Source organism: Haemaphysalis longicornis, unplaced genomic scaffold (genome assembly GCF_048455015.1).
Source record: "Haemaphysalis longicornis isolate Haplotype H1 unplaced genomic scaffold, Haemaphysalis longicornis Haplotype H1 scaffold_8, whole genome shotgun sequence".
NCBI lineage: Eukaryota > Metazoa > Arthropoda > Arachnida > Ixodida > Ixodidae > Haemaphysalis > Haemaphysalis longicornis.
In genome coordinates this window covers 190,663,072-190,806,738 of record NW_027526445.1, presented here as the reverse complement: position 1 = coordinate 190,806,738, position 143,667 = coordinate 190,663,072, and the positions used below count along the sequence as shown (strand labels likewise).

Here is a 143,667-nt window from a genome sequence, read left to right as displayed (position 1 = left end):
CCCCATGAAGACTGATGTGTGCACCCTCTCTAATGAAGTTATATTATGTTATTTTATGGCGAAAGCCTCAAAGGGACCCACGGCCCGTGCTGTACTGACTAGTGATTGCAAAGGCATGAATTTCTTGGTTAAGCAGGAAAACTCGCTGTTGTGGTCTTCGTTGTTGTGGTGGTCACAATGCATCGGAAACATAGGAATCTTGCCAGGCCATGTGGCGTGCTTTGTCGTACAGGCTATTTTGTAGTTGAAGGGTTCGTTGTAGCGGCTATTGACTGTAAAAAATATATATAAAAAAACTACCTTTTGCTGTGTAAATGAAGCGCAACAAATCGTATTGATGTTAAAGTGAGGTACGCCAGCTCTGAACAGACTGATTACGATGAAGAAACAATCACTATTAGCGCCTTCTTGTCTACGTAATGTATTAAACCGTGCTGTACTTACTGCAAACAGAAATTCCGTTCTCTGATAGCGAAGCATTTTATGCTAACATGTTGGCCAAGCACCAAGCAACAACGCTCGTCGCTTCCTTCGGCTTCTCATGATTATCATTGCGCACTGACCGCAACACGCAGGCATTGTACACTGCGGATACAGTAACTGGAGGCTCCTGGATGCTGAGAAAACGCAGAGCCGGATAACGGTGGATCGATAGATCGCACCCAGAAGAGCGAAGCCGAAAAACAGGTCTCGGCTCCGAGATTTAATAACCTCTCGGTGGTTAATTAAATCTGCAGGGCGAAAGAGAAACATTGAAAGCAAACAGCATAGAACCATCTGAAAGGAGTCTTTGCGAGCGTGAGTTAATATTGTATCACACCGCCGAACACAAAGGCCTCCCTGCGGACGCAGGGAAATGAAGAGGAACCACGTCCGTTTTATTTAGGAAGGCGCGGCTGTAAGCTTTTTCAAAAGAGCGAAACGGTATTCTCATTCTTCGCGTCGCAGTGGTACTACCCAATAACTAATGTGATTTATTGTTGCCGGATGCATAGAAAAGATAATTGTCGAGACTTTCCTGGGATCGTTACCGCCTAACATTACCGTGTTAACAACTCGGCCTAATTACTTTATTCGAGTTACGCTGAAGCATAAATTATAGTGAACGTGTTTGGATAATGTAAGATACATTTTGCCCGAAAAAGAACAAGAAGTAAACTAAGGCTGCCGTTGATACAACACTCGACGCTTGGTGTTATTGAGCTAGTACTTTCATCATTGTGTATGATCGTCCCGTGAGTGTGGGCGCCAAGTCTTCGGCGCGATTCTACAGTCTTCTCCAACGAGTAATTAGTGACTTGAATGGGCAGTGTTTGTAACAAGTGTCTAGGTCGTGCCGAAATTTTAAAGCCCACAACGAAATTAAACTACATATTTACGTCTCGAGGGAGACAAAAAGGTTTTATACTAGGAATTTCACTAAACAACCTTTATTTCTTACTTTCATAAAAGAAGGCATGCAATCACTCTTGAAAGTTAATACTATGCATTAATTTTTTTCAGACCCGTAAACTTTTGCCGTAGCCGAGAAAATTTTGACAGCCTCTAAAGCGCACAACTTTGGCAACATTTAGGAGCATGTCAAGCCAATGCCGGACACGGGATTTCTGTGTAAATGGCCACATATTGCTTTCGCATTGCTGGCGCTTTTTCAATTTTTCCCGCTTACGTGCGCATTCATTTTTGCGTCGTGATTTTCGGGGCCGTTGAAATCTCGTACTGCAAGGGGCCTTTGTTTAACCCGAGGTGAATCGATATCTGGATATCGAGAACGATAACAATAAACAGAACCAAGCAGTACCAAACAATCATACACAAAACTACCAAACCGAACACCACGACGGTTGCTTACTGCTCTGTCAACAATGCGCTGCGCCTAGCTCAGTAGGAGCATGCTCGGAAATACTGCTACTTATGATATGAATCAAAACCATTGGTATCCGATGCAGCAGTGGAACCTCAGGCGACATCGCGCAGTTCTGATGTACACACAAAGTTTTTATTCACTGCTCGACGTCCGGGGTGATGGAGAAAAGGGGTTAGCCGCAGTATATATGTCCCCACAAGCAGGGTGAAGGGCTTACACACGGGACCAAGTCGAAAGCTTCACATGCCACCCGGTTCTCCAGCAGCGGACTTGTCCGGTAGCAAGGCAAACTGACGCGGGCACGGGTGTGGCGTATCCGCGCGCTTCTTGGCCGCCCCAGATTTCTTGGGAGGAGTAGTGGCGCCTTTCTGGAGCTTCCACTTCACAGTCCGCCGGCCCGCTTTGCCTTCCTTAGCTGGGGCTTCGTTCTCCTCCTTGTTTTCCTCATCTTCCTTTTTACGCACTTTTTCCTCCTTTTCATCATTTGCCTTCTTCAGGATTCCTTTGGTCCTGGATCTGGTGTTGAAACACGGCCCGTCGCCCTCGGGTGCTGTCTTGGTCGAAGGGGCCATGTCGCCGTCCCCCGATGATGATGGCCCAACCGCCGCGTCGGAATCGGACGGGATCGGAACCGGCGCCGCGCCGTCACTCTTCGTTGGTGCTGTGGTCTCCGCGCGTTTCTTGCCTGTTTTCTTCATGTCGACGCTGGTCGCGCTGACTGCTAAGTCGGCAGCGCGCGAACGCTTCACACCCGCCGAAGTTGCCCGATCATGACGGCAGGCTCCGTTCCCAGTAGATTCTTCGGGGTTCACCAAACGTAGCTGCAGAGCCGAAATGGTAATGGCGATCGCTGGCTGAGGATGATGATGATGATGATGTCCTCAAATATTTTGGAACGTACCCACAAGGGGGGATTGGCCAGGGCTAATCCGGTTAAAAACGTGGGGACTTCAAAATACTTGTTTCCGGAAAGAGGCTGTAAAAGGAAACTTAGATGTGAATGAAACCCGAATTACCCATTAATCAGCACCGTTTAGCAATTCAAACGACCTGAGGCAGAAAGAAAATTTTGAATGCAATTATATATATCCCTTTTTGCAAACCCCAGCTTTGATGCGCCAATAGATAATATAAGTGTTATCGATAAAGTCAACCCGGATCGCGCTTCTCTACGCTCCGTTTTCTTTGTTATTGGTTTTCTTCGCGCTTGTGCACACCATGGCAACTGTGGGGGAATTTCCGCGACCGCTTCGACCTCAGCTTCAGTCGGTGTGCATTGCTGTTATTTCATTTTCTCACTGTAATGATTATTATTTTTTGGAGGGCTGTCTTTCTGGCTAGTGCTGTGCCGACTATGGAAAGTATGCAGCAGACGCAGGCAGCTCATACGGTGATTCGGCACTGACATCGGTTTCTATCTACAGCATTATCAAGGAAAATAAAGGGCTTGATACGAACGCCGACTTCTTAGGAATAATTGTGACTGCGTAAGCAAGAAAGCTGGTTCAGTGCTTTCTTTTTCTTTGTCTGCGCACTTTTTAAGAACTGCCATGATGTATGTTTTATTACCATGATGATTTGGAGAATGCTACAACACAAACAATGCACTCACAACAAATGGTTATGGACGCGTGGGTACTCTTTTTACCAAACATGCACCGTGAATGCAACCTTCGGTCAATGATGGATAAAAAAAAAAAAAAAAAAAACGTCGTAACGCAGGCAACAGAAAACTCAATCAAGACGATTACGCCAACGCGTGTCGCTCGAGAGGATCTCAAGTCGATCTCAAGTTTCACACTAATGTACACTAGAGGGAAATCTGGCGCCACTGTCTGGGGGAGCCGCGCTTCAGCGAGCGTTCCGTCATGCACCGGCCAGGCACGTTCCACTTGTCCTTGGCATGGCTCATGAACAGGCTGGAAAGTTGCTTCTGGCTGCAAAAAAGCTACAGTATTACTGTAAGAAATTATAGAAATTTGTTTCGTTATTACAAAATTTAATTTCCAGAAAGATTTACGTCAGTCATTATTTAGAACCTTTATGCACGATTCAGAAGAAAAAATGTTACCTTTCTGGCTCCCAGAAAAAAAAGAAGGCATATGGCCAGCTAAGCCAAGTAGGCGAGGAACGTCGCTAGCTGCAATGGCGCCACCCACGGCGGCTTGTGATTGCAGCTCCAGACTTCCCTCTAGTATATATTAGTATGAAACTCTATGGTTGCAGCGATGAGCGATTTCCGGTCTGTAGCAGACGTCTCCAACTGCTCTACTAACCTTTGATTGATTTCCCATGTGGGCAGAAAACCCGCACTTCCTGCGGGAATCATCCGCCATCTATTAGTTTGAATCGAGCACTGCTTATGTTGTTTTGAGCAACTGCTAAAGCAGCCAAATGGGTAGAAGCTTGGGTTCTGACGGCGAATGGCCTGGGTTCGAACCCGAGCATCCTAAATAAATCTGGTTCGGTATTTTTCAGGTCTGGATAAGGGCATCAACGTTAAATTATCACGTTTTATAGACGTTCCGCATCGCACCAGAAATGGCCTGATTGTACATATCTCGGAACGAAATACTGCTCCACCGACCAACCGGGACGCATAACGTGACACCAGTAAAAACAAACGGGAACTTTCTTTTCCAGGTAATGTTGTTGTTTCTCTGACAAACAATTAGGGCACCTCCTGAAACACGAATTGTTAGGTTCTAGAATAGTCGCATTTGTAATTTGGGGTGTTTGAGCGGTATTTAGCTAAACAGTTCAGCACTCAAGAGCTTTCATTTCTTCAGGGCCAAGCCCAAAACTGTCACCATCATGATACAGCGCCCGTCCTCGCTTTTTTTTTTTTTTGCTTGTTTCGCCTACTTTATCGCAGCCTATTCTTTGAAAATAAATAGGTATATCTACAATACCACTGGTTGGGGCCCTTGCTTTATTTACGGAAAAACTCCGTGCTGCACATGAGGCGTTTTTTTCGAAACGAGCCAGATCTAGAAAGCGAAACTTTGTCGGATAAAACTTCAGTGAAAAGCAAAACTCAGCCAATTTTGCCTAAAAAATAGGTGGCAAGAAAATAGTTGACCTAACGCCCTGAAAACGGGTGCGCAGATCGTAGTTCGTATAAAAAATGAGCTAGATCCTGCTGTTTCACCAATCAAAATTAACCAAGTCCATTTGCCCAATGGGATTTTGCTTTTGACTTGACTGTTCAGACGGTTTCGCGGGTGTTTTCGGGAGATTTTTTTATGCTTTTCAGAGCTGGCGTTTTATGAATTTAGAACGCAATTAGGAGATGCGCAAATGATCTGTCCCAGGTGTCAACAACGAAGTGAACTGAAGAAGTTAACGGAATGAAACTGAGTAAAACAATGATTTCATTTCGTCTCACCCGTCCCTACGAAACATCTCTGCTTATATTTCTTTTTTACTCCCATATTTACGATTTTTCAACGTAATAAAAACCGCAGCTTTTAAGCCCCTCGCTAATCCCCCCCCGCCCCACACACACACATTTAAGAGTACGAAACACTTGATTAAAGTGAAGGAAGAAGATATGAGAAGCGTTTAGAAAATTCATGACAAAGCAATAAACCGCTTGCTTACTCAGCGAGTGCCTTCAGGCGTGCAGAAGAAAATTATCCTAAGGAAGAATTCAGAAAGAGGTGCTAATGTTACCAAGAGGATGCATCTGCTCTCCATGTATAGTGCTACTCTGCTTGACGCACTGCCGCATATTTTTTTAATGCCTGTCCCACCAAAACTCAGTCTTACCATGCTTATAAATCAATTTATATAAAGTTTTCTTAAGAAAGCCGCATCAAATTGAGTGTTTCAATTCAATATGACCCAAATCCAAACTTATATCCCCAATATTGCTCAAATTTTCAGCATAATTTTTAATTACTTGTGGCCATAAACTTCCCCTACTTGATATGTAAAATATATCATTTATTGCTATGAGGGCGTTGCATTTAGGTACGGTAACAAACTTCTGCTTGTTTCTCAAATTCGCGTTAGGTGAATCTGGCTCATTTTGAAAAGAAAGAAGAAAAGAAAGAAAATAAAAAATTCGGCCTCTTACCGGTACTCGCCTACGGGGCAGAAACTTGGAGACTCACTAAGAGGTTTCAACTTAAACTGAGGACGACTCAGCGCGCAATGGAACGGAAGATGATAGGTGTAACATTAAGGGAAAATAAGAGAGTGGAGTGGGTCAGGGAACAAACGAGTGTTAAGGACACATTAGTAGAAATTAAGGAGAAGAAATGGACGTTGGAAGGGCATGTAATGCGAAGGCAAGATAACCGTTGGTCATTAAGGGGAACAGAGTAGATCCCTAGAGAAAACAAGCGTAGCATGCATACCTCGGCAAAGTTGGTGCGGCTCACGCAAACTCACTCACAAATTTTTTTTTCGAATCACCACTCACTCAAACTCAAACTCACAGTGAGTGCAAAACTCAGAACTCACGCGGACTCAAAACGTACTCAGAACTCAAAATGCACTCGAACTCAAAATGTACTCAGTACTCAAAATATACTCAGAGCTCAAAATGTACTCAAACTCAAAATGTACTCAGAACTCAAAATGTACTCAAACTCAATATGTACTCAGTACTCAAAATGTACTCAAACTAAAAATGTACTCAAACTCAAAACGTACTCAAACTCAAAATGTACTCAGTACTCATAACGTACTGAGTACTCAAAATGTACTCAGTACTCAAAATGTACTCAAACTCAAACGTACTCAAACTCAAAATAGACTCAAAACTCGAAATGAACTTAGAACTCAAAATGGACTGAAACCTCAAAATGAATTCAGAACGCAAATGGGCTCGCAACTCTCTCGTGCTAGGAATTTACTCGGGCTCAGATGCACTCTGATTTCATTAGCATTCAGAGTTTGAGAATTCACGAGTAGTCAAAATAATACGGGTGCAAATTCATGTGCTCAAACTCTTGCATTTGGTACGACATAACACCGTAACTCCTGTGAGGTCGGAAACAATTTTTGTTGCAGATTTAATGCAGCAGTTTACGGAATGAAAGGCAGTTTACGGAAGGCGGAAGCGGAAATATTGTCAATTTGTTGATTCCAAGATAAATTACTTGTGAGTGTTACTCTTCAATATTTGAATTCAGAAACTTGCTGTACAGGTGACCCATTTAGTGTATAAGTATAAGTGGATTTTTCTTCCGGGTTATACGCATACATACAGTTTTATCTAAGTTCAAAGCCATTCCCCAGCGATTGCACCATTGGAAAACATTAAACAAACTGTCATTAAGGTCATGTTGATTTTCAGGGGAAGTAATTTCATTATACAAAACACAATCGTCTGCGACCAGACGAATTTGCACAGATGAACATACTACGTACACTTACAATGTCATTTATATACAGCAGGAACAGCAGGGGTCCCAAGACACTCCCTTGCTGTAGTTATCGTGAGTCATAATAAAGGTTAGACTTCATAATTATGGCCCATAGGCGTATGGGGTCTCAAATTAAATGTTTCGATTAGGGAAATAACATTGTGACAAATGTACTCATCAAAGAAATACATCTTTGTCGTAATAATGACACAGTCACGGTGAATCATACAATGATTTAAAATTCATTGGGATGTCGCAGTGTGTCCCCCCCCCCCCCCCCACCGAATTGAAGATCTCGGTGCGGGGATTCGCGTAAGACAAAAAAAAAATGCTTCCTGGTTATAATCATGACATAGTCATGGTTAGTCTTAGATATGGTTAAAATTCAAAGTGATGTGCGCTAGGGCGTGTTAAGTGTCAAATTGAAGGTCTCAATGAGGAAAATCACGTTAGAGAAATAAAAATTTCTACTGGTCATAATCATGACATAGTCATGGTGGGTCATCGATTCGGTTAAAAATCAAAGTGGTGCCGCCGCGAGGTATGGGGTATCAAATTGAAAGTTTTACTGAGGGGAATCACTTGGAACAAATAAGAGATGTGTCCTCGTTATCCTCATGCCATAGTCATGGTAAGTCATAAATTAGGCTAAAATTCAAAGACATTCTGGCAGAATGTGTGGGGTATCAAATTAAAGGTTTTGAATAAAGGTTTTGAATAAAGGTTTTGATTCAAAATAAAGGTTTTGAATAGTGAAACCTGAGAGAAGCGAAATGCACTTAACCACTCGGAACATTGCTGGCGCTAGGCGGGACAAGAACGACGAATTACACACAAATGAAGCGCACCTTCATTTGTCTTCAAATCTTCAGATCTTCAAATCTTCAGAAACGATCACCCGCGAGATATGGGAAGCCTACGCCATCCGAAAAGAAAAAGACTGTATCAGTTCGCCCTCGATTGCACTGTCGACAACTGAGATGGCACTACTTGGCAGTTCGTAGGCAAGCGCATGCGCATGACAAATATTGTATACATTTTCAGCGAGATTGATTAACTCCACCTTTCACATCATCTGAATTTTTCCTTTATAAGTTGTGTTTGTTGTGATTAATAAATCAGTTGGTGGTGTGCGCTTCATTTGTGTGTAATTCGTCGTCCTTGTCCCGCCTAGCGCCAGCAATTTTCCGAGTAAAAAACCAACTAGCCCCATTTCAAGCTATGGCACTTAACCACACCCTTTATTACTTCAAAGAGGTATTCTGGGTGAGGTTAAATCAATGCATGATGCATGGACGGTGGTTGGTTGAGTTGCATTGGTGTAGCACATCATTGGAAACTGTTTTTTTATAAAATAAAAGGAAGCTCAAACCCGGTGTTTGGAAATCTCACTTCCCCGTTTCTGCCGCCGCTGACGGAGGCGACGAGATCGGCTGCAGAGACGGAGGAGGAGAAGTAGGAGGACTAAGAGACGAAGGAGGAAAAACAATAGGAGGAGGAGGAAATGCTTCTATTCAGGTTTCTGAACGGCCCAGAGTAAAGCCCAGGGGAGTGGTTCCTTCTTCACTAGAGCCCATACGCTGTCCGCGCCGCCTGGGCTCTGTCCACTTGCTGAAGCAGGGTAGGCCGAGAGGGGCTGGACAGCAGCATCTTCCATTGCTCTTGTTGGTTAGTGGACGGAAAGGGAGGAGGGTGCTCAGCGCTAAAGTCGCACACCCCGATTATGAGGTGAGTGTTCCTACTTCTGAGCGAAATTTACGTTCAGCGTCGTAGCGATTCGGGTGCAGTAAGATAAGAACTCGTAGGGTGTGGGAAGGAGCCGTAGAGTAGTTTGTTGTTCTCTGGAAAGGTTAAGGCGAAGGTAGGGCCTGTCTCTGAAGGTGATAATGCTGGGTTATGTCCCTGAACGTGACAAGCGGGGGACTGTCCTCGTGCCGCTCCATAGCACAGGAGGTGAAAGCCTAGGCTTGTTGGTGGGCGTATTCGTTGCCCTGCATGGAAGCGTAGCGGGCGACCAGATGAGCTGCAGGATGGACCCGATTAGTGAGTGACCTTTGAGTGACCTTTTAAAACACGCAGGGCAGCTTGGGACACCGAGCCCGGCTGGCAATTACGGTAGATTATTTGGGAATCGGTGACTGCGTTTGAAACCCTTGGTTGAGTTAGACCCAAGGCGATGGCCGCCTCTTGTGCTGCCGTCGTGTCTTGTGTCTTGAGAGAGGCATACGCAATGAGGTTGGTTTTGGTGGTAGCCACGATGATAGCGTACTGCTGTAATCGGTGTTGAAAGGTGTCTGTAGATAACTGCGTGTTCCCCACCGAGAGTGGTGTTGCGTGCTTGATCCCGTGCTTGTCGGAGACCCTCGTCATGTGAGGGATTGATATTTCTAAGCAAAGGGAGCATCTTTAATTTTTGTCACCAAGAGTCCTGGAGTACATCAAGCGGAGTTACATTCTGTGCTGCCCGGCCAATATTGTGAAGCATGCGGAGACCCGCCGCAGTTCTGCTCAACTGGAGCTTCTGGTTAGAAAGATGGCCCTCTTTCAGCTCTTCCACCGTGTTGTGAATCCCCGTGCCAATCAGCCTATGCGTGGACGCACTCATGGGAAGACCAATGGCCTGCTCAACCGCCTTTCTAATCATTATATAAAGCATCTTTATATCCTCCTTCCCGAGAAGAGAGGGGATCGACGTAAGTTATTCTTGAGAGGGCAAAAACTTGAATTAATCGAAAGGTATCGGATTCCTTGAGGCCTTGCTTCTTGGATGCAACTCGCCTTATCGTGTGTATAATTTGATTGATGCTGTGTTTGAGGCGCTGCAATGATACATCACTCTTGGTGTTGGCCTGAAGATGTAGGGTCAGGATCTCGATGTCGGGGCTTGGAGTGATGGCCTCGCTATAAATGAGTATTTGAATGTGTTCCTTGATGTTTCATTTGGCGTGAGGGCGAACGACAAGGAGCTGTGATTTCTCACGTGAACGCAGGAGGCCACTGGAGCTTCCTTTAATTTTTGTAACTCTTAGCACATGCGCAAGGCCCGCACAGGGCCGCTAGACATGCTGTGGGTGGAGCGCACAGCGGCGCAAGAGGTCGCGTGGCGCTATCGCCTGGCATTCAGCGAGAAAGCGGGGGGTAAACCCGTAGAAGCGCTTGGTGAGTGCACCAGCTGTCTTTCCCATCTCCGCCTGGGCTCGTAGCTAAATCGGTAGGACGACGGGCTCTCGCCTTGTTATTCTATTAGTTCCAGATTCGATTCCTGGCGGTGCCAGGAAATTCTTTTATTTCTTCGCGGGAGTTTTCTGTTGACACCAACGGTCGCGAAAGAACCCCTGGGTAGGGGTAGAGGGGGTAGGGGTAAAAAGCTTTGCTTTAAAAACAATAAAAAAGTTCGTTATCTTGCGTGGTAAGGCTTCAGGCGAACCACGCGGATGACTTCAGGCCACGTGCGTCATCGTGATGTGCCGGAATCACCATCGTGGATCGCTTCGTAGGTAAGTTGGCCAACACGTCGTAGAATCTAGTAGGGTCCGAAATACCGTCGCAGTAGCTTCTCACGGAGTCCACGTCGTCGGATAGGTGTCCAAACTCACACATGATCATCTGGACGGTACTCGGCGTCTCGGCGTCGGAGGTTGTAGCGTCCGGCATCCACCAGCTGCTGGTCGTTTGTGTGAACTCGAGCTAGCTCGCGGGCCGCCTCCGCACTCTGAAGGTATCCTTGAACGTCGGCGCTGAGGTCGTCGTCTTCTACGTGTGGAAGCATGGCGTAAAGCATCCTAGTCGGCCGTCTTCCATAGACAAGCTCGAATGGTGTCATCTGTCTATAGTTTCCTGTATAGCCATGTTGTACGCAAGCGTGACATACGGAAGGACTTCGTCCCACGTCTTATGTTCAACGTCGACGTACATAGCATATCCGCGATCGTATTGTTCAGACGTTCCGTTAGTCTGCTCGTTTGGGGGTGGTGAGCCGTCCTCCTTCGGTAATCCGTGTTTCTGTAGCGCAAGATTTCTTGCATAAGCTCCGCAGTGAAGGCCGTTCCGCGGTCTGTGATTAGGACTTCAGAGGCTCCATGTTGCAGCACAACTTGTTTAGGTTTATGAAGAACTTGCCGACTTCTTGAGCAGTCCCCCTCGGAAGAGTGGCGGTCACTGCGTAACGCGTCATGTAGTCTGTTGCTTAGACAATCCCCTTGTTCTAGGATCGTGACGTAGGGAACAGGCCCAAAAGGTCCATTCCAATCTGTTGAAAGGGCTTTGGTGGTTTTTCCGTCGCTGGCAGTCACGGTAGCTCCGGACGTAGTGGGACACATCGGTTGTAAGGCTGGGCCAGTAGTACTTCGCCTTGATTTTTCCTATAGTGTGCGATGTGCCGAGATGCGTGGACGACAGGTCGTCGTTGCACGCTTCCAAAATTTCGTCACGAAGGTCTGCAGGGATTACAAGAAGATAATTCGTTCTCATTCTGGGGTTGAAATTTTTCTTCACGAGGACGGAGTTTTTGAGGATGAATGCTGGGAAGTTGCGTTTGAAGGCCCTAGGCACGGCGACGTTGCGTCCTTGGAGGTAGTCGATCATGACGTGTAACTCGGGGTCGGCACGCTGCTGGACGGCGAGGTCGCTTTCCGTCAAGGCTCCGAAGAACGCGCTACCTTCATCGAAGTCTTTCGCTGGTGGGTCGACGGGGGCGCGGGACAGGCAGTCGGCGTCGGAGTGCTTCCTGCCGGATTTATAAACGACTGTAACGTCGAACTCCTGCAGGCGCAAGCTCCACCGCCCAAAACGGCTAGAGGGGTCCTTCAAATTGGCGAGCCAACACAGCGCATGGTGGTCTGTTACAACCTTGAATGGCCTTCCATACACGTATGGGCGAAATTTTGAAATCGCCCATATAATAGCCAGGCACTCTTTCTCAGAGGCAGAATAGTTTTTCTCCTCCTTCGACAGACCACGGCTGGTATAGGCGATTACTTTTTCGAGACCGCTTTATTTTTGCATGAGGGCGGCGCCCAAGCGTATATCACTATCGTACGTGTGCATTTCCGCTTCGGCTTTTTCGTCGAAATGAGCGAGCACGGGCGGGCTTTGCAGGCGTTGTTGCAGCTCGCAGAATTCTTCCTCTTGGGCGCTTTCCCAGCTGAAAGCGGTGCTATCTTCCGTCAAGCGCGTGAGCGGCTCTGCAATGCGTGCGAAGTGTGCGACGATATATTGGACAGACGGGGCGGTGTATCAATAAGCGCGTGCGGGAACATCGCAACACGTTAAAGAGCACACCCACGTCCCACCTTTCGGCACATTGCTCTAAGCATGGTTGTTTCCCAAGTTTACCCATACAAGTACTTTGTTTGCACACAATGACACGCTCACGAGGGAAATTTCAGAAGCCTTCTTGATAAAATTCTGACACGTGCATTAGCTCAGCTTCAGTGTCACTGCTGTATATATATCTCAACAGTACTTGAGCTTCAGTTTTCTGTGTCGTGGAAATTGTGTTTGCCGCGTGTTCTACGTTACGGCTGTGGTTAGTGCGCAGGCTCAACTCTATACGTTTTCCTTCTTTTCAATAAAACTTGTTTTTAGTAGCGCTCATGTTGCCTATCGCTCTCTCATCCCGTTTAGTTTGCTCTGGTTAATCCTTATCATTCTATCATCCATCCATACGTCCGTCCGTCCGTCCGTCCAGCCGTCCATCCATTCATCCATACACCCATCCATCCATCCATACGAAGTGCTCCAGCGCGAGGCGTAAACGAGTGTTCCGGTGTTTTTTTAGCACGAGTTACGTTCCAGCGCAAGGCGTAAACGATTTTCCCAGTATTTTAGTACCGTGCCTATACATACGACAAACGACTGCGACGATTGCGACTACGACGATAGGAGGCGCCAACAGCTAATGAAGATTACTCAGGCTTTTTGCTATTACCACTGTATTACCCAACCAAAGCTCTCGGTGACGGTTCTTCAAGAAGCATTCAAGAACTTCCAGTAGCTTTATGCATGGGCAGAATACGCTCCCGACAGTCATTTTATATTTAGTGAATAAATACTTTCATTCCGCATCTATATAGCATAGGACGCATACGTAACTGAAAAACCCCCGAAAACAATATTCGGGCGCCATCTTCAGCGTCACATTGGCAGTTTGATACATTTACCACAGGCGCGAAACAACTGACGCTCCTTTAATTCGCAATCCGTGTGGATTTTCTTGAGTTTGCAGGATAGGCTCAGAGTGTAAAACCATTCCGAGGAGGACTACTACGGTTGAAATGCGGAACATCAACATCCTTTTATTCAACGCATTGCCAGACATAGTGACAGAGCAGGACAACACCTTGTCTCCCAGCGCGCACGCTTGGCGAGAGGTTCTCATCTCGCGTTTTGGAGGCAAATGTCACGTGGGACGCCCTTCAAATGTTTTACCAAAAAGAGCAGCGACCACTCGGATTCATGGGCGACCCCTCGGGGCAGCTGAAGGCTCGTGCAAAGGCCTCCATGTTCTTCAGGGGCACGTTGCAGCGCTCCCGGAAAGGCGCGTACCGACTGACTAGCTCCACCTTGCTCGTGGCGCACCACTTGATGCACGAGGCAATGAAGAAGAGCTGCTCCGCATCGAAGTCGAACCCTTCCACCTTCTCCTGCTTTGCGAGGCTTGAGTAGGCATTGTAGGCGGACGCGAGGCCGGCGAAGTCAGCTGTGTTCTCACCATCCTGCTCGTCCTGCACGTTTGTGGCGACACAGCCAGAGTTTGTACAATAAGAAAAAAATAAGAAAATGTCCCCAGGCTCAAAGGTATGGCACAAGCACGATATGGTGACACGCGCGTACCGCGTACTTGTTCACTCTTTTCCTCGCTGAGAAAACCCACTGAAAACTAAACAGCCAATCAGTTCCATGTCCCTTCATGTAACCTCCTCAAAGAAAGCCAGTGTTTTAACGGCCAAGAAAGCATAATTCCCACCTTATCCAAAAAAGTGTCAATTTTAGGGTAGCTGCACCTACCCTCTTACCTATCTTTCTGCCCACCTCCCCACACGCCTGACTGACCAATCACCCACCCGCCTACCTGCCTGCCTAAAACCACTCGCCAGACCTACCTCACGTCCATTTCCTACCTAATATGCCTTACCTTCCTACGTACCTACCTGCCTACCTACCTCCCTGCCTGCCTGCCTGCAGGTAGGTAGACAGGTAGGCAGGTAGGTGTCATCTACCGACCGACTGACTGACCGACCGACCGGCGCCTGCCTGCCTGCCTGCCTGCGTACCTACGTGCGTACCTGCCTACCTGCCTACCTATGTACCTGCCTATCTGCCTACCTACCTACATGCCTACCTGCCTGCCTGCCTACGTGCCTACCTACCTACCTACCTACCTACGTGTCTACCTACCCACTTACCTACGTACCTACGTACCTACGTACCTACCTTCCTTCCCACCTACCTGTCTTCATATCTGCCTGCCTGCCTGCCTACATGCATATCTACGTACCTACTTCATCATCATCATCATCATCATCATCACCAGCCTATCTACGCCCACTGCAGGGCAAAGGCCTCTCCCATTATTCTCCAATTACCTCGGTCCTGTGCCAACTGTGACCAATTTATCCCTGCAAACTTCTTGATCTCATCTGCCCATCTAACTTTCTGCCGCCCCCTGCAACGCTTGCCTTCTCTAGGGATCCACTGTGTTACCCTTAATGACCAGCGGTTATCTTGCCTTCGCATTACATGCCCTGCCCACGTCCATTTCTTGTTCTTAATTTCTACTAATATGTCTTTAACACCAGTTTGCTCTCTGACCCACTCCGCTCTCTTCTTGTCCCTTAATGTTACACCTATCATTTTCCGCTCCATTTCCTGCTGAGTCGTTCTCAATTTAAGTTGAACCCTCTTAGTGAGCCTCCAAGTTTCTGCCCCGTAGGTGAGTACCGGTAATATGCAGCTGTCATACACTTTCTTCTTCAGCGGCAATGGTAGGCTGCTATTCATTATCTGAGAATGTCTGCCATATGCACCCCACCCCATTCTGATCCTTCTAATTATCTCTGCCTCATGGTTGGGATCTGGGGTCACAACTTGGCCTAAGTGGATATATTCGCTTACCACTTCCACTGCCTCGCCACCTATCTCAAACTGCTGTGCTGTCCCGAGGTTATTGATCATTACTTTAGTTTTCTGCATATTAATTTTCAGGCCCACGGTTCTACTCTGTTTGCCCAGTGCGGAAAGCATGCTTTGCAATTCGTCCCCCGAGTTACTTAGCAACGCAACGTCATCAGCAAATCTGAGGTTACTGAGGTATTCTCCATTAGCCCTTACTCCCACCTGTTCCCAATCCAACGTTCTGAATACTTCTTGTAAGCATGCTGTGAATAACATTGGAGAGATTGTGTCTCCTTGTCTGACACCCTTCCTTATAGGTATTTTACTGCTCTCCCTATGGAGGATGATGGTAGCTGTAGACCCACTGTAGATATCCTCTAGTATTCTTACATAATGCTCATCTACCCCCTGGTTCCGTAATGCCTGAATGACTGCTAGGGTTTCGACCGAGTCAAATGCTTTCTCATAATCTATGAAGGCTATATATAGGGGTTCAGTATACTCAGCGCACTTCTCTATCACCTGATTGATCGTGTGAATATGGTCCATTGTTGAATAACCTTTACGGAACCCTGCTTGTTCTTTAGGTTGACTGAAATCTAAGGTTGCAGCGATTCGGTTAGCGATTACCTTGGTAAATACCTTGTAGACGACTGACAGTAAGCTGATCGGCCTGTAATTTTTCAAGTCCTTCATGTCGCCTTTCTTATGGATTAGGATGATGTTCGCGTTCTTCCAAGATTCCGGTACCATTGCGGTCATTAGGCATTGCGTATACAGGTTTGCCAGTTTTTCAAGTACAATTTCTCCGCCATCCTTCAAGAGGTCTGCTGTTATCTGATCCTCACCAGGTGCTTTGCCCCCTTTCATTTCTTTCAAAGCCTTCCTTACTTCTTCGGTCGTTGCTGGTGGGATGTCTATCTCCTCTGAACTACTGTCTCGTTCGGCATTATCCTGTATGTCCCGGCTACTGTACAGATCCCTATAGAACTCCTCGCGCGTTAAACGTTGCCAGGTTCAGATTCCATTGGCGGCCTGTCCGGATCCAGGGATTCTTAGCACCCTCTGCTGCGTCACAGGTCTGACCACCGCTGTGGTCAGTTGCTTCGCAGCCGCTGGGGACTGAGGGCCGAGGGTTAGTTGGCGTATTCATGGGAGGTTGTGGCCGTTACTATACCAGGGTGGCCAATCCTGCTCTGGTGAGGGAGTGCATTACCGGCAATGGTCGCCGGGGTCAGGCCGCACCCCAAACCCCTCTGTGCAATTCCATCAATACGCGGATTTTTTTTTCTTTTTTTAATCCGGTGGGCATTGTCCGGCACCGGGATTCGAACCACGGTCCTTCTGCACGCGAGGCGGGTGTTCTACCTCTACGCCATCGCTGCTTACGTACCTAATTACCCACCTGTAAATATTTGTCATTAAATATAATATGGCTTGTCATCGAACACCACCTGAAAGAGTTACATTAATGTCTGACACCTCGCTCAAAAGAAATTTCACATAAGCAGCTCCCTAGAGTGAAGCAGCTTCGTTGCATTCAGCGGTACCAATAATGTTGAAGTATGTCGGTTTAGAAAACTTTACATTCTGCAGAAGGGCCGCTAGCTGGCATTGGTTACGCGCTGTTAAAAAAAAAAAGAAATCGCCACACCTGAATCTTTCTGATCCCTTCGTTTGCAACCACCAAGCCTAAACAGCAAAGGAGCTCCATACCTTTTCCAACCCATGCGACTGGCGCAGACATTCCATCCGCTGCATGTACTCCACCCGTGATTGTAGCGTCCACCAGTCACGTGCATTTCCCTGTCCGTCCCAATGGCTGCCCTCCACATCAAAGGCGTGACTCAATTCGTGACCCACGATGGAGCCCAGACCACCGTAGCTCAGGGCCGTCGAGTTCCCTGACACGAACAATGGCGGCAGAAGAACCATGGCAGGAATCACGATCTTGTTCGTGTAGAGGTGGTAATAGGCATTGGCCACAACCACCGAGAACCTGTGAAGACCAAGACCCCGTCAATGCACTTGAATGCTGCAGTGAAAAAGATTTGAAGGGACACGGAAGTGAATTTGTCGAGCTTCTGTTTTTGTTTACATCGCATAGACTGACTCAAATAAGTGCGCTTTTTATAGTTTATCATGTCGATGAAGCCGCATTAAATATATAAGTGGTGAAAGATGAAAAAATACTAAACTACATTTGCGGCGCCTTCAAGAACCAACAGAACAGCAGTGACGCGTGTTAGAGTTGCGATGTGATTGGACGATGTCCAAGATTGCAATATATACCAGTTTCGGTTTCGATTCAGTGCAACAACATGCTTGGCATTCGACGTTATCGTTGGTTGGCCATTCTCTATATACCTTAGGAATCAGCATAGCACGCTTCTCCCATGTTGATTTTGCCCATTGATATTTATACTTAATAAAGTAGCAGTAAACGCACCCATAGTTGGACAAAAAGCGCCTGCAGTCCAACTTTCCCAAGTAGTTTCACAGGTTACTACACTTTCCAACATGACCTCATTTCTTTTAAGATGCTTTAAGCAATGATGGTTATTTGACTTTACACGTGAAACTTGTGGTGTCACTACGCTCACTTTCGATTTCTCCACCGCTTGCTCTTAGAAAGTAATACATTTATATAGATTAAATGGCATGCTTGCCTTAGCGCGTAACCAGTTCTTATATCTCTGAGCGTAACTACTAAGTACTAAGTAATGGTATTTTTGAAGACATTCTTTGAGCGAGCTCGCGAAAGCGTTCTGAAAACCTGAGTAGGTCACGCATACTTGAAGACGACTCCGAAGCAGCAAGTAAATACGGTATCGATGATACCAAACAGTACATGCCTCTGAGAATAGCCTCTAGACGCAATGCGACACCAAGCGAAAAGTACCCAAGACTCACATAGCAACGTGACGGCACCAAGCTACAAGTAAAGGCGCTATCAGCACGCTGTAAAGCGAACGGAAGAAAAGCTCTGAAACTCTTGATGGACAGAAACAACCGCCGCCGACGTGTCTACTGGGGATATCCGAAAGCCTTCTCCCCGCATTTCTAGCCCATCCGCCTTGTAGCAAAATGTCGCAGTACCGACATGCACCAGCAATACCAGAGCTAATATATGAGGAGCATTTTTCCCCAAAAATTGTGGCTATAAAACATATCCGTAAAAGATTCATCCACTAGATTTCATTTTCCAATGTGAAATTAAATTTGAACTGAGATTTAATTAGGCTCCAACCAATACAATGCAAAAAAGGCAAAAACCCGACGTTTCGAAGCCGGCTCGGCTTCTTCTTCAGGGGTGACAGTGGCCACGCTGCAGCTGCGTCTTATAGTCTCACATTTGCTGGCCTCGCACAAAGCCCCTCGCTGCGGCACGTAATCCGTGTGCGTACACCGTGGGGAGAGTGCCAAGCGAGCGATTAACATTCCCAGGTGTGCGTTGAATATGCCACGATTCGAGGAAAAGCCGCTTCCTCCAGTTCGTTTCCCTTTCGAGGATGGCCGTTCCGGGGAAGTCAATTTTGTGGTCGGCCACTTCGCAGTGTTCGGCGACTGCACTGCGGACTCTATTTAAATTTCCATGTTTATAAACGTTACTGGCGCATCAAAGTATATTCCACAGTCTTATCTGACGATGTACCTATACTGCTGCTCATATATTACTCCTTTCAGTAAAACTGCTCTGCTCTTGGCCATTTATCAGCAACGAAAAGGATACTCGTCCAGAAATTCACGCTGACGAGAAGTCATCACCTGAAGCTGGTGTGGTTGTTGATCTGCCACTCAATGGTTTTTCCTATCGCGGTGAGCCACGGCGCCAGGAAGCTGCTGCCGACGTCTGGGTAGGAGCTGTACACGTCGTCGATCTCCCTGTGCGACTCGAAGTACTTGGGGTAGCCGACGTGCAGCCCCATGGTGTTGACCTTATCCATAGCTGTCGACTTCGTGCCGCCGTCCAGCCAGTCGGAATCCTCGATTTCGTTTAGTATGGTAGCCTTGATGCGCTGTGTCATGGCCCGCGAAGCATCTACAATGTTCTGGGGCACCTCATTGAAAAGGTGCCACGAGAGAAGAGGAACTTCCATGGCCTGCACGGACGCCCACAGGCACTTTGCCAAGATGTCTTGAACAGTGTAAAAGCTCCGAGGCATTTTTGCGTTAGTCAGGGGCACTATGACAAGGAGCAGCTCCCACGCTGTGAGGAGGCTTAAGTCTTCTTCTCCGAGATCCCCGTGCAGCCGGTCAAAGTACCTGAGGGCGGCAGGGATGACCTGCGGTTGAAACACGACACTATTAGAAATACCGCTTCCAGATGAAGTGGTTGGTGTTCAAAGTCAGGACGCTATATCTAAATACTCTTTCTGTAAAAAAACGCGCGAGCGTGCCGGCACCACCGAAAAAAAAAATGCTGTCACGCTCATTTAGGCTCACATCGCAAGTGAAGCATTTTACCTTATTAGTGTCTCTAAGCAGGCCTTTTTCATACTGCGTGCCCCACTTATTCAGGTATACAACGCTGTCACAGCAAATCTGCACTACCCTAAACGCCACTCTGGAGATGTACTGATTACCACATCGCAGCGCGTTTAGAAAGTGAGCGGTTGAAAAAAACAACAATATTTGCAATTACCACAGAAGTCAAGGTTTATGGCTGCTTGATAAGTAGCAGGACTTCTTTTTAAAAAAATTAAAAGTAAAAGGTTATATAGTAGCAAAAAAAGTGCAGCGAACTCAACTCACTTAAGATGAAAAATGCTGTGCAAATTTGCTCCTACCATCAAGTTTCGCAAGACGAAAGGAGCCATGAAACATAACAGCTTGACGAAAGGAGCCAGGAAACATTATAACTTGATAAAGCAGCAAATGTAAACTGTGCCCTTACAGGTAACTTAAGACTGGCTCGCAGTTTCGCCTGCATTGTGCTTTGGTTAGTTGAATTGACACGCGCCCAAAATTTAACCGGTTGGCTGAACAGTGTTGCCATAAGGATGCACTCATAGTTACCTGTACTAGGTCATCTTCACCATAGACACCGCCGGAGTGGCTGGAGACCAGGATGCTCCAGCGACTCGCTGGGAGGCTAGGTGTCAGTCCATCCAAATCCCGCACCGTCATGAAAGTAAAACCGCCAAGCCCCTTCTCGATACTTTCTAAAACAAGTACCAGGGCCTTCATTTCAGCATTGACGACCCGTTTCAGTAAATCGATTATTTCCTGCTCGTCTGGAGGAAGCCCGAACGCTTCGAGGTGCGCCCGGTAGAAGTTTTGCGTTACGTTTCCTCTCTTCTGGAACCACTTCAGTTTCTGTAGGTTCACGTTTATCGAAATCAGACGCTTCATCGAGACCACCCGTGCTTCGGCGAGACTCAACCCGAGCAACGTGTTTATGCCGTACTTGAAGAATAGCAGCAGGATCTTGTCGAGGGCGTCTGCTTCCTTGTAGAAACTCGCTGTGAGTCCGACGGAGGTGAGGAAGTCCGTCAACGCGTCCGTGTCCTCGATGCCGCGGACACAAGTCTTGAAGAGCGCGGCGGCCTTCTGCGCGGCGCTCTGGTGGCCGGCTGGAACGTCGACGGTGAGCAGCGTCACGATCAGTTTGCCGTACACGTCATCCTGTATTTGCCTGAGCGTCTGGCCCAATGAATGGTTGTATCTGCCACACGCGAAGCTGTAGAAATTCTCACATGGATTCGCGTCGGGGTTCATAAAGGCCCTGAGCATCTCGGGAACACTGGGGACCATGTCAGTACCCACAATTGGAACTTCCTCTACCATATCATTCTGTAACAGAAGACATGTCCCTGCGATGGCTAGAACTGTAAACCACACCACAGAGACCACGAAAGTCTCAACCCTATTTCGTCGCCTGGAAGCTGCAGCTTTGCCTCTTTCCACGTTTCCTTCGTCCATGGCCCAAGCCGTGTAAACCGTAGGGGCATCCACCGCCTGCAACATGAAAAGTAAACGTGGCGTTGCCCCCCTTGAACGCGTCCCAATATAAGCCGTTAGGAATAAACACACCTAAGGTTCTTTGGATGGTGCAGGATAAAATATCTGTTTAATTTTCTATAAATCGTATGAAAACTATTTTGGGCATTACAGATCGGCTGGTATTGGCGTGCAAATGTAAACAGACGTACCAACCATATTTGCTCCGATAAAATTATCTTATGTAAAGATTTGAATAGTCGTAGTGTTCAAATTCTAGGCCTTTTAAAGGCCTCTACAGAGAACAGTGTGACGCTATTGGCACAAAAATCCCATTGCATCCTGCTGACGTAATCCCGTGATTGCAGAAAAATTGCCGAGATGTCCTGAAATACCGCATGGCAGACACTGTAACGCGTTAAAGTACAGCGTTCACCACGTGCTAAACTTGGCGTGCTTCTCTTTTATGATTCCAGGCACAAGTTGAATGGGACTAGTACTGGCAAGACCCCAGTATTTCCAAGTAAAGATTATTACTTCAGAATTAGCCGCAATGCGCTCTCGACATTTGTGTTCAGCAAGCCGACTTTATTAATAATAATGACAGAAATGCTTGAGGCAAAAGGATACTCCCGAGGAAAGTAAGCGAAAGAGAATTTTCTTCTGGCATTTGGGCGGATGAACACCCTTGGGTTAAGGCAACATCGCCCGCCCCTGTGTACTCCGCCTGTCAACTTGGCAAGAAATCAGGCGACCCATTCAACGGCTCTGCTTTCTTGAAGCCAACCCTTAGAATTCTTGGCGGGTGGGAGAGTGCGCGTGTGTGTGCGCGTGCGCGTGCGTGTGTGTGTGTGGGGGGGGGAGTGAGTGAGAGAGAGAGAGAGGGAGAGAGAGGGAGAGAGAGAGATGCTTAGTCGCTCGCGTTGCAGGGCATTCGCAAAAGGGAACGCGTCGGCAAAAGGGCGTTTCGTATATTTACGTGCAAAGGCACGACTAAACCACTTCGGCTAATGTCGTGGATGTAGAAGACCGGCCGCTCACTGAAGCCTCCCGTATTTTCGACTTTATTACTCTAATTTGCTGACCGTGATACGCTGCATGTAAGGGGAGGGGCGAAGCAGGGGCTCGACGACCCGCTACTCGGGGATCAGGCCTAAAACTTCTTTGTCGTCAGTACACATCGGTTTTCACAACTCGAATAGCAATGAGGATGACGTTGCTGATCAAGTCCTAGTGCTTTACATGAAGGTTAAAGTATACCTGTTTTAAAAACGTCTCAACCGCATTGATGTCACGATAGCTCAAACTTGCCCTATTAACATTCACCTGAAAGAAGCTGAGCCGTTTCAGTCACACGACACAGCCCACCAGAACTATGACTACTGGAATCTTTACGTTGCTGTCTCAAGAAACTGTAGCATGACGCAATGAAGAGGGGTCAGGCATGCGAAACAAAAGATATCGAACGTCCGCGGGAACATCCACTCTTTACCACTAAAACCCTCACAAAGCGACGAAAGTAATGTGCAGTCAGTCTAAAGAAAACGCACCTGACCGTAGGGGTAACCAGGCTGAAAATCAGTCATCGGAACTTTCCGACCGGATGGGGTAGCGGGCCGGCTTACTCGCGTGCTATCGTCGTCGTCGCCGCCTTGGAGCACAGGAAAGGCAGGCCTCACAGCTTGAATCTTGTCGTTCTTGGTTTGTGTGTTGGTTGGTTGGTTGGTTGGTTGGTGCCAAAAGAATGGCTCATACCCACTCAGGGGGATTGGCCAGGAAATGGGCGCTAACTGAGAGAAAAAGAGGGAAAATGTGTGTACAAACGGGAATAAAAAAATTACACCATCTTCCCGTGGGGAACCATGAGGAGGATGCGAAGCATCATGGGGGTTCCGTGTAGGTTCCATTGTGTTACCGTTATGTTGCTTCATGTATCGGAGCACGAATGGGAACGTAGTGTGAACCCCCATGTAGAGACAGAGAAATGTAGAGAAATGTAGAGACAGCGAAGAGACCGACACCTGCGTTACCTGATGGAACACCAGGCAATTAAACAACTGTTTGTTTCGGGGCAACGACGCGACCGACCATATGCGAGCCCACTGCCGAAGCAATGACGATGATCGCACGCACCCGTGGGACGAGATGACGATAGTGGGCGATGCGTAGGTAAAGACGACGCAAGCATTGGCAGTTTTCCTGGCTGCGGCAGGGCATGGTGAGATTGGCCTGTGCAGGAAATGATATCAAGACAGTGTGCACACTATTTTTCCCCACGGTCAAGGAAATAGAAATAGAAATATAAAAAAAATTTCCCCGCATTTCCCCGAGGGGAAGAATGTGAAAGTGCGAATGCAGGAGTTGAATTTGCGCGGTTCGGTAATGTTCGCGAAAGAGAGATCACACACACACACACACAACTACAAAGAAAAAAAGATGCATTTATTCACAGACACCTATTTGTGTTGTCGTTGTACTTGATTGCTAGAGCGGATCTCAGCTTTGAAATTTCGTGTCAGTACTCCTTCAAGCGGGTGCATTAACCCTTCTCACGCCCGATTCCTGGCCAATCCCCCACCTGGGTATGTGCCATGCACATACACCTATTTGTGTTGTCGTTGTACTTGATTGCTAGAGCGGATCTCAGCTTTGAAATTTCGTGTCAGTTCTCCTTTAAGCGGGTGCATTAGCCCCTCTCACGCCCGATTCCTGGCCAATCCCCCACGTGGGTATGTGCCATGTCAGCGGCCAGGCAGCGCGCGCCCATCTCCCCCCGTTGCCAAGGAAGACGAGGAGATTCCTGGCCAATCCCCCACGTGGGTATGTGCCATGTCAGCGGCCAGGCAGCGCGCGCCCATCTCCCCCCGTCGCCAAGGAAGACGAGGAGCCCGCGCATCCGCAGCTGTTGCTATGTGGACGGACGGCGGTCAACAGAATTCAGGGTCGCTTATAAAGTGCATTCGCACTTAAAAGTCAAGGAAATAGAAATCGGCAGGCAAACGGCTTCAGGCGTGACTCCTGCGCACGGTGTTAGAACCGTGCTCCTGCGCAATCTCAACGCCGCGGCACCAACGGTTGATGACACCACATGTAGGAGCTACTAAAAAGTTCACTGGGGAGGTTCGCTAAAGAAATTTGTATGAGCCAGTGGAGCGGGGCCGGTGATAGACAGATGATAGGCAGGATATTGTTGTTGATGATGATGTTGACGATGATTATGATGATTACCAACTCAAACGTATTTCTCACTCTGCTCGGACACTTATCAAGCCTTTTTTCAAGACCGTTGTGCGCGGTCAGTTGGAGTACGCAACATCAACACAAAACGTACCACGTATCACTCTTACTTTGCTGCCAATGCCGTAGAAAGACGAGAGTCTTCTGCCCCCCTGCTACGTAACTCCTTACCATCCGGGTATATTGAAAAAATTCACGTAATAGTAACAGGACCTTTCTCCAGTTTTTTGTTCCGATTCACTTTGTGCGACCTCATCACCATTAGCCCAACCGACAAAACGCTATCCTTTTTTAGGTGGGCGCATCACAGCGCCATAAAGAAACAACAGGTCCGGGCAGCATAACTTATAGCTTGATGTTTGGGTAGGGTTCCGCATGACATTGTTTGGGGATAATACACTTAGTTTCATTTGAATATCAGTGGGAAGTTGATTTTCGTTGAGGAGAAATGACAAAGGTGATAGACCCGCGCCCTGAAGAACAATACAGATGTTACACTGGTGAGAGGTGGGTATTGGCAAATTTGAGGAAGCACCGTCTCATTGCGCAGCGAATGTTAGTTTTGGGTGAACGTAAATAAAAACACATAATGCAGTAGCCGACTTATTTTTCGAACCTGGAGGGGAACGAAAGATAGTCAGAATAAAAGAGCAATCCGCAAAATCCGCGAGTCGCAAAAACAAATTTTGTCAAATCAACTGAATTTTATTTTCAACATTACAATGTTGGTCACCCTGGCATAAAAAAAATGCTAGACGCAGCTTGGCGGAGCCAGGGGGCCCAATATTTATTTCGAATACTGTTAGCCCTTCTCGGGCTGGTACAGGGTGGGAGGATATACACATTTTGCCAACACATCAAGCAATGAAACGAAATAAACACATCACGAGAGGTACATTTCCAACTTTCGTTAAAATGATTGTACAGTCATTGAGTCATCAAAAATCTGTGCATCGAGCGCATTCCAATCTTCTATTGTCCTAACAAGGGGAGAATATTTAAAAACATCAATTATGGCATTATAAGGCGTAAAAACATACGGGTGATTCACACGGGGAGAGACTCTGCCAGGGCGGGACAAATAGCGTGACTGATCTAAATTGAATTTATTAGTAGAGAGCTGGTATAAAAACTTGAGTCGTGCGATTTTTCTGCGTGTTGACAGTGTTGATAAATTTGCCCTAGCGAGCAAGGTGGTCACGGACTGTGTTTTGCGATACTCTGAAAATATAAACCGCACTGCAAGTCTCTGTATTCGTTCAAGTTGGTTAATCTGATATTGCTGGTGAGCGTCCCATATAACACTAGCGTATTCCAAAAAAGGACGTACGACGGCTGTGTACGCCTCAAGTTTAACTGCAGATGTTGCATGCTCCAATTTTCGTTTCAAAAATCCAAGTTTTCGCTGAGCAGTTCCACATATGTTAGTTACATGATCCTTCCAATTGAGGGTACTCGAAATAGTGACACCAAGGTATTTGAGCTTTGTAGTGCGAGCTATTTGCTTATTGCCTACAGAGTAATTAAACCTAAGTGGCATCTTCTTGTTCGACACAGTCATACACTTGGTCTTTTCAAAATTAATTTCCATATTCCATTTGGAGCACCAATTATGAATTACATCCAAGGATTTATTAAGTAATTCTTGATCATCTATTGATTTCACTGGGCAGTACAATATACAATCGTCCGCAAATGAACGAACTTCAACACTGGTATCTACACGCTCGGCTATATCATTAATATAAATGAAGAATAATATTGGCCCCAACACAGACCCTTGCGGTACACCAGAAAACACCGGTAAGCTTTGGGAGTGTTGACCATGAATTTCAACAAATTGCAGCCTATTTGACAAGTACGCTTGAATCCAATTAATAATTTGTTGGTTGACCCCAAGGTCGTAAAGCTTGCTTACGAGTTTCCTGTGGCAGACCTTATCAAAAGCATTTGACATATCAATTGAAATTACGTCAATTTGCACTTTCGAGTTGACAGCTTCAGCGAAGCTGTGGACAGTTTCAAACAATTGAGTCACAGTTGATAGACTTCTGCGAAAGCCATGTTGCTTACTGTAGAAAAGATTATTATTTTCTATGTACTGTATTAACTCCTTAGCGATTATATGTTCCAGGACCTTACATATTGTGCACGTAATAGAAATCGGGCGATAATTTCCAATAGCAAGCTTGCTTCCAGATTTGAAAACTGGTTTTACTCTTGCCATCAGCCAGTCAGTAGGTATAATACCACTATGAAGCGATAACGAAAAAATCTTTTCGAGAAAGCACGCTACCCACTCAGAATAACGTTTCAGAAAAACGTTTGGAATCTTGTCCGGGCACGGTGACTTCTTGTGGTCTAGATTTAGCAAGGCAGCAATTATGCCTTCTTTCGTGATAACAATATAATTGCCGGAAAGATTCATGTCTGAGTGATTTACAACAGTGCTGTCATCCTTTGGAGTGAATACAGAGCAGAAGTATTTGTTAAATGCTTCCGCCATAAGGGATGGCTCAGAACACGGCATACCATCTACAAGAACGGCTTCGATTGTGTCTCTACTCCTTGACATGTACCTCCAAAACTTCTGCGGCGATTCTTGCATATATTTAGTCAACGTATTAGAAAAGAAAAAGCTTTTCGCTTTTTTCAACTCGCTACGCACTTGCGCACTGAGGTTACTGATAGCCGCCACATCTCTGAATTTTCTTACGTGGGCGGCGCAGTCGTCGTTTTAGATGAATAATATCTCGTGTTATCCATGGGTTTGGCCTATCACTTCTTTTTCTTTTTTGGGGAACATATTTGAACAAGCAATCATTTACCACTCCCAGAAAGTGGCGCCAGAGCACATTTACGTCTGCATGGTGTGGCATTTCATCGACACCGATTTCCATGAGGTCGAGAATTGATGTGTCGTCGGCTCGTAAGAACTTCGACGACATGTATGCATACAGTGATAGTTAAAAACGACAAAATTTATACAATCACGTGATTTATCAAGTCTACTTTAAAAAAACTTCTAGGTAACAGCAGCATTGCATTTGCAACAAAAGGGGAGCATGCAATGGCAGACAAAACTTTTCCCGCACTTTACACTTACTAAAAGCATTCAACACAACAGAACGACGAAGTGTGCAAATAAAACACTGTACACAACATTTACTTATTGACATAAGCATGACGAAGGGCATGTCACGTAAACCTCCACCCGGAAAATTCTACGCTGTTTCTGTTTAATATGGACGGAATGTTATGTGCCAATTCTTGGAAAAAGTAACTCGTTCGGGGAAATGGCACTAACCACTGGTCAGGTTCGCGAGTTGAGTAATTCTGGGTCCGCATTGTTACGCAAGATAAGCATTTCAGGAACTGCTGATAGAGAGCATCAGAAAAGTGGAATTGGAAGAGCAGGCGGTAATCATATAGATTATCGATTCTTATTAATTTATGATGTGCAAAAAGTGCTCGAGTGGGATGAAGGTAGTGTACGTTGTTAATCCAGCGAACGGCCTTCTTCTCTAATAACAATAGGGTGGTAATATTCTTTTTGTTGTAGTGCCACAAACCAACGTGTAATAGTTTAAACGTCATCTAAAAATACAGTGGAGAATTTGAAGTTTGATACTAAGTGGGAAGAAGTCCCGACACCGATACAGTACACCCACAACAGACGATAATTGTTTGGTCAACAGTTGAATGTGTGCATCCCAGCTCGTGTGGTGTGAAAGCACCACCCCCAAAACTTTGTGTTGCTCTACTAGATCGATCTTACAATTACCTAGCTAAAGCTCTTCCGTAACGGATACACGTTTATTTTTTGGTGTGAACAAGTTAGCTTTTGACTTTTTTGTGTTAATTTTTAAACAGTTTGCTTCAGACCACTCGCGCAGTTTATCTAGAGCAGCATTTGCAGCAGAGAACAACTCGGTAACGTTTTCCGAGGACAGAAACAAGCTTGTGTCGTCAGCATATAAGATAAACTGTGAACGGTTATCGATACAAATGAGGTCGTTCACGTATACATTAACTAAAAAAAGGGCCTAAGACACTTGTTGCGGAATTATGAAGGAAGAGGAAGAGGACAAAGGCGGCTAACCGCCTACTATCATTACTATCGGCTGGAGGAGAAAGAAGTGAATAAACCTCGGTCCGGCTCAGCCATGGCCTCGCGTCTGCGTCCCGTTCCATAACATTTTCTGGTGCCGTGAAACCCGGGAACGACGGACCAGCGGACTTCACGGCGCAGCGCCTTCAAGGTAGTGCGTGGCCTCAGGTTCGTCGTATTTTCTCATTTCGGAGGCCTCACCCTTGAACGTTGCCTGCCATGGCTGCGTGCTGGACGCAGACCCCCCGCCTAGAACCCGGAGATGAGCCCCACCCATCGGACAATCCCGACCCTTGCTTCGCTGCGCTCCCTGGTTCTGATGACTGGCAGGTCGTAGAAAGACTTCGAATTTCGCGGCTCATCCTCCGGGCGGACATAACTGAATTAGCCAGTACGACTGTGCGTGCCTTGCAATCGTCAACACCGAATATGAGTATGCTTATGGATTTGTGCCGGGAGGCAGAACAAAAACAGGATCAACTTCGAAAGCTTGACGGGCTCATTCAGAACCTTCTCGACTTTGACACCTTCGTAAAGGACTTAGAAGAGGCCGACGAGTACTCATACACGGTCAGTCGCGCTAAGGTTTCGCTAAAGGAGCGAATCTCTGAGCAAACTTTGAGAAAGGCGGGAACCGTGACGAAGACTTTGTCGCCACCTCAAAAGAAGCAGGGGCCTCTAAGAGGAGGCACCTCCCAGAAAAAAGACGCGGCCAGCGCAGTCCTCCCCTTCGCAACAAGGGCTGCCTTCGAAACCGTGGCTTCGTCGTCGTCTGTGGAAGAGAGGATGGACCAGCACAGCGACCCTACATTTCCAACATCGTCGGTAAACCAGGCCGCGGGATGTACCAGCAAGACCAAGTTCGACCGAGCAGCCGGGGCCGTGACATTCCGCCGAAGCGATGAAAATACCATCTCGGACTCGGATGCGCCCGTGGCCAAGCACAGGAAGCCATCGCACATAGACAACAAGAAGATTAAGTCAACGGATGGAAGTGGTTCTTCGTGTCACGACAGGAAGAGATTCACTCGTGCACTGCCGTCACGGAACGAGTGGCTTACTAGCAGACCCCGGAACAAGCGAATTCAAGCACGTGAAATTGAAGCCTCCGTTCTACCACTAGAAGAAAGGAAAACCAGGTTAATGGCAATGACGCAGACGAAAGTGGGAAATACTCAGCCAGTGCGCAAAAGGAACATCGAAAGCGAACAGAAAAGGGAAAGGGGACCGCTGACCAGAAGATTGAGGCTGCATCCAGAATACGATTTATCCATGTTCGTTAGGCACTCCGGTTCGAGCAAAACAGCGTGCCCCGTCGTAGCCAAGAAGGTAGCAAGAAGAAGGCATCGTATCGCGAAGCATAGATGGAGGATAAAGAAGGATGTATCTGCCACCTCTCGTGTACAAAGGAATTGACATCGGAGTACCCATGCATATACGGCGAAACCTAGACTAACCTGTTCTGCATTTCCCCACCACTAGCGTCATCGTCGGGGGTGGGAGTATGTTGCGGAATTATGAAGGAAGAGGAAGAGGACAAAGGCGGCTAACCGCCTACTATCATTACTATCGGCTAGAGGAGAAAGAAGTGAATAAACCTCGGTCCGGCTCAGCCATGGCCTCGCGTCTGCGTCCCGTTCCATAACAACACTTCCTTGCGGTACACCACACCTTATTTGTTGAAATGGACGACTGATAGTCATTTATCACCACACAGTGTTCACGCCCGTTGATATAAGATTGCATAAGTGAATGCGGCACCCCACGAATTCCGTACTGATTTAATTTCTGAAGTAATATATTGTGATTTAGTGAATCAAAAGCTTTGCTGTAGTCAACAAATATTCCCAGAGTTATCTACTACCCTCGATGTGTTAGATGAAAGCCATCTCTTACACTCGGCCTGTCCCGCGTTGACCGGCGTAGTCCGCACTCCTCATTACGCATGCGCAAACTCTCCTCCGTTCTTCTCTCCGACAGCTGTGCGTTATGCGCTCTCTCCGGCTCATTATCATAACAACAGCTGGCGCGCTTCGCCTACGTTCGCATGTGCTCCGGCGCGCTTGTGCGCGCATGTGTGCGCATGCGCAACTTTCCTCCGCGGTCTCCTCTCCTTCAAGCGCGCATATAAAGCGTGAGCGCTCGGCGCCCGTTCAGTTAAGCGTGCGCTTTCGCTTGACTTTGCTCGTGCTTCGCTTGACGACGACGACTCCGTTGAATCTTCCGATAAAGACGGTCATTACGTACTTGGAACTGTACGTGTGATTGAGCATCATTTAAGGTTCACTACACTTCAACCACTTTTGGGTAACCAACATAACGGAAACGCGAATTGAACCCCGTGAGATGCCTTGCATCACTCCAGGGTTCCCCTCGTGGGAAGTTGGCGGAATTTTTTTTATTACTAATTCCTTTTGTACTAAGAGGGCGAATTCGGTCGAACAGCCTTTTCGGAAGCCATGCTGGCATTCAGGCAATATTTTGTGTTTAAGAAATTTAGAAAGAAAGCATTCAGGCGGGACAAAATATTTTTTTTCTAAACCCTTTGAAAAGATTGGAAGGACCGATATAGGCCTGCAGTTGGCGGCATCACTCTTCTCCTCCTTTGAATATAACCGACACTTTCGCTCGTTTCATGTTAGCTGGGAAGCATCCGGTTTGCAGGGCAAGGTTATAAATATGAACTAAGTAATAGCAGATGACGTCGGGGACATGTTTGACGGGGCGTATTTGTATATTGTCAACATCGGCACTTTTGCTATTTTTGAGGGACAAGTGCGTTGCACTTCAGAAAAGACTGTTGGCTGCAAGAACACGGTATCAGGAATGTCAATATCGCTGAAGTCGCAAATGGTTCCTTGCCTGAAATTACTCCGTGTGAGAATATTTGATTGCATCTCTGCAAGCGTTACGTTTTCTTCGTAGACATTGGACGACAACGACAAAGCGTTGGCAAAGTATGCCCACGTTGAACCCCTTCCCACTTTCCAGATTTCTTCTGCCGCAGACTACATGCAAAATTATGGCTCCCAATATCAAATTTTGTTACCTCAGTGGGAGTCAAGCCAATCCCCATCCAATCCGAAGCTAGCCAGGTGGCTTAAATTTCGAAATGGCGTCGTCCTGGAGTCGCAACATGGCTCTGTCGCGGGAACTTTTGTGCGGAAAATCAAACTTTTGGCTTCATTTGGTCCGAAATATCCGTCGTTCATATACATTATTCCTACGGGACAGCTGGCGGTTCCCCGGGAAGACCGAAAAAACCAGGAAGTCCACATTTTTTGATTCAGAAAAAACGGTCCGCTACCGTATCTGATTCGTAACAAAGCGTCGAACCGACGAGCAAGACGCGCTAGACCCGGACCGCCCGTGAATTTTTCATTTCTCTCACCACCATGAGAAACGCAGTGAAATATGAAGTCATGTCATATTCTCGGGAGAACAACCTAATCGGGCATTTCTGCTGCATTAAATGAATCTCTGTCAATATAAGTGCAACGTGGATCCTTGCGATCCTTATGCCACCTTTGTTATAAGATTCACACATGGAATTCGTCTACTCAGACTCCTAACGCACACTCAGCTTCCCAACGGCGCCGTAATCTTAAATCTGAATGTCACGATATCTTTTAAAAATTCGCAAAGGTAACCTTTCTTCTGCCAAGACACGAATACGCGTCATCTACCTGGTCCCGCCGCGGTGGCTCAGAGCCTAAGGCGTTGTGCTGCTGAGCCCAAGGACGTGGGTTCGATTTCCGGTCGAGGAGGGTGCTTTTCTAATGTAGGCGAAAAGCGAAACTGCGCGTGTGTTCGAGATTCAGGCGTACGGTCCACAGGTGGTCCCCAGGTGGTCCCAGGGCCCTCAGGGGGTCAAGATTAACCCGGCTAAGATTATCCTTAGCGTTTTGTCATTCATTCATTCATTCATTCATTCATTTTTGATGTTTCTAGCATTCAAACTGTTCAATATTCGAGGTGTCCGTTTTTTAACATTTGTATACCGCATGTAGTTCTGCAAGGTGTAACTTTCCACGGCTCAAAATGACGTGTCTTATATGATTCTACTTTCTTATTCAAGCTTAGCTATTTTTAAAATAAAACCATCAGCGGGTTTACTTTCTTGTTTAAAAACAACTCGTAAAGTCGATAGTCGTAACATTTTCTGGCTGGGACAACGTTGCATTTTGTGAAAAAGTCGCATGCATGATGGTGCATCGGTACACTTTCAACAGCTCGTCAAAACTTTTTTTTTCAGATTGAGCAGTCTGTCAACATTTGATGTAGGTGTTGATGCCAATACCAAGTGACAGTAGTTCAGTCTGGAAAAAGCTACGCACGTAACCTTTTTACACCCTTTTTGGGCGAAAAGGGTGTAAAAATCTTGTCCCATGGCTAACACCCTTAAAAGGTGTTTTGAAAAAAAAGGGTGTATGGATGAAAAAATGGTGTTGAGCTCAACACCCTTAAAAAAGGGTGGTAAGCAAGAAAACCAACGGGATGCAAGCGGTACAGGGAGTGCATACCTAAATAACCAGTAATGCGTGTGCTGTTCTTGCTTTTATATCCAGCAGAGAAAAGCCCCCCGACCGAGTGGCCGCACGAGTGGATGTCTTTGTGGCCGCACGAGTGGATGTCTTTATTCGGTGGGCTTGTCGCAAAAAAACAAATATTTTAGCGCTAATTTTGGAAGTATGAATTTTACTATGAGAATATACAAATCAAAACGTGGATTCGCAAAAACTTTATAATCATGAGGTAGTTTTTGTGTTCCATAACTTATAAAATTATATTAAATACGCAACAAATCTTCCCGCCACCTCAACACCCTTCAAAAAGGGTGTTCGTTATTTCGACATCTTTCTTTCCCAGAAGGGTGTAAAACTACAAATTAGGGTGCTCGAAACTAAGAAAAAGGGCGTAAAGAAAAAGGGTGTAAAAAAGGCCGCCAACTAAGAAAAAAGGTGAAGAGACCGGAGGCATTTTGTACCTGTTTACACGGGTGGACTGAGCATTTTCTTCAAGCGGGGGCTGTTTTGTACCTCACGATGTTTAAAGAAATATGAATTGGCATAATTTATTACCAGTGAAGCTCTTAGCTTGAGCTAGTTTCGCTGGCGTTAGCAAAAAAATAGAAAAAAAAAAGAAGTGCGGCACCTGTAAAGGGTGCGCCACGGCAGATAGGGTATTATAACAGTGAAGTCGGCTTTCGAGCTTGTTAGAGTGTGAACACAAGGAGCGTATGCTTATGCGCACCTCTTACTATACCATTTCAAAGCTACTAGTCTTTTTTGAATTCTAAAAGGCAAAAAAATTGGCGCAGCTTGCAATAGTGATGCAAGTCTGGAGAAACAGCATAGCTGGGGCCCGACCTAGCTTGTTTCCCCCTTGGATCCCCTGGCAGTTGGGGCTGGGGGACACACACTGGAACAGCCTTGTAAAACCGGTTAAACTTGACCTCACCCCTCAGCGGTGATCCTCGCTTAGCAAGAACATTGCGAAGCTTTGCAAAGATTACAAAACTTAGCAACACCGGAAGAGACTAGGTCGACCCCTAGCTCCGCTGTTTTTTTTTTGTGCAACTGAACATCTATTTCACACCGTTTCAACAACCTACAGAAAGCCAAGCGTGTTGCAGTCGGTAAACACCCTTTTCGCCACACGACTATAGTATTTTTAATTTTGAAGGTTCAAATTGGTGTTTCACGTGACAAAGCTAAACTTGAGGCATGAGGGGCACCGCATATGAAACGAGCGATCATTGCATACGAGCAATTATTTTTTTGCGTTTTAAGATTTCTTGCAGGTAGAGGAGTATATGAGGGCATGTCTTCTTTACAGTGCTATTATGCATCCAAGCATGGCCTTATTCAATGAACAGTTGAACGCCTTTTTCACAACCTTTCAACACCCTAAGAAAAACCAAGGGTGTTGAAGTTCATCAACACCCCCTTTTTTTCTCACAAAAGGGGTGTAGAGCTAGGAAAAGAGTGTTGAGATTCAAGAAAAGGGTGTAAAGGCCTCCCAACGCCCTTTTTATGCTACACTCTTTTTGGCTAAAAGGGTGTAAAAAAGTTTAGTGTGTATTGCAAATCAACATTACAAATGAACATTCCCAGCTAGAAGTGAAGTATCTCCACCATCTCGCATTCGTCTCTGGACATCGTGTGACACTCTCAGCGCCCTTAAACAGGACTCTATTCATTTTTAATTTTTATTCTTTTTTATTCTTATCTTTTGTCTCCTACTCTTCTTCTTCCACCTTCTTTTTTTGTTTCCTTCTCCTCCCTTCCCCGCAGAGTAGCATGTCAGGGAATTCATGCTAGCAAACCTCTCTGCTTTCTCTGTAATAAAGAGTCTCTCTCTCTCTCTCTCTCTCTCTCTCTCTCTATGGCGAGGGAATAAATACATGGCGGTTGCGAGAAACTATGCCTAATAATTGTGATAACTTTTTAAAGAGCGAAACTCTTTAGTAAATCGTAATGTCCGCAGTTAAAAATACCAATAAATTTCCGAGCGCGCGCTCGCCTGTGCGGACCTCGCGACGACCGCCCAGCATCCGCTGCGCACTTATGTCAAGCCAAGCATGCCAAGATTGGCCAAGATTTCCAAAAAAAAAAAAAAAACTGCAGCATTCCCCATTATCGTGGCAACACTTGCTAGGAACGAGAAAGACAGGTCATAGCGTGCGCCCCTCCAAGGTTAATGATTATCAATTCCAAAAAAAAAAAAAAAATGAAGGAGGCTCACGCTTATAGCAACAATAATTGAGTAAAGGTCGTTGCGGAAGCAGCGAAGAAGCAAATCGGCTGCAATCGTGGACTTGAACCTTCTTGATGGTCATGAAGGTTGCGTACAGCTCGCTAGCCTTACGCGTTAGTGGGAGCTTCCTTCATCTTAATGAAGTCGATGTCCCACGACATTGTTTCTTGAAAAATAACGCCTTGAGTCCTAAATCGAGGTACAATTTCAACAGGCAGGGGCGGACCCAGGTTTTTTTCTGAGGGGGACGGGAGTCAGCTTCTATCACGATGATGATGGGGATAGTAGCCTTGTTTATTCACCGAAATTTGGGAAAATCAGAAATACAAGAAACAAAAAATCAACTGGACTTTTCCTACGACCTGAGGGGTCATCTTCTTGGGAGTATGAATTCAAAAATTAAACGGCGAGGGGGGGGGAGGGTTCAGTATATCCGCCCCCCCCCCCCCCCGCCATCTATGGATCCGCCAACAGGAGTGGACCGCAGTAAAATTTGAGTTTGCGCAACTATCTTTTTGTCTTTTTTTGTGTGAAACATGACTGCTTTCGTTTTCTGAACGTTTGTTGTTAACTTGTTAAGCCATTCTGGGTCCGAAAAAGAAAATGCTTGTATCATTAGCATAATTTTCAAATAGAGCTGATTGGGCATTACTGTAAACATAGTTCACGTACAGGCGCCCATCAAAAGTAACTGGAACAAGGATTTGTGAATATCCCAAAATATTTGTCTTCCTGGCTTTGACAGCCATTACCGGTTTACGGGAAGCTTTTTTTATTAGGGAGGACTGCTTTAAACCCACACCAATGTAGCCAGGCAGATTCCGGAAGAAGAAATTCCTGTAAATTCACGAGACCGTGTACCAATTACTTTTGATGGCACGTGCCTGTACATATTAGAGAGAAATGGGCGTAGGATGTTACCCTGTGGTACGCCATGGGAAGCATGAAGGGGACTGGAGAAACAGTTATCTAGGGCTACAATTACTTAGGGCTACAATCTAGCGCCGGCTTTTCACCGAATGCCATAATGTTCCAGCTTCCTAATCAGCAACTCACGATTGATAGTGTCGAAAGCCTTCGAGAAAGCCTTCGAGAAGTGAGAAACAGCGGCCGAAAACACTTAGTGTAAAAAAAAAAAAATGCTAGTTTGGTCTAAGAAAATTAGCTTTCGCAAAAATTGCATGGTTTGGGTAGAACCACCGCACGTACGGTTTGGCTTCCCATCCGTATGAATAAATACCTGTATTTATTTTGTGGCAAATAAACGTTTATACGACTACTATTACCACTATCATATGAACGAATAAATTTACTTCATAAGGATGGCGATATGGCTAAGGTGGAAAGGGTGGTGAAAGGAAGCAAAGATAGTCCACATTTGCACGTTTAGGTCCTTCCCACGAGGCGTGCCTCTTTATACAACCTTTTTGGCTTTGCCGAAACCCCCAACATCGTTTTAACGCTCGCGCGCAATACCCAAGGCTGATCAAAAGCCACTCCGTACTTCTCAAGCACATGCTGTGCGATCGAGAATAGCAGTTGTGTGGTCAGAACAGTATCCAGAGGTGCAATGTTGAGCAATTTATGAATGAAATGCATTCTCCTTCCCAGCTCTTCGTTGCACAATGCGTATTGCATTCTCCGTCCCGTCTCTTCGTTGCACAATGCGTGTTCAAGCGCCAAGTTTAGCGGGAAAGCGCACGCAACCAAGCAACGCGAGCAGCTCTGGATTCGTCTTGGCTGCGTTCTTTCTTTCAGCCTCTCTTGACTTGTGAAGTCACGATGACGAGCATTGGCGAGGGGAACTAAAGCGGCCAGCAGATGTGTGTCTGGAGCCACTAAGCACCAGCTGATCATGGAAGAAGGTCCGGTGGAGGACCCGAGACCCGGGCTGCAGAGGCCCCTCATCTACAATCGCCTGCTCCCGTACAGCGACCACATCGGCGATGAAGCTGCCAAGCTGCTGGTCGAGATCAAGGCAAACCTCGGGCGCTCGGTGGTGCTTCGCGAAGTGAAACCGGTCACTGCTGCTTGGACTGGTCACCTAAACAAGTGCGTAGCCGTGTTATTTCATCATTACTTTTCCTTTGTTCTCTCCATTCACCGCATTACGCGACCTTTGTGCAGCCAGCTTTAACTGCATCGTGTGGATACCCGCAAGCCCCGGGCGGTGATCTAGATTGAAGGTTTCCGCGCTGTTGACACCAAGCGTCTATCAATTTCCGAAGTTTTAACTCGGCGAGCTGAGAAATCAGCCTGCGTTTCTTTTGTCGCGATTAAGAGAGTCAGCCCTGCTTCGCTGATTGTTTCCAAAAACGAGTTCAACGCCAATGTCGCGGTCAGCATCGGCTGAACGTGCTAACGCGCGCCAGCTGTTTGATCCCTTTTAAGTTCACCTCTTCCGGGTGAGGTGTTAGTGCAATGAGGCCGCTGTTCTTTCGTCGTCCGGCCACTTTGCCGGTGTACGGCTTAGTCGAGCCTTCTGTAGTGGTCTCTCGTATAACCGTGCGAGCCCTCGGGGCATACGCATTTCGGGGGCCAGAATCGCGTGCGGATCTCGCCACGACGCGCTTTTTTTAGCTATTAGCTGACCTTAGCTGTGGACTTTCGAAACTGAACGCGCGCGTCCACGTGAGGCAAGTCGCGCGCGCGCGCGCGTACGAGGCGAAAAAAGAATGAAAGCTCATTCTCTCGGCGAAAAGCAGTGCACGGAACGTGAGGTTCTCCTGCCGCGGCTGTGAGCCAACTTCCGGAGCTTCTTTCGCCGCTGATGTTTCGAAGCCTGTCGTTGTGCGACGAAAGTTCCCGGTTCTCATGCCAGCCGCCTTCAGGTTGCGTTAGACTTCTGCGCAAACTCACTTTTTTTTCACCCCGTTTAGTTCAATATTGAATTGATGCGGTGAAGCCCAACTTTGTGGCTTTTGCGGCAGTCGCCGGGCTTGTTGTCAAACTGCGCGTTGCGATGCTTCAGTACATAGAATCGGAAGCGATACTGATATGATTGAGAGCAGTTTCGATGAGCTGTTTCAGAAATGATCTTATTTTCTCGTAGATTCACTAACCCAGCATGACACGATACTAGCGTTCTCGTGCAGGGATTGAATTCGCGACGTGACTGAAGTGTGTGGTTTGGATTGTTTCATTATTCTGAGATCAGAAAACAGTTTCCCTTTTGATTGTTCACGCCAAAGCTGCCATTGCTGTACTGCATTGTTGGTTGCTCCCACTCTCTCTTCAAAACTTACTGTGTGTTGGCTTTTAGTAAAGCACAGGGAAGTTGTGTAACCATTGCCTTTATTCGGCTGGCTGGACAAGTTGAAACGTAGTATTTCCAAGCACAAGCTCAAAAAGCTTCCAAGTCAGAAGGCACCACTTTAATAGGAAAAAAAATTGGAAACAAACTTCGGGGGTAGGCTCAGAGTTTCCTTCTTTAATTAGTAAAGTAATGGCCATTCAACTTCCCTTAAAAAAATCGTCAAGTGTAAGAAACTGCAAAAACAAGCCTTCTGACTGGGCAAGCCTGTTAATGAGCAAGCACTCTGTGTTTCATGACCTTGTGCATATAACTTCTATTTGTTCTATCCTATGCATCAGATTTCTACCTGTTTCTTGGGTCAGTGTGTTTTCAAAGGCACTGTAAATTCAGAGACTGGTTGGGTATAACCAGAGGCACATCATGTACAGTAATTGCTCCTGACAAATGTATGATGTAATAAAAATTCACGAAGTTCGTTCTTCATTTCATGGTAGCAACAACGTCCAAGTGGCAGAGCCTTGCGTGACTGAAAAATCAACTCCGTGTTTTTCCTTCTGTCATTTACCGACAGATCTACAAAACGGTGCACACATGTGAACCTGCTCCTACCAGGCCACTTCCTGGCACAGCTAAGAAAAAAAAAAACATATTCACTTTTTCGTAGTGAAACTGCATAGATTCCTAAGAGTGGGCAAGCAGTTTTAGTACATTCCATGCTTTGCTGTTTCGCCATTGAGTGGCGTGTGTATTGAAATACCTGAGGCTGACGATGCTGCCTGAAGTTTTCTTTTGGCGCACTGCACTCAGGTAATTTGTAGTGCGATACCGCATTTGTAGGGGCAGCTATGTGTCGGGGTAGCAGCTGCAAAGGTGTGAGAAAGTGGCATGCGCTCAGCCTATGCCTGCACTCATGCGTGCATTGTGGGTGGGTGTTTTTCCGAGTGAAATTGTGTGTTACAGCAAAAACCTCGTTACAAGAGACACTCAAGGGACCCGGGAAAACATGTCTCTTGTAACCAAGGTCTCTTGTATGTGAAGTTGCTAACATGGCGAACATAGGAAAACCAACCAAACCGCTTTCATTCAAATGTCTCTTATAACCGAGTGTCTCTTCGAACAGTGTGGGGTGGTTTTGCAGTGCAGGCCAAAGTAGGGGAAAAAAAAGTGTTGCGAGACGGTCATAGGCTTTTCCTTATTTTCTACAGTTCTATAAGAGTAATTAACTTATAAAAGATATGGGGGAAGATTTACCGCCCACCCACTTTTCGTACTTTTTTTAAGGTGATCACTTCCCACCCATTGGCAAAGTTTTCATTGTTGTAGAGGCAGATTTGGCTGTGCCCAAGATTGTGGGCTCAATTCTGGGGTGTGGTTGGGTTTGTTTGTACATTTCCAGTAGAGACAAATGTGAACCCGCTTGTGGCAGTGAAGCTTGGGCGTGTGGGAAGTAACCCCGAGTGGTCGGTTATAACCTCCACTACGCTGTGCGGTGTACTGAAGGCACAGCATGTGCGTGTTTTAAAATAAAAACCCCAAATTGTGGAATCTTGGTAGCACCACATCGTCATTTGCAGCAAGTGTGGTTACTCTGCCTTGCCTGTGACTACTGTTCATGTAATTATTCATAAGTATAATCAGTGCAAACCAAATTGAGGGAGTGTTTAAATTAAAGCCCTACCTATTGATAGTTGGTAGAGTATCTTAAGTTGAGCGTGGCCAAGTGCTACAGAGAACGATGTTACAGGAGCGCCAGTTTCCATACAAATGAACTGCGTTAGACTTCAGCTGAGTGTTTCAATCTATTTTGTCACAACGTCTTGTGGGTTCTATTTGTCAGTTTATTTATGAATCTTAGAGCACTGGCTCGGTTCACATATTACTCATACAAAAAGCGAACTGCACCACAATGCACAGACAACTCTGGAGCTGTAGTGTTGGTACCACCTCTTGACAACTTTCAACCTACCAATTTACTTTTATGCGAGGTAATCGTAGCGTTAAAAAATACAAAAATCTTGTGCTGTGTTCAGATACTATTCAGCACACATACTACGACGTATATCTGAAATTACTGAAAGCTTGTGTGGTCCTTGTCTACACAGACCTCGAAAGTACGGAACTCCACAGAGGCCAAAAAAGAAAAGTTAAAGCACTTCGCTGAAGACCTCCAAGATGTATTCTTTCTTAGCTGTAACATACCAAAGTGGCCCATGGCTCCATTTTTAAGTTGCAGGTTGTGGTGTACAGCTGCACAACAGGATTGCATAGCAATTGCCGAAATATCTCAACTGTGAGAACTTTGCAACCACTTGCAAGATATCCTGCCAACTCACTCCTTAGTGCTTTCTTAACCTCTTAGCTGTCCAGACCTGTGAAATTCTATGTTTAGCTGTGTACGTAGGCTTGCTGTAAGTACATGCAGGGGTGGGGGGCCCTGTGAAATAGCGTGGGGCATTACGTTACTACGCTGAGGCCAGAACACTGCGGAGGTCTCCTTAGCTTTAACTTGTCTCAGCTGCCTGCCACTTTTAACTTTCAGGACTACGGTCGTGTAGGCTTGCGTAGCAGTCGCCAGAATAGCGCGCCAGCCCTCGGGATTTTGAAACCGCCAGAAAAGTACGCGGAGAAGGCCACCTCACGGGGCTTTCTTCACCTGTTAGCTGTTGCAGTACAGTCTTTCTCTCTCTTTTTTCATTTAGACGTGTAGGCCAGGTTTCTCAGGGTGTACTTGGGCTCGCGCTGAAATAGCCTCGTTGCGTTGCTACGCAGGGGCCAAAAACCAAACAAACGGGAAAAAAAAACTCTGGGCGCCGTCTTTCTTTGCTGTAATTTACCCAGACTTCCCCGCTACTCTTTTTAGCTTCCGGGGGCTACAGCCAGTGTAGCCTTGTGTAGTGCTTCTCGAAATAGCCTGCCGCCAGCAGTCGAGACTACGCAAGTGACAGCAAAGTACAGGGGGAACCAACCTGCCACCCCAGCGTGCTTTCTTTAGCTGTTAGCTGTTGCGGCCTCAGAAATTCCGGCCCGTTGCCTCATGAGGCGATCGCTGGCGACTCTGTGCTCTCGGGAGGCGGTTGCAATGCGTCTCCCTTGAGGCTCTAACCACGGAGGCGTGCTCTCGGAAGGCTCTTCACGTGGCATCGTGCCAGCTGCCAGACTCTGAGGCCCGCCGGGGGCCTTGCGCACGCCACGCTTTTAGCCTCAGGGTTTTGCTTCTTTGTGGAGGTGGCGGGATGAAGTGGCGTTACTTTCGTGCGAAAGAGACGTCTTTTTTTGTGAGGAGTTGCTATGTGTGTGAACTTTGGTTGGGCGCTCGTCTGAGGTGACTGGGAAGCCAGGTAGGGCGGGCAGGTCCGGTCAGTTTCTCTTCTTGGTATTTATAGCCGTACTTTTCATTGTTTCGGCTAATTTATATGGGTGGACATTTCTTTTTAAGTGATAACTTGATCTGCTTTTATTTTCCAACATTAATTTGTATGTCCCAGCCGAAGAATAAAATTTTGAAAACACAATTGGGCCATTCGGAACCATTTGCATTTCCAATTTGTCCAGAGTATCGGAATTTCGTTCTAAGGGCATTTATTTTGGGTTGTCTCTATTATGCAGATGCGCAAAATTCTTTGGGTTATTTGGGAATCAGTGGTTAGGGAATTTGAATCAGCGTATTTTTGGTGCAGCACGCAGAGTGATGCTGACCTAGACGACATGTCAAGGGGGGAAAATAGCAAACGAAAAACAGGGTTTGCCGTAGCCGTAGTAGTTTTCATTTACACAGCAGAGTAGGATGACAATCCGTATACTCCAGGTGAGCTGGATTGGAAACAGCCCTGAAAAATAAAGGATGCTGTAAACGGTTTTTGGTCCGCTTGTATCAAAACGTGACTATACTTTTATACATTGCATCTTTGCCCAATTTGTTTTTGTTCACATCTTGTCAGCCAGATGCCGAGAGCAGTAATGCTACTGTACTCTGTCAGGGTAAATTCGTCATTAAGGCAAACTCCACTGCTTTATCCTGGCGGATACAATGCAAAAGAAAAAAAATATGGGGGATGTCTGGTGTAACGAAAACATTTTCGTTCTTTCTTCTTTTGTTCCCCTCTGAGTTTGCCCTAAGCGTAAGGACCGTAGACTCTGCAGGGTTGTCCACTCTTTCATGACTGCATCCTTATTGAAATGTATAAGGTAAATAAAAAGAAAAAAAAAGGGGGGACACACGTAGGACGGCTATACAATGGCAAGGAAAGTGGAGACATTTGTTTTTCTTGTACTTTGTCCTTATTCATGTGGGAACTATTGTTTTTTTTCTTGGGCAGGGTCTGGGCTTGCCCGGCAGTTGCTGTTATTACCAGAGAGAAGCTAGTTGTAATCACAGGCTGTTGAAGGGATGTCATGCGAGTGACTGTTCACTGGCGTGCTGTTGTGATTCAGTAGTGCTTTGTCATTGTTGAGCTGGCTGTCATTGGTTTACAAGTTGTTACTAATGTGTTGTACTTGGTTGGTAGCTGAACTGCTGGCTGCATTCACTGTCCTAATCCTTGTGAAATAAAAAAAAAACATTTAATTTTTGTTTGTTCTGGTAATTCTTATTTATAATGTATTGTGACTTATGATGGCATAAGGAGGCTCTTTCTGCTCTTTCAACCTACTGTTAAAAAGAATTACCTGTTTACTATTTTCATTTTTCAGAGTAGATTTTGAAATCGCTCCGTCTTATGAACAAAGAGGACAATGCAAAAATTTATGTCGATGAAAAATTGTGTTCCTTGTGATGAAGAAGCACTGAAATGTTTTTTGTAATAACCAATCTGTCACAGGTGTTTGAGCCTGAATGCAGTTGTTATGGAATTTTAGCAAGTGTGGTGCTGGTTGGCACTCTTGAGGCAATTCTGCACGGATGTGTTTGGTGAAATGCTCTAGGAAAACTTTGTAAAGTACTTGTAACAAAAATAATAAAGAAACAGAAAGGAGCAACACCTTTGGAGGAAAACAAAGAGAAGCCAAGAAAAAGAAAAGCATGAACAAAAGCAGAAAGGCTTAAGAAAATAGTAGATAAAAAAATGTGTCAAGAAAATAGAGCACAGTACAAAGCTGCAGACAGAAAGCTTACAGCGTGTCCCTTAGTTGCCCTCAAATTGCACTCAAGGCAACATGCACAGTGACTTTAATTCATTGGATAAATGCGCTTCCTATTTTTTGTCAGTCACGAGGCTTTTGCTATAGTATACTACAGTGTATGCCTGGGGGGAAACAAAAATTTGTAGGCACATTCATATGCGGCTTACAGCATCCCTATTGTCATAAAGACCACGGCAGGGAGTGAGACGGTGCGTCATCCAGAGTCGCGATCCCCCCTGTCCTTAGCGAGGACAGTGGCGCTCTATTCCCATCCCCATGTTAGCAAGGAGTAAATAGAGCAATGTTCGATTTCCGGCTGCAACAGCGACTTTTTCGATAGAAGCGAAAAGCGAAAATGCCCGTGTGTTCGAGATTTCAGCACACGTTAAAGATCCCCAGGTGGTCGAAGTTAATCCGGAGCCCTCCACTACGGCCCACCTCATTGCCTGCGTTGCGTCGGCCCGTTAAACCTCATAATCAATCAAACCGATCATATTGAGTGAGGCTTTGAGGGTTTGGGCTTGCCCTGTTCAATGCACCTATGATCAAATCCTCAATTCTCACCAGTTCTTTGAATGCGGAATTACCCTGAACTTTTCACTTTTCTTTTGTCTTCTTTCTCCTGCTCTGTGGTTGGTGTGTGTGCGTGTGCACATGCATTTATTTCAAGCAGTACATAATAATTATTGCCAGGGGGAAGCCACAATGTTATTGCCCCCAAAGTGTATAAACATAAGTGCACCAAAGAATTTTTTTCTTGTAGACTACGATGTATCCGTGGCTCGGAGCAAAAAAACTTGTCGGTACGTTTGTACGTGCGTCATGACATCGCTGTAGTCATCGAGGTATGACAAGGAGTGGGGCATTGTGTCGTCCACAAAATAAAAATGCTGTGTCATCTCACGCCCCTCTTCAGGGGATTCCACGGTGTCGTGTCACATTAGCAAGGACAAGGAACAGATCAGTGGGGGCTCTGTGGGCTTGGGCTGCCTGTGTTGAATGCTCCTGTCATCGCACCCCCTGTTCTCACCACTTCCTCTGGATGTTGGACTAACTCTGAACTTCTCTTTCCTTCTGCTTTTTTAACGCGCAGTTACCTCAAGCTGTACGGGTACCACTTCAGCAAGGAGGACCATGTTGAGCTGGTCCACCTGCTCCTGGATCTCATTGTCATGCCTGACCTGGAGCTGGGCATCATTCAGAAGTTTGCCCACACTCTCGGGTTGCTGCTCAAGTGAGTGTCGGCGCCCTTTCCCCCCCCCTGCCAGTGTTTCTGATGGGGCAGTTCCAGCAGAAGTTGCTTTGAGGATGGTGGTATCGGGGCTTCGTTTCAGGTCTAAAAACATGAAGGGAGTATGGCTGGGTGCAGTTTGTGAGCTCCAGCGGCAGTTTAAGGTCCGTGTTTAGTTTTGTGCACCATGCCTTGCGCCAGGATGACTCAGCTTTTAAATTTGCTTATAATGATGTGGTATCGTTGTCCAAGGTTCTTTGTGTGTCAATTGCACATCTATCGGTGGGCAAATTAATGTAGGAAGAAATGCAAGACGGTAAGTCATTTATTTAAATTATAAATATTTAATTTAAATAATTAATTTAAATTAAATTACAAAAATAAATTATTTTTACTTCGCTTTAATTTTGTGTACTTGACCACTCGTTGCATTACTAGCCCTTGAAAAATGGCGGCTATATAAGCACAAGTGGAGTCAGTGACAACACCCATACTGACAGTGCTTTTGTGATGATGACGGTCATTAATATTCACGCCCTGATTTCTTTTAGCAACTCTCTGTTGAGGAAATGTAGTGTTGGCTTCTCGTTTTACGTAAGGGGCTTTTGCTTAGTAGCTGGGATTTTGAGGTTCGAGATAACTGAGCCTTGCGTCGATGCTCCTTTGTGCAGGAAGCGGGAACTGCTTTCACGGGACGATCTGTCCATCGAGTGGCGGCCACTGTACGAGCTCTATGAGCGACTCTTGTACTCTCCTTACGAGCACCTGGGGATGCTGCTCCTACCAGCGTGAGTCATTTCATGATGTAGTCACTGAGGGCGGATTTGTCAAGCTTGTGTGGCTGGCCAGAAAATGTTTTTCTGCTGACTTTTTCCCAGCTGTTTAGAAGTGGGCAAGTGTGTGGTGATACTGTGGGTGGGGACCGCAAGAGTTCTGTATTCAAGGGAATGAAAGGCAAAAGAATTTTTGTTATAACTTTCTTGTTGGATTGATGGGAATATTTTCGATGGCAGCCCTTTCTACGTATCGCAACGGAAAGGTAGCCAAAGGCAAAGAGCTGTGGAGATGGGAGCAGAGAAAAAGTGGGAAGGAAGCTGGCAAGCCAGGCAACATAAGACTGGCCATTTTATATTCCAAGCAGTTAAGTAAAAGGAGTGAGTAAAAGTTAGAAGCTCGCACGATTGATTTTCGCAGTCTGTTCAGAGAAGAAAAAAATGAGGGGCTGCTTTAAAGGGAAGCTGAAGCGCTTTCCAAAAAATTTGAGTTAGATTAACAGTTGTATAGTTTCTTGCACGCTGATTCTGAATATCACATTGAAATTTATCGTACATGAGTCCAAGTGGCCTTTATCTTGCAAAAAGCGCGGGCGCGTTTGAAAGACGCGCGCTTTTCGTCCTTTGACGCCCCTGATTGGTTGCGCCCGTCATGACGTCAAAGGAGGACACCCTTCGGCCGCGCGGGTTGTCGGAAGCATTGCGAACGATCGCACGGTTGCCTTTGCGGCAATTTAGCTTGCAGTTTAATTTTCGCACATGACTGGAAGTTTGTTTTATATATTTCCCGTGCTGTTGGTTCAATTATCTTGGAGCTTAAATTTGGTTTACACGACAGAGAACCCCAAAGCAGTGACTGTGACGTCGACTAGTGGGTTCCATAAAAATATTTTTGAATTAGGCAACCAACATAGGGGGATTTTATACCTTATGTTAATATTCGGTACTGCCTTGACTGTTTCTTATTATACACAAAACCATTTATGCCGAAGATTAATAGGCGTTTTATAAACAATCTACCAGCGAGAAGCACGTACGTGCACTGCGCGAAAAAATAGCGTTCATGCGCTGTAAACGTATATGCGAGACACATCTTGCCGGTACACGCATAAACCAACAAGCAGACTCTACTTCCGCATTTCCTTTGTTCGTTGTCGCCCACCCCAGCCCCATTACTCATCCCCGTACACAGACTCACACGCGCGCGCCATTTCGGCAGCGGCGCTACGGCACCTCCGCGATTGCTAGCTGCACTTCGATGAGTGGCGTCTTACTGCTTCACATGCATTTATTCTGAAAACACTGCAGCATACTAGTGCCTGCTCAGAATTATTGGCTGTTGTAGGGCTTGATTTTCGCTTGTGCGTTGCGCATTCTGCTACAATATTACGGCCACCTCGTTATAATTAACAGAGTAGTCGGACAAGGCAGTTACGTTGTAGTTACGTTACTTTAGGTAACACCAAACGTTTGTGATAATGAATCGTTGGCCGGTTTCAGCATTTCTAGATTTAAGTATTTACCGCGCTAATCGGACAGAGGCCGTATATTTACTCTTCGCTCCTAATTTTTTTAGTATCATCATTATATATATCACCGACTATCACTGGAGCACCCTTGAGGTTCAGTGACAACAAGTGCTTGCCAGGTTATAATATGCAGCCACACGGATCTTGGGCAAAAAATTAGGCCCCCGCAGTCAACACAAATTATGGCGCGGTTGTGGTTCGGAGTGGTGTTTTTTTTTAATTCCAGACAAACATCCCCTTATCGTGACATGTATACTTGCAAAATAAGTAATCTGGTTGTCTTGGTTCTTTTACTTTGTAGGAATACTGTTTACCTCTTAGCCGGGAGAGAACTTCTATCAGGATTGGCCCCTTGTTTTAGTTTCGCCAAAAAATTGTTTTTTTGAACACTGTCCTGAGCCCATAGGGAAAGAAAACCGACGCGTTTAACGAAACAAGTATTTCCTGAACAAATGTGACTTGGTTTCTGGAATGGAACGAAACAACCCCGGCCAAAGTCAGCAGTATTCCCCATCCTTCCTAAATCTAGAATCTAGTGTGAACATTCACGTCCGTCGCATCAAAAAAAAAAAAAAAAAAAAAAACGCATTGGAGCGGTTTACAAAGTATTTAACGTAGTGTAGCATATTCTCTGTCATCAAGCACAGCCACCTCGGCTGTCGCGTCCGTATGTTATCAAGCATCGCTGCGTGGCATTATTCTGCTTAGGAATACGGCATAATAACGTATGCCTCGTTTGGCGTTCGTGCATACTTTTTGAACACGAAAATTGTGCAAATGAGTGCTATAAACCCCAACAACGACAAGTATCATTCACAAGGAAACACGGCGAAAAGAGCATGGCCGAGGCGGCCGGCCCGGCCGGAAGTCCAGGTATGACGTTTTTCAGCCGGTTTTCGCCCGCGCTCTTCGGTCTTCCGGCATCGCGCGGGGAGATGGGGGCGGGGCATCGGGCCATTTTTGTTTGCTCATTGCGCCGCTTCTATTGCATGTATTGCGAAAATATTTCGCACACGGGAACTATTCAATGTGTACTTGCTGCTAGCCAACTTTTCTTTTAATTCTAAAACCGCTTCACCTTCCCTTTAAGCATTCTCTATATCGATGACACACAGAATTTACAGAATTAGTGCCTTTGGATGGTGAGTAATTCTGGTATCATTCCTAAACCTGTATGTGGCTGTAGTCCTCCAGGTGAGGCTCAGGGTGCAAGGCAAGCGTCGTGCAGTGTGCCCAAGGGATGCGCTCTCTCCCCTCCTTTCTTCTTTTTTTTTTCCCCCTCCTTTGTGCTCAGTCCTCACTAGCACAGAAGAAATGCTATGCGGTGTGCCCAAGGGCTTCACTCTGTGCCCTCCCCTGTTCTTTTTTCTCTTTCCCTGCCTGATGCAGCAACCTGGAGACCAACCTGAAGCAGCTGGTGCGCTCGTGCCGCACGTACTTCACGGCCTCAGCGACGCAGGAGATGCTGGACGAATGGGAGCCGCTCATGTGCCCCTTCGACGTGACCATGCACAAGGCCATGGCTTACTTCGAGCTGTTCCTGCCCACCATGCTGCCCCCGGAGGAACACCACCGGGGATTCAGGTACGACGACTCCCCCCTCCTCTCTCTCGCACAATGGCGATAGTTCGTTCCAAGACAGGCACAATGAAATGTTGTGACTTCGGAGTTCTAACAGCCGACTGTGGCTACCAGGATGGACGCTTGGCTGCTTAGGAACAAGGTTTACGTGCATCTATTTGCCTGAGTCACGGCTAGCACACTCAATGTCCTGCACCCCTGTCCCAATTCCCGTCGCGTTCAGCTCGTGCCCTGCGCAGCATTCGCTTCATCATTGTTTTCCTCTGGTAAGCGATGGGGTAACTAGCCACTGCATATGACCGCTGCGGTTGAATAATGCCACTTCGCTCGTCGGTTGCCACAACAAGTAGATATGCCGCGCCCTTCCCCTAAACTGGCCTAAAGGATACCAAACCACCCTTATCTATGAAAATACTGCGTGGAATTGAGCCAAGAGAACATTTTACGGCAGAAAAAAATCACACGTCTCGAAAAATTTTTTAGCCAAGCAGGACTGGAACCCCAATCTTACGTGCTAAAGCCCACGTTTCTACCCCTGAGTTGCTGAGGCCAAGCAGCGGGATCCCCTTAACACTTGCTCAGGAGAATATAAAAAAGTGCTCAAAGCAAAGCAGCGTGTGGCACTCGGTGCGTACAGGAAGTGTCAGGTTGGTACACAAAGGGGAATGGATTCTGGCTATACATTAGCTGCAAATTTTCCTGTGAGGCCTGGCCAAAGTGCTTAAAATGACCATCGGATTAGCTGAAGGGGCCATGCGGCATTTAGAGCGGGAATCAACTCGAGAAAACTGAGGACTGTATTTTAAGTGCAGAGCACTTTAGAGGCTCGCGTTGTCGTCGTAGCTCACTGTCACAATGTGACGCGACTGCCGGAATCAGGCGGCGCAGTGAGATAACGCACCCAAGTAGAGTCCCATGGATTACCGTAACGGCGTAAGATGGAGGCTTCGATAAACAAGCGGTTGATATAGTCATAACCGTCCAAAACTCCTGAACTGCTGGCACTTGTCATACATCCTCCGTTTTTTCAGCGCAAAGAAAACTGCAGGTACATTTGAGGCAAAATCTGTGTATATAACCGGCAGCCCCTACGCCCATTTAGTTAGAAACGCCTGTTGGGTTGGTTTTTACGATAGGCCGCCAAAAACGACGCATTCCAAACTGCGCAGTAAGGCGCCAGCACGTGCGAGATCCCGCTCATGCTGTTCCATGCAGGGGGCGCGCAAGCACTGCGAAGGCGGGAAATTTGAATTGCATTGGACAAACCTTGGTTCAATTGATCAAGAGAGGAGGGAGACGGGGGCGGCGGAGAGCGTCATGGGTGGTAGCAGTGAGCGGATAAATGCCGCCACAGCGCGTTATGGTGAATCACTGCTCTGCCCTTCCAGCAGCTTTCACGTTGAGTGGAACGGCTTTAATTTTCCGGAGCCAGAGCATCTGCTGGTTTTGGGAACCCTCCCCCCAGTTTTGCAAGACGTAAGGTGTACACTAGTTTGTACAGCTTGAGCTGTGAACATTTTGTTCTGCACAGTGTTGGTCAGCTTGATGAAGCCTGCTTAAAACGTTTATTCAAACCTGATAACTATGCGCCATCTCCCTGTTGCACGAATTATTTCCGGAAATTCTGTTAGTGGAGCTGCTATCACCTACCTGCAAGAGATTTTCAGTAGTCACAGGAGTTGTAGAGAATACTCATTTTTGCTGTTGGGGTTGGGGCTGTGATAAGGTTTTTTTGTGTGCGTGTGTGTCATCAAAGAGTCTCTTCATTCTTGCAGCTGATACTATTACGGGCAGTTAGTTTCAATTTATGGTGGGGTGCTGTTTCCCATATTTGTCCATAAGCAAGCCGTTTGGTGGCTGATCCATATTAAAAAGAGGCAATATTTTCACCCCAAAGGTTGAACGCTTCAATAATCTCGTGAAAACATGTTTGACCCTTCCTTTGACTCCAAGATGTCTAAACAGTGAGGAATAGTGAGTAATAGTGAACTAAGCGACTTTAATCTAGCTGGTTTCTGTGTCATGCCAACTGCACTGTTGTAGCTTTGCCGAGGAAAACTTTCTAACCATGCATCTGCCTCTTTCCTCCTGCTTGTTATGTTTTCAGGTTGTGGTTTGACAAGTTCATTGGTCTCTGGGAAAACAGCCATAACTCACCCATATGGGAAAATGTAAGTAACAGGACCTTTGCCCAATGCACTGTTGATATGTGTCTTGTTTGCCGCTTTTTGTGCCGTACCTTCGGGTGCTCCAGGCACTCTCAGCCCACTGGACTGTTTTGATGTTTCTTGTAATCCTCACTTTGAAGTAGTACTTTTGCCTGCAACAAAGCCTGAATCAACTCTGCCAAGTCATAAAATGGCCAAATAAGCATATGCAAGCCGGCTTCATATCCAGTGGCAAAATTTAACATCTTGGCACAGCTGCTAACAGCATTGAGGAATATCAGAAGCTGAAACTTTCAAGATCTGATCAGAGGAAATGGTAGATGTGTATTAAATATCATTAGCAGCCCAAACCACCTTGGTTAAAAGGCAGTTGATGTTAGTCAGAAGAATGCTTAAACTTGGCCTGCACTGTGTTATGCGGGTTTTGGGAATTTATATATATAAAACTGAGCTTACTTTGACTATAACGAGCTGTTGTTGACTTTCCCACTTTTCTGTTGTTTTTTTCCCCTCAGAACCTGGTGTGGCTGTTTGCAAGGTTAGCACAAAGCAACATAGGCTACATTGACTGGGACCCCTACATTCCAACGGTGAGGATCATATGGTCGTGCTGCTTTGCTTTTTACCCTCTTAACACTATTTTGTTATCCTGCGTTCTGTAGCAGAGGCAGAGCCAAACTTTTTGTCGCTTCAGTGCCTGCAGTTGTTGTTAGAGTGCATGGATGAAGAATGGTACTTTTGAGCCTTTGAGGTTATACGGAGCAGTAGAGTGTTCCTGAGCAAATGGCTTTCTTATAGGTTACATGCCTAATAGTGCGCATCTTTATCGTAGAGTAGAGGACTGTTTAGCGAATATTTCTGTGCCCGGTGCCCCTGCAAGGAAAGTTTAAAGATGCCTCATCATTTTTTTGAAACCCCGTAGCACTGAGACAAAAGTTATCCTTGAAGCCCAATTGCTGTTCGGGCCACCTCTGACTTCAAAAATGTGTTTGCGAGAAGGCGTAAAACTGTAATGTTAGTGCTTTAGCTTGGTGCAGGGAGTCATGTGAGTTGCTAATGATGGCTGCTTCCTGTTCGGAAAAAAAAAATAATTGAAACGTTGCGAGGCTTGGACAATGAGCAAACTTCAGCGATAGAACTCGCTTTAAGAGCATGAATTTTCGTGCACAAAACTTCTTTGTACAAAATCAGTCATAATAGATTTGCCTGCAAAAAGTGTTGTCTGGACTCATTAGTAGCCGATACTTCAGTTGGCTTGGCTGATGGCTAGGGTGGCAGGGTAAGAAGTATGACTGGAAATAAAATGCCACAAAAGGCAGGGGCGAGGGAAGGAAAGACACCAGAGAAGAGCTTCAAAAAAACTTGTCTTTTGTGGTGTTTTATTTTTGTCGTGCTTCGCCAATACCTCCTAAGCTTTAATGTTTCGGTAATAAGAAAAGATGCGTCTTTGCAGAGCAGATTGTTGTTGTAGGGGTACCTGAGTGGCCATTGCTTTTGTTATCTCTCGTCGGCAGATGTTTACTCGGCTGTTGCGAAGCTTCAACCTCCCGGCTGCCTCGGGCAAGGTTCAAGTGAACAGGCACAGCAACTCCTACGACAGCACGGCCGTGGTGAACTGGATTGCCGCCCTCTTGGTGAGTTGGCTCGTACGAGCTTGTCGGGGAACTTTTACAGCCAATCGACTGTGTTTTGTGTGTACTATTTAGGCCTTGCACTCTTTTCCGCACAATCGCACTCAGTGCTGCTCCCAATACCCAGTGTGCACAGTTACGTACCACAGTCCAACCCAGTAATAACAATACCGGTTATAACGATGTATTGGATATAACAATGAACAGTCGTGGCGCTATCAACTTTGCACAGGTGACAGGTATTAGTATGTGGCCTGCTCTTTGTAGACAGGACTTTTCCATGTTAAGGGGGGGACACTGGTCTCAAAACAACTTTTTTAATTTTCAAGTAAACAGTGTGAAACCTGTCGCACTTGCTGCTTTTTTCCCACTGATTTCGAATATCTATTTATTTTTTCAGTTGGTCAATTAGTTTCCAAGAGAACTAGTAGAGATAATTAGCCATTTTTGGTCAAACAATAGAGAAAACAGTGTTAGTCATAAAACTTCAATCTTTTATTATCCAATACTATGAACGCTGGTGAGTGCAATAATCGGAGGAGTTTTTTTATGCACCAGTTCAAACTAATTTTACAGCTCATTAAACTTCGGTTTTTGAAATGGTCATTCGAAATAGTTCCTTGCCACTGGTGCCACCAAAGTTTAATGAGCTGTAAAATTAGTTTGAACTGGTGCATAAAAAAAACTCCTCCGATTATTGCACTCACCAGCGTTCATAGTATTGGATAATATAAAGATTGAAGTTTTATGACCAACACTGTTTTCTCTATTGTTTGACCAAAAATGGCTAATTATCTCTACTAGTTCTCTTGGAAACTAATTGACCAACTGAAAAATATATAAATATTTGAAATCAGTGGGAAAAAAGCAGCAAGTGCAACAGGTTTCACACTGTTTACTTGAAAATTAAAAAAGTTGTTTTGAGACCAGTGTCCCCCCCCCTTTAGGGTTTGAATGTTTACAAGTGTCGCTGTAGGAGTGTTGGAACTCCGCTTGTTTTTTAGGTGCGGAGTACCTTAGGACTGCACAATGCCCGTCCGCGTCCGTGCGCATAGCATTTACAATCGCAAAAAAATCGCACAGGCACCGGCAGGATTCGAGCCTGTGTCTGGTAGACCACACAGAGTTAGTGTCAGCCGTCTTACCCATTGGGCTACAACCGTGAGTTAGCACCCGAGAGTCACACGGCTTACTCCCTCGCCTGTAAGGGTGCGGAGTACCTTAGAACCTCCCAATGTCCGTCCACGTCCATCCGTGCGCACACCACCATCAAGCGAAAATCAAGCGAAATTCGATTTTAGCCGTGAGTTGCAGTTTCATTTAGGGAATAATCAAGGTGCAACTCACGGCTCAAATCGAATGACGGTCGGGGCGCAAATCGGATGTCACTCGGGGCGCAACTTGGATGTCATTTCGAGTCCTCGTACTCCGTACCCTCGCCATCATCCACGGAGTGGAGATGCTGCCATTTTTTCCGTTGTCTTCCAGGGCGGCAAGAGCTCGTGCCAGACCTACATCAGTCACCTGTTCAAGGCCATCGAGTCTTTCTACCATCCATCCAACAATGGCCGCTGGGTGGTACGTGCTTCTATTCCCTTCTCCTTTATCGTGGGCACCTTTGCTTTGGAGAATGCGTGTCGTTCTTTTTTAGCCTTTTTTTTTTTAATGTATTGCATCATACCGTGCATTGCTTGTCAAGCTCGGTCATGCACACTATCTTGTGGTTACCCTGTTACCTTGTGGTGAACACTGTGCATATTTGATGAAAGCGTGCCTGACAGCTCAAAACTTTTGCTTAGAACCTTTATGCTAGGCTAAACATTTTGTTTTAAAGGGGAATATATGGCGTTAGGCAGACGAGAACAAAGATAGACCTTGACGACGTACACAGGGGCCATTTTATTTTGCTTTGTTTTACCACAGCACCACTTGTTCAGGAGAATTAGTGCTTTACAAGTTAAACAAGATATCGTTTTGGCTTCCATGTCCAACATAGAAGGCCTGGCACCTGATTCAATTATTTTTAGTGCAGTACCCAGGAAGGTACCAGTACTAGTATTCTTCAAATGTGGCCTTGATAATAAGCAAGGCTACAAATATTTTCTTTGGCTTGCACCCGCAGCGCTGTTTACACTAGGTACGGCGTTGCGCTGATCGTCCAGCAAAAATGAAGTTACCTAGGATTTTGTAAAGGCTTCTCTGATTCCCAATGACATTGTTTGGTCACACGGCCTTGATTCATTTCATTGTTGTCAGAAGGCGATGCTGTAAGGCTCGCAAACACTTCTTTTCAGTAGCAGTGCCCCTTAAATTAAGGGGGAACACTGGTCTTGGAAACTTTTTTCTTGCTTTCCAACCAATCTTGATGAAACTTCATGGGCTTGTTCAGTTTTCTGGCTGATTTCAAATATCCAATTAGTTTTAATGTGAGCTAATTAGTTTCCCAGCTAATTAGAAACCTTCCTTGATTGTTCTTAAGAACAATAGGGAAAAAAACTATTCAACAGAAAATTACTCGCAAGACACGAATAAATACCAGAAGTTATGGAGAATGGAATGTGGGAAGCACTTTTTTTGTTTGGCAATTACATACAAGTTTCCACAAATTCTAACTTCTAGGTTTGAAGTACTCCTGCTAACCAATTAAAAGTAATTCTAATTAAACAACTGCTGAAACACAAAATGCAAAATCTGCTTCTCTTATTGCGTGATTTTAGTGTTCAGCTTCACAGTGCAAAAGAAGTGAAGTTCCTAGCTGCACTACATGCTGAGATGTACCTCTGAAGAATTTCCTATCACTGCGATACCACTCATGGCGAAGAAGTGGAATTTAGTATGAATTTTTTTCTTTTTTTGTTGAAATTTGGCTTCTATGGCTTTTATAAGTGCCTAGTCCTGTTGCAAGTACGGGATTTTTGGAGGAGGATCTGTGGAAATCAAGAGAAAATTGGTACCTAAAAAAAATTGTTTTTTTGGGCAATTTTTCGGTCCCAGAGACCCACGTGCCCCTTAATGCTCTGAACCGCAGGTCTTGCGTGAGAATTAGTTTATGCATTTTCTTTGGAGAAACGGTGACAGTGTCGCATTTTGCGTGTGGCAGCAATACACTTGTTGTTGCAGGCGTTTGATATCAATTGCTGTTTCAGTGGCACGTGTGGCCACACTTTATTCTCCCCCAAGTCCAGCGTCTGTGTTTACGGTAGGAGTGTTCGTGTTCAGACAGTGTTAATTAAGTGAAAACTGCCCCTCCCCTTTTCTCTGCAGATGAAGCTTCAGCGCGTGCTTTACAAGCTTCCAGCTGAAGTGGTTCGGAGGCTTCACAAGTGAGGCTGCTTTTTTTAAAATATATTCTTGACACGTCTTTGGGAACTGCTCTGCTCTCCGGGTGGCTCCTCTGTAAGCACACCTGCAGTGGCAGCCCTGACAAAAATGTCTCCTTGTGGATGGGCAAGGCCTTCGTCCTGCCGTGGACTTAGATAAAACGATGGTAATGATAGTGGCAGCAACAACGATGATGATGTATATTATTATGAAGAAAATGTTCTGCTTGTAAAAAAAAATCCCGGGCCATCTCCAGTGACGTGAAACCTGGGGAGGGATGAAGCCTGCAGTGTATAAGTGTATTCTTGGCGCCTTGGCATTTTTGCCAGTGGAGATGAAACCGTTGGAGGGTAGAGGTAGAGGTACAGCTTTGCTGTAAAAGTCTCTTGTCTTGGAAGCACGAAGCGCTCTAGGGTGAGGTGTAAAGGAGTGTCCCGGTGTTTAGTACCATGACTACACGAGGCAACGATTACGACGACGATAGGAGACGCCAACAGCCCCAGCCCCTAAAACCGCCCACCCTCCTTAGCCCATACATGAAATTTCTCAGAGGTGGGAATGCTTTGCTTGGGATAAAATCCTGAGTTTCTAGTCTCTTGCTTCTATCCCCTCTCCCCCCTCCTTATTCTCTTGGTATCGGAGGGTTTAAGTTGCCTAGTTTTCATCTAGTGGTGTATAGCCGAGTGGGAAAGTGCTCCAACTTCGAAAATAAACGTGGCCAAAACTAAAACAACGGTAACGTAAGGGCAAGCTGCCATGGTGTTTGTTTCATCTACTTTAAAAGCTTTCCCACTCAGCTACGCGTGGTTTCCACTTATTGAGCTTAGCACTGAGGTCTCGAATTGACAGTGTACAGTCTTAGCAAGATTGACGTTGCAATTCTTGAGAGTTCGCATCAGAAGGACTGTCGTAGACATGCCATGCTGCTTGTATACCGTATTTACTCGAGTCTAGGCACCCTCCCCTGCTTTCAGGGGAAAATTTGGAAAAAAATGTTTGCATGCGAATCTAAGCACCCCCTCTTCTGAGCAACCACCGCAAGGTGGATTTCAGACGCGTGGAAGCGGGCTCGAGTTGACGTTGTGGCCAAGTCATTTATGGAGCTTTCAATTACGAACCACTTCAACAGAACAGAAGACGTAAGTGGATACTGAGAGCGGCAGCCCGAGTGGCACAACGGACTCGAAGGGTAGTGAAGCTGACTGGGTATCACACGAAAGCGGTGGGCTCACTGTCTGAACCGATTTTTCGGTTGTTCAGATAAAACATTATTCCTTACGCCGGTCTCGTCGAAATATGGCCGTGAAAGAAAGTGGAGGTTGGGGGAGGAGGTAATTTAGGTTTTTTGAATCTTAGCACCCCCTTCCCCTCACTTTGGGCATCGTGATCTTGGAAAAAAAGGGGGTGCTTAGAATCGAGTGAATGCGGTATATTTGATGAAAGAGATGGGGAGTGATGATCGCGATGGTGCTCGCAGGGAGCGCTACCGACCACCATCCTGGGAGCCTACGGTGCCCGAGACTCACCGCATGTCGGATGCGGACGTGACGACGTTTGTGGAGAGCGTGCGTCCCGTCGTGCTGCTGTCCATGTTCGGCAAGGGCGGGAGCTCCGGAGCGGCCGTCGCGCTCCAGAACTTGGCCCTTCTTCGGCCGGAGCTCGTCATACCGCCTGTCATCGAGAGGTGCGTCCTCTCTCTTTTCTCCTTTTAACTCTACCGGAAGGTCCTAGAAAATGAAGACGGAAGTGTTGAAACTCGAGCTTTACTCTTATGTTGAGGAGGTGTACGTGCTTTCACTTGGGTTGAGTAGTCTTTGTGAGCATTTGGCTGCTGCAGACTCTCTTGTTCAGCTGTTCTGTTTGAGGCTGCTGTTATCATGGTCGTTTGCTTAGTCTACGAAATGCAAAGGCATATCTTGCACGTGCTGTTTATTATTATATTACTCCCGAGTTTTGCATTGTGCTGTAGTTGCAGATGGTGTAGCCAGAACCAGTACTAAAGTACAATTTTGAAAGCAGAGCGCCTGCTGAACGCCGTGGTGGTGCGTGCATTTTCGTGTGCAGGAAAGGGCAGACTTGCAGGAAAGGTCGCAAATTGTTTCCTGGCGGCTTCATTAAAAAGGAGCGCGTGGTAAAGAACGCATGTGCTGTAACTGAGTTGATGAGGCAACCCGCTGCAGTGGCTCAGTGGCTACGGCATTGCGCTGCTGAGCACAAGGATGCGGGTTCGATTCTCAGCTGTGGAGGCCGCTTTTCTGATGGAGGCGAACAGTAAAACGCCCTTGCGTACGAGATCTCAGCACTTGTGAAAGATCCCAAGCTGGTCAAAATTAATCTGGAGTCCTCCACTACGGCGCGCCTCATCGCTTGCGCTGTGTCAGTGCATTAAACCCTTCAACCGATCAATCAATCAATCAATCAATCAATCAGTATATCACAAGCTGACACGGCAGGTAAGCGATGTGGCCCTATTGTTGCCTGTTGCCTTTGTGCAGGCTGTACTCGGCGCTGGAGACGTTGACAGAGCCGCACCGGCTGACGGCGGCCATGCACTGCGTGGTGGCGGTCGCCCGGAGCCTGGTGCAGGGAGGCCGCTTCTTCGCCGAGGGCCCCTCCCACGTGGTTCCCCTGCTCAACAGCTGTCTGCCGGGCATCGACCCCAACGACATCCGCAAGTGCATCGTGAGTGGCACTCTGCAGTGCATTCTTAAGCCTGGCGGCAGTGCTACGCCTAGCATAACTTGCTACTTGTCTACCGTGAAGATCTGAGAGAACACCCTCTTTTAGGGGTGAAATAATCAATTTACTAGAAGACCCCCAAAAATCGCCCACCTCTTAAAATTGATGGCTTTAGCGAGCACAATGAGCGGATAAAATAAACGTGAATGGTCTGTTCATGTGTCGATGTGGTGACTTCTTTGTCCTATCCGCACATCGCCCGAAAATTAGCCCATCTCGTACTTTTTCTTGATGTCTCCGCAGTTTTCCTTCACGGTTCAGCCACTTTTTTGTAGTTTTTCGCACCTGACCCAAAAGTTCGCCCATCCCTATTTTTCACTTGATGTCTCTGTACTTTGGGTGGGCATTCCTTCGGAACTTTATGGTAGTTGGTTTATAGCAGGGGTTGGCACGCTTTAGAGGCAGAGGGCAGAGTTGCTTGAAGCCTACACGGCGGGAGCTGGACAGCGGGGGGCCAGACGTGTGCATAGAAAGAAGTGATGATGTTATCTGGCTAAGTGTGAAGATTGGGGACAACATCAACTGGAAGCTATCTTGCTTTCTTCCTGGCTAACCCCATTTGAGGTCAAAACTGTCATGTCGGCCTTCAGATAGAAAGGGACTGGGAAGGTGGGGGGGTGCTGGCGTCGTGCCGCGTAATACGGCTTCGCGGGTAGCAGGTTGCCGACCCCTGGTTTATAGTATTCATAATTCAAGTTAGCGCAGAACAGACGTACGAAACACAGAGAAAAGACGGAATGGACTTGTGCTTGGCCTATGGCCTAGCTAGGCGTAATGCTAGGCTTAACACAAGCAGTCAGCTTGGTTCCTTTAACTAACTGGACGCTTTAGCACTGGTCCTATCTGTACTTCATGTGTCCTGTGTTTATTTTTTTGGTAATGTTTGAAAAGAATCGAAGACTCACCGAACAGCAAGTATTGTTCAGCTAAGCCTAATGTCAATGCTAAGCCTAACGATGCTAACCCTAATACCGCCACTAGTGTCTGTTTGATTTGAGCATCTCATTTAGTTACAGGAACAAGTTTTTGAGGAATGGGCAGTGTGGTGAAAGGGGGAAAGATTCGGTGTTGAAGGGCCAGAGGTTGATCCCTTCAGGAAAGGTGCGACCAACCGAATTCCGAGGTCGGTGTAGGAACGAGCTTTTTGAAGAGTCACAAGAGGATGCAGCGAAGAAATGCAGCTAAGGCATCATTCACATAGCCGTTTTTCACTCCGTCACGTCACCATCACGTCGCTGTCTTCCGTCATGGGCGACGGTTTCTCAGGCGATTTCTCGCAGAAGACGGTGCGACGGCGACGGGAGGCTGAGCTCTACGTTTCCGTTCCGTCAACGTGATGGGACCATGCCCCGCAATAAACCAATCAATAAGAACACTTAAGCTTTTACGGCTAAATTTAGTGAAAAGTGAGCACACGTAAAAATCTAGGCCATTATTTATTTTTGCATTACAGCAATTATAGTCACCTGGTATCGTATATATCACGACGTTTTCTTTACTCTTCAGATTAAGCTCGCTCAATTCTAGGCTAAACTGATCACTAGGCAAATGACCCTGCACTCTGACGGAGAGTTCCAGTACGAACGCTACTCCGTTACGTCTCAGTCGCGGTTTTTTTGATGTGACGGTGCCGTGACGGAGAAGATGACGGCTGTGTGAATGAGGCCTAAGAGGGCAACAAAGATTTTGACAGGTAGCGAAGTGCCCGGGAGGCAGCGCCAGTCACCCTGCTTGTGGTGCTGCTTGACTGAAAGGGGAAATGTGAAGGCAAATGTGAGTGTTGTAAGCGGCCAGTAGCTGCTGATGGGCTTCCACTCAGAGCGCCTGTTCCCCCCTCCATGATCACACAGGTGACATTCCAGTTCATCTCGACATTTGCCACCTTGGTACCCCTGGTGGACTGCTCCAAGGCGGTCGGGGTGCGCACGGACCTCAGTGAGATTGAGCACGACGTGTGCCTGGCCACTGCGGGCTTCGAGGACTTCGTGCTTCAGCTCATGGGCCGGTATGCATCTTTTCAGTTATTCTTTTTATTCTTTAGCAACAACTGATCACAGCAAACCCGCTACGTGAACCTTCTAAATCTTTCATGGTGTTTCATCAAGAGTGTTCGGTACTGATAATTTGCTCTGGTACGTTGCTTTAGAAAGCAGCGAATGCCTAGCCCCTATGTTATCTGATTTCAAGTGGACATGCTTCACACATTATTGTGTCCCTGGGACAATGCAGTGGTTAATGTACACTGAGAGTATAGTAGTGTAGTTCCCCACACCGTTGGCCAAGTCCCTGTGGTGTGTGAGGGGCCTACCGCTGTCTGGTTCGACCTCAGTTGTACGTCGTTTTCTGCTGTTACCTAGAAAAAAGTTTCGCATATGCTGAAAACGTTTTTTTCAAACAGGAGTAAACTGGGAAGAGAAGTAATGGAATGGTGTGCGCTAGTAACATGTGTGGTTGCGGCAATAGGTCCACATTTAAAGAAAAAAGGAAAAAAGTAAAGTTTAACCTATTTTTGCCTTTGCTGAGACGAGAAAGAGAGAGAGAGAAAGAAAGAATTATGCCCACCTCCCCTCGCGGGAACCCTGGTGTGATGCGACGCTGAAGGGGGTTCCATTGGTGTCACATCAAGCAATCGTCGAGTACGGCAAGAGAGCAAGCGCAAGCGCGGACGACCAACGACTGAGAGGCCGGCCGGAGCGCGGCACTCCGCTTCTATGCGCAGCGCGCCCGAAGGAGAGGAGACCGCAGAGAGAGAGAGTACTGCACATGCACACAGTGTGCAGCGCGACCGCAGATGTTGGGAGAGAGTGTTCGCTATCGGAGAGAGGAGAGGAGGCGGGCGGAGGAGAGACGCAGCTGTGCGGACGTGGACGACGGACGCACGCAGGACAGGGCCGCCGGCAAGAGATGCTCCTCTCAGTGTTGCATCTAAAAGCAGAGATCTTAAGTGGCATAGCGAGAGGCAACAGCAGCCGCTGTGTTGCTGAATAGGTCTGCTATTGGAATAGAAAGTAGTGGGGAAACAAGGCCCTTTCCTGATGTGGCAAACTGTTTAGTTGGCTAACTGAGACAAATAAGGATGCCAGGAAGGCAAAATACGAGTTTTGTTCACTCGAAAGACTGTTTGTCCCAATAACAGTGAGGCCGCTGCCAAGACTTAAACAAGACTGGGTGATAGTAGTGGGGCGTCTAGCCTTGTTTGTTCATGCCACCTGAATGCTGACATGCAAGTGTTTACGTATTTCTTGAAATTTTTTCGGTTGTAAAAACATTTCGTGGCTGGCAGTTACCAGCGGCTAGCTCTTTCAAACTGGACAAGGTTATATTTTGTCGTGATATAGGCTCGGAAGCGCTGGCCGTGCCATTCCTCCAGCATGGTAGGCTCGCAGTCTCTGTCCTCTCCCAGTTTGTGTGCATAGGCCAGATCAGGAGTTCCCTCCTCCCCCTTTCCAGGTGCTTCTCGCTGATTGAGAACAGCAGCCTGGAGAACCCGACGCGTCTGGACCGGGACACGGACAAGATGAACACGGAGGAGAACATCCTCGAGGTGGGCCTGGCCTCCACCTTCAGCAGCATCCTCTCCCAGTGCTCCCCGGACATCTTCCAGGTGAGAAGGCGCTCGAAGAGATAGGGACAATGCAGCCTTCTTAAAGGTGTGCTCAGTAAATGGCGTCTAGCTACACGAATTTGCAAATTTCTTTTTAAATCTCTCACGGCCTGGTCACAACCACGAGCTATGTCTGCCAAACAATTAAGGGTGCTATGCTGCTAAGCAGCCATATTGCCATGATGCTTGCAGAATGTGCACTTCGGAGAACTGATATTATCTCGTTCTCATTCAAACTTGGCAATGCCTTGCTGCTACCCAGACAACCTTTGACAGATGTCTGTAGATGCCTGCAAGTGCTGAACGAGGCCTTGTATTGGTATATTGTTGTAGTGCATAGTTTAACCAACATAGCTACATAGGTCCGACTTCTGTTTAGGAAAAAGATGATGTGGCCATTATTGCCACCCACCATCATTCAGTGGCTCAATCATTACGTCGTTAAGCACAAGTTCATGGCCTTGGATCATCACCACTCCATCTCTGTTTTGGTTGAAAATGCGGCACCAATGATTTTATGTGCGTGCGTTTTTTTTTGGCACCCGTTAGACAACCTCAGATGGTCTAAGCCAGTACAGATAGAGACACACCTTTTCAAATGCAACAGATATGGCCTTGCGAGGAAGGGCCATATTTGCCCTCTAATTTGCTCCAATTATGTCAGCCTCGTAGCAGGGCTGATTGAGTTCAAATGAAATTGAGTGGGACCACCTTTTATGGCTGCTGTTTAATTCGTGCGTGTGATTTTCGCGAGCCCGATTGGAGGCAGAAACTGATAACCACTCGCTCCCTCTTCCCTCCTCACTTCAGGCGGCCCTGAAGAAGCTGCATTCCTTCGTGTCCAGCCGGATCCTGGAAACGCGTGTGTCTGGCCGATACGTCGCCAACATGTGCCGCTGCATGGCTCGGGTAAGCCTGGCCTGCTGTCTGCTTCCGCTGGCCTCGCATATAGACGCCGGTCCGTCACATGTAGGACCGTGTTGCTGCCTGAAGACTTTAGATATGTAAAAGGTGCAATAAGTGCGGAGCATTTCAGGGGCCCAGCTGGTTGTTGCAGCCCGTCCAGGGCAGTGCAGGAATAGCTCGTTAATTCGAACTCGAAAGGGACCGTAAAATTGTTCGAATTAGCGGACAGGCACTAGAAGGAATGGACGTCGCGCCACACTGCGTGGGCAGAACGCAAAGAAGCCACGAGTTGAAAATTAGGCGCTAGCACACGTTGGTAGGTGACTTCGTAAATAATGTTAACGGAGCTCGAACAGCGAACAAAATAAATTGGTCAGTCAGTTATATACCAGAAACAGGCGCTGACATGCATGCACATGAGCAACGAGCCGTAATGTTGAAATAATGATGCTGTTTATGCTTGAAAACGCAGTTACCATTATCGAACACACGCTCGAAAATTCATTGTATTCACTCTGGGCCGACTTCTGCAAGGAGCGATGGAATTCAGGAGATCTCAGTTCGAATGAACCGTTCTGGATACTGAAGCATTAGAAGTATCGGGAGCTTTCCCCCATTGAAATATACAGGGCTGTGCCGCGACTAGGGCGTCAGTTCGAATTAACTGTAAGTTCGAATTAACCGAGTTTGAATTAACGAGCTTTTACTGTAACTAGCCACCGCTGTCACACGGCGTCACGCACCCAAATAAAGGCTTTGAAAATATAACCGTTTCCCTGGTCAGGATCGAGCCTGGGTCCCCCGCATTACGAAGCCAATATCAATTCCATTGTGCCACAGGCGCACGTCACTCGTATCTAAAGAGTTGGGGGCGATCTTTTCACCGTGCTGCTGCAATTATTAGGCCGCAAATATGTATTGGCACAATAATATAGAATAGGAAAAAACCATGAATGACACGTTAATTACCCCCAATTAAGGAAAGCTTAATCCAGTGTCTATTTATGGGCCTTTTCAGGGGCTGTGGTGCCCTCTCTTGACTACATTTGGTATTAACACCCATGCTGATGCTGGAACTAGTCGAGAGGTCCTTCTAGTGAACCACCGCTAAGCACTTGACAGCTTCCTTGTTGAGTGGAACTGCTTTAATTTTTTGCAGTGGCCTTTGAGTTCTGAATGTAATGGCATTCTAACCACAATAGGGTACAATAGAAGCACAATAGAGCACAATAGAGGCTTGCAACCACCAGGCGGAGTGGAAAGAGCAGGCAAGAGAAATTATGCGTGATGTTTACCATGCCTCTTTTGAGACATTTATTGGAGTTGCAGGGAGGACACCACAATTCCGCATCATAGTTGAGTGTGCTGAAAAATGTTGATGCGCCCGACAATGGACAGTTATTTTTGCAAAAATTGAGATGTGTGCACTACGTTTGAAAGCACATAGGCTTCGAAATATTAGATGCAGTCCTGGAAATAACCCGCGCTGTCATTCGCAGTTGCTGCCCTAGCAGCCATCTGTGGCGGCGTTCTTTTGCGCAACAGTGAATCTTAGAATGGAAGAACTGTTTCAAGAAAACTGGGTGAAGGAAACTTCTTCTTGCAATCTTTAAAGCCGCCTTCTCGTTCCTGTTTTTTTTTTTTTTTTTCCCATAAAATGCGCTCCTAAATTGGCGAGCTGTGGATCTAGTGCACTGGTTTAGCCCTGCGGTTCAACGCACACCGTTCCAGGTGAACCCCAAGTTGGCCCTGGGCACCTTTGTGCCGCACTTCACCAAGCTGGTGCTCGCACTGACTGAGTCTGAGGACGTCGTCACCGAGGAACTGCTGGACGATGAGCTGCTCTTTGGCCTGCTGCTGCTCTCCGAGGTGATGAGGGGGTGGCCACCATTCTTTGGCACGTGGGGTGGGAAAAAATTGGCTCCGCATCTGCTCGTGTCGCTGCAAGTGTTGTCGAAAGACAGTACTCACCTGCTGCGCGTGCCACGTAACAACTGTCTCCGGCCTCATCCGCCCACCTCTCGAGCTGTCTACCCGTTGGGGATTTGCGGAGTTCAGTTTTGCCGCCTTGGCACTGCTGGTTGGGACTGTCGGGACTTGGCGCTCAAGCCATAGGCATTAGGCTCAGCTGCCAGCCTTGTTTGTATCTTGTGGTTGAAACATTGTTTTCAGCACATGTGTTTTTCAAATTTCCTCTCGAAAAAATCGAGCACACACTTTATTTCAAAGAACACTGCAAACAACCTGTTTAGTATCAACCCTCTTCCTCGTGTAAGCCTAATATTATCTTTTTTACTGAGCAATGTGTTGACAAATATGGAACATCTTTCTAGATTTATTTGATTGAAAATACTTTGCCTATGTGAACTTCTCACCCAAGAATTCTTTCAACTTTGGCCGGGCAGCTGAATCGAGGGACACACAGACATACGTACAACAGACCAAAATGTTAAGATTTAAGTAGCCCAAGAAAAACTGTCTTTAAAGGTTTAGCTGGTCTTTCACACTCTGCAAAGTGGCTTGACGAATGCTTGGAACACTGTACGGTTACCTACAAATCGCCCACAGCCGCGCATATTGTGAATGTGTGACATAAGATTTCGCAAGTCATTGTGCTGACGTGAAATTTTGCAGCATCTCAGTGTTCCCCAGTGTTTATTGCAGCGTTAGTGATGTATGATGGCACCCACAGGAAAAAAAAATTGACAGATTTCTCAGTTTCACGTACCGCGGTATACATGCACCCGTGCCAAGAGTAGCACATAATTGGTGGAAGAAGAATCTTGACCACAGCTCGTTGAAGCAACTAATTGAATGAGCAATTTCGATGAATTGCAATGAATTCTGACTAGTAGCATGTCTTCCCTAAACCCTCCTTGCCCCATGTCGTGGCTGCGCAGACGTTGTAGAAACTAGAGTTCGGTAAACAAAACAACACAGATGAAGGGCGACGCTCAGCACACAAGAACAATGACACAGGAGCTCCAGTTTGTTGAGCAAGTGTGCACCAACTTGCCGAACAATGTGTGGTGCCTGTGTGTGTGCAACAGATGGTGCGCTGCGACGGCCGGGAGCTGCTGCCGCACGTTCCGGCGCTGCGCCAGGTGCTGGGCCGCACGCTGCAGCTGTCCTCGCGGCGTGGCTACCTGCTGGCCAGCAGTCTGCTCCGCAACATGCTGCGTGCGTGCAGCATGGTCTTCCCCCTGGACTACCGCAGCACCGCCACCCCCTGGGAGGAGTGCCTCGACTTTGCCTCCCACCTGCCCATACGGGTAGGCCACAGCCGCTAGATCTGGTTTCCGAGTATCGGCCCTCTTTTCTGTCATTGTTGTGTGCCGCCGACAGTGGCCATTGGTCGAACCGCATCACGTGACATTTGTTTACCCCAGAAGAACCATGGGCGCTGACATTTTGGTGCCTCTGTGTTACCGCGTGCGTGCGTTCTTTGATAAAGCGTGATTTTCGGGGCATGGTGTGGCTGTATGACACGTTGAGAATGAGATTTTGAGCCCCAGACAGAGTAGCGAAGCCGTGCTGCTCTGTACCGAGCTGTTTCAACCAGCTCGAAGGTGGAAAACACCTTCTTCGCTTCCCACTGGGGAAGAACGAGAGTGGCCTGGCGGAACCTGCAGCCATTACAAAAGTGTAGCTTTTCTAGTGGCTCTGGCATAACCTAGGGCCACTAAATAAGCTACGCTAGCGTAACCGAACATGACCCTGTCGCACCGGCGCGCAGTCTTGAAATTCTCGAAAAGTAAACAGAGCTGTCATGGTTGCCAAGTGGCACCCGGACCAATTCTACCTGTGAATTTAGGCAGCAACGGGGCGCATAAAGCTGGCCACCCTGTTATCAGGCACTAAAATGGCTGCCACCATGTGCCAGTGTCGTCACTCTTAAGGGGGGACACCCCTCTTAAAACTATTTCTTTAAATTTTTAAGTAAACTCTGTGAAACTTGTCAGTCTTGCTGCTTTCCCCCCACTGATTTCAAATATGGCATTATTTTTTAGTTGGTCAATTAGGTCCTGAGATAATTAGTGGTAATTAACCATTTTTGGAGGAACAATAGACAAAACTGTGTTGGTCAGAAAACTGTAATCTTTACATTTTCCAACACTATGAACCCTGGTGAGTGCAATAAGACAATCAATTTTTTCATTCATCGCTTGGAACTGATTTTACCGCTCATTAAACTTCAGTGTTTAAAGTTGGCACTCAAAATGGCTCCTTGCCAGTGTTGCCACCAAGGTTTAACGAGCTGTAAAATTAGTTTCAAGCGACGCATCAAAAAACTAATTGTCTTATTGCACTCACCAGTGTTCATAGTATTAGAAAATGTAAAGACTACAGTTTTCTTACCAACACAGTTTTGTCTATTGTTCCTCCAAAAATGGTTAATTACCTCTAATTATCTCGGCACCTAATTGACCAACAAAAAAAATAATGCCATATTTGAAATCAGTGGAGGAAAAGCAGCAAGACTGACAAGTTTCACAGAGTTTACTTAAAAATTAAAAAAGTTTTTTTAAGAGCAGTGTCCCCCCTTAAGGGGGGACGTGGCTTTCAAAATCAACTTTTTTATTTCTTTGTGGATTTTGATGAAAATTGGCACAGCAACTGGAAATGCTTCCGTGATAACACCATAAAAATTTCAAACTAATATTTTGATAACTTTTTTATGTATTAAATTTTCTTTCTGTTGCGCTTGTACCGAGCTTGAGCGGCTTATAAAACATGATAGAAAACTTGTTCGAAGTGCTTTGCATTCCCAAATGAATGGACGAGGTCGTGACAGTTTTAGAATTTTTTTTTTACAACACAATGTTTTTTAGTTTTCATTTTTTTAGAGGTTAATGTGCACTAGGCATGTTGACTGTGAACGATTATTTGAATAAAAAAATCACAAAAAACAAATCTGGAAAACCAAGAGTGTCACGACCTGAACTGTTCATCAAGGAATGTAATGCAAGAAACGGAATCAAAATAGACCCAGCGGTCACAAATAAATCCCTGGTACAAGCGACACAGGTGGCAAAAAAAAAAACGTTTTGAGAAAACGGCTTCCGAAGTTGCAACATAGGTTTCACTTATCCAAAGTCGTCACGGTTGTAGCCTTTCATGTCCTTTTGAACATGGGGCTTCTGGAATGCCTTGCCTTGAAATTGGAGTGCCTTTTACAGCCTTTCTCTTTCCAGAAAACATCATTTTCAGCTCCTCTGTGAAGAGTACATACCCCACTTTGCAGACCAAACGAAGGGGGAGATGGGTTTAATGGGCTTTCAATGCAAAGTAGGTTAGCTGGTTGGCTGTATCGCACTGAACAGCCTCCTTTTGCAGTGTTGTCACCATGGCAACAAGTTAAGCATTTTTTTTACTTAAATTTGAACATTTTTGGCTTTTTTTATGTGTTATCATCTTGCCTGGCACAGCAACTTAGTACTCATACGTGCAGGTGTTCATTGCCAAAAGTTTGCATACCACAAGCATGAAAATGAGCTACTTTGAAGCTTCGTAGAGTATTCTGCATAACTCCCAACTTTTATGCAAGAGCACATTTTTTTACTACTTTTGACATTCAAGGCATCCAATATTTCTCGCAGCAAAGCCAGTATGCCCTAAGCAATGGTATCAATAATTTCACTAAAAAATCACTGTTAAATGCTGCGACAGTAACGTACATTTTTAATGCAGAGAACATATTTTTATTCCTATATTACTAACTCAAACCTGTTTGCATGAAAATTACAAGTGCACGGGAAACGTTGCGCAAAAAAGGCGATATGGCTCGCGCGCATCGCAGCGCACGCTTACCGCGACATATCGAACTTTGATTATACCTTATATGGCTGGTCAGGTCGCTTTTAAGATTAAATCTAACGTCGCAGGCATTAATTACAACTACTGGCGTTCAATCGTAACCGGTTGCCCAGTCATGTGCTGCTCCAATGCGCGTCGCGTCGGCTATGCCGTGCGCGCCGCAGCGTTTGACGCGTCGACCGTTTCTTTCTCAAGGCTAGCGAGCCCACAGTCAAAACACAGCAATAACTAAGCGTGTAAACATCGCAAACCCGACGAAAAGTTCACTTCACGAACCGCTATCGCAAGCGCGCACACCGCGTCACCCTCCGGGGTCTGGCGACGGTAGAGTCACGCGCACCACGAAGAGTTCGATGACCTCCTCCTTTCGAGCCACACAACTTCCCGTAATCTGGCTCGTTATCTCCGGCATTCCCACCGCGATAACGTCCGTGTTGAATACCATAGATTGAACAGAAACTCGGCCGAGCGAAGCGGCAAAAATGAACTCAAACCGCTCGCTAAGCAGCTCAGGCGGCCGCCATCTTGCGTTGCGCCCGTGACATCCAATCAGGAGGGTCTTTGTTCTGCGCCCCGACCGGATGACCAATAGCGCTTCAGCATCTATTTCTAGCTTCGTTTGTGCGTCGTTTCTTTTCTGCCGTTTGTGCGTTTGTGAATGAACGAAGATAAAAGAGATGAGCGGAACCGGAAAGACGATCGCTCGGCCGATCTAACCATATCAAAATGGCTGCGCCCGGTGGCACCGTTGCGGAGATAGAGCGCTCCGAAAATTGCCGTTTTTTCGCCCTTTTGCGCTGATAGTTTGTCACCGCGCCTGACAAAAGTATTTTTTTATGCCACTTTGCGACGCTTTTCAGCCTAAAAACTTTGCAGACGCATAGAATAGGAAACATAGAAGCCGAATATGTGGGTTTCAAAAAAACGATGTTTTGGTCATTTTTCCGAAGTTGAAAGCCGCGTCCCCCCTTAATTTAGTGGCTCTAGGGTAGGCGTCTCTGCTCTCACTGGCGTCATTGTACTCTTGTTACTCTCCCAATCGTCACTGCTTCGACCCGTTTTGGGAAAGGAAAGCGTTCATGGCCAGTCCTTTCCTCTTCTTAAATGGCGATAGCTTTCAATGCCTGATTGTGCAAAAAACTGGCATTGTTGTGTTTGCTCTTGTTGTCCAGTAACTGTGAAGAGTAAGTAAAAAGATTACTTGAGTTTGTACGGGAATTGAACCTGGGTTAGGAGCTGAGTGTGTTACCTCAGCGCTACTTCGGCACATTGCCAGTGCCGGAACAATAGGTATACCCCTGTCACATGGCAGTTCTAATGACAATTACAGCAAATTTCATTAGTTCGGCGCTACACGAGAATATCGAACGGCATTCGAGGCCAATGGCATTTTGCGGGTAAATGAGGTTGGGCAACTCACTCAGTGGCCAAATGAGTCGCCTCAACAGCAGTGTCGCGTCACTAGACCAGGAAGTTCAGTAATATACCAAAAAATACTGCTTCTAAAAACGCTCAGTAAACTTATATTTTCCCCATCATATTGTTTGTCAAATAAAAACAAACGAGTACTTATGAAACAAAAATCTCGTCCCCAGTGCATACGTGGCCCTAATACGGACTTTTTGCGAACTTGTCTCGGCTTGTGATGTCTACTTGTACCACTTAAAACGGTGATTTCCTTCTTTTTAATTAAAAAAAAATTATTTGTTTTGCCGCTACCACTATCAAATGACGCTTGTTTCGCCGTGTAGACCCGCACGGCCAAGCCGAATGTCATTAACAGCTAATGTCGTTCACTTTGAACGACACTAGAATTGCCATGCGGCAGGGGTATTCGCCCAGTGCTTGTAGCGCTAGCTTCGTATTGCATGGCAGGTGGACATGGCGGCGCATGAGTAGAACAGGTGTGTGCAGAGCAGAGCTATGGGAAAGCTGGCATGGGGCTTGCGGCCGGCTGTCTGCCTGTCAGAGTGGTTTGTGCCGAGAGGTGAAGAAACAGAAGTGGAGGACGAGAGACAAACACAGTGTTGCAGTAAAGAAGTTTTTGATAAAAACCTTCAGAGCACGTAAGCTGAGTAACATGCCCCGAGCAGTTTTTCTCTCGCATGTTTCTCCTTCGCTTGTTTTTGAAAAATAGTCCCAGCGGATGACTTTCGGTTGTAATGCGTACCATGGGGTGGCATCGCTGAGGCGCGTTGTCAAAGCACGTCTCTTCTCCCTTTGCCCTCCTCCTCGCAGGAGTGGGGCCAGGCAGGAGACCTGGAGCACCTGGGCATCCGGTGGCACCTTCCCACGCCCGAAGAGCTGGCCTGCGTCCAGGAGCTCCTGGAGGCCTTCCTGCGGCCAGAGCTGGAGGCCCTGGGCCTCTGGAGTCGGGGAGAGCGCACCCTGTCCAGGTGAGTCCTTCCCCTGCTCAGGAGAGAAGCGGATGGATTACGGTGTGCCTCAAGGTTGCGCTCTGGGTGGAATGCTGTTGATTTTGTAATCCATTGGCCTGTGGTGGTGTATGTTAAATAACTGAGGTGTCTTGTGGTACTGTAAAGGGCGTGATGCCCAGCTCAGCAGGAGCTGTTTTTCATGGTAACGGCTGAAAACAAAAGCACGTATGCATGCAAGATTTCGTTGAAGAACCCTGCATGGTCTTCATTGATCCGTAGCCCTACACTGAGGTGCACATCGGGGCCTAGGTGCAACTTTGGTGTGAAAAACTGCAATTTGGGTGACTCCAGTGTCGGGTAAAGTGTGCCACAGAGTTTGTTTCCAGCCAGAAGAGTGTTCTTTATTTTGTTCCACAATTGGCAAGTGAAAATGTGTCTTGAATAAGTGGGGCGACACCTTGGTAAAAAATTGGTTCTTGAGTATCGGAGGACGTTGATGTTGCGCAGAAGGGCCCGCTGCATTCTTGTTTGCCCAGGCATTGTTTCAGTGCACACGAGCGTCCACCCAAGTTGGAAAGTGTGCTCATACTCTACAATTTTGAAGTGAATGATGGGAAACATGCAGTTAGTACTTACCAGATTTTTAAGAGCTCATAATTGTTTGCCAATCAACATGTGACATATCTTTTGTTCTGTGCTTTGAGTGCACATTCTTTTTGTCATTTCTTCCTGCTGTAGTTCAATTTTAAAGTCTCATTTACATCAGTGCACAAAGGCACATGCAGATGTCTTGTACTTTTTCTTTTTAACCTGCACGGCTTTCTTTCAGTGACGTGCGAGTAAAATTTTAGGAGCGCATACACACTGGGCTCATATTGCCTAGGCGAAGGGCACTGGATTTTTGGCAAGTGCCCCAAACGTTCCCAGTGGGCACACTGGCAGGCCATCCACTCACACACACTGGAGCGTGTTGTGGCTTCCGACTTCGCTAGAAAATGAACACTGGTAGCCGTTGGGGGTGAAAAAGGGGGAAACTACAGGCCAAAAATACCGTATTTACGTGAATCTAACACGTTTTGGATTGTAACGCGCACCCGTTTTTTGCGGTCCAAAGAAGAAAAAACGCTACGTCCTCGATTGTAACTCCCACTAGACTTTCATTTTTTGATACCAAAATGCAACTTTTTCTCACTTTGAACAAGCAAGGTTTGTTCCAAAGGTGGCACAAAATAAAATGTGCCAGTTATTGCCGGCAAGGCAGTCGCCACCGTCCCAGAAGCCCTGTCGTTACGGGTCTCTGAGCCGCTCGCTGCTGCTGCACGTACTCCGCCAGCGGGTCTTCAATTTAGGGATATCGGCCCCTCTTTGGTCCACTTAACGCTTTCCGTGTCGCCTTGCTTGCGAAAATTTTCACTTTCTGTTTGCGGCAGTCCCGCACGCAGGTCTCCAGAACACGAAACGCACGTGACGCGGCCCGATTTCCATCACTTTCCGCGCACAAGATTACTTGCTTCTTTTAAATGCAGCATTGTGGTGATCCCGCCGTGTCTTCGCAGTGGGAATTTCCATGGCGGAAAGAACAGAGGAACGAGAAAAAAGACTAAGCAGACAACAAAGGCAAACATGCGCTGACTACGAAGCGCAGGCTGTGTGTTCAGTAGTCAAGCGGGCATCTTGAAACGTCGATGGCGATACGGTGCCGCAGTTTTGAGTCGTACTGAATTGTAAGGCGCATGTAATTTTGGGACCTATTTTTCTGGAAAAAAGGTGCGCTTCAGATTCGAGTAAATACGGTAGTTGAAAATGACAAGTTGCTTGGAGTTCATGGGATTAGCTCGCAGTGCATAAGCTCAATCCCAATATCAAATTCTGAGAGGCAGCAGAAGTTACACTAATTCCTAGTTGGCTCTTGAGGTCAATTAGGAGTCATTTGGAGTTTTCGCGCTGAGCCTTTCCGGGAAGTGCATCCTGTTCCCACTGTGTCATCCAGGCTTAGCTTCGTATTGTTTTTGAATATGTATTTTTTTCTCTCTCTCTCTCAGAGAGGAGGTACAACGCAGCCTCAACCTTGTCTTGGACTGCATCCTGGGAGCTGGCCTGGTGCTGCCCATGTGGCCGGGAGACTGCATCAACCTGTGAGTGAACGACCAATCCGTCGGTTTAAGTGCAGAGCACGTTAGGGGCTGCTCTCCTTGTCGTCATAGCTCGCTGTAATGGTCGATGTCAAATGACTGCCGGAATCGGGCAGTGCTGCGAGGTAACAGACCCAAGTAGAGCCCGGCGTTCTGTCGTAGGGCGTCCCGCAGAGGATTCGAAAACCAAGCGGTTTAAATAGTCATGACTGTTTGAAACTCGTGAACCACTGGCGCTTGTCATACATCTCCCCGTTGTTTAACGCAAAAAAAAAAAAAAAAAAAAAACTGCAGGTACATTTGACGCAAAATATACGTGCAGGAGGAAAAGCATGAAAAGAACAGAACTCCCGCTGGCGCTGTTGCAGGCAGGGAGTGTGCGAGCACTATGGAGGCGGGAAATTTGAATTGCTTTGGGCGGTAGCAGTGAGCGGATAATGGTGCTGCAGCCCATTATGGCGAATCACTTTCTCTGCACTTTTGTCAGCTTTCACGTTGATTGGAACGGCTTTAATTTTTTTTCTCTCTTTCCTTCGTTACTTCCCCTTCTTTCTTTTGTTCCTTTCTTCCTTCCTTCATTCCTCCTTTTTGATTTGAGGATAGGGGGCAGCCGCTGTATGCGACACCCTCGCCAACGTTAAATGGTCTTTTAGCATTTTGCAGTGTATAATTTTATCATTCAGGATGTCAATTCATGTCTCAGTTATGTTTTGTACAATGCGCCAATGCTTCGCATTGGCGTGCTGAGCAAATATTAAGAGATGCAACGAAAATTTTTCACTCCTGCGGTAATTCGAAATATCGGTCTTATCTCCTTTTAGAAACACCACAACTGATCCCGATAGCCTATTTCGATTCACTGATATGACCTTGTGAAGAGTTCAAGGTTCAAGTTATGAAAAGTTTGTGTTTTTGAACTTTGTGTTTAAAAAATTCAAGCCAGTGCACCATCACTCGCTAGATTGAAATTTTAAGTGCAACCAGTTTCTCTTACCTCGGCTTTCTGTAGTTATTGATATAACTTGCACTCTTGTGCTTTTGTGCTGCAGTCTGTATCGTGTGAGGCACTGGAGAAGCAGTTGAGATGAACTGTGGTCTGCTAAAAACAATAAATGTAAGGAAGTAGAGGTTACTACTGATGAAGGCAGGTAATTAAAGAAGAAAAAAGGAAAAAAAGAAAGAAAAAAAAGAAAGGCTGCCCAAAGCCTTGTGTTTCTTGTGTGTTTCCACAGCATAGGGTGCGGGGAGCATTTGTAGATTATGGCGGTGCTTTGCGTGTGCGCAGGGTTGGATCAAAGGTGCCTGCACACTTTGAATACAAGGTGTTCCTGGGAGTGCAACGTAAGTTCTCGAGAATTGCACCTCGTTTGTTGTGGCCTCTCGCTTCGAAAACTCTCTTGATTTTTGGGTTGTTGCCGGTGCAAATGCTGGTGTAGTGAAATGGCCTCGACCATGACAGACGTTTTGGACTGCGGACAAGACAGAACTTCTTTTTTTTTTTTTTTCGACACTGGTGTCTTTGTAGCACACTTCTGTTTCGTAAAGACAGACAAGGCAAAACAAAAAAAAATACCATTCCTGTCGAAAGGAAGTCGAGAGAAGCACAAAAGCTAAAAGTGCGTCCAATTGATCGTCAAACCTTCATAGGCCTGGATCGCAAACTAATAATGAAACCATGCTACAATTTTTCACGCACTAAGTAAACTTATTTACGAACGATCCAAATGTATACCAATGCGTGGTTGTTGAGATAAAGGTACTCCTTCACGATTGATGTGCGTACTATCTAGAACCATTCCTTTTTCGCGATTTTCGAGTAACCTTTGCACAATAGAAGCCCGATTTCACACATGTGCCATATGTGAGGGGATCTTACCACAGCTTCTTGGTCAGCCAACACTCAATGCGGAAAATGCGTTAGTTTTCTGACAGGACACCATTGGTCCCACGGAGAAAGCTTTCACTTTAAAAACATTGGGAAATTGGCATGGCAAAATATATACATATATGATTGGCTTTGCAACATTCTCAGAAGAAATTCCCAGGCCTACCATGCCCTCAAAAAAATGGTGCAAAGGGTGTTGTCTCGCATTTATATGGCTGCCAAGGAGTGAGAGCAGTGACTTGGACGAAGGTCTTTGTTCAGATGCACTGGACTTGTGTGTATCACTGCATGCGGATGTACAATGGTAGGTGGGATGTGGGGGGTGCTTTTGTAGTGAGCTGTGTGAAAGCAAACTTGTGTAAGCTCACAAACATATAAAAAGAAAAGATGATAGGTGTCACGCTCCAGGTTCGAACGTGGTCAGCCTAAATTGAGTATAAACGCAAACTGAGAGAAATAAGTGTGCTTTAGTCTGGACACGTGTTCTTCTGAGTGGAGCACAGGTGGAAAGGAGATGAAATGAATACTGAAGTACTGAGCAAGAACTCAAATGAGACAGCGAACAGAGTGGAGGCATGAGGGTTTGAAACACATGGGGAGAGAGAGGGGGACTTTGTTAATGGATGATGATGCTGGTGATGGGGTGATGTCAGTGACGCTGTCGTTGACGGCACTGTTCTATATTTCAGCCGTGGACTTCAGGTCAGGGGAGAACGTTCGTCACGTGATCGCCACCTTGCTGCGACAGGTCTTGGGTAAGTAGGGCTTTGCCTTGACTCATTTCGGACTCTTATTAAAGGGGCCATGGAGACGAAATATAACTTTGTTCACTTTGAAAGAACTAGCTTGTGGAAACTCAGCCATCTCCATTCCAGCCATGAACAAAGTTTTTTTAACTGGGGAGATGCAAGAAGTATAAAACATTAACATTTCATGCCACAGTTATGTAATATGTGTAGGAATGATGCAATCGAAGCCAGCACTAAAGGCAGACTGTGCGTACAGTTAGCTATCAGTGTGCAAACTGCACGTTAGCATTCAAGTGACACACCAAACAGAGCCAGAGGCGCCCCCCTACAATCTCCCAGTTGTGCTTCTTGGCGGCCGGTTAGGTTGGCGGTTGCCAATTGCACAGACAGTGTTCTGTATAATAATTAAAAAGTTGCTTTAAAGTGGCTGCGTAGTCTGCACTGCTTCCTCTGTTTCCTTTAATAGCTACATTATTTCTCTAATGTTTGCAACAAGATTGGTATCGTGGTTATCGACGCAAAGCAGTCTTTCTAACGTCCAAGCTTGCATTTTGTCTTCATGGCCGCTGCAGGAGAGGAAGGTTGCCTCCACAGAGCCACATGAAACAGTGCGAGTCAGGTTATGTTCGCGGAAGAGAAGGCCAAGGACTTTGCCTTGTTATCAGTCGTTAGCGGTTACATTCACTTTTTTAATTAGTGGTTCATCCAAAAAGCGACCATCTTTTTTGTTGCAGACCACACGCTGCAGACCCATGAGGATGACATCAAGTCCCTCTGTCTCATCATTAAGGTATGGGGAACTTGCTTGCAGTCCTTTCTGAAACTCCTGCTGTACACGGAACTGACTGTGTCTTGTTACAGATCTACCACGAGCTCATTTTCTACTGGGGCATTCCCAAGGACGACTTCGACACTCGGTGGAAAGGGTTCCACGTCATCAAGAAAGGCCTGGAGAACAGGGTATGTGGGAAGGGAGAGTTTGGTGGAATAGACATTGGTTCAGCACATGAAAGTTATACCCCTGCTACACTGGGGTCCAAATGTCATTTGAACCAAATGTCATTTGACTCAAATGGGTTGCTTCAAATGCCATTCAGAATCCGCCGTGCTACACTACAATTTGGATGGCATTTGAAAGATTTCACAACTGTTCGCTGTGCTGTAGTGGCGCTGTTGTTGCCCCGTTCCGTTTTCGTACGCTAATACAACAATCAAACTTAGGAGCAGTCCGAGGCAGTAAAATGATATCAAATTAGAAGAGACACCAGTTTTGACTCTAAATATGGCTGTCTTGCGTTGTTTTTGTTTGTGTTTTTTGCAACTAACCCACTGGTTTTGAGAGTATGAAAATTAAATATGTTGATTTCGTATTTTAAGTAAATAAACAGTGAACAAAGTTTCACAAACAACAATATTTTGTTTGTTTTACGTACGGAAGTATGATATTTTTTATTGCCGATCGAAGACGCTGCGTCCGAGAGTGCTGGAAATGGCATTTGAAATCTTAAATGTCTCTCTCGGTGCTCATTTGGCTCAAATGTCATTTGAGCCAAATGGCATTTAAAAACCTAGTATAGCAGCACAACTTGGCATTTGAGCCAAATGACATTTGGTTCAAATGACATTTAGACCCCAGTGTAGCAGGGGTATTAGACATTAGACTGTAAAGGCGGTTTACTGCTCATTCTACGGTGTGGTTGATACTATCCAAGCTGTGTTGTTGGTCTTGTGAGAGACATAATCGCAACCAAACAGCTAGATTTTTTACAAAAGGCCCTTGCTGAAGCCTCGTTCAATCGTTCAATATAAACACGCAATAGTGAACGTGTATACTGTAAAGCGCATGAGTGCAAGTTTTCTTTGCCTCTTTAATAATTCAGTTTTCACATTTACTTTTGTCCCACCACGTCTCATTGTCATATGACCCCAGCCAAGTTTTCCCCTTAGGTCATAGTGAGGGTTTATAACAAGCACATATCCTGTGATGGCTTGTGATGCAGAAAATTGGGGACTTACTAAACACTTCAATACAAAACTTAGGTTGGTGGAATGAGCCACAAAAAAAAAAAAAAGGATGATAGGAGTAACATTTAGATGACGTTGCGTTTTGTTTATCACAAAGCGTCTTCGTACAGAAAGTGAAAAATGTTGGGGAAAAAAAGTTCACGCTATGTGGCATGATTTGAAAGGCATGCTGCTAGTTGTGTTGAAGAAAATGTTTGCACTAGCAAAACATGCTGTTCTAATATTTCTCTTCTCTAGGCATGCAGATTTTTTTTTCTGCATGAGGAATGGAAATGAGGTTTGCCTAAATGCCAAGGTTGTTTAAGGGGGACATGGCTCTTCAAACAGTTTCTCTTATTTTTCCCCACTGATTTAGAATATGGCATTATTATTTGAGTCAGTCAATTAGTTACCGAGATAATTACAGATAATTAGTCATTTTTGGAGGAACAATAGACAAAGCAGTGTTAGCTATAAAACGGTAATCTTTATATTTTCCAGTACTATGAACGCTGGTGAGTGCAATAAGACAATCTGTTTTTTTGATGCACCAGTTGTAACTAATTTCACTGCTCATTAAACTTTGGTGTTTGAAATGGCCATTCAAGATGGTTCCTTGCCACTGGTGCCGCCAAGGTTTTATGAGCTGTGAAATTAGTTCCGAGCAGGGCATCAAAAAACCAATTCTCTTACTTCACTCACCAGTGCTCATAGTATTGGAAGATATAAAGATTACAGTTTTGTGGCTAATCATCTCTAATTATCTTGGTATATTTACTTACTCAAAAAATAATGGCATATTTGAAATCAGTGGGAAAAAAGCAGCAAGGCTGACAAGTTTCGCAGCATTTACTTAATAATTTGTTTATTTCGATTTTACAATAGTGTCAATCCCTTTGGGGGATTTTTGCAGGAATGGCATAGGAAAAGAGTATACGAAGGAAATAGAAAGCACTCGTAAAATACATGTTGCTTTGCCTTGACCTAACACAATTGCGTTTCAAATAACAACAGTGCTGCAGCATGTGAAATCAAGTTTCCTGGTGAACGTTAAGAATTTTTTCAAGCATTAAAAAGCGAGGTTCTTGCGCTACACATAGCTTGCGCTGTTATCCCACCCCGTCTAGGTAATCCTGTTGTCATTCAGTGTGCGACGGTTTGTCGATCAGCGTGGCGTTCATTGATTCGCTTCCAGTTGGCCAGGCACAAGCAGCACATCCGTGCACTGTTGGTGGACCGAACGCAGCTTCAACACGAGGTGGGTTCTTGGAAGCCTTTCAGCCCTTTCACAGTGTTCAAAATACCAAGTTCAAAGCGTCAGCGTTCAGCCTTTGCATCTACGAATAATACCCGTTCTATGCGAGCATTCGAAAGTACATTTCAGTCGAATGGCCTTGGAAATTTCAAATGCCTCATTAAACTTTGGTGTTTGAAATGGGCATTCGAAATGGTTCCTTGCCACTGGTGCCACCGAAGTTTGATGAGCTGTAAAATAAGTTCCAAGCAGTGCACCGAAAAACCGATTCTCTTATTGCACTCACTAGGGTTCATAGTATTGGAAAATGTAAAGATTACAGTTATACGGCTAACACTGTCTTGTCTATTGTTCCTCCAAAAATGACTAATCATCTCTAATTATCTTGGTAACTTATTTACTTACTCAAAAAATAATGGCATATTTGAAATCAGTGGGAAAAAAGCAGGAAGACTGACAAGTTTCACAAAGTTTACTTGAAAATTAAAGGAAGCTATTTTAAGAGCAGTGTCCCTAAAGGTGTAGTTGGTTGTAAGGGCTTTACTTTACAAGCTGAAGGCAGTGCATGCAGCAAGGTGGCAGCCTAGACATTAGAAAATGCCTTTTGATGTTACGGAAATCGCTTTGAGATAAATTCAGAAGCTCACAAAAGTCGGGAGTTCTTAGCGACATTTTTGGGTAGCTACGTTTTGTTTCAGCAGCAGATTTTGATGTTACTGTTCTCTGCCTCGACGTGGCTACAGTCTACTAGAAGAGAAGGGTGTGTCGTTCGGGGCCGATTAGGGGGTCCCTTTTGCGATGAAAATTTCTGCGGAGGAACTCCTGTTGTAAGCAGCGACCTTAGTGGCCGCTGCCTACAAGTTGGTTTTAGAAGCGTTGTAACTTGTTTGTTAAATTAATCCTTGTCGGTCAATTATGGTAGTCTTTGTTTTATTTCCTAATATAAAGTTTCATAAAACCCGTCAAGCTTGATTTAAAAACTTGTAGGTGGTGCTCGCTGCAACAGGAGTTCTCTGGGGAGTGCCTGCTGCTCCATACATTTTTTGCATCGCAGAAGGGACCCTCGCTCCCTCCATTGGTTTTTCCCCCGCACGACACACCTTACCTTCAGTGCACTGTAACGTGGCTGCACAAGCAGTGGCCATTTTACGAGGCGTTGTCGTCTCTCGGATCTGCCAGTGTTGTTTTTGTTGTTGTTTCAGATGCGTGTTTTGAGCCGCAACCTGAGCTGGTTCACCGAGATGCATCGGAGCTTGATGAGCGACCTGTTGCGCCTGTCAACCAGCCATTACAGTGAGGTGAGCTACAGGCATCGACTGTGAACTTGGGCTGGTTTGTTTGTTGCAAGGGTGCGAGGCGTTTGTCTACTTATATACATACCTCAAGCGGATAGAGGGGATTTCATTGAGGGGCAACAAAAATCTAACAGCGTGTTAGGGGGCCATTAGATCGAGTCATCGTAGCATGATATTCCGAAAAAATTAGCAGAGGCGGTCTGTGAGCATGTTTCACATGAGGAGTGGCTACAATGATTATCAGCTTCTGGGAGGTGTAGTAAGGCAAATTGGAAGCACAGTCGATCAGATGACGATGCTAGCAGGTTGTGCATTCCACTTCTTTATTGATAAAGGTGAGGTGAGAAATGGACATTTCTTAGCACATGAGAGTACTGGGCAATCATATGCCCATGTTTGGTGCAAGCATAGAAGTGAGGAATTTGTGTGAGTGTTGGTTTGGAAAAATCATGCCTCTTTGGCTCAAACAAAGAGGTGCATGGCCCGAAAACTCACACTACTCTTTTAAGACCGCTCGTAATATCTATTATGGTGTAGTTGTCTAATAGTTGATAAATACAGGGTAGTGTAGTGGTTTCCTGGAAAGTAGGGTAGGGGGAAGGGGGAAATGAAAGGCACGACGCACTCTAAAAGTCTCTTTGCCGTACTGTGCAACTCTTTGGCTGCTTTTTGTTACGGTTGTAAATGTTTACAACTGATCGGAATAAGGGAATCGAATTCTCCAATTGCCTGCGTACGCGCGTGAATGGCGTTGGCACAACACAACCAAGCGCGACACTGGCACGAACAAGCGACCAATCAAGCTATATATAAACTGACGTCAGGTCAGATCGCACAAACGTGCTCACTCAAATTTTTAGGTGATTCTTTAGTCATTCACTTGGATATATTACACTCCCACATGTACCATATGTCGTCGCCGCGAACGCGCAGTGACAGGGTTATTCACTTTTTGCGTGATCTTTCAGCGTGATGTGGAGGCATAAAAGTTCCGCCCCATTTTGAGCCATGAGCAGAGTGCAGGATTCATAAGCAAAATGATAAAAAAATGGCCCAACCGGAACGCAGAAGTCAGACGACCTTGTCCTAAAGCGATGTTAGGGCGGAGAATATCTCGAAAGCAGACGACGGGCGCCACCGGATATTCTTGCAGACGTCACTGAGAAGCGAGGCGTGTGGGCAGTCACGCTCGCGCGGTGTGAGGAGGTGGATGAAACGAGGGAAAATCATGGCGCAGGCGAAAATGCAAGGTTTCAATTTGCAATAACTCCGGTAATACTTGTCGCTTTAACGAAATTCTTGAAGGAGGTGATTACTAGGAGATTGGTTTACCTGAAAATGTGAACACGCATATATCAGTGAAACCCGTTTCAGGGCCCCTTTAAAGCATCCTGCTCGCACGCCAGCATGGGGGGCAGCTGCATGGCAGCGAGAACGCGGGGGGTGATTGAATGCAAAAGGCGATAAAGAAGGAGGAGAAACTGATCGGAAGTGCTTGGTTTCTGGCATTTTTTCTGAGTGCTTGAGCGGTTATCACTGGTGGCTCGCACAGGGGGACCTATGTGGCGTGGTGCATGTTTGTTTGTTTGCGGCACACGTTTTGGAGCCATGGTCACGGAAAAAGGGAATAGTTTGGATTTATCGACGAAAGCGGACATTATTCGACGCACACAGGCCGGTGAAACAATGTTGGTCGAATTTCTCGTAGCATATTTGAGCGCGGTACTGCACATAAACTGTCATAAAGGCAAAGGTTCAAATTTTCCACGCTGTGAGGAACAAATTGGTACACTACCGCTTGTCAAGACTTTGAAAACCTCTCAATGATGTGTGGAGTTTCGGATAAGCTTACGGGCGTATTTTATAGTTCGAATTATTGATATATCAAACACTTTTGTGATCCCCTTGGGTCTCATTATATCCGTGTTCGACTGTAGTACTACTCCCTAAATCTGACATTTAGATTGAAGACACGGACCAAAAGAAACGGCCAAAGCTCTAAAAACAAGCAATCAAGAGACTTTACTCTCTAAATCTTCTGAAGTTCCGATGTGTGCTGCAACTAATCCAGTGAACAGTGAGCCTCCTGATGAGACGCGTGCGTGTGCGCGTTCCCTTCCCTGGCAGGTGCGCATCCAGGCCCAGGAGGCCCTGGGCAAGTCGGTGCACAGCTTTCCCGGCTCGCACGCCTTCCTCCTCGAAGACTTGGTGCAGCTGCTGACGCCGGCACGAGCCGACGTGACGCACGAGCAGTTCAAGGGCGCCCTCTACACGCTGCTGGGCAACAAGCAGCGCACCCTGCTCGTCCTCTGCGACTGGCCCTTCCTGGGCAACCTCTGGCCCGCGCTGGTCGGGGCGAGGCACTCGGAGAAGCCCTCCATCATCGGCCTCCTGGAGCACATCCTTGAGACGCTGCAGAAGCACCTCGAGACCATCCAGCTTGCACTCACGGTGAGGGGGATTTCCCAAGGCATGGCTTTTGGTTCGTTGCTGTTGTGCGGGTGTTGGAGGTGTGCCAAAACATACCGTATTTACTTGAATCTAACGCTCCCTCGATTGTATTGCGCACCCGCTTTTCGTGGACCGAAGAAGGAAAAACGCTGCGCCCTTGAATGTAACACCCACTATACTTTCATTATTTTATACAAAAACACAATTTTTTCTCACTTGGAACAAGCAAGGTTTGTTCCAAAGGTGGTACGAAATGAAATTTGCTGGCGACTCGGGGCAGCACCGTCCCAACAGCCCTGTCGTTACGGGTCTCTGAGCCGCTCGCCGCTGCTGCACGTACTTTGCCAGCGGTCTTCAATTTAGGGATATGGGCCCCTCTTTGGTCCACTGAACGCTTTCCGTGTCGCCTTGCTTGCGAAAGTTTTCTCTTTCTGTTTACGACAGTCCCGCACGCAAGTGCTCGGAACACGGAACGCACGTGACGCAGCCCAATTTTTATCGCTTTCCGCGCACAAGATTACTTTCTTCTTGAACGCAGCATTGTGGTGAACCCGCCGTGTCTTTGCAGTGGGAATTTTCATGGCGGAAGGAGCAGAGGAACCTGAAAAAAGACTACGCAGGAAGCGCTGGCTGCGCGTTCAGTAGTCAAGCGGCCATCTTGAAACGTCAATGGCGATACGGCGCCTCACTTTTGAGTCGTACTCGATTGTAACGCGCATGTGATTTTGGGACCTATTTTTCCGGAAAAAAGGTGCGCGTTAGACTTGAGTAAATACGGTAGTTACAGCAGTTGTAGGGGCAGGTAACACTACTCCCAATAGTCAAAGGGGAGTTGCGATTAACTTCCACGTGGCGAACACCGGTGGACTATCTGTTGCACTTATAAGGAAGATGACAATGTGCTTCAGCAGCCTTCAGTAAATAGGATTGATGATGGCGCATTGCACCACTGCAAGATAGAGCACACTCATCTTCCAGACAATGTGCCATCATCGTTCCTATTTATTGAAGGCTGCTGCAGCACATTGTCATCTTTCTTAGCAGTGCAACAGATAGTTTACCGGTGTTCACGAGTGGAAGTGCTATTTGTTAGATTTATTAACTTGTTACAGCCACTTTCAGGATGAGACTTAACTGCAGTTTCGTCTTATTCTATGAGGTTTTAGTTTATTTCTGTGGAGGTCAATAAAGTATTGCTGAGGAGAAGAGTGACGCATACTCAGTAAGATGTTAGCAAAGTCCATCCAGCTCACAGCGACAGTGACGAGGGGGATGGTGTGCCCCCCCAAGGCACGGCTTTTGGCTCCCTGATGTTCGGCTGGTGTTGAAGTTGCAATAAAGAGGATTACAAGAATCACTTTGAAGTGCCATAAAGAAACCAAGGAAGCTGGGCATCTTCAGAACTTCGTGGCAACTCTGCTGCTGCTCCTTGAAAACGAAGAACCTTCGGTCATGCGCTGTGGAGCACCAGGTGGGGTTACAAGATTTCTCCTTTTCCTTGTCTTGCAACACAGGTACCTGCATCTTGCATCGAAAAAGCCCAACGACTCACGCCTGCTGTGGCGGCTGACGAGGTGTCTGCAGCCGTCGAAGCCGAGCAGAACTGCAACAAGTCTGCGCTCAAGTGAGTGTTGGGGTCCTTAAACTGCGAAAAAAAGGCCGAGCATGTTATGCGTTGCACTTCTGCAAAGTGATGTCATGCTAAAAGCAACTGGTTGCCTTTCAAGCTTGTAAACTTCACAACTTAAACCATCAAAACTGGCGAGGATAGACCAGCTTCTAATTGGTTATTTGTTGCTGTTGGTGTGTGTTGACCTTAATATCCTGTCCCAGCAGTGCCCACTTTTCAGTTTTGCTGCGAAGCCATTGTCTTTTACTGGATGTCAAGAAATAATGAACTAAAATGCGGACTTGTAGGCTTCTTGTTTTGTTCCTTATCGCGGGCTTTTGTAATCATAAAGTCGTCTTTAAGTTTACTTGTTCTTAATGAGCACAGAGTTCTTTGTAAGTTGGCATCGTGATGGTTGTGTGATGGAAACTGTTTGCTGTTTTCAGGGAGTACGAGGGCCTTGTATGTAGGCTCGTGAACCAAGTGGAGAGCGGCAGCCTGTGAGTGCGCTTTCCTTTGCCCTTGTGAATGCTCTTGACTGAGCTTCCTTGCAATTGGGCACTCGTGTTTAATGATGACAACTTGTCTTTCTTTCTTGTCCTTTTATCGTTCCTTCCTTTATAAATGTTTGCTGCTTGTAACGGCAGGAAGCTGTTTCAGTTGTCTCATTTATACTGCCCTGACAGCATTGTTATGAAGAAGACACGATCGACAGTTACCTAGAACAGTTTCATTTAGTGGCGTGTGTGAATAGTGAAATGGAATGTCTTGGAAGAAGTAGCTTGTAACTGAAACGTCGGATAGCGGAACATTTACCTCAAGCTCAAAGGAACTTCCTGGAAAAAAAGTGGAGACTTAAAGGAGCCATGAAGACAAAATACAAGTTGGGTTTATTAGAAAGACTGCTTAGTCCCGATAACAATGATACCAATATCATCGCAATCTTCGAAAAAATAACGGAGATATTAAGGAAAACGTGTGAAGCAGTCGCGACCCCCTAGCCAATTTCCCGCAACTTTTCTATGACGTCACGGAACCTTGTTTGTGCGATTCGCGGCCACCTAACTGACCTGTCGCGACGACACATGACTGGACGACTGTAATGGGGCCTCTAGTTCCATTTGACCGCATCACTTGAATGCTAACGGGCAGTTAACGCACTGAAAATTATATTTTATTGTTGGCCCGTATGACGTCATTCTTGCTCATAACACGTCACTGTGGCGCAAAATTTGAAAGTTTTTATATACTTCTTGCTTTTTTTTTCGTTAAAAAACATCTTTAGTGGCTCTAATGGAGCTGAGTGAGATACTGAATCCTAGTTCTTTCAAACTAAACCAAGTTGTATTTTCTCTTCATGGCTCCTTTAAAAATGCCTCTTGAGATGAAAGTGCTCCCTCTATCGGAAGACGAAATAATGGTGAGACTGTTACGCTATGTGATAATGCTAGGCAAGTAATCTTTGTGCAGGGAGAGTTCACTGTGATGCAGAGCTCCTCTCAGTCCGGTACACCCGTAGCCTGCAACTTGCTTCAGTACATTCAGGCCTCCCGTTTGTCTTTATTAACTTGGTTTGTTTTTTGTTTGTCTTGCAGCCACTGGCGCCACTACCACATGGCCCTGGTGATGGTGAAGCTGCTGATCCGCAACGACACCCTCCTGCCCACCCCGGCCGTCCGCATGCTGGTCCGTCACCTGGTGCACGACACCCTCACCATACGCAAGGCGAGTAGGGAGGACATAATTGCCCGTCAACCCACCCGACTCACTACTCCTTTACCTCGGCAGTGTCGATAATGGGGCAGATGGGTCTTTGGAGCCGAAAAAAACGATCAAAAAATTGTTTTCTGAAAAAGAAAAAAAAAAGGCATTTTCGGCATCTATGGCCATTTTTCTATCAGTCTGCAAATTTTCTCATCAGAAGGTACCATTATTTTATTGTAAATAGCATTTTAAAGTTCACTCTACAGCTCAGTTTGCGCAGAACTCGATGGTGAAATGGCACTTTTCTTGCAATGTGAAGCGAGCATTTTGCCCTCGGATATCTCGGCACTCAGAGCAAGTACAGCTGTAAATTTTTTTGCTTCTGATACCTAAATGTGTGGTATCAGACATTGTATTCATTGTATTCCTTAGTCATTTGCCTGCCTAGCGACGGGGTAATTGCCATTCTATATAGAGTGGCTAGTTTGCAACTGTTAATTGCAAACTAGTAATTGTAAATTGTTAATTGCAAACTAATCGTTACTTATCACAAAAAATAATCAACTTGCAAAATATCTAATTGCAAATTTGAAATCAGCACAAAGAAACCCCATAATGCTGTACAGTTTCATTAAAATTGGTTGGTAAATGAAAAAAATAACCAACAGCTGCACCAAAATAGCTGCACCAAAGCTGCGTCAAAAATAGGTTCACAAAAGCAGGCGAATTTTACTCAGCTTCACCACTAGAAATAAATGCATGGGTTTTGAAAAGTTAGTTTCTTTGCATCTTCTGTGTTTTGTTGCCTTCTCTTTTTACTATGAAAGTCGGAACACAAACTATGGAAGCCTGCATTGGGTATGTATCAAGCGAGTTGTGGCACTTCAATAGGTTGTTTAGTTGTTTCTTGGAACTTTTCTTTTCTTTTTTGTCGTGTTTGTCTCTCGCTTTGTTTATGCGCTGATTTTTTGTAAACCAGTCTAGGGCTTACAGTGTTCCAGTGTTTGAGAGCACGCTTTCCCGTTTGGAGAAAAATGAAATGCAACTTTGAGGTAGCCTGCCATTCTATTTGCTGTCCACATGGCCACTTCCTTGAGGAACCAGGACACGCCTTCAATAAAGGGCAGCCGGAATGATTTGAAACTTTGTAGGCCGGCAGGTTTCACCACTGAAGCACAGTTCAGCCTCAGAGGCTATCGAGCTCTAGATGCGCGGTCTGAGGGCGCCTTACGGGCTCACAGCAGCCAGGGCAGTAAGATGTACTTTCAAATTCGTGGGCTTTATTATGTGTCCAGTGCAGACACAGGTGGACGACAAAAGTGAAAGAATGGGTGTCGAGAGATAGCACGGGAACTGAGGAGGGGGCGGCATAGAACTGTGCAAAAGAACAATTAGATGAGAATGTTGGGGAACAGAGTGGATATGGATACGACAAGATGGGCAGTGCATAGGTGTGGTGGGTAGCGGGAGAGGCTCTCCTCGTGCTGTAGTGAATGACCAGCAGCTCATCCTGATGCTGAGGTCGCGGGTTCGATTCTCGGCCGCGGCGGCCGCTTTTCTGATGGAGGCGAAAAGCAAAAACGCCCGTGTGTCCGAGATTTCGGCGCACGTTACACATCCCCAGGTGGTCAAAATTAATCCGGAGCCCTCCACTACGGCGCGCCTCATCGCCCTGTAGCGTCAGTGCGTTAACCCTACAATCATCTTGGTGCTTTGTGTGCCCCCACTGCCTTCTCCCCAACAGGGGATTTGGTTGGTGCATCGTAAGAGCAGAGTTTGCGGAAGTCACCGGGAGAAGCCATTGTTTGGGTGGGAAAATGTAATTGCTCGTAATGATGATGATGGTGATAGTGCTTAAATGTGGCTTCTCTGCTTGCTCCTTGGGAGTGGATTCGGCTGATGATGGCGCAGTAGGTCGAAGACACAAGGAAATGCTTTAGTCCTGGCAGAGACGGCTAACACCCAAAGATGATGACGATGATGACGGTGATAGTGATGGCATGGTTTATACATTCCTTCGGCTTGCTGCTGGACAGTGGATTTGGCTGTTGAGGGTGGAGCAGGACAACGGGGATAGGCCGTAACTCTAGAGGAGGAGACAACTGACAGCCGATGAGGATGATAGTGACGGCAATGATGGTGATCGTTATGATGATGACGACGACGACGACTTGCATCTTGCCCTCCTCTTCCTCCTCCTCTCCAGGTGGCCATCCTGGGAGTGGGCACGGTGCTGAAGCAGCTCAAGCGCCTGCACCCCAAGCGGGAGCTGGACTCGGTGGACCAGGAGTCCCTGGAGCTGAGTCCGACGCTGGCGACGCTGGTGGAGCGCACGGGCGGCAAGCGTCCGGCCAACCTGTGGCTGCAGTACAACAGTGCCCTGCGGCCAACCACCCGCGAGCGCTGGGACCGACACGTCTTCGTGCACAAGACCCACATCGGCTTCTACCGCCTCCCCCGCCCCTTCCTCGTGTACGCGCCCGAGAGCGAACAGCCCCGCCTGGACCGCACCGTCGAGGAGATGTCCCCGGTGAGGAGCTCCTGTTCGAGCCCGTTCTCTCCCTACTCTCCTCGGGGGGCCCTCTCGGTGTTCAGTGAACGACCTTGTCAAAGCGGCCATGAAGACAAAATACCGATTTGTTTAGTTTTGAAATGACTAATCTTTTTTTAACTCGCTCAGCTCCATTCCAGCCGTGAAAGACCAAAAAACCAAAAAAATTGAAGAAATATTGAAAAAAATGCAGGAAGCTCACACTAACGCATAACACTTGAAGGTAGCAAAGCTGTACGCGACTTTCGCGACTATCGCGATGGTTTAAGTCCACAATTACACCTGATTTGCTTCTTATCTATTTATTTATTTATCGCGAAATCTGCAAGCCAGATTTTCTGGCCCGAGCAAGAGGGGCAACTGGCAATACACAAAACATTTATACAAGGACCAAAAATTTTTTGCAAGTAAGAAGACAAACAAACAAAAATAAAAAAAGTACAAGCCACATCGGTGAAGGCATAGCACACCGTACAAGGCACATACCTAATGACAAATGCTCTCATGGAGCGCTTCGGAAAAATTTCTGGCCTGAATAACTGTTTCCAGAAGTGTATTCCATTCAGATATGCTGCAACGACCTTTACTCCATCATGGTTAATTGCTATAAGTGTGAGCCTTCTTCATTTTTTGGAAGTGGTAGTCATTGGGCATCACTTTGGAGGGGCGTACGCTATGACGTGTCTTTCTTGTTCCGAGCAAGTGTTAAACGCTGGAGTGTTTGTTTGTTTTTGCCATTCTCGGCCAATCTGCCACATGGGTATGCTTGGCTTGCAAACGTGCGCTGGTGACGCTGGGCGGTCGCCACGAGGCACACACACACGAGCGCTGGGCATTGTCTTGGTTTTTTAAATTGCTTGGTGGTCGCCGCAGTCTTGGCCAATCTCCCAAAGTGGGTATGCTTGATTCACAAACATGCGCAGGGGAAGCTGGTTGGTCATTGCGAGGCACGCACTCACGAACACTAGCCATTTCCTTGGTTTTGTTAACTGCCGAGCCATCGCTGCGAGGCCCATGCTTACGTGCGTGCGCTTGGCAATTTCTTGATATTTTGAGATGCCGACAGGAAAAATTACGATGTGCTAAAGAGCTTCGTTCTTAAAAATTTCGAGTTCCATACTACAGTGATGTAATGTTGGCATAGTGATGTGATATGGTCCAGCATGAACTACGTAGTTATCAGTGTCTTATCGGCACGTTAGCATTCAGGTGATATCATCAAGTGGTGCTGGAGGCCCCACTCCAATCGTTGAGCCGTGTTCCTTGGCCATGGCTTTGATCAGTGTCTTCCAATCATCACGCAAACAAGATTCCGAGGCGGTGCTGGAAAGTCGCTGCTCCATCTGTTTTACTGAATATCTCCGTTATTTGTTTGAAGTTTGTGGCAAGATTGATATCGCTGTTATCGGCAAGAGTGGTTCTTTGAAAGAACCAAATTTGTATTTTCTCTTTGGGGCCCCTTTGAGCTTTCGGTCCTCCACTTAAACCAGCCTACATTGAACTTCACAGAGCTCATTTTGCATTAATGACTTCTCTCCAGTGGCTCAACTGAGTGGTCCCACAAACCGGTATGCTGTGCTATCGCTTAGACCTGTACGCACTCATGCAATGAGTGCAGTCACATTAGATGTGCTCTGGTAATGCGTGGGGGTGCCCCTCTTGGCCTGCTGTTCACATCTCGAGACCTCCTGCATTTATTTTTCTGCGCGTCTAGCATATTCCGAATAAAAGGTACTTCAGTACTCACCGCGGTGGCTCAGTGGCAAAGACGTTGTGCTGTTGAGCCAAAGGACACGAGCTCGATACAAGCCGCGCTGGCGAAAAGAGAAAACACCTGCGTGCCAAGATTTTGCCGCACGTTAAAGACCCCCAGGTGGTCAAAACCCATCTGGGACCCTCCACTACGGCACGCATCATAGCCCAGGGGCAGCTTAGGCTTGTTAAACTGCAAAATTTGCGTTTATTTATTTTTTTTTAAATTTAATTCAGTAGTGCTCAAAAGGACACAAAGGTGGACCGTTTACTTAAGAAAACATAATCCTACCCCCTTATCAACTGTTACAGCTTATTTTCTCTATTTTAGACATGCAAGCAAACCTACCGTATTTTCGGGCGTATAACCCGCACCAAAAATGCAAAATATTCAGGGGTGAAGTAGAGTTGCGGATTATATGCGAGGTATTTTGGTGCCGCGTCACCGCAATGCGCAATGGGCCATGAGGTCCCTACAGCAGTACTAGCGACTAAGCCACTCTTGTCCCATTGACAGTGCTTATTTCGCAGCCACAGCTCAACAATATACCAACCTGAAAAAATGTGTGCGGCAAGTCATCTAGTTACGTAGTCAGCTAATTAAGTTCTTTTGCATAAACAAAGGTGTAATGTTGCTTGGGTATTGGTCCATCCTTTTACGTACAATATGCAGGGATATATATATTTTTTTTAGTTGACGGGAGGTGGGCTGCAGGTTATATGCAGGGGGGTTAAACGCTTGAAAATACGGTCATCCTGGGTGGTCCACTGAACGCAGCACACTCACACTGAGGTTTTCACGCGTGGGGTAAATAATACACTGCACTTGGTTCCAAGCTCAGTACCAGCTGCAATTTTTCTGCTGCGTTCACCTAGCTTGCAACGTTAATTTCGAGCCCGGTCGTTCACACCGAGTGCCTCTGTTGTTTTACAGTGCCCAGTTACGTTTTTTTCCCATTTTTCAGTCGGAGGCGGCCGTCTTTGAGTTCTTCAACTCGGAAGCCTTTGTGGAGCAGCTGACGACCTACCTCTCCCTGGAAGAGCGCAAAGGCCACGACCGATTCGACGCCAAGCGCTTCTACATGTTCAAGGTGCCTGTTGTTCTGCTGTTATTCGTCTTATGTTCCTGTCACACATGGAATTTGGTCACATTAGCTGTTAATGACATTAGCTTGGTGCTGCACGAGAATACTAATGGATATTTATGTGAATTGTAGTCAGTGATTTTAGGGGGGACGCGGCTTTCAACTTCGGAAAAATGACCAAAACATCGTTTTTTTGAAACCCACATATTCGGCTTCTATGTTTCCTATTCTGTGCGCCTGCAAAGTTTTTACGCTGAAAAGCGTCGCAAAGTGGCATAAAAAAATACTTTTGTCAGGCGCGGTGACAAACTATCAGCGCAAAAGGGCGAAAAAACGGCAATTTTCGGAGCGCTCTATCTCCGCAACGGTGCCACCGGGCGCGGCCATTTTGATATGGTTAGATCGGCCGAGCGATCGTCTTTCCGGTTCCGCTCGTCTCTTTTATCTTCGTTCCTTCACAAACGCACAAACGGCAGAAAAGAAACGACGCACAAACGAAGCTAGAAATAGATGCTGAAGCGCTATTGGTCCTCCGGTCGGGGCGCAGAACGACGACCCTGCTGATTGGATGTCGCGGGCGCAACGCAAGATGGCGGCCGCCTGAGCTGCGTAGCGAGCGGGTTGAGTTCATTTTCGCCGCTTTGCTCGGCCGAGTTTCTGTTCAATCTGTGGTATTCAACACGGACGTTATCGCGATGGGAATGCCAGAGATAGCGAGCCAGATTACGGGAAGTTGTGTGGCTCGAAAGGCGGAGGTCATCGAACGCTTCGTGGTGCGCGGGACTCTACCGTCGCCAGACCCCGGAGGGTGACGCGGTGTGCGCGCTTGCGATAGCGGTTCGTGAAGTGAACTTTTAGTCGGATTTGCGATGTTTACACGCTTAGTTATTGCTGTGTTTTGACTGTGGGCTCGCTAGCCTTGAGAAAGAAACGGTCGACGCGTCAGACGCTGCGGCGCGCACGGCATAGCCGACGCGCATTGGAGCATCACATGACTAGGCAACCGGTTACGATTGAACGCCATTACTTGTAATTAATGCCTGCGACATTAGATTTAATCTTAAAAGCAACCTGACAAGCCATATCAGGTATAATCAAAGTTCGATATGTCGCGGTAAGCGTGCGCTGCGATGCGCGCGAGCCATATCGCCTTTCTTGCGCAACATTTCCCGTGCACTTGTAATTTTCATGCAAACAGGTTTGAGTTAGTAATATAGGAATAAAAATATGCTCTCTGCGTTAAAAATGTACGTTACTGTGGCAGCATTTAACAGTGATTTTTTTAGGGAAATTATTGATACCATTGCTTAGGGCATACTGGCTGTGCTGCGAGAAATATTGGGTGCCTTGAATGTCCAAAGTAGTAAAAAAATATGCTCTTGCATTGAAGTTGGGAGTTATGCAGAATACTCTACCAAGCTTCAAAGTAGCTCATTTTCATCCTTGTGGTATGCAAACTTTTGGCAATGAACACCTGCACGTATGAGTACTAAGTTGCTGTGCCAGGCAAGATAAAACATAAAAAAAAGCCAAAAATGTTCAAATTTAAGTAAAAAAAATGCTTAACCTGTTGCCATGGTGACAACACTGCAAAAGGAGGTTGTCCAGTGCGATACAGCCAACCAGCTAACCTACTTTGCATTGAAAGCCCATTGAAACCCATCTCCCCCTCCATTTGGTCTGCAAAGGGGGGTATGTGCTCTTCACGGAGGAGCTGAAAATGATGTTTTCTGGAAAGAGAAATGCTGTAAAAGGCACTCCAATTTCAAGGCAAGGCCTTCCAGAAGCCCCATGTTCAAAAGGACATGAGAGGCTACAACCGTGACGACTTTTGATATGTGAAACCTATGTTGCAACTTCGGAAGCCGTTTTCTCAAAACAGTTTTTTTTGCCACCTGTGTCGCTTGTACCAGGGATTTCTTCGTGACCGCTGGGTCTATTTTAATTCCGTTTCTTGCATTACATTCCTTGATGAACTGTTCAGGTCGTGACACTCTTCGTTTTCCAGATTTGTTTTTTGTGATTTATTTATTCAAATAATCGTTCACAGTTGACATGCCTGTTGCACATTAACCTCTAAAAAAATGAAAACTAAAAAACATTGTGTAGTAAAAAAAAAATTCTAAAACTGTCACGACCTTGTCCATTCATTTGGGAATGCAAAGCACTTCGAACAAGTTTTCTATCGTGTTTTATAAGCCGCTCAAGCTCGGTACAAGCGGAACAGAAAGAAAATTTAATACATAAAAAAGTTTTCAAAATATTACTTTGAAATTTTTATGGTGTTATCACAGAAGCATTTCCAGTTGCTGTGCCAATTTTCATCAAAATCCACGAAGCAATAAAAAAGTTGATTTTGAAAGCCACGTCCCCCCTTAAGAGGGCACATAGGTCTTTCGGACAGAAAAATTGCCCAAAAAATTATTTTTTTTAGGTATCACTTTTCTCTTGATTTGCACAGTTTTCCTCTAAAAAATTACATAGTTGGAACGGCACCAGTTTCTTCTAGAAGATGTAAAGGCACGATTTCGACAAAAAAAAAAAAACAGTTCTTTGGAAAATTTCCCACTTCTTCACCACGAGTGGTATTGCAGTGATAGGAAATTCTCGTGAGGTACATCCCAGCATGTAGTGCAGCTAGGAAGATAATTTCTTTTGCGCTGTGAAGTTGAATGTTTAAACCATCCAATAAGGGAAGCAAATTTTGCATTCTGTGTTTCAGTAGTTGTATAATTAGCGTTATTTTTAATTCGTCGGCAGGGGCACTCAAACCTAGAAGTTAGGATTTGTGGAAACTTGTATGTGGTTGCCGAACAAGAAACTGCTTCCCACATTTCATTCTCCATAACTTGTGGTATCTATTCAGGTCTTGCTGGCAATATTTTGTTGAATAGGTTTTTTTTCCTATTGCTCTCAAGAACAATCTGAGAAGGTTTTTAATGAACTTGGAAACTAATTACCTTACATTAAAACTAATTGGATATTTGAAATCAGCTAAAAAACTGAACAAGCCCATGAAGTTTCATCAAAATTGGTTGGAAAGCGAAGAAAAAGTTTCCAAAACCAGTGTGCCCCTGCAATAAGTTTAGGGAACACATTTGCATTAGCTTCCAAACAGAATGAATAGTCTAGACAGCGGGGGCCTCTCACTAAACAAGAAAGTCCAGTAACAGACTGCAGGGCACTGCTTCTAAAACCTACCAGCAAATCAGTAATATTCCCTGTGTGTTGATTTATGACATAAAAAAAAAAAAAGCAAATACCTTTGCAAAGCCCCACCATCTGTGCATCTTACCAAGATATAAATTTATTGCTCACACGTATTAGCTTGTAATGTGAGTGACACCTAAAACGAAGAAAGTCTTTTTTCAGTTCAAAGAGTTAAATTTTTTTGTCCTAAAAATGAGAGGCAAAGACATTATTGATGCATGTGCAGTATCATCTTGCAATTCTTTGAGGTTTCTAATTGTGAACGCTTTCTTAAAAAATATTTATTTCACCATGTGGACCTGCACAGAATGTCATTTGTAGGTGATGTCATTTGCTTTCAATAGCACTCGGTTTGCCGTATGGCAGGGGTATTGTTCTTATTGGCATTGAAAACGCACATTCAGTCAGAGAAACATTAAGTATCGAAGCACTTGGGGGGTTACCCATCTGCAGATAGGGCTCCTTATACAGGTGATGAGGTGGGATGTAAGAGAGTCAGAAGAGTATCAGGGAAGCGTTGATACAGAAGAGCATGTCAGTACAGTTCAGGAGGACTGAATAATATTGGCCGAGCTGCTGATTTTTCGCAATTAACAATCAGCGCACATAAGACAAGACGGAAGGAGGAGTAACCTGCAGCAGTGCTGTCCTGTCGGACATTACTTGTTTTCGTGCCTTGCCTTTTGTGCGCTGGTAGTTTATTACGTGAATACGTAAAGCTTCTGCAAAATAACATTGTTTGGCTGTTAAATTCAAAGTAAAGAATGAAATTTTCCTTTTTTTTTTCCCCCATTGTGTTCAACCAGTTATCTCCACTTACGCTATCATCACCAGCCTATCTACGCCCACTGCAGGGCAAAGGCCTCTCCCATTATTCTCCAATTACCTTGGTCCTGTGCCAACTGTGACCAATTTATCCCTGCAAACTTTTTAATCTCATCTGCCCATCTAACTTTCGGCCGCCCCCTGCAACGCTTGCCTTCTCTAGGGATCCACTCTGTTACCCTTAATGACCAGCGGTTATCTTACGCTATAACAGAGATTAAATGCGTCACCTCCGGCAGTTATGAATTTTTGTGCAAATGCAGGGCGTTGCGTGGTCCGTATTGGGGGGGGATGTTTGGCAAAGAAAGCTGCGCATTGAAAGTGTTTTTGCAGCGTCCCACGGTTGAGTGACTTCACGGAAAGCCTGCGCTGACTTTGGTGCGTAGGAAACGGTGGCCTGGCGTTGCCGCTGCTCACCGCACGTGTTCGATCTCCTGCGTGTGTGCAGGGCCTGTTCCGCAACTACGGCTCGGCCTTCCTGCCCCTGTTTGAGCGGGTGCTCATGTCCAAGATTGCCAGCACCCAGGAGAGCAACCAGCGCTGCGCCCTGGAGCTGCTCGCCGGACTCATGCGGGGAAGCAAGCACTGGGGATTCGACAAGGTTGGGAATGCTATGCAGTGTGTTACGACGATTATTGGGACACTTTAATTTTACTTCCCGAGCGGACCGCTGCTTGGTTTGCGCTCAAGCTTCACACGAAGGTCGCATTTTGTGGTCGGTTTTGTTTTGCACCGGGAACGACGACAGTACAGTGTAGACCATTTATAACGTAACCGCTTATAGTGCGGGACCGGATATAATGCGGGTTTTTGTGACCACCGGTTTGCCTCCCATAGAACTCAATGCATAAGCATACCGCTTAAGATGCAGTTGGCCGAACCACAATACCGTTTATAGTGCAGTTTTTCAGCGGGTCTGCTGATCGACCGGCGCAGCTGGGGCATCGTTTTAAGGTAGCAAAAGAAAAAAAAAGATGATGAAATCGGCCATTTGACGCAGCACGCACTCCTTGCTCTCCTCTAACTTCGACACAGAAGAAAAAATAGGCACCCTTTAGTTAGCGCGTACGTGATAACCACAGCTGTCCTTGCTTGATGCACCTCGGAAGATAGCGACCGACTCCCCGTCCGCGCGTGGCAAGTTGTTTCTATTAATCGTGAACCGCATGGCCCGTTTTCGCACATGAATTGTGCACATCGGCGTTGCGCGTGCGTTTTTTTCATGCTCGCGTCTACGATTCCGCGCTCGCGGTGGCTTCTTCGCGTGGCAGTGGTGACTTGCACCAATGGAAAGACGCGCACCTAACGGCGGGAGATTCGTAGCGCCCCGAGTCGGCTAGCCGCGCCAGAGGTGTTTAGGCCAACGTTTAGTTGGTTTAGGCTAAAGTCCCTCGATCAGATGAAGGGACTTTAGTTTAGGCTTACCACCGCGGTATTTTTTGATGGGCGCTTTCACAAGCAGCGTGGATGGCAGTTTATATTCCACTTTGCGGTCACATTATCAGCTCTTTTCTTGCATGAGCATCTTCGCTTGCGCCTCGTGCGGCATTTCAGCGAGCGGTTAGAAGTTGTCGCTGGAGCTGCCTGCACCGCTTCACGGCCAGTGCCGACGCCATGTTGCCGCCTCTTACTGCGCCGCCCGCGCCGGCGTCGCCGCGCCTGCGGCGTGCGCTGCACGTTTTCGCGAGAAATCGCTCCATGCGGTTCACGCTTTAGAACATTGTGCAGATAAGCCACCGCTCTTTCCGAACAAGCGAGCCGCGCGAAGGTTTCCACCACCAGTACGTTGCGCTGATAAGTAGCCGTCTTCGGCATCGTGAACACAAGGTGGGGTGAAAAAAAAAATCCCGCTGGCCTTTCTTATCATGTCCTGCGGCATCTTCATAGACGCAAAAAACGCAGCCATGGTCTTTCAAAACACAAACACAACGGAAGTTAAAGCCGCACTCGCCGTTTGTAAGACCGCGCTTTTGCAATGTGAGACCCTGCAGCAGCGGCTGATGTTAAAAATAATACGAAATAAAGACCCTGCCTTCGTTTTTAGGTGCTGTGCGTTTGGGTGATAAAAAATTTAGGATGACTTAAAAGATAGGTGGCGATTTGGTTGAATTCGCGCACTTTTTGGTTATAGTGCGGTACCGCTTATAGTGCGGATTTTTGCGGCTCCCGCGACATACGTTATAAGCGGTCTACACTGTACTTACCTGTTTATTCTGAAAATACTAAGTAAAAATGATTTTCGCCTATGGGAAAACAGCGGCCGATTCGGACGTGCGAACCAGTGCAAGCTGATCTTGGAATGACGGCGCCACCTGGGGCATGCAGAGCGCATATCTTGTTTTTTGTGCGGTACCGCTTACAGTGCGGATTTTCGCCGCTCTCACGACATACAATATCAGCGGTCTACACTGTATTTGAAGTTTTTCTATGTGGCATTGATTTCACGCTGTCTTAATTGCATGTCCCCATATCACTGATATTGGGGAGCTCTGCAGTTGTACACTAGTATGTGTAATTGATGTGGGATTAGCATACTGCCGTACACTCTGACCGCAGAGTGCGTGATTGCTTTGACGAGGCAAAGCTCCCCTTGCGCATGCTTCAGTTCAGCAAACTTGCGTAGTAACTTCCTTTTCATGCGCTGATGTTAATTGCACATCCACCGACTAGTTTGCTGCTAAGGTTAGGTTGGAGGGGCTCTGAGATAGCTATTGCATCCAAAGCTCCCCGCAAATCTTCCCAAATAGGGGTCTGAGACGGGCGCCTGACATTTCAGGTGGCCAACTGTTGAGGCCTGACGTGTTTGTGTGCGGCATTGCAGATGCAGGAGCTGAGAGCTGTGGTGGAGCGCGTGCTGCGGTTGGGCCTGGGCGGCATCATGCCGGAGACGCTGCCCGACTGGGGAACCTGCATGGCCACCATTTCGGTGAGCCTTTTGACGCACGAGGCCGGAATTCCTCTCGCTTACCGCATCCACTGTTGCGTACGAGTAAAGCGTTACATTCTTTTGTCTATTCAAGAACCTGTGAAACCAACCTGAGCTGTTGTTCTAAATGAAACTTTAGAACTTTTGCAAATCTTTTCCCGAACACTGAAGGTTACTCAGAAACGCCTCCCTGTAGGATTTTTCCTCACCCATTCTCTTTCCCACTTTCAAAAGATAGATTACACGTCCCTGAGTCGGGACGTGTAATCTATCTTTTGTGGGAATGGGAATGGAATGGAAGTGGGAATGGAAGTGATAGTGGTCCTGGCAGAAACGCTGTCTTTGTGCAAAGGGTCGCATGCAGCAATGGACGACTGAGATTTTCTTGGATAACAGACGCACGTTCATGTCTGTCCATCTGTCCGTCAGTGAGCTTAGTGGATACATGCTGAAACGACAGGGGGCTGAGGTGGGTGTTAAGCTGGGGCGACTGTGCTCATGTTCTCTTGTTGGCTCCCTGGCAGCCGCAGAAGCTTGTCTAAATAGTAAGACTGTTGCGAGTCATTTGGTGCAGTGCCTTTGCTGTCCAGGGGACGCATATTTCCATTTGCCATTTTGTAATGGGGCATAGCCACCACCTTAACTTTCAAAAAGTAAGTGAAGGAAATGCCAGTACTTTAAATGGGGGCACTGCTCTTAAAACAGCTCCTTTTAATTGTTAAGTAAACTCTGCGAAACTTGTCAGCCTTCCTGCTTTTTTCCCACTGATTTCAAACATGACATTATTTTTTGAGTCAGTTAATTAGTTTGCAAGATAATTAGAGATAATTAGTCATTTTTGGAGGAACAATCGACAAGACATTCCTAGTCACAGAACTGTAACCTTTACATTTTCAATACTATGAACCTTGGTGCATGCAATAAGAGAATCAGTTTTTTGGTGCACCAATTGGAACGAATTTTACAGCTCATTAAACTTCGGTGGAACCAGTGGCAAAGAACCATTTCAATCAATCAATCAATCAATCAATCAGTTTATTTCCCAGAAATACATCTGGAGAGGTCCATGGGCTAAAAGCAGACTTAACCGCTTGACTGGGCCCATGAACCCTTACACAATAATGTCAGTATCACGCAGGGAGCTTTTATACAAACTCTAACAAAATGAAACATATGGATACACACTGATTTTCACACAATGAAATACACAGCAGGTAACAGTTTCAGTACATAATTTTGAAAAAATGCAATTTCGCAAATTCAAACAAAATTCAAATATGCAACGTCATAACGCTCCGAAGTATAAAACATTAAAATGTATAAAATTGTATAAAATTTATAAAAACGCATCAAGGAAATAGGAATGGGAGGGGAATGTATAACTAAACAAATGGGCTATCAGCAAAACCATTTGCACTGCAGGGAGTGATGTTTATCAATCAATACATGGCTGTTTCCAGTTTACTCTTTGGTGGCAAAAAACACTCTTAGCTGTCCTAAAGAAAAATTAGTTGCAAAATCGTATCTATTAAGGATTTCGAGTGCCCATTTCAAACACTGAAGTTTAATTATCTGTAAAATTAGTTCCAAGCGGTGCATCAAGAAACCGTTTCTCTTATTGCACTCACTAGGGATCATAGTATTGGAAAAATTAAAGATTACAGTTTTATGGCTAACACTGCTTTGTATATTGTTCCTCCGAAAATGGCTAATTATCTCTAACTATCTTGGTAACTAAGTGACTGACACAAAAAATAAGGCCATATTTGAAATCAGTGGGGAAAAACCAGCAAAACTGACATGTTTCACAGAGTAATTAAGTACGGTACTTACAGAGAGTACTGTACAGTAAGTACAGTACAGTACTGTAGAGTACTGTACTTAAGTACAGTACTGTACAGAGTACAGTACTTAAAAATTAAAAAGAGCTATTTTAGGAGTGTGTCCCCCCTTAACTCTTTCGCTACCGCAGAAAATTGACCAATTTTGGGGGGTCCAAGAAAACATTTTTTTTTCTGCTAAAAAATTATTTAGGCACTAATTGCAGGAGCACAAAATGCAGATTATTTAACGGCCTTTCCAATAACACCAGTTTTTTAAAGGTTTTCATATATCATAGTTGTGAAAAAAAATATCAAAATCAAAAGTTTTGTCAAGTTGTCGAAAAAAATGATAAAAAAGGAGTTGTGTATATCAAACCACCGGTAGTAGAAAAAAATTAGAATATACATTTTGCAGGGAAACATTTCAAAAACACACCCTAAAAAAAATGTCGACTTGCGCGGAACAGTTTTTCAGATATAAAAAAAAAATGTTAGCACGCACGGTGCTCGTGTCATGCGGTGAAGCCCAACCTCTAATTCAAACTGTGCAATTTTGGGTGGTTCCTTGGAATAAATCTGGCGGTTTGACGTTATCAGAGGCACCAATTTGCCCCCACATAACGTATAAACATCTTGTCAATGGCTGACTTTGCATTTACAGCGAGCACAATATTTGGGACAAGCACGCGATGCAGAAAAAAACATGAATGAAGTTGAAAACGGAACGCCGTGGCTGATGTTTGTTGTCGTTCACGGTCAGTTATCTCTCAAAACATAAAGCTGAGCTTTATTATCATCTTCTTACTCGCAATTGTAGCCTTGCTCGCAAAAATGAGGTACGATGAGCTAGAATCGTCCCCTGTGATCTTTGGCCGAGTAGCAGTCGCGCGCTAAAAAAGATCAGCACAACGAGCCTCCTCTATTGCAGCGCCGCCTAACATTTTTCAAAAGAAACAGTACAAAAACTTATCAGAGACTCCGTCCGAATAGACAGTTCAACTAAGCAGCAACATTAGACACCTGGATATACCCTCGCATGAAAACGAAACTGGAAGGCGAACAGCTGGCAGTGTAAGGCCGGTTTGAAGCGCTGTCCTCGGCGGAACAGATATCTGGCGACTGGGTGTGACCTTTTGACTTGCATCTGAAGTTCTTATCGCAGAAATTGGGTTAGGGTGGGGGGAAATGAGGAGCGGCGTGCTTTGTTCGAGGATCAGTCGCGGACGCTTCAGGCGCCATGGCAGTTAGCCTTGAAGTTGGGTAACTGCGTAGTTGCGCTAAATATGAATTTCGCGATGCAGAAACGAAACCGAAACTGTTGTAAACTGTTTGGGAATGGTCCTGGGGTAAGTAGAACTACCAGAGTACATAGGACAACTTGCGCAAAGGCAATAAAACTGCCTAAAATCATAAAGTAGCTTTGCAACCAGGCACTGCTTGACATTTTCAGCCGATTTCGGGGATTATTACTGTCAGAGCGTGAACCTGACGATTGAAAATCGTTTGCTAGTTCCCCATTTACGCCCTGATAGCAAAAAACAAGCGCTGGTGCAGAGTAATTACGAGTTGCACACATTCTTCGTTGGTAGCCTTGAGGCGCGATGACCACGCCCCTTTTCCACAACCAGGTGATTCAAAAGCGTGTCAAAAATCACGTTTCCGTTGCAAAAATGAAAACAAAACTGATTTTGAAAGGCCATTTTCTGATCTAACTCCGAACAGCTTTACTTGTTCGAGAAACGCCTGGAACGCTATGAAAAGGCGCTCCCAAAAGTATCGATCAAATTGATCGATTTTGATAGGCGCGGTAGCGAAAGAGTTAAGTAGGCGCGCAATCTAAGTACTGAGAAAAAAATAACTGGCGAAGTTGTTGAGACCCAAACCCAGGTCATCAGTATGCAAGCCTCATGCAGCAAGTCATTTTGAAATGGAGGTTGACCTTTTGGTGTTGGTTTGAAGGAGGGTTGGAAAGAGTGAAGGTGTTCGAATCATTGGAGACACAGTGGGCATCAACTTGTCGGGCGACGATGATTACAATGATGAAATGCATCGGAAGAGATGAAAAAGTGTCAGCTAATCGTGGTGTTGTGTCCCATCAGCATGCATGCCTGATGCAGTACATCCACACATTAATGGTTGAGCTATCGGGTTTATTTGAAGGAAAGTTGGAAAGAACGTGAAGGTGTTCCAAGCATTGAATACTCAATCAGTGGGCATCCAGTTGTGGGGGAATGATGAGGTGTTTTTCCGGAAGGGTGGGGAAAAGGAGAGTGCCCAAGGGGTGACCCTGCAGACCGCGCTTGCAGGAGAGCCGTGACCCGAACAAGTACCACTGGTTCTTCGAGCTGCTGCTGTCGGGCGAGGCGGGCAAGAAGGGCGAGGAGGGCTCCTTCCTGCAGGCCAGCCGCCTGTACGTGCAGCTGGGGGGCCTTGCCCAACAGGAGTGGCGCGTCTGTGAGCTGCTTGACCAGGAACTGGAGCGCCTCAAGCCCCGGCTCACCCACAGCTACCAGAACGTGCGCGACAAGATCGGCGGGTGAGCGACTCCGGTGAAGTCACAGACGGGCAACCTCAACGGCTGCACCGCTCGAGCCTGAAGCAGGTTCCCCTTTTTTTGGGGAAACTTGGAGCGCGATTCAACAAGGACGACAGAAAGATGACAGACACAAGCACGTGTCGTCTTTCTGTTGTCCTTGTTGAATCGTGCTCTAAGTTAGACCAGATATGTGCCAACTTGCCCCACAGTGTGCCCCACAGGTTCCCCATTGTTGTCCTCAGTGTCCTTGCCACATAACCACCACGTGTGCAGGAGTCTCATCTTGTTTGGAATGACATGCAGGGGGCCTCGGTGGTTGAGTGCGCGATGTCCGTGCATAATCCAAGTCGTGTCGCATCGTTGAATGGTAGGGCCAGCATTCGCGGTGTAGTTTGTGTTTGCAGAACAGTTGCTGCATGGCGAACTGCCTCGTAGACTCCGTAACAGGGCTGGTCAGACGAAAATGTTCAGTTAGCGCCGATAAACTGTTTTTGCCTATCACTTGGTCAGTTTTAGTCTCTAATGGCATAACTCATGCGTTTGCACAGCTGGCAGTCTAATTTTTTCATTCCCATTTACTTCGTTTGAAGCAGCCCTATGGGAACTCTGTCTTATAGCCATTTTATGGGTGACTAAGTACCGTATTCTTGCGCGTATAGTCTGCACCGCCACTTTCAACCCACTGGAAAAGAATAAAAATCCTCTTGCCTGCAATTTTGATACAGGGAAGGCTGCACCAAAGCTACTGCTGAAGCAATGCATGACATACTACGTAGACAGAAAAGCATATTTTTAGCAAGTAGAATACATTAACTGCAAGGCACTGACAATACACTGACTGCACTAATGAAATTCAGTTGTTAGAGTGCGCTCGTCCTTGTTTTTTTCGTCCTTGACGTTGTATGTTTTGCGCAATCGCTGCCACGGAAGGCTTAGTCAGTGCTGCTGCGTAGGAGCTTCACAGCACAATGTGCATTGCCATGAAGCTGCACTAAAAGAAAGACCCCGCGTACTGTCTGCACCCCTATTTTGCCACTGAAATTTTCGCATTTTGGTGCGGGTTATACGCACGAAAATACGGGAAACTCCTGTTGGGTCCCTGAATTGGAATGCCCTCCGGTGATGTGCTGATTCTGAGCTGGGCGGTGGCCCCTCGCTGTCCACACAGGCTGCTGTGCAACATCTTCCTGTACGACGTGCAACTGCCAATGTTCGAGGCCGCGCTGACCCTGGTGCCGCGGAGGTCGCGCTTCATGGACTACGCGATGCCCCTGCTGGCCCCGCTCGCCGAGGCGGCCGGCAGCGACGCCACGCCGCCCGAGCCCCCGCCCGAAGCGTCGTCCAACAACCACCAGAACAACGTGTCGCTGCGCGACGGTCACGTGACCCCCGAGCGCAAGGAGGCCGCCCGCTTGCTCCAGACGGGTGCGTGCTGCGCCTTTGCAGCGCTTGTCCACTTACGTTTTTTTTGAAAGACGACAGTCTTTCTGGGGCTACTCGGGCACGAAAATTTTGGTTTGTCTATGCGTATGTCTGTCTGTCCCGGAATTCTTGAACGTGATGTTTATGTAGACAAATGTTTTCAGGCTGCTAAATTTAGAGACGTGCTTCGCATTTGTCAACATTGTTCAGAAAAAAAAAAAATACCTAAAGCATATTTGAGGAAAAATGAATACATAGCTAGTACTTGCAGTGTTCTTGCAAATAAATATATACGTGTGGTCGATTTTCGCAATAGAAATTTTTTTTTTAAATGTGTTGAAATTAGGGGTGTGCAAATGCCAAACGGTAACTTTTGAATCAAATTCGGAAATTGAATATTGAATATCAATTTTTTTTTCTTAAAGGCCCCGATTTTTCATAGGTTTTTGTGCAAAAACAGAAGCTATTTGGCGTGTTCGGGAGAGATGACGTGCTTTTTCAGCCTGTAGAACGCACTTTTCAACTTGCATCGGCGGTAGTCCAGGAATCCAGAGCAAGCACTCTGCACGATACGCATTAAAAAAAAATTAAAAAAAAAAAAAACTTGCATTGGAGTTGCTGTACTGCAATCATAGGCAACTCAGAAGCGAGCCCTTTGCAGGCATGAACAATAGGATGCGAAAACACGGCACAACCACAACCATGGACCACGATGAGGCCCTTCTTCTTTGGAAGCACATGGGCAGCGCGCATAATACGTAGCAGAAGGAAAGCTCACCCTGGAGTTGCCACGGACAAATCCGCGCTACCCACTGTGGCCTCAAAAACAAATAAACACCCAGTAACCATACACCTTTTGATTTTAAACTAACGTCAGCGCTGTCAAAACGGTGGCGGTCTTTACCAGAAGCGGCCCTAACATGTAAACATCTGGACATCTGGTTGCAGAATTCAAAATGGCGGCCAGTGTCGATGGCGATGGCTCGAGAAAAAGCTCTTATCGGCGCAATCACACATTAATCCGTGCAGCAGGGTAAAATTTAAGGCCTCTGCAAGGCGCCTTCATCGAAAGCGCGATTTGGATGAAGCATGCCAAACAGACGTTGTTGCAGCAGTGCGTTGGCGTGTGCCGCTGTCTCTCGCTTTCGCAAGGCCAGGGAACGTTTGGAAACTCCACTCTACTATTAAAAAAATCAAATAGTAGGTATTCGATTCGTGAATCAAATTATTCGCGGAGGTACTATTCGATTCGTATTTGAATATTGGAGTATTTTCACACCCCTAGTTGAAATCAATGTGCTAACCACAAAATACCAAAACGGCTTGCGCCAGCAGGAAAATTGAATTCGTCAATTTCTAAATTGAATTCAATTCGTCAATAGCATTCATCCCCTCTAGGAGGGGAACAGTGTCAGAGATGGGCAGATGATACAGGAGAAAAAGTTATGTGGCGGGGTCATCATATTTCGAGGGTGTTCACACCAACGTGAGGAGGTGTGTGTCCAATGTTTGTTTCCTGGTCTCCAAGCAGAAATATGCCTGTATTTGCAACCGGGGACACGATTTCCCCAGGACATGTAGTTCTTTACCTTGTTGAGAAGCTCCTTCAGCGCTTATTGTGATGATGCTCCAAAGTGTGACGCTTTGCTCACAAATGTAAATCGAGATATAAGACAGCAGAGAAATCAACTTTGACAGTCGAAATTGCATCCTGCAAACACTTGTTTTCGGAAGTATATATGTGTGTGTCTGGATACGTCATCATTATCAGCACCCTTGGTCCTTGAATGGGAACGCGATCCCACTCCTGATAAGAAACAATTTTGAACGCGCCTAAAATTGTTTAATTAAGTAGTAGTTTATCCAAACACATCTCCCGAGTAGAAAACCAAGCTGGGTACATACCCAAGGATGTGTCTTAATCCTACCTTGTTTTTTTAAAATGTCAGAAATTGACAGAACACAGCAATGCTGCTATCACCACTTTGCTGTTTTCTTGTAGTTGAAAATTTAACCTTGTAATTAAAAAATAAATTTTGTAAATTTGTAACTTTGTAACTTTTTAAATTTTAATAAACCTTGGAAGTATACATTTAATTGGAAAATTTACTTGGTGCAGCCAAGCTGCTTTGCATTGTTGCTTGGCCACTTTGGTTTATCTTTGTAATTAAAAACTTCACCTCAAATTACCCGATGCAAAAATGCAATAATGTTTTGTACAATTGATGCAGGAAGGGCGAAAAATGTGCCTCGTTTGGGAGTTCGGATTGCTTGAGTAGTAAAACTTTGTAACGGTTGAGGGAAAAAAAGAAATAGGGGGTGAGACACCTTTTAAAACACCTGTCTGTATAAGTACACTCTGCTGATTGTGTTGGTTTCAGCCCATTCAGTTTTTTCCCTTCCTTCAATTAAATTCAGAGCTCCTGGTAGGATATAAAGCTACGTGTATCTACTCCAGCTAATTCAGTTTTCTACTCGATTGAACAGATTTTAACTGTCGCACTGAAGTCAAATTATCAGTGACGACTGCCAGTTGTATTGCAAATTGTGTTGCAGCTTTGAATTGTGTGAAGGATGTTGGAGCGGCGTGCGTTTAATTAAGCAAGGTCTCCCTCTCATGTACGCCCAGTGTGCAAGTGGATCCAGGCCAGTGTTTCGCAGTCTCCCAGTGCGGCTCCTCCTGAAATATTCAGAGTGGTTCCAATGGTGAGTGGCGCTGGCGTTCTTTTCACTGGGGTTGGCGCCTCTCAACTAGCTGGAAAGCAGTGCAGTACAAGCACCGGTTTCAAGAAGAAGGCATTCTTGGAAGCCCGCTGTACCAGATTTGTAAAACCCATGTTCCACTGCTGCTTCAAATGCATATGAACTGAACGTCGCCCAACTTTAAATGAGGGCTTCGAAGGCCATTTGGAATCTGCCGTGCTCCACTGCAATTCAGTGACACTTGAAAGAAAGCTTTAACCTTCATTTGCCACGCTGCACTGCTGCTGTCGACTTCTATCTTCATACAGCAGGGCTACATTTAAGGGGGCACATGGGTCTTTGGGACCCAAAAATTGCCCAAAAAAGCATTTTTTAGGTATAACTTTTCTTTTGGTTTGCACAGTTTTGCCTCCGAAAATTTCATACTTGGAACAGTGCCACGTACTACTTATAAAAGCCATAGAGGTCCAACATCTTGGCGAACAGCGCAAAATAGCAGGGACACAAATAAGAAAGAAGTGAAGACAAGCGCTGACTTCTTTCTTATTTGTGTCCCTGTTATTTTGCACTGTTCCACAAGATGCAAGTACACCAACTAGCCCAACTGGCCACTGTGCCATAGAGGTCCAGTTTCAACAGAAAAATAATTTTTTCATATCTTCCCCACTTTTTCACCACGAGTGGTATTGCAGTGATAGGAAATTCTCGAAAGGTACATCCCAGCATGTAGTGCAGCTAGGACGATCATTTCTTTTGCACTGTGGAGCCGAATGTTTAAACCATCCAATAAGGGAAGCAGATTTTGCATTTTGTGTTTCAGTAGTTGTTCAATTAGCGTTATTTTTAATTGGTTACCAGGAGTAGTACAAACCTAGAAGTTAGAATTGATGTAAACTTGTATGTGATTGCAAAACAAAACAAAAAAAACTGATTCGCACATTTCCTTCTCCACAACTTCTGGTATCTATTGATACCTTGCTGGTAATTTTTTGTTGACTAGTTTTTTCCCTGTTCTTAAGAACAATCAAGGAAGATTCTTAATTAACTCCAGAACTGATTACCTCAGATCAAAAGTAATTGGATATTTTAAATCGGCTAAACAAACTGAACAACCCCATGAGGTTTCATCAAAATTGGTTGGAAAGCAAAAAAAAAAGTTCCACAGACCAGTGTGCCCCCTTAATAGGTAATCTTTCACAATAAAAACACCGCCACACATATTCGAAATCAGTTATAAATGCAATTTGGCAGTTTCTTTTCTTTCACAAATTGCAAATCGCTTCTTTCTGCTGCCTGGGGTAGAGAGTATAAAGCCCGTAAAGCCTGCAGCAATATTATAAGTTCAGTAAAAATTATCTGCATGATACACTTGTGAAAAATTCTTTATGTTAACTTAGTATTGTGCTTCCGTATTCATTTTCCAAAAGTTGCATGAAGGCACCGGGATGAGGGCGCAAACATTTGTGTCTTGAAGGCGTTTTTGAGGGCCTCGAATGTTGTCTTTGGGGATCGTGAGGCTCAAATGGGCTTGGAGCTTGTCTGAACCGAATGCCTTTGAAAAACCTAGCGGAGCAGCACAGCATTTGTCTTTGAGCTGAACCAATCCAAACTCATTGGAGGCACCAGGGGAGAACGGGCATAACTGGTCAGAGCAGAGATGCTTGCACTAGATGATGGTACGTCAGAGTTTGTCGGTGAAACAGTAACTAGCCCAAACATTGTACAGTTTACCATATTTGCCGGATTTAACGTGCACCTTTCTTTTTCCAGAAAATGCACCCCGAAATTGCGCGCACGTTAGAATCGAGTGCCAGCTGAAACAATGGCAGTGGTTGCTTATCATTATTGCCACATTAGGACAATCACAATCGCCTGTTTGCATGACCAAAGTTTCATAGATTGCGCGATGTTCAACAGTGCCAAAAAAGCAATGAGAAACACAACTGAGGTTTATGTTTTCGCGCAGAAGGAAGGCAGCAAAAAAGAAACAATGCGCATGCGAGTTCCTTCCAGTAGGTGGTGGGTGCGGGCCTGTTGCCGTACTTGCACAGTTGTAAGTCAACCCAAATGTAGGTCAACGCCCCAAAATTGTATCTCTCTCAAAAAAAAAAACGAAAGAAAAAGAAAAAAAGCGAGCGCTGGAAGCAGCCCGTTTGAATGCTGCTGTGAATGAGCGTCGAGCGTTCTTCGGGCCCAGGGCACTCATGACAGACAGGACGATTCAACACAACACAGAAGTGATGCAAGCACGCTGTAACACGGCCACGTAGAAAATCGTATCACAAAGAGAAGCTCTTCCGTCAACTACCAACACCTCCTCCTTAGAACGGCTCTTCCATCAATGATCGATGCTAACTCAAGAGCCGTACACTCGTGGTGCGCGCAGTAGATGTTCAAAAAGGAAAGCTCTTGTATAAGCAGGCGGAATAGCCATGCGCTGCGGGTTGAGCGGGAAACTTTACTCCCAACTAGAGAACACGTTTGCTGCGAGATGATAACCATCGAAGCAACCGGCAGCAGTCACTGCCGCGCAATATGAAAACAAACAACGTGGCGGCAGACAGAAGCGGCCGCTCACGATTTCCTTCGATTTGTGAGTATGTTACTCGCATTCAAGAAGCGTTTTGTTTGTCTCTAATAAACAAAATGAGTATCACCGAATTCCTTGAATCAATGCACGGCGCTGACGCAGGCACAATCGTACCACATTGTTCAGTACACTTCCAAACGCGCTGGTGGAAGGTTAGCCGCCGTAGGTACAATGGGCAAAGGGCACAAATTGGGAACGCCAAGTTTCAGAGTCGGTGTCACCTTTATCGACGCCAGAATGTATGTAGTGGTAAACACTACGCTTCGGCCGTAACAGTAGAAACGAGGGTGCCAAGCTTTCTCCAGCTCGTAGCACCCCTCATTTCTCATTTCTCTTGCTGTTACAAGCGGCACAAAGTTCGATTTCGATTCTAAGCCGACTCCCCAACTTCGGATTGAAAAATAATGTGGTTGATGCCACCTTCATAGGAATCGGTAAAACACTAAAGTGAAATGTGCCTTCTCAGGAGCATTTATTGGGCATCCATGTGAACTTGCACATCGCTATTTATATTACGTCGGCATGGCGCCATTAGACGCATCAATGTTAGACACTGGATTACGCTCACCGGAGCATTGCGTCAATTCGACTGAAATCGCAGCCCCTTGAAAACCGTGCGAACGAACCGGAACTGAAACCGAAAGCAGTGGGTGGCGGAGGGTGCCTCAATTCACCCGCATCCCGTAAATACGAAGACAGCGGCATCGAGGCGCCAACTGTCGGCATTCATTAGTGTCGTGATGAACTACTTCGCTTCCCTTCTCCTGGACAGCAGCATCTCCTAGACGGCATCTGAATGAAGAAAGTAGTGGGAAAGATATAAAGCGCGTTCGTAGACCTACTCTCGCTTGAAGTCGTAGTGCAGTGGGCAGAGCGCTGAGTACCTCATGTTGCGGTGAGAGAGTTCGTGGCTCGAATCCGGGCGCAGCCACGTCAATGGAACTTTTTTCTGGCGACGTCATTTTTGGACGGATATGACGCTGGCCAGATCCCAGGCATAAAACACTTTTGTGTTAAAAAAGGGTCGACCTGCAATCGTGTAAATACGGTATATCTGCAAGCGGCAAAAGTTGCATGCGGATGGTGTGAGTAGCTCCACTGGGCTTTGCAAGTGAAAAATCATTGCTGAAAATAAGAGTAAGTAGTGCACTTGGGCTGGACGTGAATGTATTTCAGAGCAGTGACAACCGAGTGGGCCGCGAGGGTAACAGAGTGTGGCCACTGAGGGTCAGGAGAGTGGTGAGGCCATTAACGGTGGGGGGACTTCCCTCCTGCAGTGGGTGATGACTGATGACGACGACAGCGATGTATAGCCAGCGTGTCCCTCCTTTGCAGCTGTGTCAGATGCAGAGCGACCAAACGGACGAGGAACTGCAGCGGGACTGCGCCGTGGCCCTCGCGCTGCTGGGCAACGCACTGCTGCCTCCGGAGAGCATCCGCGCAGCCCTGGCCACCATTGGCGAGGTAACTAAGCCTGCACAATGGCCGTCCTCGATTTACCGGTCGTGAATAGTCCATGGGCAGTGAGAAGATTACGCTTCTGAGCACGAAGGCACGGGTTCGATTGCCGGCTGCGGCAGCGGCCGCTTTTCTGATGGACGCAAAAAGCAAAAAACGCCGGTGTGTTTGAGATTTTGGCGCACGTTAGATCCCCAGGTGGTCAAAATTAATTTGGAGCCCTCCACTACGGCGAGCCTCGTCGCCTGTGTCGGCGTGTAAGACCCCACAATCAATCAAATCAATAGAAGACTACCCTTGGAGTAGAAATCTTACAGAAATACATGAGAACATTGAGTGCTGCATTGTGTCCTGGATAGTTTGTGGTTGATGATCGAAGAGGCCCAATATTTGTGAAAGGTCCCGCCGCTAGATAGGGACTTCAAGCTCCGGTGGGGTGTAGTAAAAACAACATGCCTTCATCAAACCTCTTTTATTTTTTTTTTTTTTCGCACTTTGTCGTACTTGAAAGATCGTAATGGGCCCCGATTGTAACACGCAAAAATGTTGGCGTTGGTGTAAAAGACATGACTCCACATACATGGCAGCAGACATCTTATTTGATGCTCGCAACTGTGGCAGCAAAACTTTAGTGCACTTCATAAACTTGCTTCCCCAGCTCCTGCTGGCTCAACAACTGGAGAAAGGCACATTGAAAGCCCCCCTTCTGAAATTCTTGGGACGGGGTTGATTTTCAAGGCTGAATTAACCACGAGCCATCTTCTGTTTTTTTTGGGTTTGTTTGTTACTATTTATTATTTTGTTTGTTGTTAATATTGCGTGGTAATTTTTCTTTGTTATTATTTTCACCATTTTTTATGTCAAGCAAAATTCTGCATATGCCACTGCTGGTCTTTGTTTTAAAATTCGCACTTAAAATTTACCCGTAGTGATGGTGATGGGGATGCCGTGGCACCTGTATACGTATACGGGTGCACAAATCTTCAGTCACTTAGTTGGCCCACGAAGTTTTTGTCTTGACTGTAATGGCTGGAAATTGAACTCTTTCCTCCCCCTCCCCCTCCCCCCTCTCCCCTTCCCGCCCCTTGTGGTGCATTTCAGGTGATGCAGAGCCCCCTGTGGCACTCCCGGGCGGCCAGCTGCAACCTGCTGCAGTTCCTGGTGTTCACCAACCTGTTCACCATGCAGAGCCGGCCCGAGTGGCGGGACGCCGTCGTCAACCACACCCTCGCCCTGCTCAAGGACGAGCGCCTCGAGGTGAGAACCAGAGCCGCCACGAGATCAGATCTGAGACTGTCGGCACTCTTTCCTGTCATTGTTGTATGCTGCCGACAGCGGCCATTGGTCAAAATCGCCTCACGGGACATTTGTTTACCCCAGAAGACCCATGGGTGCTGACATTTTGGTGCCTCTGTGTTGCCACGTGTGCGCATTCTTCGATAAATCGTGATTTTCGGGGCATGGTGTGGCTGTATGACACGTTGACAATGAGCTTTTGAGCCCCAGACAGAGTAGCAAAGCCGTGCTGCTCTGTACCGGACTGTTTCAGCCGGCTCGAAGGTGGAAAACGCCTGCTTCGCTTCCCACTGGGGAAGAACGAGAGTGGCCTGGTGGAACCTGCAGCCACTACAAAAGTGTAGCTTTTCTAGTGGCTCTAGCGTAACCTAGAGCCACTAAATAAGCTACGCTAGCGTAACCGAACCTAACCCTGTCGCACTGGCGCGCTGTCTCTAAATCCTCAACATAGGGTGGGCGGCCGTCGACGCAATCCCACAGGTGCAGATACCAACCTCCTGGCGCCAGTCTTTAATTATTCACCCTCTGCCGAGAAACATGCACCCCACCCATCTCGAGGCGAGAAGAGCAGCGAGAGCTCGAGCGATCGACACGAGCTTTGGAAAAGACCCCGGAGTCGTATACATGGACGCCTCCCACTGTAGAGGCAAGCCATACACAACAGTAGTGGTATCGACCAAGAACCGCCTCCTTGTAAGTGCAACAGTCAAGACCACGTACATCACTGAAGCGGAGGAGATGGCAATTGCTCTGGCCCTCACACAGACGCCGGCACAAACAATTGTCACCGACTCGCAGCAAGCATATCGGAACTAACAGTCAGGATGGGTGTCTCCAGCGACCCTTAGATTGCTGCAGAACAAAATAGCAAATAGAAAAATCAAAGAGGTGTGGACGCCTGCTCACACTTCCGTGGAGGGTAACGAGCTTGTCCACCAACAAGCCTGCGCACTCGCACCCCAGGCTGTGGAGGAAGGCGTGGAGTACTGCCCGCTCATCACTTTCAGGGAAATCACGCAGCACTACCGGCTAGAAAGACAGACACTCCCTCCGCCTCATCCTAGCCTCTCTAAGGAGCAGCAGACAGTCTTCCGCCTCATTCAATCTGGATCCTTCCCCCACCCAACAAGGCTACACCTCATGTTCCCGGAGCAATACTCGGCCGAATGCAAATTTTGTAAAAAACCAGGATCACTCCGCCACATAATTGGGGAGTGCGACTTCAGCTCAGAAAATCCACCCCTCCTCCATCCCCCCACCCCCTCTAAATTTAGAGAGCAATGGGAGATTTTGATGTCCAGCCTGGCGACCCAGATAGCGCTGGTCGACCGTGCGCAGGCGGCCATAACGTCATATGGGCTCCAGTGAATAAGGAACCCCTCCCAATTTAGACGCTCAATAAATGTATTCTTGCTCTCTCTCTCTAAATACTCGAAAAGTAAACGCAGCTGCCATGGTTGCCAAGCAGCGCCAGGACCAACTGCGCCTGTCTATGTCAGTCGTAATGGTGCGCATCAAGCTAGCCACCCTGGCGTCAGGCACCAAAATGGCTGCCGTTGTGCGTCAGTGTCATTACTCGCAAGCGTAGCTTATTTGCTGGCTCTTGTGAGAACTGTAACTATGTCAACTGATAGCAAGCCTTTTCCCTAACATAGTACTGTTTCCATATTTGTCAGTATCAGAGTGTATGGTTTTTAGTTGAATGCGCGATACGAAAGTTTATTTTTTAAATTCTGGGAGTTTAACACGCCGAAGCCACACCAAGGCTACGAGGCGTGCCGTAGTGGAGGGCTCCTCCGGGTTAACTTTGGCCACCTGGGGATCTTTAACATGCACCAAAATCTTGACACACAAGCGTTTTCACTTTCTGTCTGCGTGGTTTTTGCGATGCAAAAGTGACAGGTTGGCTTACATTTTGAGGATTTGACCTTGTGTGGTTGCATATGCATGGTGCAGTAAACGAATGCATTGTACACCTTTTTTTTATCGTAGCTGTTGTGGTTGATGCCACACAATATGCTTACGGTATACAGAAATTGGGGCAAGCATTATTTGGCGTTGCCAGCAGCTTGGCAGCAGTTTGCAGTAATGTAACTGCTCCATGCGTGACCGTTGGGGGTGCACGTAACAGGCTGAGCTGTACTGCTGGCCAAGGGAAGTGTTGCGACCCTGTCTCCCCTTGTGTTTCCAGGTGCGTGAGACAGCGGGGGAGACCCTGGGAGGCCTGCTTCACTGCGAGTTCCTCAAGGTCACCGACGAACTGCTCGTAAGTGGTGGCGTGCCATTGCTGGTAGCCGGCACTCGGCATTGCTTGTGTCTGCACGAGTGTCTGGAACTGCGCTAGGAACTCCGCCAGTTCAGCCTGCTGTTTGACTGCTTTATGCTAAGGCTTAGATTAGCATACGAACAGCAATGTTCACGTTACAGGCACATGAAAGAAGACGCCATGACACCTTGATGTTTTGGATTCAAATTCCCGGATTGAAATTCCCAGATATCTTTTTTAGAGTGTGTGTGCATATGGATTCCGCTACCGTATTCGCGCGATTCTCATGCACTCCCATTTGTAACGTGCGGCTAAGTTCGCATAGGAAAATTCGACAAAAAAAAAAATAGTTTGACACTGACGTACCGCGCAGATGAAAAAAGACGTGGCACCGCATACGTGAAAGAAGGAGATGTTATTTGGTGTATGTTGCTGTGGAAGCCAAAAATGATTGTGCTTCATAAGATTTCTGATCCAGCTGCTGCTAGAAATAACGCTATAGCGAGGCGGAACATTGAAGCTGTTTGCGATTTCAAGTGCCTCTATCTTCATAATTCTAGGTGTGATGGGCTAATTGCACCAGCCCAAAAAAAAGTGTGCTACAGCTGACTAAGGTATGCGGCATGCCATTGAGGAATTAGCCCGCCGAAATTCGCTCACGTGGTGTTGGCGGATTGTTTTTATTAAAATGAGTTGGATTTTTGGGGGTACTTCGTGTCCGTTCCGTATGGCAACGCTGCTGGCAGCTTTAAAGCCTATTTCGGTTTTGAGCCCGATTGAAATGCGCATACAAATATTATGGCGACCTTTTAGCAAAAAAGGGTGTGCGTTAGAATCGTGAAAATACGGTAATTGTTTGACACCGTACTTTATGCCCTTAATGATTCCGTCGAAGGAAAAATTAAGCCTGAATTCTTTGCCAACTTTACACAATGAGTTTCCACAAGGGGCATATCAATCACACACTGCATAAACAGTGGGATGTCCTTACACGGATTATGGGTTCCATTGTGGTAGACGAATGCAGTTTAGCGTCATGTGGTTGAGCGAAGATGACAATGAAAGCTTTCTCAAACAGGAGCACAGATGACACACTGATCATGCCACGCGCTTAACCAATGGGAAGCCCAAAACGACGACAACGTTGGACTAACCGAATCAGCGCATGCAAATGACCCAATCACCGACTAAGATATACAAAATCGCAACTTCACATTTGGTAAGCGCAGCGCTGCCGTAGATTCAGACTTTGGCTGATTGGATTGCGGACTTTGCGTCTGTATCGGGAAAAGATTGACATTTCAGCCACCTTTCTTCCAGGAAGGGGCTCCAATTTATTTCTCTCTCTCTGTATCCTCACAGTCTAATAATACCCATGCCACACGTACACGAAAAATGACATTAGGTGTTTAAGGCCGTAAGATACCGAATGACGTTGATTAGGCGGGCCGTGCCGTTGATTAGGTGGGAGTGCAATAAGACTAACAGTATCATTCTATCTGGTCTGTAGCAGAAGCTACAACCATTTGAAGTTTGGGCCTGGAAGGTGGGAACCAGAAAAACCGGTTTTGCCATCCAAGCCCAAACTTCAGACGGTCGTAACTTCTGCTACAGACCAGATAGAATATGTTAGTCTTATTGCACTCCTTGATTTGTGCACAGTTCACTGGTACCTTCTTCAGCTGCATCACTCCAGCAGTGTTTTTACAAAAGCTGTCGAAAAATCAAATATCGAGATCCAAATCAATTTGAATGTAGTCGTTTTACACAAAAACAGATTTTATGTCTACAATCGCAATGAAGAACTACATATTATGCCCCCCAATTTCTACTGTCATAACTGTAAAAACAAAGTTTTTGATCGAAGACCCTTTGAGCGGCGTGCCCCAGTCAACGGCCCTCTGCGTGTGTGCACGTGCAGGCGCTGTTCAAGTCGCAGTGCGTGCACAAGAAGCGCAAGAAGCGGCCGCAGCAGCAGCAGCAGGCGCCCCCGGAGCCCGGCGACCTGATCGAGCGGCATGCGGGCGTCCTGGGCCTGTGCGCCTGCATCAACGCCTACCCGTACGACGTGCCCCCCTTCATGCCCGACGTGCTCGTGCTGCTCGGGGAGCACCTCAACGACCCGCCACCCATACCGGTCAGCCCCCCCCCCCCCCTCTCTCTCTCTCTCTCTCCTTATGTCCGTCCGTCTGTCTCATCTCTCTGTGTATCTACCTAGCCTTTCGATATATAAAGTCGAACCTCGTTATAGCGAGCACTGATACAAATTATCGGATATAGCGAACTAAATATGAGGTTCGGTTGGTCACGCTTTATTTCAATGATGCCTATTCTTTTTATAACAAAACCAAAACCTCGAGAGCCACGCGATATCGGCTATAACGAAGAAATATTTGGTTCCCACGAGGCTCAAAACTGATCAGCTAGCATAATAAAAGCAAACTTTTAAAAAGGACGATACAGTTAAACCTCGTTATAACGAGAAGGGCTATAACGAAATAATGGATATAACGAGCAAATCGTAATTCCCCTTGAAAGTCCCCATAGAAACCAATGTATTTAAAACCTCGTTTTAACGAGGTAAAATTTCCCCGTTACGGGATATAACGAACAAATTTCGTTGAGAAATCAAATTTTGAGCTAATTTTACAACAGTGCGCAACGCGGATTTGAGACAGTGCGTGACGCGGCAACTGTATTAGCAGTTCAAAACTCCCGCCACGCGCGCGAAGCTGGCTGGCGCGCCATGCGGACGCTGCGCCCGCGAAGCCCCCACCCTCCTCTCGCTGCGCACGGCATGCAGACAATGGGGCCCTTCGATTAACAGTGTTGGTCTCACCGCGGGCTCCCCGAGAAGCAGTTCGACGTTCGATTTTCCCACGTATCCCTATGGCTTCGGGGAATCCGCGGACTATCCGCGGTGAGCCCGAGAAGAACCCCAATGCACACGGCGCGCGCGGTTGCGTCGCCTTCCTCTCCCCCCCTTTCCTCCTCTTTTCGTATCGCCGGCGTCGCTGCGTAGTTGTGTATGCGTGGGTTTTGGCTTATCTTTTATCGTACTGCCGGCGTGATTACAACAACGCGAGTGCGACAGGCGGGAAGCGAAAGCGAAAGACTATCACGCTTGAACAGAACACGGCTATGATAAAAGCCGTCGCGTAGGGCGCGAAGGAAGGTGCACCCCGTCAAGGTTGGCAAAGAGACTTTGACTTGTGGACAAGTACGCTATCCACCATCGTGCATCGTGAGCAACCGAGAGTCCATCGTCAGCGCTGTTGCACATGGCTTGAAAAGAAGCGCTAAGGACGGCGTCGGAGGATGATGCGGTGGACGTGCTGCGTCGCTACTTCGGCACGCACGAGGGCGGCGAAGATGGCGTGAACGTAGCGGCCGCAGCTGAGGGAGCAATCGCTCGCACCAGGAAGGTGCATCAATGTCCATTTACGGACTTCTTCGTAGCCAAGTCTGTTTGAAATACGAGTTTTGAACTGCAATAAAGTAGGTTCGTGACTTTTCCTTTTTACCCCCGGAATGTGTTTATTTTACTGACTATCGCCGTGCAGCAAGATGCCATTTCGCCCGCTTTTTGTTTAAGGTAATTACTATGCATAATATTTGCAGTAAATGTCGGCTACGGCTATAACGAAATATTGGCTATAACGAGCAAATCGCGGCGCCCCTTCAATTTCGTTATAACGAGGTTTAACTGTAATACAACCGTTTTTTAGTGGCTTAAAGCCCTTTATTGCGTGGACACTTGGAAAAAGTTCATTCTGCTCAGACTGTGAAAAGCCACCAGGCAAAGGCCAGATCCTCCTTCAAGTAAATAAGAAGGCCGGCCTGTTTTGCCGAACGAACTCTGTTCTGTTGTAATTTCACGTTCCGGTCTGTGTAGTTTGAAATGCCACAAGGGGACAGATAAGGATCGCCTCGTTTGTAGTGGGTTTGAAGCCTAGGACAATGCGTTTTTTATCTAGGATTGTTGCGCGAGCCAGGTTGCCCCTTTATTAGAGCCGATTTTTACCTCTGCGGTTATAACGAATATCGGATATAACGAACTAATTTACTGCCCTGATAGTACTTCGTTATAACGGGGTTCGACCGTATATATGTGTACAGTGGAATCTCGTTAAACCGTACCCGCATTAGCCGTAGTTTGTTTTTATACTTAGTTAAGCCAAATCCCCGACTCAGTTTCCCTTGAAGGGGGGACACAGCTTTCAACTTCCAAAGAATGACCAAAACATCTTTTTGTTTGTTTGTTTTTTTGAAGCCACCTACTATGTTTCCCATTCTGTACGTTTGCAAAGTTTCTTCGCCAAAAACAGTCTCAAAGTGGCATAAAAAAAAACTTTCCAGCCGCGGTGGCAAAATATCAGCGCAAAAGGAGAAAAAAAAAAAAAAACGGCAATTTTCGGAGCCCTGTATCTCTGCAACGGTGCCACAGGGCACGACCATTTTGGCACCATTAGATCGGCGGAACGATCCTCTTTCCGGTTCAGGTAATCTCTTTTGCCTTCGTTCATTCACAAACGCACTAACAGCAGAACAGGGACGACAAACAAACGAAGCTAGAAATAAATTCTGAAGCACAATTGGCCTTCCGATCTGAGCGTGCTGGAACGGCCCTTCTGATTGGGCGTCGCGGCAGCAACGCAAGACGGCGGCCGCCTGAACTGCGAAGTGCGCGTTTCTGAGCTCATTTTCGCTGCTTCGCTCAGCCAAGTTTCTGTTCAGCCATTTTATCTGCTGTGGCATCAACACGGACGTTATCGCGATGGGAATGCCTGATATCAGGAGCCAAATTGGGGGAAGTTGCGTGGCTCGAAAGGTGAACGTCATCAAATGCGTTGTAGTGCGTGCGAATTTACCCCAGAAGGTGAAACGCAGTGTGCGCGCTTGTGATAGCGGTTTGGAAAGTGAACTTTTCGTCTGGTTTGCGATGTTTACACACGTAGTTATTGCGATGTTTGGCAGCAGGCTCGCTAGCCTAGGGAAAGAAACTGCGGATGCGTTAAAAGCCACGGTGTGCACAGCATAGCTGCTGCGTGTTAGAGCATTGCCTGACTGCACAACTGGTTACGGTTGTACACCAGTAGTTCTAGTAAATGCCTGTGACGTTAGATTTAACCTTAAAAGCGACCTTATGAGCCTTATCACAGATATTCAAACAAACACAAACACACACATGCGATGTTTCAAGTAATTTGGACCGGAGATTTACAAATACCTTAATTCTTAATATCTTAATTCTGAAGCAACAAATTAATGAATGATTATTCATGGTGGCATGGTCATCTAGCTATTACATTTTGTTTAGTGAATTAGTCAAAGAAAACACACTTTTTAACATGGTAACAGAGATAGGAATTGCCAAAGTATGCCACACACTGACATTTTTGCAAGAACCCGCCGTGGTGGTTCAGTGACTAAGCGTTGCACTGCTGAGCACGAGGACATGGGTTCGATTCCCGGCTGCGGCAGCCGCTTTTCTGATGGACGCGAAAAGCAAAAGCGGCCGTGTGTGCGAGATTTCGGCGCGCGTTAAAGATCCGCAGGCGGTCAAAATTAATCCGGAGCCTACCACATCGACACGCCTCATCGCCTGCATTGCGTCGGCACATCAAACCCTACAATCAACCAAATCAATCATTTTTGCAAGGGCTTTTTGAATGGAAGGGAAAGTTGAAGGTGTTTGTGAAAAAAACCATCCAATATCGTGGCACGGCAGGTTGCCTGCAAGAATTTGCCAACGTTTGCGACACTTAGTAAGGCGGCGCGCCAACCTGTCCCCTGAATTTGACTCATTTTCTTAAAGCGCTAAGAAAAACCTTCTGCCATAACAAGTCCTCATAAACTGCTGCAGTCAGTGTTTTCTTTGAATTTGAAGTAATCACAAACATCTCCAAGAAAGACTACAATTCTGCAGATCTCATTGCATTGGGTTGTACACTCACTAACAGCGTCCCATAATCTTGATTGTTGTCACCTGATCTTCCAGCAAAAAAAAAGCAAAACAAACATATTGTAAAAAATTAGCGTAAAAACCCGCGTATAATACGGACCCGCGTATAATACGAGGTGTAATTCAGGGACAGACAAATCAGAAAAAAAGTTTTCATCCGCATATAATGTGGGGTAAAAAGCAAAGAAAACATTTATTTGCACTGCAGTTACCGTTCGGTCATTGTCAGTTTTCGCTGGCACTGTCTCCCGACGTCCGTTCAGTCATCGTCAGGTTCGCTGCCGCTGTCTCCTGAAGTCGCCTTGTCGGAAATGTCTTCCCACAAAAAGTGGTCCTCAGTGCCATCAAGGGCGTTCCAGATTCCCCATTTCTTAAAAGAGTGACTGACAAGCTCCTCTGAGATGCTGGCCCACGCATCCGCGATCCAGCCACAAAGCACCGCCGGAGAAGCCCGCGTCAGCCATCCGGTAGCTTTCACTTACGTGGTCTCATGCTCGCTTGGTAGCAGGACCTGATGCAGTCTTTGAAAGGCTTGTTGATGCAAACGTCTAGCGGTTGCAGCTGGGATGTCATTCCTCCTGGAATGACAATGAGTTCGGTGCGGGGTTCGCGCAACAACTTCTTCACGGAATCGGCCAGGTGGCAGTCAAAGGCGTCCAACACGAGCACTGACGGGAACCCCCAACAGTGCTCCAGGCCGCCGACACCACACAGACTTTGTCCAGTCAAGCACCAGTTGCTTTCTCCACCCGTGAATGCTGCCTTCGGTGACGCCGAACTGCCGTCCTGCTGCGCAATTCCTGATGGTCTCGGCACATAAAATAACTTCTCTTTTAATTGCAGCCGAATACTGCCTTTGTGCACCAGTAATCGTGCTTGCGGTGAACGTGCCGATCCTTCGCGTGGTCAAAACAATCAAAATGGCTTCGGCTGAGAGAAGCAGCAGCCAGCTAACGCCAGCGCAAGATGGTGCACCCTCCGCTGAAACCGAAACCGAAAGTGCGAATTTTCGGCTGAAAACTTTGGGATCCACATATAATACGAGGCACAAATTTTACAAAGTAAAATTTGGAAAAAAACCTCGTACTATACGCGGGTTTTTACGGTAAGCCATTCGACTCAATGTGAAAGCTGACGGAAGTGCAGAGAAAGTGATTCGCCATAATGCGCTGTAGTGCCCCTACCCGCTCACTGCTACCACCTAAGCGATTCAAATTTCCCGCCTCCGCAGTGCTCGCGCGCCCTGTCTGAAACTGCGCCAGCGGGAGTTCTGTTCTCTTTGTGCTTGTTTTTCCTCCCGCACAAACCGGCGTTGCACTCCCACTTTTTTTCGCTCACTCCAACGTTGACATGTTTCAAGAGTAAAGCGTTCGTTGCCGACCTTGAGGTCTGTGCTTAGCGCAGTGTCTTTCTTCTTGTTCCATTTCCCCCCAGGCGACGATAAAGAAGACCCTGTCCAACTTCCGCCGCACTCACCACGACAACTGGCGCGACCACAAGGTCAAGTTCACCGACGACCAGCTGGTGGTCATCACCGACTTGCTCGTATCGCCAAGCTACTACGCCTAGACGCTACCACTACTCATCCACGACAGCCGTAGAGGGGCACTGTAATCATTTGTCCATATTCTGTATACACCACGAGCGGTGGCCATTTTTGCGCGCTGCAAACCGAGGCGTAGGCGATCTCTGCCATTGGCAGCGTCGCCTGTCCCTGCTGCTGCCTCTGCCATACCAGCTTGCGGCGGCGTGCAGGAGAATGGAGTGTGTTCTATATCGTGCCTCATACTGCAACTCTTTTTTCTTTATCGCGTGCGCATTATTACCTGCCAAGAGACTCTGTATACGTGAAGGACTTGCGGAGTGAATGATGCGAGTATAGTTTCGTTTTGCTCCCCGCTGGGGGGAGCGTTTTTTTATGGGGGTATTGTTATACAAACGTGAATAAAGCGTTGTTTGTAAAAAGATGTTGTACAAGCTGTGATTTCCTGCTCTGGGAAGGGGCAACCTGGTTGTCGGGGTTACGCATTGCACAGCAGTTGTGGAACTGCCCGTCGGCCTCTTGTACCAAAAACCAGCCCGCGGTTGGACCCCTGCGTTGAGGAAAAACAGGAAAGCATGGGCAAGTTGACTAATCTGTCTGCTATCTGTTGACGAAAAATTGAAGTTGTACTCAAGTGCTTGCTGCTGCAGCCGTAACTAGCAGAAGAAAAACAATAGAAAGATGCGTAAACATTACCAAATATAACTTTGCCTAATTTGAAACGCGAGGTTGATTTTATTAAGCTGTGTTGCTATTCGGTCTTTACGAAAGTTCATTTCTTTGTCCCCAGCTCGGCGCCATTCCAGTACAGACCCTCAGCTTCAATGAAGCAGGGGTGGCCACATGGCCTGGATGAGTAGAGTTACGCTGGTGGTGTATATTGAGGAACTGACGAGACGTGGGTCGCTCCGAAGGTGCTTGCAACGACGTTATAGCAGATGCTCTTCAGAAGGGAAAAGGTTTGGGCATGTTGGTTCATAGTCGCACAGAAAGCAAGCGCTGTAAAGAAACAAACAGGACGAGGCGTGGACAGGACGAGCGCTAACTTTCAACAAAACGTTCATTGCAGAACCAGCGCATCTGCCACACGAAAGAGGAATTTTGTAGACAGCGCTACGTCGGCATTTAACAAAGGCCTCTGTGCTTGATAGAGCAGATCGGTTTCTGCGCACGCGTGGGACAGCTCAACCTGCACAAAGCCAAAAGACACTATATTGGCCAGACCGGCAGGTGCTTAAACGTTCGCTTACAAGAGCACAAGAACAAAGTCAGGAGCGTTGCCACCGACGGCCAGCTGGCTGCTCATTGCAAAAACGCAGTGTCTAGAGGGAGAGAGAGATCAAACTTTATTTAAAGCGGCCCATGTCCGGGCTGCCGAAAATGTGGTAGAGTGCCATCTGACGGCACTCTAGCCGATCGTTGCAGGCATGGCTAGAGTGCCGTCCGACGACATTCGGATCGGATATTTAACACAAGGCTAGCACCGGCCGAGGAGTCTGCCTCTGTAGTGTAGAGGATCCGTCTTAGCTTCTTGATCCCAAAGTCGGTGGTTCAAGACCGGCTTTTTCTTCTGATGTTTTTTTTTTTTTCATTATTTCATTGAAGTGTAATTTTTATGCCTTAGGTTAGTTTTGGTGTTTTAAATGATTTCTTTGCGTGCGTTAGGTTATCTTATGTTATGTTTAGGTTAGGTTGTCTAGCTTTACGTTATCTAGAGCGGTGTACTGCCAGGCGCGGCAATTTTACCACAAAACGCCGGTGGACGTCGATATAGTGGAGTGCTTACAATACCGTCGGACGTCCTTCATGGTCTCAGGAAACCCGCGTAATCCTCTCTACGACCAATCGACGGTCCTGTATTTTCACCGCCCAGGCCTGACAAGAGAAATTGTGGAAGCGGCAGAGATTGCAAGGTCTGGTGATCAATGCGTCAGCAGGCCGCTGTAGCCTTATAAAAACTTGAGCTAGATTTCTTTTCATAGGCGGTACGTCACTGTCTTTCTTGTTTCGCCCATCGTATTGATGTTTCCCTTTCTTTCCTCCTCTCTTCATGCTAGCCAGACGTGTTTATATGCGCTGGTTCTGCAATAAACTCTTTGTTGAAAGTTAGCGCTCGTCGTGTCCACGCCTCGTCCTGTTTCTTTTTTACAGGGCTTGTTTTCTGTGTGGTTATAGCAGATGTCTGTAGTACGTCAGTGTTACTAGTCTACTTTTACGCTACTTAGTGTAAGGCCCTGCTGCCTCAAACGCAATGAAAGCTCTTCGCGTTGTGAGCTTCAAGTCATCACTTACACCGCCTACACATACCGCACCCCTGAAGTTTGTCGTCAAAGTTAGATTTTTAAAATTTCCCGTGCAATGAACGCACACTGAACTAGCCACAGCAATATGTTGTATGTGTGCCAAATCTAGCTGATGGTGGTCGTGCTTACCTCTTTCCTTTACGTTTCAAAGAGGACATGGCTACGTTATTGCGGCAGTCTCGCCGATACTAGCGATATCGGCAAGCACGCGTTCAATATTGATGAGGACGAAACTCTCACTAAATGCACATAATGTACTCACAAGACAAAGAAAAATTCCCCGAATTTCCCCGAGGGGAAGAATGTGAAAGTGCGAATGCACGAGTTGAATTTGCGCGGTTCGGTAATGTTCGCGAAAGAGAGATCACACACACACACACAACTACAAAGAAAGAAAGATGCATTTATTCACAGACACCTATTTGTGTTGTCGTTGTACTTGATTGCTAGAGCGGATCTCAGCTTTTAAATTTCGTGTCAGTACTCCTTTAAGCAGGTGCATTAGCCCTTCTCACGCCCGATTCTTGGCCAATCCCCCACGTGGGTATGTGCCATGTCAGCGGCCAGGCAGCGCGCGCCCATCTCCCCCCATTTCCAAGGAAGACGAGGAGATTCCTGGCCAATCCCCCACGTGGGTATGTGCCATGTCAGCGGCCAGGCTGCGCGCGCCCATCTCCACGTGCGCGGACATCGCCGGTGGACGCAGGTTCAGGGTCGCTTAAGAAGTGCATTGCACTTAAAAAAAACTCCCACCTCACCTCGCGGGAACCCCTGTGTAGATGCGACGCATAGGCGGAGCGGCGAAGGGAACGCGTTTTATAGCCTCAGTGGCTAAGGCGTTGCGCTGCTGAGCACGAGGTCGCGGGTTCGACTCCCGGCCGCGGCGGCCGCTTTTCTGATGGAGGCGAAAAGCAAAAACGCCCGTGTGCACGAGATTTCGGCGCACGTTAAAGATCCCCAGGTGGTCAAAATTAATCCGGAGCCCTCCACTACGGCGCGCCTCATCGCAGCTGCGTTGCGTCGGCGCGTTAAACCCAGTGTTGTACGGAACGGCGTTCCTGGAACTAGTTCCTTTTTGGAGGAACGGAGGAACGCCACCGTTCCATTATGGGTCGGTGGAACTGTAACGGTAACTCGTTACGTTTTTGAAGGAACGGCGTTCCTGCCGTTACATCGCTAGGATTTGGCTGTTTTTGATGCCAAGGCTCGAGTACAAAAATCCACAAAGCGCTACTGCGGAACGCCGTGGTCCTCTTCCTATAAGATGGCCGCTCTTCCTATAAGATGGTCAGTTTGCCCGCCCTTCAGCTGTACGTGCTTCCTCGAAGGTCAAAGGCAGAAGAATAACCATGCAGCAGGCCGCAGCTTGTGCTTGCTTTCATGCTGGTTGCTTACGCGGCGTGCGACGGGTGAATAGCGTAGCCGCGAGAATGCTTTTCACCCTTCATCGTTTTTCTGGCGAGGCCAGAATGCGCGTCTGGCCGATAGAATTATTCCCTGGCGGGGAAAGAATAGAGAGTTTTAGCAGTCCGTCCGTTCTGTCGTATGCGTTGTTACTGGGTTGACCGGTACCCGGGTGGGCACTTGGCCATTCGTCGCGGTAGGGGGATTAGTTCCGCGGGCCTGCCTTCGCCATGTCCGTGCCTCCGCACCCTTCCTACTCGCCCTTCGGCGCGCTCAGGAGGAGACCGGTCCCGGTCAACCCAGTAACAACGTAGCCACCGAAACGGACTGACTGCTAAACGGGATCCGGACATTTCGGTGTCGGACATTTCGGTCCAGGACGTTTCGGTGTGGACAATTGTGTGCACGGACATTTTGGTGCACGACCTCTTGGCCCAGACATTTTGAGTGAGGGGATGTCCCAGGCATTCTTTGAACATTTTAGCTTTAATATTGTAATTTCGTGACTTGATATGATTTTACGTTCGAGACTTGTGCTTGCGCCGCCGTTTGTGGAACCGAACGCTAAACCCTGGCGGAGCATTGCCACGTGAAACCAAATTTCTGTAGCAGATGGTAAAAATTAACGTTGTTAATTTGGATCCGTTCAACCATTTTTTTGTTATTTTAACATTCATGTGAACAACCCCAATACTTTAAATGTTGCCAAAGCGCTTTTCTTTCACTTCACCCAACGGTGCAAGACGCTGCTGCTTTTGGTCTATTCCTCCCCCCCCCCCCCCAAGCAAAACTTCCGCGAGGTGGGAGGGGGGGGGGGGGGGGGCGCTAGAACAAAAAATTAAAATGTGGTAAATGTAGGCTTGTAAACATTAAACGAAGGTTGGTTGTCCCGAAGACAATGGGTGGAATTTGTATGCACAACCGGTACGCGCTTAATCAGCATTTAGGACATTAGGACCTGCGGCTGCTTTCCAAAAGGCCCATTTTTCCTCCCCGACAATATCCTAGACCAGTGTTCGCGAATTCATTTTAGCAAGGCAGCCCAGCCTACGTAATACTCTTCATAAGGTTTTCTTCATTCTGGGGGGCGAGCTAATGTTTGTTACTTTTTGGATACTGAGAGTGTGCATGTAATTTATGTAATTTGAGGGTGTGTAATTTTAAAAAAGACAAAAGAGGCGGTAGGCCATCGTAAACACGCGTCTTAGCTAAAAAAGAGCGAATATAAATTAACCTGTCATAAATGAAAAAAAAAAACGTGTGCTAAAGAATTCAATCGGCTGCATAACAGGTGTCCCCAGGAAGAGGTATTAAACAAAAATATATAAATGTAGAATTTCTAAAAATACCTGGCAACGATCGAACATGGCATCAATCAAAAAAATAAATTCACTGCTCCAGATTGTTGTCCATAACCCACGTTAAGCGGAAATAAAAATATAACGGCTGTCGCAAACAGGCAAGCACCGCATAATTTGGTCGCCGAAATGTCCGTACACCGAAATGTGCGTGCACCAAAACGCCCGTACACCGAAATTTCCGCACCGAAATATCCTGCACCAAAATGTCCTCGAGCCGTCTGGAGTTTGTCCAGTGCTCCCTGAAAAAATTCGCCTAGGAGCGTTTCTTTTGATTATCTTTATCTCCAGATAATCTGCTGCCGGTGGTGTTAATATTCATATAATATACGTAGTTCGATGTGAGTTTTAAATGTCTCACTTAATTTAGACCCAGGATTATCCGACACTATATTTTAATTTAAAAACCTAATTGTAACGTTAATGTAACGACACGTTCCAATTTTCGAAATGGAACTGGAACGCGTTCCTTTCGAAATAAAGGAACTTGTAACGGGAACTCGTTTCAAAATTGGCAAGGAACAAGGAACGAGCTTTCGTTCCTATTTTGGAGGAACGTGTACAACACTGGTTAAACCCTACAATCAATCATCAACGCGTTTTATAGCGCTCATAACGTTGAGGGGACTGCGTAAGCTGGTCCCAGTCGATGACGACGTTGGCGTACTTGTAAAGCGGCGTGGACTCTAGGTGTTTGAGCCAAGCGTGGATGTTGCTTCGCCGGAGAACGGCACACCGGTTATATGCGCAGCGCGCCCGAAGGAGAGGAAACCGCGGAAGAGAGAGTACTGCACATGCGCCGGCCCCAGCGCGTCTGCCGCGGCTATGACGCAACGTGCCGCGGCTATGACGCAACGCAATCCAACACAATCCACTTTAATCCAATCCAAATCCAATCCAACCGAATCCAAGCCAAGCCAATCAAATCCAATCAAATCCAATCCAATGCCCCTCGCGAGAGAGTGTTCGTTATCGGAGAGGAGAGGGGGTGAGCGGCGGAGAGCGCAGCTCGCGCGGCGAGGAGAATGGCAGAGGGGTGGACAACGCCGACGACAACAACGACGACGACGCCGGAGGGACAAGGCGAGTGAATCAGATGCTCTGCATCTAAAAAACGCGCTCAGAATGCTGCGTCGGCAGCCATGTCTGTTTTGATGTCCCGCACTGTGACAGTGGCAGCCCATCAGGCTCCCACCAGGGCCATGTCAGAAATATTTTTCGGAGGGGTTATGGGTTATCAGAAGAGATATTTGCTAAAAGGATCACGAAGCCTTGCTTGCACACTGCCTGAAAAAATGTTTTTGGCAGGGGTTCGAAACTGCCCCCCCCCCCCTTCCCCCCCCGTTCCCCTCCCACCCTCTGCTCTGGCTACGTCCCTGGCTCCCATCGGCCATTTGCGTTTCCTCTGGAATGAACTTTACCGACAGCTGCCGTTCCGTCTGGACAGAACTGTGCGAGAAGACCTGGTGGCGTTAGAACAATTACGACCGGATTGGTGTCTCGGGTGGCTTAAAGCTCCTGGATAAGCTCACTAAGGTGGCACGCAGTGCAACCAAGTGCACCGCCGTACCTCTAAAAATTTTGCCGATACGTCCGGCATATCGCTAAGACATTTTGTGGGTATGTCCAGCATACCTTTAGATACAGCGAAAATTTAAAGGATTGTGTATATAGAGCGCCAGTGATTACAAGCATGCAGGCATTTGCCGATCAGCCCGCAGGTATAGTTTTGAGAGAGGGCAACGGTGCTCGTCTAGGGTCCTATACTACAGGGATACCCAAAAGTCTGCTTTTATACGCAGTGATCTACAGTTATAATACTGCCCTCTAATGTAAAATATAGTACAGGATGTTGCAGCATACACGAACAAAAAAAATTCAGCGATACCACTACTCCCATTATCGCTCAAATTTTGCACGAATGTCACATTTCAGATTAGTTAAAAGACACACCAGGCAACAAGACCACCTGCTTACATCGTGGCGCCGAAAGGCACCTTTTAAGTGTAAACAGGATGACGGCCAGACATCTGTACACTTGAACGCTCGAAAGCGGCCACTTTATTTTTATTTATTTTTAGTCTCACTCTAGCATAAATTTAGTCATGGGTGGCGTGGGCAGCCCGTTTGCCGACCGCGTCAAGCTGGCACCCACGTAGTACGTCCTCATAAGCAAGCGCGCGGAGAAAGCGATACTCTTCCCTGGGCCCGTAATGCGAATAGTACGCAGCCATAAAACTTTCGCGGGGCAACAAGTAGCGGTACCGTTCACTGTCGTCACAAATTCACCCGCCGAACTGAAACATAGATTACTGACTCTGAGCACTGCTTGAATGTATCACGAGTGCCGTTGCAATATAGTCACAAAGGTGCCGATAACAATTCGGAACTGTCTATGTTGCCGGCAGCCGGCAAAGGAGGCTGCGTGGATTGTTGCCGGCACTTCACCCCCATTGGCTAGCTGGAGTCATGTGACCAAACTGGAGGCATTCGTGTATGACTGTTATTGTGCCGGCTGCCGGCACATAGACGCGGTGTGGAAATTTGCCGGCAGCCGGCACAGTAGTCGGCGTGGGAGTTTGCCGGCAGCTGACTCAGCAGACCGCGTGTTTAGGAGAAATATAGCAATGCTTGCTGCCAGTATGGCAGTTATGATCATTTGTGGACAGACCGAAGTGGTGGCATTTATCGGGCCACACTTATAGCTGTGCCTGCAAAGCACAGGCATATTTAGGAGTTTTATGATTATGGTAAAAGTAATGCGTCTCCCTAAGTTTTTCTTTTCCAGCATCGCAATATTCGTCATTTCGAATTAAGACTTTATTTTCGGGGGCAATCTTCCCTGAAGGTTCTGCGAAAATTATTTGCAACCATAAACGGAAGCGCCGCCGTGGAAAAGCAAGCAAAGTTCCCCTCCAGCACTCCAGTTTCACCGTCGGAAGCATACCATCCTGTACCTCAAAAATTCAAAGACATCCTCGAACACTGCCGCCTCGAACGCCGCACCTTTTCCTTCGCCCTAGCTACGACAAGTTGACTAAGGAAGAAGCCACCACGTACCGCCGCCTTCAAACCAACACTTACCCGCACGACACCCTCCTCCACGCCATCCACTCCACCTCTTACTCCGCCTACTGTCCCCAACCCTGCATGCACACTCTACCATATGATTTGGGCGTGCTCCCACACACCCATGGAGGAAAGAAAAATTTAGGAGGGAGCGTCACGTGACTATCGTGAAGCCTAGGCATAAAAAATAAAAAGGCAAAACTGATGGGAGACGCCCCACCTCACGTGATAGGCAAGCGGTAGTTCTTTGCGCCTCACGCGGCCGCCCGCCTCATGCGTCGTTCCGCCTTCGGCAACGCCACTCGACTCCACCTCATGGAGGAATCTTCCTCCATTCTCCACCTCCACCGGCAGCCAGCCGAAGCCACTAAATGCTACCGCGGGCCTGAGAGTGGTGCATCTTCCATAATGCATTGCGCGGGAGGAACCCGAGGAGAGGAGAATGCGGCGTCAGAGGAGGTTGGCTTGCCAAAGCTGGGCCGCCTGACCTCCTAACATTTTCTTCCTCCATGCACACACCATCCCTCCCCCAACCATGAGCAGTGGAAGGCATGCTAGCCAGCCCGGACCGCGGTGATCAGCTTCAGCTGGTTGAAAGGGCCCGCCTGGCAGAGACCGTCCAGGTACTTCTGGGCTGAGAAGACCCCTTATTTAAAGTTTATTCCTCCTCCTTCTCCTCCTCCCTCTCCTCCACCTCCTCTTCCTCCTTGACGAATTCATCACGGCTACCGGAAGACTTATATGCTAGCGAATTCGTCCAATAATTTCTCTGGCCCCGCCCCTAAGGAGTGTAGTAGTTCTTTTTTTTTTATCATCACATTCCAATTCTAAAGAACACTTTGTGAATTATTGGACAAACCTCGAGCCTTGGCCAGTCCCCCTCAGAGGGCACGTGCCATTACAAATGGCGAAGGAGAAGAAGAAGAAAAAGAGCGCCTCACGCGCCTCACGTGCAGACCCTACCTAGAGGACAGACGTTCTCGAAGGCTACGGATTCCGCCTGACTGGACGCTCCTTCCTACGACCCCGCTCCGTGCCAGCTACCGCGGACGACGAGGGAATCATGCACGCCATCCCGCTACGCGTACTAGTGAGTGCTCAGCAGTGCCAAGGTTTTGTGTTTGCCGGAGGGTCGTGTTAGGCGCGCAGTTCACTGTGGGTATCGGTGAGACGAGAGCGTCACGGTACAGGCTAGGCGAGATTTAACCGAGAATCGCTAAAGTGTAGCGGAAATCCTGCGTTACGCAAGGGCAGCTGTATCGAGCGACGATCGGTATCGCGTAGCAAAATTCGTGTTCTATTGGCGTGGTATCGGCTTATTTCTGCGAGAATCATTATGCAGCTGTCAAGTCTCGATGCCGTTTATGGAGGAAGCGAGTCAGAGTGCAGAGTGCAGCCGCTGGCTGCGGCTGAAACATGGCGTCGGAACAAGCAGCCCGCTCTCGCGCCAGGGGCGTGAGCGCGTGAACCCCGGGCTACATGAGCGCGTGAACGCCGAGCCCGGCACATAGCGGTATGTAGCCGCAACAAAGCGTGTTTTTTGTCAGTTTCACGAAGGAACAACGCTAGTTGCCCAATGAACCAAACGGAGGGCCAGCGTTTTAACCCCACCGATGGTGCTAACGTAGCTGAGACATCAGCCGTGGTATCAGGCATGTAAAAACAGCATACTGCAGCTGCTGTTTTTTTAATCACATAAACAGCGGCGTTACGGTTTGAAAAAAAATTGGCGCTTTAATTTAGTGCAAACGGACAGCCTTTCGCGAGGATCGAGCGTTAGCGCAACTGAGCGTTTTTTTCTTTTATACGTGCGCTTTTTTGTGCAAGCGGTCAACCCTTGCGGTACCGCATTTTCTTCAGTAGGTAACTTCACTTTCTTTGTAGGCCTTCTTTCACCCAAGTGCTTGATTAGTTTCCTTAAATGCAAGACAATGCAAAATTCAATATCAAGGATTTGCCGTTTGTGTGATTGCGCCTTGTTTATCAACTCGCCGAAGATTTGTGTTGCGCTAAACAAACATAACATTTCTGTCTTCTCCTAACCAGTTTCGTCACTTGAAAACGTATACCGTGCACTTTCTGTCGGTTCATGTTTCTTGATACAATCACTTGTTGTTTCGGAGACATCGATGCAAAAACAAGCTGGGGTTGTACAAAACCTGCTGTTCACCTCTTGGGGCCGGTCCGTCGGAGCGCACCAAATTTAGCACTTCTTCTCGGATGGTTTCCCTTTGTCTGTTTACATATATATTCTTGTCATTTCACAATAGGGAAAAGTAAGACTCTCCGTCTATTTCCGCCAACCTGTTTTCGTGGAACTAGATCCAACAACCCCACCGTCTTTGCTGCTAAACGTTCTCCGTGGCGTCATCATATCCTCTCTTTAGCGAGTGTCCGTATAGGGACCGGGCAGCTGGACGGGTGGCGCCACCACTCGGCGCTCCCTTCGTTAGTGGAATGAGCTGGGGCATTGGACTACGCAGCCTCCCGTTGATTTTTCCGCGTTTGCTTCGGTGCTTTAAATGTTTTGGTGGTGTTGTGTGCGGATATGTGGGGCGAAATAAAGTCTTGACAGATGTGTTGGGTTCTTAGATGCAATAACGGCTGCGTAAACTTGTCGGACGCTTCTAAAGTTGGGTATCGGCTACAATGACATGAGCACTTTTTGCAGCTGTCTACGCTTGGCTCCACCCGTTCTGAGTACAAATAAAACTACTAATATTAGTATTAAATTCTTAAATGCACTAACGGCTACATGAACTTATTTGACGCTTCTGATTTGGGAAACGGGCTACACTGACATAAGTTCTTTTCGCAGCGCTCTGCGCATGGCTCCGCGTGATCTGAGTAGGAATAAAACTATTAGGAATATTAGCATTCATTTCTGCCACTTTATATCTGCACTGGTTTCAACGCCCACGGTTTCAAATCCTTAGCGCTCGGATACCTCGATACGTGTGCTTTGAAGAGAAAGGCAATTGCGTACGAAATGGATTACCGTGTAGCCGTAGAAATGCTGCGGTAGTTTGCACTTTCTTTCTGTAACCGTGAGCTTTGTGCCTTCGGTTTTTGTGAGCGACACTGTGACAGTATGGGAGCCTGAAAGCCGAAGTGGAAATCCCACGTTTGTGGTGGTCATTTTATCATGAGCCAAATTTATTCACCCACCCAACAGCCCAAGCTACAAACCATCCCTCCTCCCCTTCCCATTTTACCCCCTGCGTGGAATAAAGGCTGGCACCGATATTTAAAACATGTGACAATGTTAACGTCAGACAGTGTTTTTTAATGCTTAAGTATAATTTACAGAGTACATAAAAAATCGTGTAATGCCTTGTGAAGACACCAAAAACGCGGGATTAGTTGCCTCAAATATGCGTGCAACCGCCCGAGTCCTCCAGCACACACACGCATTTCTGACACGCTGGAAAAATTTAGATTAAATTTGGAGAGGGGTGCATGGAAGTTCAAAATTAAACAGCAAAATCATCTATCCCTCCGTCTAATGATTAGGATGGTTGAACGCAAAGCCTTCTCCGTGCGAAATCGAATGGGCAGGTCAAGTCAAGGACGCTGCGATCAAAAGACCAAACTGCGTGCTGGTCAAATTCGAAGCTCAACTAGTCAAAGTTTAAATCCAGAAGGCAACCAAGGAAACCCACACGAGAAAGCTTTGCAACAGATCATCCTCGTTAGACGGAGGAGTGCATGCTTTTTCAAGCTTAGGTGGCAGCTTGTAAACCGACCGCAGCATTCAGTTGTGAAACTGAGTACAGGTTTCGGGCATCCTCCTGTCTCGCGTCCTTCAACCACGCAGGAATTGGTTTTTGAAAAACCATTGACCAAATAGCCACAACCATCGCAATTTATGTAAAGCAATGCTTCTCCACGACGAGCAATGACGTTCTACTATCATGCGATATCTATTAAGTAAACGATCCCCGATGACTGTAGTGAGATCATTTCTGTGAAATTAAACACGTTTCAGCCGTGGTTAATGAAGTTACAGAAGCGTAGTCCATCACAATTTCTGTGTTGAGGTAAATCATAGATGGCATCCCCCAAATTTGTCTTTCGCTTGTTTACGACGCCATTTAGTCATCAACTGCCAAAGGCCAGCGCCGCAGCATTCCTGGATCGGTTGCACACACCGGCTTTGTGGGAGCATTAAGCTGAAATGTACTCCTTGATACGCAAAAGTGCATGCAGGAATGAAAAAATTGCATGAAGGAACGGACTTTCATTTCCAGCTTGACTTCCATCTTGGCTCATTGAGCATCGTCTGCTATTTGTAAATACTCAGTATGGGCGTACATCCCACACATGGCAAGCCTCGTAAAGGTCACATCCATGCTCAAGATTTACCGATTTCAAAAAGGTCCTTGTGTTTATGCACGATTTACAAGGCGCACCACAGAAAAACGACAGAAAGCCATGCACAATAACGCTGCGCTGACAGCCACCGGCATTCCACTGACGAGCGGTTCGCCACTGGCGGCGCTGTTCGCTGAAGCGACGGTGGTGCCATACAACGGCCGCCCGGTCCCTATAGCCAGCGCCGCTACTTCGCGTTTGACCTCCGGGCGCTGTCCTTGCTTCATTACTAATATGTTTTTGTTCGCTTAAAAATGGGTAAGGGTAAGTGAATAACTTTTATTACTGCCAACCCAATTTAGTGAAACTCATCAAACAAGCCTGCGTATTTTTTTTTGGTCTCATGCAGCGTGCATAAATGGCCTACGCTACAACGCGATTGTCAACAGCGTCTCGACACCATTGCCATAGCTTGTTTCGCAGGGTGAGCAATATGGCCGCGAGGCCCACCACTGGAGAGGCCGGCGCTGCGATCGTTTTGACGTCACTTGTAGGATCACCGTTCCTACCGTTCCTGCTGCGTAGTTGGCTTGCCGCGCGTGACACTTCGCTTAGGACGCGCATTCTAAAAGTATTTTCGTGTTGATTTCCGTCATTTGAAGTTAATTCTCAGTGCGTCAAGCGCAGTTTGACCTGATGGGGACTTTATAACCGTATCAACTGCGCTACTCCGCAAACAACTTGAGGGTAGTGGTGTATGACGTATGCGATTGGAGTGTGAGCTGCGGCTCGTTACTCTGATCGACAATGTAGACTACGACGATCGCCAAGCTAAGTTCCTAGATTTTCCTTGTTTGCAACAAATGTATAAAGCAGGAAGTCATGAGGCGTTTACTGCTCGCAGAAACGCTCCGCACGCACACCCGCCGTGCCTGCCCGAACGTCCGGCGGAGCAGCTAGATCCGACGCAGGTCGCGGCAGCAACTTGACCTCGCCTTTTAAAATCAGGCTAGTCGTGGAAAAGAAGTTCTAGATTGGTGAAAGTGGAGGTTATTGTGGTGAAAAATTGTGCTAGGTAGTGTCATCACGTGTGGTTTTAAAAGCGATGCTGAAATATCTGCCGCAATTTACGCCGACCGGCGCGGACGTCTGTCCCGGCTCCGCCGGCCCGTTCCCGTACGGTGTGGTGAGTGGCCGAATATCGGCCGATGCCGTGGCAGGTATCTTGATCATCGATCGCTTAAGCAGTCACCGCGGATACAGAGTTCCACATACGAAAAGGGGAATAACAGTGAGGTGAAAAGTTGTGTCAGGGACTGTCATTCGCAACCGTAACGACAGCGGCGATGAAATATCTTCCGCAACACTATGCCTAAAGCTCCCAACATTCGAAGAGAGAGAGAGAACAATACTTTATTGAGAATATCCGGCGTGCGGGTGCGGATCAGGCCACGCAGGGCTTCTCCGCACCCTATCTAGCTCGTGGTTATGTAGACCTCGAGGGTGGGCCTGCGCCGCGACGTCGGCTTATATAGGTGAGTCCGCTCCCGCGGGAGGGTCCCCCGTTCGCTCTTGCCGGGCCAGGGCGTCCTCGAGCCGCTGGATGGCGAGCAGCTGCGCCGCAGAGTCGGGCGAGCTGATGTAGTCCACAGTGTCTGGCGGTAGTGAGTCCGGCTCACGACCAACTTTACTAGTTGGTCGTGGTCCGGCTCGGCACCGTCTTGCTGCACTTCACAGCCCCACATGATGTGGGCTAGAGTTGCTGGTTCACGCGCACGAACACTGCACTGCACTTGCTTCCGGGGCACACGGGTCGGGCGAGGGCCGGCGTGAGCACCGTGCGGGTCTGTAGTTGTCGGAGAAGGACGGCTTCGCGTCTGCCCAGCCTCGGGTGAGGCGGAGGCAGCGCTCGGCGCCCCTCTCGGTACCACGACAGGATGTCGCCGTACGTGGTCAGCGATTCCGCTTGGAGGTCGACGTCTTCCGCGGTCGAGGCGCAGGGGGGCGCCACACGGTGCGCGAGCTCGCGTGCGACGGCGTCTGCTGTCTCGTTGCGGTTGGCCGCTCCTCCGGCGATGGGTCCGACGTGTGCCGGGAACCATCTGATGGTGGTTGTGGTCGACTTGCGCGTGGGGAGCAGGCGGGCTGCCGTTTCCCCGATGCTGCTTCTGGCGAAGTTGGTGATGGCCGAGCGGGAGTCGCTCAGGATGGTTGTGGTGTCGGGGTCGCTTCGTAGCGCCGGTGCGATGGCAGCCTCTTCTTGCTCGGCGCCGGGGGCGCGGAGGCTGCAGGCGTTCAGGATGCTTCCGTCCGTGGCGCGGATCACTACGGCCACGAAGGTGTGGGGTCTGTCCGGGAGTTGGGCGACGTCCACGTATACCGCCGTGTTGTCTGTAGCGTACGTCTCCGCGAGTGCGCGGGCTCTGGTTCGCCTTCGCTCCTTGTTGCGGTCCGGGTGGACGTTGCGCGGGAGCGGTGGGACGACCAGTTGTCTGGCAATGTCGCTGGGTATCTTCCTGTGTTCGTGGGTGTCTTCCGAGAGCGGCTCCGTCCGTAGCGGGCGGAGGCCGGCCCGTTGCAGGATCAGGCGACCCGTTTTGGTAGTACCGAGACGGGCGAGCTGCGCGGAGCGCTGGGCTTCGCACACCTCTTCCAGTGTGTTGTGTACGCCGAGGGACGCAAGGGCCCGGTTGCTTGTGCTGTGGAGAAGTCCCAGTGCCGTCTTGTGGGACTTGCGGATGGCTGCGTTGATCTTGTCCCGCTCGTGCTGCAGCCATCGGTGAAACGCGCCGACGTACGAGACGTGGCTCATCACGAACGACTGCAGCAGTCGCAGGAGGTTGGGCTCTCGCATGCCGTCGCGGCGTGTGGAAATCCTCCTGGTGAGATGGGTCGCGATGCCCATCCTCGTGAGTAGTTTGTCCAGGGCCGTGTGGTTGGTGTTGCCCGAGTCGATGTGGAGGCCGAGCACTCTGAGGCTGCGGACGTGCGGTATGGTCGTGCCGTTCTCGGTGCGGAGGGTGATGTTGCCGGCTTCGCGTTCAGCTTCCTTCCTGCGGTGGCCGGGGGGTGGCAGTACAAGCAGCTCCGACTTTTGCGGGGAGCACCGGAGGCCCGTGTTCTTCAGGAAGGCCTCGATTTCACAGATCGCCTCTTGCAGCGATTCCTCGATGTGGCCGTTGGTGCCGCGCGACACCCAGAGCGTGATGTCGTCGGCGTAGATCGTGTGGTGGACGTGCGGCAGGCGGGAGAGGCGCTCGGCCACCGGGATCATGACGATGTTGAACAGGAAGGGAGAGATGACGGACCCTTGCGGTGTGCCGACGCTGCCCAGCTCCCTTTCGTCTAGTTGTAGGTGACCGACGTGGATGCATGCCGTCCTGTGGGACAGGAACGCTCGAATGTAGTTGTACGTTCGTTCTCCCAGCCCCAGTCGGTTGACTTGTGCCAGGATGGCGGAGTGGAGCACGTTGTCAAATGCGCTCTTGAGGTCGAGGCCGAGCACTGCCCTGCAGTCGGTTCTGCTGGGGGACTCGAGCAGGTCGTGTTGCAGGAGGAGCATGGCGTCTTGTGTGCTGAGCTTCGCTCGGAAGCCGAGCATCGTGGCCGGGTAGATGTTGTGCTCTTCGAGGTAGCTCTGCCAGCGGTTGTTGAGAACGTGCTCGAGCACCTTGCCCGCGCACGACGTCAGGGAGATGGGGCGCAGGTTCTCGATGCCGGGCGGCTTGTTGGGCTTTGGTATGAGGATCGTTCGGGCCGTCTTCCATTGTTTGGGGAGCGAGCCAGAGCGCCAGCAGTCGTTGTAGTACCGTGTGAGAGCCGTTATGGCGGTGTCGTTCAGGTTCCGGAGAGCCTTGATGTGTACGTTGTCCGGCCCGGCCGCCGACTTGCAGTTGAGGTCCTGCACCGCTCGGCGGACTTCCCACTCCTCGATGTCACCGTCTAGCTCGGGGTTGGCCGCCCCTCGGTAGTCCGGATACTCGACGCTCGAGGCGATGGGAAGGTACTGGTCGTTCAGGCGCTTGCAGAGCTCCTCTGGGCCGAGGGTCTTGGACGCCGTGTGTAGTATCTGGGACAGGCGGTGTTGTTGGTAGGACTTACTCTGGGTTTCGTCTTTGAGGTGGCGAAGCAGCTTCCATGTTCGGCTCGCGTGGAGTTGTCCGTCGGCCTCGTTGCAGATCACGTGCCACTGCTGGGTACAGAGCTGTCGGCTGTATTGCTCGATCTCGCGACCGAGGCGGGCGATCCGCCTGCGTAAATTGCCGTGGTGGCGGTGTTTCTTCCATCGCCGCTGTAGGGACCGGCGAGCCTCGATCATGTGTGCCAGGCGGGGGTCCATGCTCGGTATGGAGTCGTCCGTTTCGATCTCCGTGGTGACTTGCTTCGTGGCGTCCACCAGGCAACGCGTCCATCGCTCGATGTCGTCGATGGTCGGTGCGATGTCTTGCTGACGGAAGGCATGCCAGTCCACCAGCTTGTGAGTGCTCTTGGCGGTAGAGGTTCCCGATACTCGCAGGGGGATCTCGACTTCGATATTGTAATGGTCACTGCCGAGGTTGTGTCCCGTGTTTCGCCAGCTCGTCGTTGTGTACGAAGGCGAGGTCGGGATTGGTGTCTCGGGCGGTTGAGGTGCCGATGCGGGACGGCTGCAGCGGGTCGGTGACGAGCGTGAACTCGGCTTCCACGGCTTCGTCGAGCAGGTCTCTGCCCTTGGCCGTGGTGAGTCCGTACCCAAGCTCTTTGTGGTGGGCGTTGAAGTCGCCGGCGATGAGGATCGGGTGGCGCGAGGCTTTGTGCAGGGTCTTGTGGAACAGCGTTCGGAACCGCTGACTGCGGTGTTGCGGGTTACTGTACACGTTGATCATGTAGAGTGATTCTTGCGTCTTCTTGCCGACTACGATCTCGGTCGCGCATAGCTCGAGGGCCGTGTCGTGATCGAGGAAGCGGCCGTGCGGTATGTGGGTGATGCCTTTCCGGACGAAGGTGCAGACTCCCTGCGCCGCGCCCTTGGTACTGGTGCGAGCGCTGGGAGGTGTAGCGTGCGTTCCGTAGCCCGGGAGTGTTGGCATACGTTCCATGTGTGTTTCCTGAACCATAATGACGTACGGCGGAGAGTCCATGGTCTGTATGTGTTGCTGTAGGAGCGCCCTGCGGCACTGGAGGCCGTTAGCGTTCCAGTGCCATATCTTTAGTCTTGATTGGGCGGACCTGGTCATGGTGATTGTTGGGATACGAGTGGGTTGCAGTTGACCGTGCTGGAGTTGGGGGCTCCCAGCTTCTCGTAAAGGAACTGTTCGAGGCGGTCGAGTCGCGCGTTGGTCTCATCGAGCCGCGCGTTGGTCTCATCGAGTCGAGCAGCGAGCTCGTCGATCTTGGCGTTCTGCGCGTCCAAGCGCTTGTCCATGCGTTTCTTTATGCTGTCCACTCGTTCCGAGAGACGGCGGAGTCGTACTGCGGAACTGACACCGCCCGGTGTGAGCGGTGGCGATAGCGAGCTGACTGACCGTGGAGAGCGCGGAGGGTGGTCCTCCTGATCGGCTTCTTCTTCGTTGTCTTCGTCTTCTTCTTCTATTGTAGTAACTTGTGCCGCCGGGGTTGCGGTTTGCTGTTGTGGTGGTTGGTGGGGCGCTTGAGCGGCGCTCGTTCGGATGACCGGCGCTCGGCTCGGCTTGGGCGATTGTTGCAGATGTTGCGGGGTGAGGGACGCCGGTTTTGGCGTTTTCCCAAGCACCCATGGTGATGTCGTAGGCGTACGGTGTCCTGTGATAAGGATGTCTTCCAATTGCTTAGTCAACTTGGCGTCACGTCTTGCTGATCACGCACCATCTTCTGTAGCGTTTGTATTCTGCTGTCGCCGCGGCTGGACGAGCGTGGGCGAGCCGGTTGCTTGGCTCCACCCCCGGCAGCTGTGACCTTGGCCCATGACGTGGCGTCGTGCGTCATCGGGCCTCGTGACTTACTGCGCGACCTATCGCGGCTCGCGCAGCGTCCCCAGTGCATCTCCTTTCCTTTTCACTCGAACCACTTAGTAGTACTAGTGATGGATGGCGTATACCGCCGTGTTGTCTGTAGCGTACGTCTCCGCGAGTGCGCGGGCTCTGGTTCGCCTTCGCTCCTTGTTGCGGTCCGGGTTGACGTTGCGCGGGAGCGGTGGGACGACCAGTTGTCTGGCAATGTCTTTCGGTATCTTCCTGTGTTCGTGGGTGTCTTCCGAGAGCGGCTCCATCCGTAGCGGGCGGAGGCCGGAGCTCCCGGCAGTTCCGGGAACGCGTCCTTTCTGGAAAGTCTGACCTTCGGCGCCGGCGGCGGAGGAGGTCGGGCTTTTTCCATTGCCGCAGCAGTCTTGGTTTCCCATTGGCGCTTCTTCACTTGGAAGGGCACCTTGAAACGATTCTTGCAGTGTCTGTCGCCGGTGGGGTGGCGACCGCCGCACAGCTTACAGTGCGGCTTACATTCCTCTTCGTGGTCCTGGCCTGGGTTGGTCTTGCCGCAGGCGAAACACACGTTCAGGTTGGGCGTAGGGCACACGTCCTCACGGTGGCGGCCGACCTGTCCACATGTCTTGCAGACTTCTCTGTGCTGTTTGTACAGTATAGATGGTGCAGCGAATGATGACGCCGGCGTACTTCACGTACATGGGCACCTTGTTGCCCTGGAACAGTACGACGACAGCCTCGGACGAGCCGATGCGGTGCGCGTCGATGACTGTTGGGTTGTAGTTGTTTATGATGTAGCTGCGAATGTCTTCTTGGGTGTCTTCGAGTGAAATGTTCCAAATGACTCCCTTGACGGTATTGTCTGGTGCTGCGTGGTATGCGAAGACTTCGAACACTTGCGTGCCGAGGGTGATGCTTCGAATGGTCGAGTAGCGCTGTGCTCTCGCGCCGTTCGGCGTGCTCACGACGACGATGTTCTGGGCGACGTTGGGACATGCAGTGTCTTCTGTGAAAGCTTGCGGTTCCATGCCCGCCGCCCGTGCAATAGCTCGCATGAGGTCGGTGGGCTTCGTTGATTGATTGATTGTAGGGTTTAACGCGCCGACGCAACGCTGGCGATGAGGCGCGCCGTAGTGGAGGGCTCCGGATTAATTTTGACCACCTGGGGATCTTTAACGTGCGCCGAAATCTCGAACACACGGGCGTTTTTGCTTTTCGCCTCCATCAGAAAAGCGACCGCCGTGGCCGGGCGGTGGGCTTCGTCTTTCCAACAATGAGTCCGCCGCGGGGCCGGATCACAATCTTGAATTCGTCGCGGGCCGTGTCGCGTAGTATGCGGGCGGCCTTGTCGATGGTAACATTCACTTTTCGGGCAAACTGGGCCCGTGTAGGAGCGGGAGTCAGCCTAGCTTGGCTGGCAGGGCTTGCCGGAGACGAGTGCTGACGTGGCTCTCCGGTGCCGGTGGGTGATCGTCGGCCGCGCTGGGTTGCGAGGATCCAGCCGGTTCTGGGCGTTCGGGGTGCCGTCGTCTTCGTCGGACCCGTGAATGGTGATCGTCGTCCGCCCGTATCGGAAGCCCAGCGCGGGGCCAGACTCCAAATCGGTGGTCGTATCCATCGCAGAGTACGAGGTCGTGGTCGTCATCGCCGTCGGAGCGGAGCGAGCGGCGGGGCTCAGCGGCCCGAAGTCGTGCTAGGCCTCGTTAGGCTTAGCGCTCAGGCCACGTAGGAAGAACTTTCGAAGTCCGAAAATTGGTGAAAAATGGTCCGGCTCACCAAAATTCGGTGTCGGTGTGATCGCTGCGTCAACGCGGATGTCCTCGAACCAAGGATTCCCGAAGTCGTGAAGAATTTTCGGCACAGTGGACCATAATCTGCGGAGCCGATGTGAGGCACGTCTGCTCACCTCGACGACCGCAGCGCCACCCCAACATTCGATTACGTGCATGTGAAGCCGGCGGCGAGCTGTTTACAAAGACCCTCCGTCGCGCGCGCGCGTGTTGTGTTTGGGTTCCCCGAACTTCTTGGGGACCCCCAACGCTCGGTTCTCCTATTCTAAAACTCCCGATTACCCCAAATCATTAACGACATGTTTCGCCTCGTACACAACATCGCCTTCTGTGAGCAATCGTGAGTTTCGAAATTGACGCTACAGAAAGGCCGGCTCACTGTAAACAGACGAAAGCCAACGTTGCAGTTATAAATTCCCACGCCGAGGTCCTAATGAAAACTAAATATAGCGATGTCCAAATCCGCTCGAAGGCGTTGAAAACTCGCGTTCGTATAACATTCATATATATACATTGCGGAAAAAGTTGTCGCGAAAAGTAAACATATCAGCCGAGCAGAGAACAGGTTACGGGAGTGATCGTTAATCAAATCCGGGCATAACTACGAAAAACATTGTAGAAGAAATAGGCGCTGCTTAAATTAAGCCAAACTGCACATCACAGCAGCACTTTAAGCATGTGCGACGAAGCAGTCCGATCACCGTTCTCACGTCGTCATTCATTTACCGGGCAATGTGAGCAGTACGCGCGGTGAGATCACAAGTGAGCGACGCGTTTCTGTCTGTTACAGGCTGTTCCCTTGCACACACAGTCTCATGCATGTGACGTCACAAGTATTTACCGCGTACTTTTCTCGGCATCAGTTGCATCGTCCTTGGCGCTAGCTGGCCGCGTACGAGCTGTGGTTCCCGATGCTACCAAGACGCGGCGGTGTCGCCAGGAACAAGGGAGTCGCTGATTGCTCGCCCGGATAATTCGGTCTGCAGACCACTTTTT

At 47.4% G+C, this 143,667-nt stretch overlaps 2 protein-coding genes across 2 annotated transcripts; one reads left to right on the top strand and one right to left on the bottom strand.

Moving 5' to 3' along the window:
• Positions 1 to 13,528: 13,528 nt before the first annotated feature.
• On the bottom strand, positions 13,529 to 19,390 carry LOC144149108 (neprilysin-1-like). Its single transcript, XM_077680648.1, has 3 exons — positions 19,129 to 19,390; positions 17,077 to 17,359; positions 13,529 to 13,970 (listed from the first exon to the last, which is right to left on the bottom strand). Exons 1-3 carry the CDS (start codon positions 19,386 to 19,388, stop codon positions 13,671 to 13,673), a joined length of 843 nt encoding a protein of 280 aa, XP_077536774.1. The 5' UTR covers positions 19,389 to 19,390; the 3' UTR covers positions 13,529 to 13,670.
• Positions 19,391 to 37,174: 17,784 nt separating this feature from the next.
• LOC144149793 (proteasome activator complex subunit 4-like) lies at positions 37,175 to 122,919 on the top strand. Its single transcript, XM_077681434.1, has 40 exons — positions 37,175 to 37,462; positions 44,878 to 45,018; positions 45,687 to 45,803; positions 48,707 to 48,901; positions 51,006 to 51,069; positions 51,582 to 51,656; positions 52,581 to 52,700; positions 54,186 to 54,275; positions 55,962 to 56,020; positions 57,496 to 57,702; positions 58,514 to 58,700; positions 60,608 to 60,762; positions 62,208 to 62,361; positions 63,172 to 63,270; positions 64,999 to 65,136; positions 66,318 to 66,539; positions 71,323 to 71,480; positions 73,505 to 73,597; positions 74,880 to 74,935; positions 76,169 to 76,234; positions 76,963 to 77,018; positions 77,090 to 77,188; positions 79,428 to 79,490; positions 80,690 to 80,785; positions 82,910 to 83,233; positions 84,748 to 84,857; positions 85,289 to 85,342; positions 86,438 to 86,567; positions 88,753 to 89,076; positions 91,815 to 91,940; positions 96,418 to 96,570; positions 98,791 to 98,895; positions 103,025 to 103,254; positions 104,423 to 104,679; positions 107,306 to 107,382; positions 111,305 to 111,433; positions 112,529 to 112,684; positions 114,915 to 114,989; positions 116,911 to 117,126; positions 122,389 to 122,919. Exons 1-40 carry the CDS (start codon positions 37,266 to 37,268, stop codon positions 122,521 to 122,523), a joined length of 5,508 nt encoding a protein of 1,835 aa, XP_077537560.1. The 5' UTR covers positions 37,175 to 37,265; the 3' UTR covers positions 122,524 to 122,919.
• Positions 122,920 to 143,667: the final 20,748 nt, after the last annotated feature.

What these genes read in the sequence shown, in the direction of transcription:
- LOC144149108 (XM_077680648.1), bottom strand. Translation starts at nt 19,388, where the DNA reads ATGACACAGCGCATCAAGGCTACCATACTAAACGAAATCGAGGATTCC. An exon ending in AACAACCACACCAGCTTCAG is followed by an intron (nt 17,360 to 19,128) that starts GTGATGACTTCT and finishes TGGTCTTCACAG; the next exon opens with GTTCTCGGTGGTTGTGGCCA. An exon ending in AGTCGCATGGGTTGGAAAAG is followed by an intron (nt 13,971 to 17,076) that starts GTATGGAGCTCC and finishes ACAAACGTGCAG; the next exon opens with GACGAGCAGGATGGTGAGAA.
- LOC144149793 (XM_077681434.1), top strand. Translation starts at nt 37,266, where the DNA reads ATGGAAGAAGGTCCGGTGGAGGACCCGAGACCCGGGCTGCAGAGGCCC. An exon ending in ACGACATCCGCAAGTGCATC is followed by an intron (nt 58,701 to 60,607) that starts GTGAGTGGCACT and finishes ATGATCACACAG; the next exon opens with GTGACATTCCAGTTCATCTC. An exon ending in AGAAAGGCCTGGAGAACAGG is followed by an intron (nt 77,189 to 79,427) that starts GTATGTGGGAAG and finishes ATTCGCTTCCAG; the next exon opens with TTGGCCAGGCACAAGCAGCA.